Source organism: Narcine bancroftii, chromosome 5 (genome assembly GCF_036971445.1).
Source record: "Narcine bancroftii isolate sNarBan1 chromosome 5, sNarBan1.hap1, whole genome shotgun sequence".
Lineage (NCBI taxonomy): Eukaryota > Metazoa > Chordata > Chondrichthyes > Torpediniformes > Narcinidae > Narcine > Narcine bancroftii.
The window spans coordinates 97,100,474-97,218,885 of NC_091473.1; the positions used below are offsets into that span (position 1 = coordinate 97,100,474).

At 39.7% G+C, this 118,412-nt stretch overlaps 1 long non-coding RNA gene and 1 other non-coding gene across 2 annotated transcripts; one reads left to right on the forward strand and one right to left on the reverse strand.

Moving 5' to 3' along the window:
* The first annotated feature begins 4,010 nt into the window (after positions 1–4,010).
* On the forward strand, positions 4,011–91,208 carry LOC138762753 (uncharacterized). The gene is made up of 3 exons (XR_011357118.1): positions 4,011–4,156; positions 9,407–9,493; positions 91,040–91,208. It is a non-coding gene; the product is annotated as an uncharacterized lncRNA (long non-coding RNA).
* On the reverse strand, positions 23,063–23,170 carry LOC138765599 (U6 spliceosomal RNA). The gene has a single exon (XR_011358593.1). It is a non-coding gene; the product is annotated as a U6 spliceosomal RNA (small nuclear RNA).
* Positions 91,209–118,412: the final 27,204 nt, after the last annotated feature.

Here is a 118,412-nt window from a genome sequence, read left to right on the forward strand (position 1 = left end):
TTTGTGGCTACTGACCCACAACTACATTGCCAGATTCAGCTCCAACAGGGTCAACAAGTTTGCAGATTACACAATAGTAGTTGGCTTCATCAGCAACAACGACGAGTCGCAGGGAACATGATGCTTCAGGAGGACTAGGAATGACTACCTTCATTGCACATGAATAACTCGGTAGTGGAAAGAGTAGAAAGCACCAAGTTCCTTGGAGTCTATTAACCAGTGACCTATCATCAACATCTCCTTACTTGTCAGGAAGGCACAACAGGGACTGTTCTTCCTGAAAAGTGAAGCTGGCAAAACTACCAGACACCATCATGTCAACTCTCTACAGGTCCTAGCCGGCTGCATAAGTGTGGTACGGTGGCTGTTGAGAATTTGATCAGAGATCAATCCACAGTGGCAGAGAGGATCATTGGAGTCTCCATTCTCTTCTGCCACCCCCATTGATGTGATCGACCGGGATCGTTGTCTGAAGAGAGATCTCAAAATCATTGAGGACCCCTTCCACCCCACACACAGCACCTTTCATCTATGGGAGTATCAGGGCCAGCACTGCCAGGCTGAGGAATAGCTTCTTCCCACAGGCAGTGAAAATGCTGAATAACCAAAGGAACTTCTCACACCAACCATCTGAGACTCCAATCTACTAAACAATATCCATTTTTGTATGTATGTATTTATTTATATGAATAATTTGTCTTGTGTATGTATTGTTTGTCTCTATGTGTGTTTTGTCTGGTTGTGCATCTGCATGTTTTTCACCGAGGACAGGAGAACACTGTTTTGTCGGATTGTACTTGTGTAATCAAATGACTGTTTGATATTGACCAGCCTCCGATGTTGGCGAAAGTGGAGATGGATCAGATACAGGAAAGATCAATACATCACTTTATATATAAATGGAATCCTTTGTTTTTACAACAATATAAATTGCCTGTATTGAAACATTTGATGGAGATATAGTATAAGTGGAATCAACTTATAGGGTCGAAAGATGTGATTTCAGCTAAAACTCCGTTATATCAGAATCAGTTGATACAATTTTCTATGCGCAATCCTTATTTGAAGGATTGGGATTCAAAAGGATTGATAATAGTGGAAGATTATTTTGAAGTAGGCTCATTTCTTTCATTTAATAGACTTAGACTAAGAAAGAAGTTTGGCATATTACAAAACACTTTATTTGTTTATTATCAAGTATGTAATTTGTTATTAAAATGTTTTGATTGAGATTTAATACTACCGGGTCAAACAAAATTTGAGAAATTAATTGGTGACAAGGGAAAAAAAGGGTTTGTTTCAGAAATGTATTTGTTGCTACAGGAAAAGATGAAGAAGGTAGATATATTTAGAATAAGAGATAAATGGGAGAAGGATTTATCTATTCCTTTATCTGTGGAAGAATAGTCTGATATGTGTTTGGATAGTGTCACAAAATTAATTAATGTACGTTATAGTATAAACTCAAACTTGAACTTGAATTTGATGTAATCTTAAAAAACCTTCTTAACATTCCACAACAGTATTCTACAAACTCACTAATCATATCTCCAACATTCATATCAAAGTTTATGATTGAATATATTCACAAGGATCCCAGCACGGATCCCTGTGAACATTACTGGACACAGACCTCCGATCAGAAAAGCATCCTTCCAATTCCACTTTCTGCTTTCTTTTATTGTAGTGGGATGCAGAGAAGGCATCAGTTTGGAATCATAATATTATACATTCTATCTATTAAGCTTGTGTGATATGTGTTAGATTATGAAACCACCAATGTGATCATAATTGATATATTAACAAGCTTAAAGCTTGTGTGCAAGAGCAATGTCACTGGGGAGAAAAGAGCTTGACATGTAACAAGAAGTTGTTTTGATTTTGAGTAAAAGGATCTTCCATTGATGGAGAATTTCACCTTTGATTATGAGATTTACCAAGGGCCACAGAAAGAGAAGATAATTGTACATATGCCTTTACTAGAATCCAGAAAAGCAGAAGGAATGCCAGAACGTTGATTTGCTTGCTTGTTGAAGACTGGACACCTCAGCTGATTTTCTCTGTCCATGGCTATTCCAGGCCCATTACATGTCAGCTTAGTCAGAACAGTGTTGTATCTGACTCTGCTGCCCTGAACTGGATATAGGCAGACTATTACCTTGAGCATATGATAGATATGTGAAGCAGCTTCACACATGTCAAACTCAGGCCCACGGGCCAAATTTGGCCCGTGATATAATTATATTTGGCCCACAAGATCATATCAAATATGTATTAGAGCTGGGCCGCTGGCCGCCGCGCCAGTATAGCGCATGCACAGCTAAAACTACAAATCCCAGAATGCTTTGCAAATACATTGGCGCCGCCCCGTCAGCCCGCTAATCGCCCCCACCTCCTCTCTTTACTTTCATTGGCATCTGCGACCTGTCGCCCAACTCACATGTAATAAACCCCTTACGGAAAATGGCCAAACGAAAGACAGAAAACAGGACCTTTCAAGACAGGGGGGAGGCAAACTCTGACCCCAGAGTTTGATGAACTTGCATCTAAGAAGAGATGTCAAGTATCTGGTTTAGACCCAGGTGCATCAGAGTAAATCACAGTGTAGCAAGCGAAGCTTGGATTCATATGTTCTTTGGTTAACTTTGGACTGTTCATAGTTGAAAGATTGGATTTTCATTGAAGCAAGTTGTTATTTTTTTGACTTGTTGGCTTGTGAAAAAAAATACATTTAAAAGGAGCTTAAAGGCTATAGAGAAATATTATTTATTGAATATTTTATTTCTCATTTGTTAATGCTTCTTCTGGAAAGAGTTTAACCAAAACTATTATTAAACATTTATTTTAATAAGAAAAAGTTTAACATTACATATGTTGAAAGAAGAGAAAACATGCGGATGTTGTTGAAAACTTTCAATAAATATTTAGTTTGGCCCACGACTTAGTCCAAGTTTTTAATTTTGGCCCTCTGTGAATTTGAGTTTGACACCCCTGTTGTAGATTGTTTGCTGTTATCTTAGCCTTTGTTATTTTATTGCCTGACAATCATTTGGACATGTTTTTCTCATGCAATACAATACAAAGCATAATATGCAGTAGGTGGTATGTTTCAAAGACATATTGAAACACTGCTTTAATGTCAATTTTTACATGCACTGTCTTTAACTCCACTTGCATTACCTAACCAGCATCTTTCCTCATCTTCCCCCATGCACCTGAGGAAAAGTGCCTATTATTGGGGAACCCTTGGCATCATTCAAACCCAGGCTTCAGCAGGAGAAATATTTGAGGTTGAAAGCTACAACAATTCTGCAGGACTCTTCTCTAAAACTGCGACATTTAATTATTTGCACTCTCGGGCAGGAAGCAACTGTAGCTTTCCTGTTTACCACTCGTGGTGTATGGCTGCCCATTTCATTGCTGCTCTTTTCTTCAGAATACCTTTTCTGATATAAACATGGCACTGATGATAGCAGACATTGAGGGATGTCTGAAATGTTTAAATACTGCTTTCAAATAAAATTATTTAAACAAACTAAAATGCTCATGGGAGAAAGCACAGAAGTAATGTGGAGGATGTTTAGGGACCACACGCAGAGTGTTCAGGATAGATTGTCCCACCGTATCTTGGTCCAGAGCACTCATGACATGATAGAACATCATGGCGTCTGAGGAGATGTTGTGGAGTTGAAATTGTGTTTCTGCCTGCCCGAACCACATTCTCGGTCGGTGGATCCAAAAGGGGGGAAGCTTGATGGAGACAGCGTTAACCTCTGCTGAATCCATGGTGTTTTGAGTCCAGAAAATTGTTTGGGCTCGTTGGGGTCACCAGTGTGGCGATGTGAGCAGTGGAAGAAACACAGCCACTATGTTGAGGGTCATTAATGACTTTTTATTCAAATTCAGCACACCCCTTTAAGGGGTGCATTATCACTGGGTGCATTGTGACATCATAATCGCTGCCCAGGGTGCGCGCTGGAAGGAATGCTGGAGTCAGAGAGAAACCTCTGACAATGCCATTTCCCCATGGCTGCCCCTCCACGTGGCAATACAAGCAGGGCCGGTTCACCATGAGGATGTGCGCCACCACAATGAATCCATTGCCACCTTTCTCTATTTAAATCAGTGGAGAACTCCTTACATCAGATTTAACCAGGTACAGGTTGTTCAAAAGATTCACCAAATGTAATCTTTGTGACAAAGGAAGTTGGCTCCCTTTGTGTTAACTGAAGGATGTGATGATATCTCCAATTTCCTATCACTTGTGCACACATGCAGCCTGTGGGTTTTTTTTTTGCTGCTGCCTCAAGACCATCACTGAACTCCTGGATGTAGGCTCTGGATGGCACCAGAGGCCCAACTGCAATGGACGTGTCATGGATCCTGAGCCACGGGCGACACTGGAGACCAGGTTCATTTGAAGTGCTTGTTAGTTGTAATTAATGTACTGTTTATTAGTATGCCATGACTATTAAAGATAGAGATGGTTGGTGGATACTGTGTGTTTTTCGAAAATTTTGGAACTTGAGAATGTTAAGCACTGATCTATTTGCACCCGATGTGTAGTGATTTGTGCATTAATGCTCGGTATGTCTGTGTGCGTATGCCACCTTTTGTGAATTCCCCTGTGCATAAATAAAGACCACTGTTTGTTTATGACGTGTCCAGCCTTGATTCTCTTTGAAGCCTTCGAACATGTTCTGAACACAACAGCTTCAGATGGAGAGAAAAAAAGGTATCGAATCCTTTATAACCCCTGAACAAGAAGATGTTAGATGTAATGCTTCATTGGCAGATGCTTGGTGAATAAGCAATGAAGGAATGAATGTAAAGGAAAACTATGTAGATGCGTCACAGTCAATCTACACTTTCCCACCTAGAGAATTTTTTTCAAACATATTGACTGCTTGGAGCATTGCTTGTCCATAAATACACACACGAGCAAAGATCTGCTGTAAATTTACTCTCCAGGAAATGATTTTTGCCAGTACTTCAGAGAGAAAATAAAATAAATAAAATATTAGTTGAGAACAATCACTTTACTGACAGACAACACAGTGACATAAGGAATGGAACACCAGAAAGCAACTGGCTGACAACTAATCAAACTCTGATAGATATCTGGTAGGAGAATGGCCGGACCATCATGACATTGAGAACAAATGAATTTGTTAAAACATGGATTTTATTTGAAATTAAGGAGAAGGCATTGGACTTGACTTGTTGCAGAATGACAATAGTGCCTGGTGGACACATTAGTGCCATGAAGTGGCAATGATCTAGACGAGCCCAACTACTAAGATAAAGTGAAATTCAAAATGTATTTTCTCATGACATCTGATGCACAAGTCATTCCTAGTACACATTTATCTCACAACCAAGAGGATTGTAATTTAAGTGATGAAATATTGCTATTTCTGAAGCTAGGTGAATCCATTTGGAGGGACTGGCAGATTGTCATCAGTAACTCTGAAGTGAACTGAGAAGGTCATTAGGAAGGAAAAGTTGAACTTTGAATGGAAGCTAGCAAATAATATCAAAAAAATACTAAAAGCTTTTCAAGTATATTAAGAGCAAAAAAGATGTGAGAGTAGATATAGAAAATGATGCCGAAAAAATTGTAATGGACCACAAGTAGATGGCAGAGGAACTGAATATGTATTTTGCATCAGTCTTCACTGTCAAGACATTATCAGTACAACTGGCTTTCAAGGCTATCAGGGAAGAGGGGAAAGTGCAGTCACGATCACCCGAAAGATGGTGCTTGGGAATCTGAAAAGATTTAAGAGTAGCTAAGTCTCCCGGTCTACATGGAATGCACCTTCGGATTCTGAAAGGAGAAGCTCTAGAGATTGTGAATTATTAATGATTTTCCATGAATCAATAGATTCTGGCATGGTTCCAGAGGATTATAAAATTGTAAAGGTTGTTCTGCTATTTAAAAAGGTAGCAGAAAGAAAATTATAGACCTGTTAAGTTATTAGAATCGATGGTGAAGGATGAAATTGTGGAGTACCTGGAATGCATGCCAAGAGAGACCAAAGTCCACATGGTTTTCTTAAGGGAAAATCTCACCTGACAAACTTGCTGCAATTTTTTGAGGAAACCACAAGCAGGCTAGACCGAGAGATGCAGTAGTGGTTGTTGTATATTTGGGTTTTCAAAAGGCCTTTGGCAAGATTCCACATGAGGTTGCTTAACAAGATGAAAGCCCACAGGACAACAGAAAAGATCATGGCATGGGTAGAGCATTGGCTGATCTGTAGGAAGCAGATTGGGAATAAAAGGGATCTGATTCTGGTTGGTAACAAGTTATCAGTGGTGTTCCACAGGGGTCACTGTTGGGGCCACTTCTTTCTACGTTGAATGTAAAATGGTTAGCCAAGTGGTTAGCACAATGCTATTACAGCACCCATGACCCAGGTTCGAATTGTGCACAGTCTCTGCAAGGAATTTATGTATTCTGCCAGTGTCCTCTGGGTGCTTTGGTTTCCTCCACCATTCAAAATGTACAGGATTGTAGCTTTATTTGGATGTAATTGATGGCACGGATTTAAATGACTGGAATAGGCTTCTCCCATGCTGGAAATAAAATTTAAAAAGTCGATAATGATTTTGATTGTTGAATAAATGGATTTGTGGCTAAATTTGAAGATCTACAAAGATAGTGGAGGAGCAGAGGGTGATATAGAAATGGTTAGGCTGCAGAGAGACTTACTCAGATAAGGAGAATGGGAAAAGAAGTAGAAAACAAAATGCAATGTTGGAAATAGTAGTCATATGCTTTTCATAGAAGGAATAAAAGGGAAGTCTATTATTTAGATGGGGTATAAATTCAAAATTTGGATATTCAAAGGGACTTGGAAGCCCTTGTTCAGGTTACCCTGAAAGTTAACCTCCAGGTTGAGTTGGTGATGAAGAAGATGAATTCAATATTGGTATTCATATCTGGAGAAATAGGATAGAAGAGCAGGGTTGTGATATTGCAATGGTAAGGTCTCACTTGGTGTACAGGGTGCAGTTTTAAGTTCCTTATTTCATAAACCACGGATGTGTTTGCATTGGAGAGGGTTCCACAAGATTTACAAGAATGATTCTTGGAATGAAGAGATGAGTTTTTGGGGAAAGTTTGACTGTTCTCCTTGGAGTTCAGAAGAATAACTGAGGACCACACAGAAGCATTTTGAATGTTGAACAACTGCTAGATAGAGTTGATGTGGCAAAGTTGTTTCCCATGGTAGGGGAGTCCAGGAGAAGAGGGCACAACTTTAGGTTTGAAGGACACCAATTTAAAACAGAAGTGGAAGAGTTTATTTACCCAGTGAGCTGTGAATCCTTTGAATTTACTACCACGGGTGGCTGTGAAAGCCAATTCACTGGGTGTATTTAAAGCAGAGATCAATATGTATCTGAATAGTCAGGGTATCAAAGATTATGGGGAGAAGACAGGGCAGTGGGGCTGAGTGGAGAATGTGTCAGCTCATGTTGGAATGCCAGAGTAGACATGGTCTGAATGGCCAACTTTTGCTCTTATATCTTATGGTCTTAAAGCCATCTGTAAACCAGTAGTGCTTTTGGATTTTCTCAGTATGCTTGTAGGTCAATATAGAATTCCTCAATTGTTAGCTTCTGAGAAGGATTGTTAAGGAAAACATATACTTATTTAGACTTGTATGATGCAGAAGCACAGGCACAGACAAGTTAGCCCTGAATTTAATGTGACTTGTTACATATTGTGCATTTTGAATAAGTCTGAAAGGTTCCTGAAAGACCTGTTAATGGCCACTTTGCTTTTTCTTTTTTTCGAAAATTTTATTTATTAACCATGGTTTGTCATAGAATTTAAAAATAGAAATAAAGAAAAACCTAGAATATACATGATATTTTTGTAAATATACCCCTTTACAACCCCCCACTCCCTACCCTAACCCACTCCCCCACCCCCTCTAAACTACCCCATAAAGAATAAAAAAGGAATGAACATATATATAATCATCTACTTAACACCATGGAGGATGCGAACTCCATCCAGGAAGAGAAGAGAAAGAAATACTACCATATGTCTAAACCCATATGTTTCATATACACACTTCGCTTTTTCTTCACAAAAATGTCTGAGAGAGCTTCACTGATGGACGAAATCATTGCACAAGAGATTGGTATACAAAATTAGAAAACATGGTAGAGGAGGTAAAGAATTGATAAGGATATAAAACTGATTAACAGACAAGAAATAGAGAGTGGTAACAAATGTGCTATTTTCAGATTGGCAGGCAGCTACTAGTGACAGTTACATAGTTCAGTGCCGGGACCCCAGCTATTTACATTAATAATCTCGATGAAGGAATTGAATGTAATATGTCTAAGTTTGCAAATGATCCTATGCTGGATGGTAGTTTGAGATATGAGGAAGATTTTTAGAGACTGCAGGGTGACTAGGCAGACTAGAAGAATGGGTAAATACTTAGCAAGATACAGTACGATGTTGACAAATGTGATCTTATTTACTTTGGTGGCAACAGGTGGAGAGATTATTACCTGAATGTGACAAATTAGGAAAAGGGGAGGGGCAATGAGACCTAAATGTCATGGTGCATCAGCCATTGAAGATTGGAATTCAGGAAGAGCAGACAGGGAAGAAAACAAATTGCATGTTGGTCTTTACTGGGAGCAGTTTTGTATATAAAATCATGGAGGTTTCATTGCAGTTGTATATGGTCTTGGTGAGGCCATGTCTTGAGTGTTATATACAGTTTTGGTCCCCAAATCTGAGGAAGGAGTGCAGCAAAGTTTCACCAGAGTGATGTCTGGGATGACAGGACTGATGTAGAAAGAAAGACTGGATAGACAAGGATTATACTCATTAGAATTTAAAAGAATGAGAAGGAATCTCAGCAAGACATAACATTCTGATAGGACCAGACAGTTATGATGCAAGAAGAATGTTCCCAATGTTGGGGAACTCCAGAATGAGGGGGTCATTTAGGACTTAGATGAGAAGAAACTTTTTTACTCAGAGATGTGAACTTATGGAACTGCCAACCATAATTTTCTTGAGGCCAATTCATTAGATATAGTAAAAAAAAACAGTTGGATGTGGCCTTTATGGATAATGGAATAAGGTAATGAGGTCACATGATCATATTGAATGGTGGTAAAGGCTTGAAGGGTTCTATGATTTCTATGAAAATGTTCAGGCCAATAAGAGGTTACAATTCATTGGAATTATGATGGTAAAGTTTTGAAGATGAATCAAGGGCATCACCAGGCAAATCCATACTCTATTACTGTGTACCACCCAAATCTACAACTAATCATAATTCTAAATAAAAGACAAATCTTACATTGATTGATACAATCTTACTTGCTTCCATAAACAAATTTATCGTGTCGTATCTCATTGCAGGTTCATGGTCACATGGAACCCGTGAATCAACACCTTCTCTTGCTTCCCAGTTACCAGTACCTGTTGACTCATTTTGAGGATTGTGAGGTGACAAATCCATTTTAAGTAAAACAATCTGTTATTAACCCTCTCATTAAACAAGGTAAGGGCAGAGTGCAGCTTCTGCTTAAGGCTATGACTCCCAGCCTTAACACCAATCCAATTTCATGGGTCAGCATATGCAAGACATTCTACCATTGACAAAGGGACAGGGTGCTGCTACTTCACAGCCTCAGCCTTGTGTGTAGTTTGTGTGTTGTTTGCACATTCTCCCTGCGATGGTGTGGGTCTCCACCATGTACTCTGGTTTCCTTCTTGGTAACGAAAAAGCTATTGAAAATATTTTTTATTGTATAGGTAAGTAGGAAAATAATTAAAGGGGAGTTCATGGGCATATCTGAGAGAGATTAAGGCACAGTCTGGTACAAAAACTAAAGAAAGTGAGAAACTACTTTAATCACCTTACAATAGCTCACCTTACAATACAACATATTTCACATATTTGCTGAATATACCACTGAAGCTGGATGTATAAAAAGAGGTGATGTGTCAGCATATAGAAGGAAGACTGAAAATTTGCATCCTCACACTCAATATCACCAAAACTAAGGAGCTGTTTGTTGACTTCAGGAAGGGAGGTGCATGATCCAGTGGATATTAGAGGTGGAGAGGGTGAGCAAATTTAAATTCCTGGGAGTCACTATCTCGGAGGATCTTTCCTGGACCCAACACACTAATGTCATCATAACAAAAGCACATCAGCACCTCCACTTCCTCAGGAATTTGTGAAGGCTTGAATGACATCGGACAACTTTGCAAACTTCTAGTATGGGAGCACCAATAGCTCTGAGTGGAAAAGGACTGATGGGATTTCTTGATTGGGACCCAGCATGGACTTGATAGCCTGATTGGTCCCCCTTTCTGTGCTAAAAGGAATCTGGTAGTATAGTTGCCCCAGAGACATACTTAAGTGATGAGAGTGAAGAAACGATAAAGCAGGCAACACGTGCCTAGAGGCAAAGGAGGTTGGAGAGGTCCTAAATGAATATTCATCTGAGTAAAGGACCTTGATCAAAGTGAGGTCAGAATAGAACTAGCTTGTGTGCTAAACCATTATGAGATTAAGAAAGAGGAAGTGTTGTATCGTCTTCAAAACATTAGGATTGATAAGTCCCCGGGGCCAGACAAGATATATCCCAGATTATTATGGGAAAGGAGGGAAGAGATTGCCGGTGTTCTGGCAATGATCTTTGAATTCTCCTTAGCCACAGGAGATGTGCCGTAGGATTGGAGAATGACAAACGTAGTTCCCATGTTTAAATAAAGGTAATAGGGAGAATCATGTGAATTATAGACCATGAGCTTTACATGAGTGGTGGGCATATTATTGGAGAGAATTCTTAAGGATAGGATTTATGAGCATTTTGGAAAGTAGTCTTCTCAGGGATAGTCAATATGCCTTTGTGAGGTGAAGGTGTGCTTCACGTGTCTAATTGAGTTTTGAGGAGGTAACAAAAGAAATTGTTGAAGGCGTTTGACAAGGACCCCCATAGGAGGCTTGTTCAGAAAATTATGAGGCATGGGACCTTTGCTGTGTGGATTCAGAATTGACTTACCTGCAGAAAACAGAGAGTAGTAATGGATGCTGCCTAGAGGTCAGAGACTAGCGGAGTTCAACAGGGACCTGTTATGGGATTCCTCTTTGTCATTTTTATAAATGACCTGGGCGAAGAAATAAAGGGATGGGTCAATAAGTTTGCAGATAATATGGATAAGGTTGGAGGTGTTGTGGATAGTGTTGAAGGTTGTCATAGGTTACAACACAATATAGACAGGATGCAGAAATGGGTGGAGAAGTGGCAGATGGAGCAGAATCTAGCTAGGTGTGAGGTGATGGATTATGGAAGGTCAAACCTGAAGGAGAGTACCTGGTGTGATATTATACAAAATTTGCTTTGTTTGCCATCAGCAGAAGTTGCCGGGTGCCTTCTTCAGGAAGAGAAAGAGAAGCAAAAGGGAGTCTCCCAGAGTCACCGAATGTCTGTGGATTCACCTCCAGCATTTTTGCAGTCACACAGACACCAGTCCAAGCTATTGGCAATCCGAGCTCCACATCCAAATCTCTGACATGATCACAAGCCTTCAGTCCCCTCAGCATCCTCTTGAATCTCAGTTCTGATACCTAGTACCCCTTTAATCAGTCCCAAGCCTATTTCTAGCAGTCCCAGCCTTGTATGTGTCCTTTAACTGCAGCCGCCAGCAGTCCACAGCCTGTGTGGGCTTCTCGCCTCAAATAGCAAACAGCACACTACCTGCGAGTTCTTCAGCCTCAAAGTCCCTTACTGGTCTGCTGCCATGGTCACTGTCCCATGGGTCATCTCCTCTGCACCTTTTCAAACAGAGCGGGGAGGAGAAGGGGTGGTCTCCCTGTTTTCTGGTGCCCTACACCAGTCCTTTGTAATCCCTTGAGGCCGCTGCCATACTTATGTGGTGCCATTTTGGGCCCAGACCCCTCGGTCACAGGATTTTAAAATAAACCACCGTTGGTTCCTTCAGCAGGCTGATTAAAGCCTGTATAGAGCTGTCACTCTGTGGAACTCTGTGGAGGAGCACTGTGTCTCCTTGCACCACGCAGGTCCATGCCAGTGGCTGGCTGGTCTGCCATTGAGGCACCTCTGACAGAACTGCCATTTATTTTATCGTATATCATGCAATAGTCAAGTTTTTTTGGACCAGATTTTCAGGTCAAATTTGAGGGGAGGGAGTTGACTTTTTACATAGGTCATATTTATGCAACACTAAAATTCATACAAGAATCTAAAAATATTGCATGTACTCATATAATAGTCGAGTTTTCAGGACAAATTTTTTTGGGGGGGTACTACTTCTGACTGTGGTAAATACCTGCATTGTTCAAGACATTGGGAGCTCGGATGGCAGGCATTGGGTGGTAAGTCTATGTTTGAGACATTGGGAGCTTTGATGGCTGGATCCAGGTGATAAATCCACGTATGGGGCATGGGGAGCTAGGGTGGGTAGCCATAGCTTAGGAGATATTCTGTGCCTAGGGTATTCGGAGCGAGGGTCTGCGGTCAGGGCTTCTGGTGCTCTGATTTTTTGGGTGCCTGCGGTGAGGATGGGGCATCTTGAGCTCTGGTGGGCAGACAGCCGGGGTGATAATCAGCGGCCGGAGTGTCAAGCATTCTGGTAGGTGGGGTGTTGGGGCGAGGATCCATGATCAGGGTTTCAGGAGCTCTGCTAGGTGGGCAGCATGGTGAGGATTCATGATCTGGGCGTCAGGTAAGCTCGGAAATGTGGGTTTGCGGTTGGGGCATTGTGAGCTCGGTTGGGTGGGTAGCCGAGACGAGGGCTGGGCCCAAAAATAATGGACCCAACTTTTTACTCTGTCACATGAAAAACTCGTGATTTTTGAGGTGTGTGTGTGTGTGTGTGTGTGTGTGTGTGTGTGTGTGTGTGTGTGTGTGTGTGTGTGTGTGTGTGTGTGTGTGTGTGTGTGTGTGTGTGTGTGTGTGTGTGTGTGTGTTTAGAGATATGCATATTTTTACTGGTCTGAAGATTGAGGAAAATACAATCCACTGTTGTCTGTAAAACCAATGGAAATTCTGACCAGTCACATTGGTGATGCTTTTTGAAAAAGACACTTACCTGAAAAAAATCTTTGGATGTGCTGTTTCTTGGCTCTGACAGAACTGCACTGAAATTGAAGCAAAGTATTTCTGATCTCGTGTCAATATAGTGGACCTGCAACCTGCCTTGTTATGTACAGAGTGTGAGTCCAGATCCTTAACATTGTTTATTTTGTGTGACGATTGCTTTCAATTCAATTCAGTAGTTTGACCTTTAATATGGAGTGCATTGAATGATGAGATGCTTTCATTTGTCTCACAGGATGTTTGGCTGAACCTATGGATAAGGAACATAGAAAATTCCCAAATGAAACTACCAATGTTGCATTTTATAGCAAGTGCAGGTTTTGGTATTTTTCGTCTTTTGGATTAATGGAATGTATTGACTCTTAATCAGGATCCTGTTTCTAAGCCTTCACCACTGACCTCTGTGCATGTTTCCTGATAACAAATTATTTCAGGAGTAGATTTAGCCTTGATGCCCACATCTTCAGTTTATTTTCATGGCCCACTGGGAGAAATGTTGAAAGGTAAATGCTGTATTTGGGAACTGGCCAAGAAAATAACCAACCCCTTAAGGGAAGCAGGAATGTGCTAATACTTTGGATTTGATGATGATGAATTAAACCCATATGAGACAAAAAGTTTGTGTCACTTGTTGACCATGGAGATGATGGTAAAACAAAATATGGTGACAAGCTGATAAATAGAAGATTTGGAGTTTGGGTGGAATGAACCACAGGAGACTGCTGAATTGAGAGCTGGAGTGGTTTCATTGTAGACAGATTTCAGGGTAACGGCAGGAACAAACTAAGTGGTCTAGCTCAGTCATATTTTTACAGAATGGAAGCTGCCCTATTGGCCCAACTTGTCTGTTCATTTGAGTTTATTGATACCAGGATGCAGAATCTACATTTATTTTGTGAGAAGCCCAGCTAAATTAATAGAGTAATAGAGTACAGAAGTGTATTGATACCAAGAGACATCAGTTGGTAGTGAACAAATGCAACTTTGTTTTACTGTTTATTTTTAAATTTAGACATACAGCTCGGTAACAGGCCATTTTAGCCCACAAGTCCTTGCCGCCCAATTTACATCCCATTTACCTCCATGCCTGGTACGTTTTGAATGGTAGGAGGAAACTGGAGCATCCGGAGAAAACCCATGCAGCCACGGGGAGAATGTACAGACTCCTTACAGACAGCGCAGGAATCAAACCCTAGTTCGGTCATGATTGCTGGAAGGCTCATTCAAAATCTGTAATAGCAGGAAAGGAACTAATCTTCAAATTGATGGTGTGTAATCTCACACTTACAAATCTTCTGCCTGACAGAAACCATAGAACCATAGAATGCTACAGCACAGGAAACAGGTCATTTAGCCCTTTGAGCCAACCATCATTTCAGTAGTCCCACTGACCTGCTTCCATTCCATAACCCTCCAGTCCTCACCCATCCATGTATCTATCCAATTTATTCTTAAAACTCAAGATCAAGCCCATATCAGATGGCAGCTCATTCCACACTCCCACCACTTTCTGAGTGAAGCACTTTCTCCTAATGTCCCCCCCTAAACCTTTCCCCTTTCAGCTTAAAACTATTACCTCTTGTATTTATTTCCTCCAATCTAAGTGGAAGAAGTCTACTTGCAACCACTTTGTCTATACCTCTCATAATCTTGTAAACCACTACCAAATCTTCCCTCATTGTTCTTCGCTCCAAGGAATAAAGCCCTATCCTGTTTAATCTTTCCCTGTAACTCAACTCCTGAAGATTTGGCCACATCCTAGTAAATCTTCTCTGCACTCTTTCAATCTTATTGACATCCTTCCTGTAGATAGGATGAGAAGTGAATGTGGCCAGTGTGGTGATACCACAGTGATGTTGTTATTTTATAGCTGGCCTGCCTTCTCCCTTTTGGAATTCCCAAATAAAGGCAATTATGCCCAAGATCCTCTTCCCATATGAATCCTGGAATCAGGCCAGCAACACGAGCATGTGTCCAGTCTTATGGTAATAAAAGCCTGTCGTCTAGTAACTTCAGCCTTTTGGAGTTATTGATAGCGTATCAATTTTATTACCATAAAGTTTTTTTTACTGCAATGGACAAGTTGTTGAGGCCGGACAATTTAGATATTGATCTGCAATCGCCCGAAGCCCCAGACTGATTTGAGCTCTGTCTACTCTGTATACTCATTTCAACCACTTCTGGCTCCTGATGTAATCTCTGAGAACGGGGTAAAACACAGGATTCTATTGACACTGTGGTTAAATGAAAAAACACACAAACGCTGGAGAAACTCGGTAGGTCAAAAAATCTTGAGCCCTTCATCTTGGTGATGTATCTTTACCTTTGCTACATAAAGGTACTGTTTGACCTGCTGAGTTTCTCCAGCATTTGTGTGTTTTTTACTTTCAATCTCAGAGAATGTTCTTCATTGTGAATAATATAATCAATTATAATATCGACAAGCTAACCACACTAACTATATTGTTGTCCAAGTCATTAATATGGAATGACAAGCAACATTGGACCTAGTAATTATCCCTGTGTCACCACAGGTTATGGGCCTCCAATTTGGAAAAAAAAACACCTCCACTACAACCTTCTGATTCCTACCATCAAGCCAGTTTTGTGTCTTAATTTGCCAGCTCACTGTGGATCCCATGTGATCTGACTTTCCAGAGCATCCTACCATGTGGGGTCTTGTCAAAGGCCTTGGAAAATTCTGTGTCGAAATATCTACCATCCTGCCCCATCAATTTTCTTGGTCACATTTTTTTTTAAACTAAATTTTATACATAGGACACGATTACACAAGCACAAAGCTATTCTAATTATCCTTAATCATTCCTTGCCTGTCCTTCAGGATCCCCTCCATGTCGGACATTAAGCTCATCAGCCAGTAGATCCCTAGCTTGTCGTTCCAGCTTTTTTTTAATAAAGCTCTAACATTCGCTACCCTCCAGTCTTCTGGTACCTAACCTGTGTCTACAAATATCTCTCTCAGGGTTCCTGTAATTTCTTCTGTAGCTTCTCACAAGGTCCTTGGATGCAGTTGATCAGGCCCCAGGAATTTATCTACCTTTTTGATGACGTGACAGTAGTTGGCTTCAACAGTAACAACAATGAGTTGCGATACAAAGAGGGTGAAGAATAACAACCTGAGACTCAATGTGGACAAGACTTAGGAAATGATTGTAAACTTGAGGAGGACCAGAGGTGACCACCTTCCATGACATATTAATGGCATGGTAGTGGAGAGAGTGGAGAGCACAAAGTTCCCTAGAGTCCACTAATGAAGCAATTTATCCTGGACACATAACATCTCCTCACTTGTCAGGAAAGAAAAACACCAATTGTACTTCCTGAGAAGGCTTAGGCTTAGGTGGACAAGGCTACTGGCCACCATCTGTCAACTTTCTATAGGAGCTCTATCAAGAGCATCCTGGCCAACTGTATCACAGTCTGGTACAGTTCCTTGGAGCAGGAGGTCAATCCACAGGACTATAAAAGTTGCAGAGAAGATCACTGGGGTGGCCCTCTCCCCCCCACCACCACCCCCATCTCCCCCAGATTACCAGGATCATTGTTTAAAGACAGCTAGCAAAATCTGTGAGGACTCCTTCCACCCTGTACACAGCATCTTCGAGATAGTCCTGTCAAGAAAAGATACAAAGTATTAGAGCCAGATCCACCAAGGTGAGGAATAGCTTCTTCCCAGATGCAGTGAGACTTCTGAATGATTGCTGAACTGCTAAAACAACTCCCTGTGACTCTACTATTTATTAATGATATTTGTTTTTAATATATGTATATAAGATGTAAATTTATTCTGCTACTTCTAAATATATCTATAGTTTGTCTGTATTCATGTTATGTCTATATGTGCATTTGCACTGTTTTTGCACTGTGGACAGGAGAACATTATTTTGCCGGGTTATATGGGTACAATTGGATGATAAATAAACTTCAACTTTATGCATTTTGAAACCTCTAGCACCTCCTCTTCTGTAACATGGACTCTCTTTAAAATATCTGTGTATTTCCCAAAGTTTTCTCGCCTCCAGGTCTTTCTCCCTGGTAAATATAGATGAGAAATACTCACTTGGGACTTCACACATCTCCTGTGGTTCCATGCATGACTTTGGTCAAACTCACATGATAACATAGAGTTAGTAACGTAATTCCTACTTTCCCCGAGAAAGTTTAAAAAAGAGTAAAAATATTACAAAAGTTTAAAAAGACAATGAAAGAAACTGTCGGAAGAGTTGGAGAAAAGAATAGGATGCCACCAAAGAAGAAAAAACTTGTTAGAGCACTGGAGCCTGAAAAAGAAAAGGACAAGGAAAAAGAAATAAGGCCTACCTCAAAGAAGGAGCCTGGAGCTGTTCAGAAGCTAGTCATCCATAGTTAACACCAGGGAGTTGGAGAGACCTTGAACTCCTTCACTAAGGGTCTCACCCGACAATGGCTACTGGCAACTGAAGAAGAACATCTACTGCGCAGGCAAGAAAAAAGAAAGGACACAATTTAAAAAAAATATCCTGAACTTGACAGCTCTGGGGGAAGAACCAAGTGAAGATCTAATAGAGGTAGAAGTTGAATAAGATACAGAACAAAGAGTCAGGGAGGTTGGTAAAGAAACATTATTGGCTTCAGAGGCCAAAATGTATATGGGTATCCTGCAGTTTTCTCTGGAAGAATCATTGCAGCAGACTCTTAAAGTCATACCTGATAAAGTGGCAAACTAGAGATGTGACTGGTCAGGTGCAAAATACCTTAAAGCAAATGGATAAGAGATTAGAAGTTATGGAAGAAAGAATAAAAGGAAATGAATTGGAAATACAGCAATTAGAAGACCAGGTGAAAAATTTGCAAACAAAATCAAAAATAATGAAGGATAATTTTAGTCAGAAAATGGACATTTTGGAAAATTACAGTCGAAGAAATAACATCAAGATTATGGGTGACGAAGGTCAGGATATGAAAGAATTTTTACAAAATTGGATACCGTAAGTACTGGGAATGGAAGAGTTTAAAGGAGACATTGAAATTGAAAGAGCACATAGAGCTTTAAGACCAAAACCGCAAGAAGATCAAAACCCTCGTCCAATATTGGTTAATTTCCTTCACTATGAGGTGAGAAAAAATGTTAGAATTAACAGCAAAGCAAGTGAAGGCAAGACAAGCCCCGATGATCTACAATGGATACAAGATCTTCTTTTCCCTGGATATAAATTTTGAACTGTTGTAAAAGAGAAAGGATTTTAATGTAGTTAAATATGTTTTGTAGAAGGGATATGCATTTGTTTTGAGATATCCTGCTATATTGAAAATTTTCTTTGATGATAAGCATTTTTTTTTCATATCCTGATGAAGCCAAAGTAACCTGTTAAGATTAGAAGTAAGGGGTGAGGAGGTATGCTGTATGGTTTGATAGTAAAACTGGAAGATTATGTGTTTATTTGACTTTTCTTTAATTATAAGGGAAGGGAGTTAAGATAATATTAATAGGTAGTTTAACTGAAGATATGTGTAAAAGCTGGTCAGTATAAGATTCGGAGGGGGTGGGTGGTGGGGCAAAGGGAATGTTTGCTGGCTGCCACTCCGATAAATAAGAGTGATAAAAAGGGTATGTTTTTTGCATACACCTTTTTTGGGGAATTCTATCACTTCTTGTTTCTTAATTTTTCTATTTTCTACACATTTATTGGTATAATAGATCTAATAAAGTATAATGCCTTTGTTATGTTAAAGAGGGATTTAGAGAATGAAGGCTGGATGAGTAGGGGGTTAATTTGATTAAAAATGATTGGGAAGATTAACTTTGAGTTTTAATATTAATGGGATACAAAATCATAAAATGCAAAAAAAATTGGTATTTATGAAAAAATAGATATAGCTTTTTTTTACAAGAAACCATTTAGTGGAGAAAGAATTAGATAAATTACAAAGGAATTGGGTAGTAAAGTAGTAGCAGCCTCATTTAATTCCAAGGCTCGAGGAGTTGCAGTATTGATAAATAAAAACCTACCAGTAAAAATTTTAAGTGTAGAAAAGGACATGGCAGCAAGGTGTGTTATGGTAGAAGGTCAAATATACTCAGGAAATTGGACCTTCTCTTCCATCTGGGAATGTGACGAAGGCGTACTGAGGGTTTGCGTGCCTCAACTCCACCTGATCCACCAGCGGGTCCGCTTTGTGGGGTCTGCAGTGCTTCCAGAGGAGAACAGGTCCCAGTGTCATCATCCATTTAGGCAGCACTGTGCCCGTCATGGCTTTCCTTGTGAAAAAGATACGTTCATGTGGGGTCATGTTAGTGGCAGTACACAACAAAGAATGTATAGAGTGTAGGGCTTCTGGCAACACTTCTTGCCATCTAGTAACAGGCAGATTTTTTGCTTTTAAGGTCAAGAGGACCGTTTTCCAGATAGTGGCATTTTCCCTTTCGACTTGTCCATTCCCTCTGGGATTGTAACTTGTAATGCGGCTGGTAGAAATCTCTCTCTTGTGCAGGTACTGCTGTACTTCTGCGCTCATGAACGCAGCTCCCCTGTCTGTGTGTATGTAGTTCAGGTACCCAAATATGCTGAAGATGGGTTGGAGGCATTTTATAACAGTGGCTGCTGATACATCAGAACACGGGATTGCGAAGGGGAAACGGGAATATTCATCTATTATGTTTAGGAAATAGACATTTCTATTATTGGATGGGAGCGGGCCTTTAAAATCAAGACTGAGGTGCTCAAAAGGTTTGGTAGCTTTTATCAGGGTGGCTTTGTCTGGCCGGTAAAATTGCGGTTTGCATTCCGCACAGATGGGGCAACCCTTGTTAACTGAGCTCACTTCCTCTACCGAAAATGGGAGGTTTTGGGTTTTAATGAAGTGAAACAGTCTAGCGACCCCTGGGTGGCCCAGCTCATTGCAAGCTCTGCAACTGGGACGTGTGGTTAAAGATGGCACAAGTGCCTATGGACAGCACGTCCGGGGGCTTGTTGAGTCTCCTGGGGTGGTATAGAATGTCATAGTTAAATGTAGACAATTCTATCCGCCAGCGCAGGATTTTGTCGTTCTTAATTCTCCCCCTGTTCTGGTTATCGAACATAAAAGCCACAGACCGTTGGTCTGTGACGATGGTGAAGTGTTTGCCCGCCAAATAATGTCGCCAGTGCCTTACTGTTTCGACAATGGCTAGGGCCTACTTCTCTACTGCTGAGTGTCTTACTTCTGACCCCTGTAGGGTTCATGAGTAAAAGGCCACTGGTCATCCATCTTGGTTTAGGGTCGCTGCCAGAGCCACATTGGATGCATCCATTACTACTTGAAATGGGATCAACTCATCTATGGATTGCATGGTAGCTTTAGCGATATGGTCCCTGAATGGTCTGGTGACTGCTGGGCACAGTGGGAAAACTGATGCTTTTATAAGTGGACGGGCCCTGTTGGCGTAGTTGGGGACCCATTGGGCGTAGTAAACAAACAGTCTCAAACACTTTTTTAGTGCTTTCAGCGTGTGTGGCACTGGGAGGTCTAGGAGAGGGGGCATAAGGGCTGGGTCTGGGCTGATTTCCCCGTTCTGCACTATGTATCCCAGGATTGGCAACTTCCCAGTGCTAAAGATGCTTTTGTCTCTGTTGTATGTTAGTTTCCTTTCCCCGGCTGCCTGGAAGATCCTCCTGAGTGTGGCCACAGATTGTCATGTTGTCTAAGTAGGGGAACACCGCTTTCATTTGGAACTCATCTACTATTCAGTCCATTTCTCTCTGAAAAAGGGACACTCCATTGATGACACCGAAGAGAAGTCCCAGAAATTGATACAGCCTGCCGAGTTGGTGGTATGCTGCCTTCAGGTCGATGGTGGAGAACACCTTATACTGCGCAATGTTGTTGACCATGTCTGCTATGTGTGGCAGGGGGTAGGTATCTAGTTGGGTAAATTTGTTGATTGTCTGGCTGTAATCCACTACCATGCGCAGTTTTTCTCCTGACTTTACTACAACCACCTGGGCTCTCCAGGGGCTGGAGCTCTGTATTACGATGCACTCCTGTAGTAGCCTGCAGACCTCTGTCCTAATGAAGGCTCTATCCCTCGGGCTGTACCTCCTCCTCTTTGTGGCTATTGGTGTGCATTCTGGGGTCAGGTGTGTGAACAGTGGAGGGGGTTCTATGCTCAGGACAGACAGGCTGCAGTGTTATTTCTTCGTAAGGCGTAGTGGGGGGGTGAGGCGCATTGTGCACTATTGCAATGCTTTCTAACTGGCACTGAAAATCTAACCCCAATAGTACCAGGGCACAGATGTCAGGGAGTACTAATAATTTGAACCCTTCGTATTTTGTGCCCTGGATTTCTAGAGTAACCCTGCAAAACTGTTTTACCTCAGCCGCAAGGCTGCTGATTGCTAACAGAATCCGGTGCTCACTCGGGCGTGTGGGGAGGGCAAGGTGGTTGACTAACCCCTGGTCAACAAAAGCAATTTACCCTCACATCATTAATTTTGATGCACACAGTGGCTTCAGATAAATTGTGTGGACTCACCTGATTCATGCGTAGGGAAGCAAGTCTTGCGTGTCCTTTGTGTCCTTCCATCCAATAATACTCGGCGTCATAGTCATCTCCTGAAGACTGTGTCCTCTGCTTTGTAGCATGTGTCCAAGATGGCCGGCTGCACATGGCATTCTTCTTCTTCTCTTTGTCTGTGGAGAAAGAAGAGCTTTCCTGCCTCTTATTAGCATGAGAATGGGCCTTGGTTGGGGCCTTGGGGCTCCTGCAGACTTTTGCATAATGCCCACGTTTTCCACTGTTGGAACAGATATTTTCTCTGGAGGGCTCTGGGGTGCTTTCTTTGTCCACAGAAAAAGCACTTGGGGCCCTCAAGGTGTGCTGCTGCTGTGAATTCCTTTGAGGCAGCATACTTTTCTTTTCGTGGGGCTAGAGAGTCCAGCAGTGTGACGTTTGTCCCAGCCCCAGGGTCCTGTGAATACTCATCCAATTCTTTCCTGGCGTTTTCTAAAGCTTCTGCAATAGTCTCTGCCTCATCTAACTCCACCATTCCTTTCTCCAGCAATCGATGTCTCGTCTCAGTGGACCGTATGCCGGCCATAATTCTATCCCTAATAAGGTCCTCTGCATACTCCTGAGCTGATACTGCTTTAAAGTTGCAGCCTCTCACTAGTTCTTTCAAAGAGAGTATAAAGTCTCTGGCAGACTCCCCTAATTGTTGTGACCTGGTCATGAGTCTGTACCAGGAGTGGAGTTCACTATGCCCTTTACTGTAATGCCTCTGTAAAATGCTCATTGCCTCTTGGTAGGACCTGGCATCCTTTATAAGGGAGTAGGGTGGTCTCCCAGCTGCGCTAACAGCAGCATTAATAGCTCTTTATCCAACGCCTCCACATAATTCAGAAAGCATCTCTGCCAGCGGCTGAAGTGCGTGCCAGCTCCGGGATTTCTGGGGTCGAGCTCCAGCCTGTCTAGTCGCAGTACATGGCTAAGGCGGAGTCACTGGTCCCTTAGGTAATGTGGGGGCACCCCAGGGGTCGTTTCCGGTCTCCACGTGGTCTCTGGCTCTAGGTATAGCAAGGGTGGACCCTGAGGTACTGGGAGCTGCTGGTAGAGCATCTGTGGGGCTTGTATCTGCTGGAGGAGTAACCTGGGTGCTTGGTGCTGTTGGGTGAGTCTCTGGCTTTGGGATGTTTGCAGTGGGCTTAGGGGGGATCCCAGCGGTAGCGTCAGGTCTCTGTGGTACTGGGGAAACTGCTGCTGGGGGTGTGATGGAGCGGTGTCTACTTTCCCTGGCTCTGGAGTGGTCAGGAATTCTGCACATATGTGGCAATTGGGAATACGACTTGTGGAGATCCTTCCACCCCCGCTTGTAGTGGCCCCTTTCTGATCGGACCGGGGTTTAGGGTCAGCGGCGCCTGTACCGGCGAACCCACGGGCAGCCAGGGCTCTTGGCCATTTCTTACCTGCCCTATCGTTTTTTTAAATAAAAGAAATAAACATCCTTGCACAGGGGCCATGCTAATCTTCTCTGTATCGTTCCAATTTTAGTATATGTGCTGCTGAAGCGAGCACTGCCCTATCGTACTTCTGTGGTCTTCCCTGCATTCCACCACGATTGCAGTACAGCTGTCCCTCACCGTCTCTGTCCTTGGATACACGTGCATGCTGGTCGTCCCCGGATTCCATTCCTCAGGAAGATTCTCCAGGTGGTCGGGAATGCGCGTTAGAGCAGAAGCAGCTTCCATCCTAGTAGCTATGATATTAGTTTATTAAACTGTTCTGACAATAACCACCCCAGCAGAGCGAGTATAAGAAAGCTTTAATAAACTAATATGTACACTAAGAGGTCTTGTCTCTCTGCAAGACAAACCTGGAAGGCTAGACTGTAGCTCTGGACTGCTTTATATACAAGGTCACTGGGATGACCCCTAGTGACCTAGTGGTGTAATTACATATCACCACATGACCATGAAAGACATTTACAACATTTAATGCAGGCGAAAGGCAATAAACATTGAGATGGGCTCCACACACCCTCAAGTAATCTGTTCTCCCTTCTACCATCTGGTAGGGGGTACCATAGCACTTGGACCCTTATGTCCAGGTGGGCAAAAGAATGACGTGACATTCAATTAAAATGAGCCTTTTCTCGTTCCATTGTTCCATAGTGAGTGAAAGTGAGGAAGTGTCTAATGAAGAGGAAGTGTCTAATGAAATAGCCTTCACTAATTTGAGCTTCATTACTGGCCACATTATTGGCTCTTTTGCTAACATTTGAACCATTAGAGGCTACCTTTAGTGACTATATGCCAGCATCATGTGTTCAGGCAACCTTCATTAGAGTACATTTTCTCCGATTAGTGCTTAGCTGCAAAGGCGAAATGAAAATATCAAATGCATTAACTTTCTAAAAATACATCTCACTTGATTATTCCATGATTTTGTGAACAGGACATGTTACAGCATTTTGTTTTAATATCAGGATGTGCTATAAGGTATCATTTGAGAATTTCATGAGCTGATTTCTTTATCAGTGAAATAATTGAATGTTTAATGATCTAATCAATGTTACCTGCTCTAGTCTTATGCTCTAAAATGTCATGTAATGGGCACAATCACAAAATATCCATGCGCTATAATATTTATTGAAATCACCCAGTTTTGTTGGTAAAATGCATTCTGACAAATGGAATACAGGTACACAATCCTTTATCCGGAATCCTTGGGGGACAGTGTGTTCCGAATTTCGGATTTTTCCAGATTTTAGAGCAAAAGCCAACTGTTCCAGATTTAGGCCCTCCCGAATTGTGCTGCCGTATTCACCCCCACCACTTCCAGTCACGCTGCCGTCTCGCCCCCCCTCACCCGCCCGAGTCGCACTGTCATCTCCCCCCCTCACCCGCATGAGTCGTGCTGCCCTCTCTTCTTCTCCACCCCCCCCCCCCACCCCTTGCCAGTTTTTGGAGCTTTCCAGATAAAGGATTGTGTACCTGTACTCATTTGAGGACTCTTTATATTTGCAGAAGAGAAAAGGAGTTAAGAATGAACTTGCCTTCTGGTTTTGTGGCTCTCAGATGGCTAATGGGGCTGCAGACTCTACCATATATGGGTAGGATGAGGAGAAGGTGCTGATGTCCAAGTAAGTGCCCTCCTACCACCACTTAAATGGAACTTCTGTGTGTTCCCAATGCATGTGCTTGAAGTCCTCGATAGCATCCCAGTTCTTTTCTCTCCTCTTTGTGTGATCATGAACAAGGGATTCCCAAGAGTCAATGGGGGGGTTTAACATTTCATCAACTAAACACAATTTGCTATGGAACTCAGAGGGTGAAGCAGCATCAGTAAGAGAATAAGAATCATCAAAATTTCGAGCCAAAGGCCTTCAAAAGATTCTTGATGAACAAATTTGGCCCGAAATGTTATTAGATCTTTTCATCCCACGGATGCCACTTGACTGACTGAATTCCTCCAGCAGATTGTGTTTAGCTTCAGATTCCAGCATCTGGAGTCTCTTGTGTGTTTCCATTTTGCATTTCTTCAGGTTGGTTTTGAACACGCTATTGTAGTCTTTTCCTCTCTTCACCCAATAATTGCCTGTGAATGTAGCTGAGTGCTTCAGTAGTTAACTTGGGAGAGGAAATTGACTTTGGTTTATCAAAATCATCAAAGTTCAGATTTATTGTTTTAGTGCACATACATGACAAACAACCCTGAGATTCTTCTTCCTGCTGGCCAAGCAGAAATTCCTCTTCTCAGTAGTGCAAAAAACAGAAATGAAGAAAAGATGTATACAAGCAGTCCCCAGGTTATGAACAAAATCTCTTCCTAAGTCAATCTTTAAGTCTAATTTGCTGGTAATACAGACAGGATCTTACGGTTCTTATTTACCATCAGTTTGTTCAATGTTTGTCTTAGTATATAGTGTATATTTTACCTTCCTATTCATATAAAACTACTGGACCCAATTTCTTGAAGTAGGCACCAAGAGAGGTTTGTCCAGAGCTTTTCTTTTTCTCATCATAAATGGTCTTCTCATCATCGCTGATTCAGTGAGACAAAACGCTTCAACTAACTCTTTTGTCAAAATTTTTTTGTTTCTGGAGTTTTTAGGTTCCTCAAATGCTATCGCCTGCTGCTCTCGTGCCATAAGGTCTTAATTGGTCAGTTCCTCAGCATGGGAGTCGAGTAACTCTACGAAATCATTTTCAGCTGTAACTGTAGCTGATTCCCAATATCAACCACAGCTTGCTTGGCTTTGGCGATGTCGTCAGCTGTTGATCCTTGAAAAGCATGCCCAAATTGGAGGCACAATTTGTTCCACACTCCTTTCATATTTGACTGCTTCACTTCATCCCAAGAATTGATGGCACCATAGATATTATAGTTCCTCCAGAATTCCCTTAAACTCATCACATCATCTTGGGTAACCCTGACTGCTTGTGAGAAGGTCTGCTGTAAATAACAGGCCTTAAAGAAGGCTATGACTCCCTGATCCATTGGCCGAAGTATTGATGTGGTGTTGGGGGGTTAAAGATAGAACCTCTACAATGGGGTGAAGGCCATTTAAAGTGGTTAGCTGTCCAGGTGCATTGTCAAGTACAAGGAGAATCTTGAAAGAAATTTTCCTGGCCAAACAATAACATTCAACAGCAGGAACAAAAATAGTTCAAAAACTAGTCTTCACAAATGTCAATTGTAACCCAAGCCTTTGCATTTGCCTTCCAAATAACATGCAGCTTTTAAATCATTGAAAAAGCTTTGAGCCTTTTCTTATGCTAATGTAAGGCTTACAGACATATTACCATGATTTTGATCATCTAACCAAATTATCAAGAGCCTTTCCATTTCAATAACTAAACCACTGTGTTGCTTAGTAATAATTGTATCTTCCATCAGGGCTGTGCCTTTCTCATGCTCCATTATTCTCACTTTATCCTTTAAAATTGTTCCGATCGTTGACCAACTGTAGCCTCATGTTTTTCCAATGACCGATGACATTTCATCTCTTTCCGATTGTTTATTATTTCCACTTGATTTTCAATTTTGATCGTTTTCCTTTTTTTGATGCTTCACCAGCACTTGTATCAGATTTATGCTTTGGAGGCATGATTACAAGGGTAAATAAGAGAAAATTTTAAGCCAAATGCAAAGTTACAGACTCAATACAGTGTTAACAGCAATGTGAATCGACTTAAAATGGCAGACAGTGTTCACCTTCCTCAAGTCAACAAACCACTGAAGCCATGTATAGTCTGTTCATAAGTGCGATTTGTCCATAAGTTGGACATTCTTGATGCGGGGGCTTAATGTACAAAAGAGAGAAATGTAAACAATAAAAGAAATGTAAACAAACTGACTGTGATACAGGGAAAAAAATCAGTTATAATGTGCAAAGTAAGAGCTCTTAAATGAGTCTCTTGTTGTGAGGAGTCTAATCAAGGAGGGGTAGCGACTGTAACTGAATCTGGTGGCACGAGCCTTGTGGTACCTATACCTCTTTCTTGATGACAGGAGTAAGAACAGCTTGATGATTGCTGCTATTCTCTGATGCCAGCATTCCATGTAGATTTTCTTGATAGTGGGAGAGTTTTGCCCGTGATGTAATAGGCTCCGTTCACTACCTTTTGCAAGGCTTTCCACTCAGAGGTATTGGCACTCCATACCAGGCCATGATGTATGTTTTAACGAAGGAGGGTGGCACAATTTCAGTGCTTACCATAGGAGCTATTTTCCCTAGATATGCCACTGCAAATCTGTAGACGTTGGCCAAGGATTTTGAAGTAATACCCAATGTAGTGTGCGTCGAAAGAACCAAAGACTTGTTGATCCAAGCCAAGGCTTTTATAAACTAAAAGACTGGAGCATATCACAAGTAGGTCGACCAGTCCAGGATGACCTGGTCTGGCGAGGAGCAATCCTTTAAGACCTGCCAGTAGGTGTGGCTACACTCTCAGCCAATCACAGTCATCCTACACGACCATCTGTACATATGTACATATACACATTGGTGATAGAAGCTGTACTATCACACCCAACCTCTGCAAACTCCTGAAGAAGTAGAGGAGCTGACGTGCCTTCTTCACAATAACATTCGTTTGTTGGTTCCAGGGTTGATAGTAATCAGTTGTATTGTTAAATCATAAATCATTTGTACACCATAAAAGTATTGTAAACCAATACAAGAAGGCATTCATTGGTGTTTCTGAAATTATTTGATTTCTTTATGCTGTGCTATGTCAGTCTTGGAAAGCCAACTGATAAGGTCAACAAACATGACCTGAAGTGTGTTTGGAACTGAAAGTTGCATTTGTTTTGCTTCCTTTCTTGATGAGTATTATATTGTTGTTTTGTCAGGGGCAGTGACCTCTATTTTTATGAATGTGTATCGCATACTGACCACTTTCTCTTATTTCTTGGCCACGGCAATATTTGCTCAAAAATATCATTACTTTAATAACTTTATTCCCTGGCTTTGTAGGGTGCTATTATCTGAAGCATTACAACAAGCTCTTGCTGGATAGTCGATTTGGTTCCCTAACTGTTAAGTAACCAAATACAATTAAGGTTAAACATGGATATTTACATCTGACTTTACGATTGGTATACAGTGAATCCTATCTTGGTCAGGCAATATCTGAATGCAGAAGGGATGATCCTGTTGCTTACAGGTGAGTAGCCATTTAGGAAGGGAGGAGGTTAGGCAGAGAAATTGCCTTAAAAGCTGAGTGCATCATTTTTGAGTCAAAAGCTGCAAAGATAGAGGGAGAAATCAGCAAAGTGAATTTCAGTGGCACTGAAATGTTAAAAAATACACAATAAAGTTAAGGCTTAGAATCAGGTAGAATTAAGAGACCAAGATCTCTTGATGGTCTTTGATAATTTTGCATGATGCTTTTAAAAAAGTGCTGCAACTGACTGTGTCCAATGAATTGTGGGGAGGTTAAGGAAGTGGCAGTGGAAACACAATGGTCACAATACTATGTCTCTTAGTATATGAGACCGGCACCTGTTCCCAGAAACTGTGCTGACCATCTCCGCCTGTGAGATCTGAAAGTTGGAACAATTGACACTAGAAAGTCTCCAATGTTATTTTATTCCTGTCTGATTTATAAAATGCCTCTCCTTCCTTTGACAAAAGAAGAAACAATATTTACAGGACTGCTTTGAGACCATGGACTGGAGCAGTTTCAGGGAGGTGGCCACCTACAATGGCTATGTAAACACATGAGCAAGTGCGTCAAGGATCTCATGGAGATCAAATGCCTCACAACTAGGGCTAACCAGAAACTATGTTTGGATGCAGAGGTCCAGCACTTCTCAGACCTCAAGATGCTGCCTTCAGGACAGGGGAAAAGATGACACTAATATTAGCCAGGGCTGCATTCTCCCATGCATTCTGGAAGGCAAAGCTTGGGGACACAGAAGATACAAAGTCAGCTGTGCAACTTCAGCAACACAAGGCACATATAGCAAGACCATAAAAGACCACAGGACATATTTTGTGAGTCAAAGACACCTCCCTTCTAGGTAGACTAAGTACCTTCCATGTACTGTTTGATGAGAAGAACAGGCTGACATCAAAGAAGCTCTGTCTCCCCCGGATAAATGGGCCCATTGCATAGCCACAGCTGAGATGTGGAGAACCTTATCCAAGTGAATCCACACAAAGCAGCGGGACAAGACAACATACCAGTCAGGTACCGGAGATCTTTGCAGAAGATCTTTACAGACATCTTCAGCAACTCACTACAGACGTGCATCATCTCTGTGGGTTTCAAGATGGCCACTACCATCCTGGTAACCAAGAGGGTGACTGTAACAGACCTCAGTGACTACCACCCAGTGGTATTAACCTCCACCATTATGAAATGCTTCAAGCATCTGTTGATGGAATGCATCAAAGCCCATCTCCCAAAGGCACTGGATTCATTTCAATCCACCTATAGATGGAAATGTTTCACTGATGATGCTATACAGTAGCTTTGACCTTGCACTCCGCCCTGACCCACCTGGAGAATGATGCTTCATATGCCAGGCTGCTGTTCAGTTACTTCAGTTCAGCAATTAACAAAATCATTCCCCAGAGGCTGGTGGAGAAGCTGTCCTAGCTGGGATTCAACACCTATCTCCATTACTGGATTCTGGACTTCCCTAATTGAAAGACCATAGTCTATCTGGGGTGGCAGCAACATGGCGAACACCAAAATGCTGACACACCGGGGCTGTGTGCCCAGTCTGCTCTTGTTCATGCAACTGCTCCACTACTGTAATGCCAGATCCACCTCTAATAGAGCCATCGAATTTGCAGATGATACAATATTAGTTAGCCTCATCAGCAACAATAATGAGTTGAAATACAGAGAAGAGGTCTAAAATCTTGTGAAATGGAGCAAAAATAACAACCTGAGTATCAATGTGGACAAAGCAAGGGAGATAATTGTGGACTTCAGGAGGAACAGAGATGACCACCCTCCACTACACTGTAATGGTATGGATTGTATGTACTAATTGGCCAGTAAAGGCTCGGGCTGGCCCGCCCCCTGATGACACGCTCCCCTGGATTCCTCCCCGTGACCCAGGCCATAAAGGTCGGGCCACCTCTCCCGCCCCTGCACTTCCTTAGTTTGGATCCGGCCCAGCTCAAGTCTTATGTACAATAAAGCCTATCGTTCCCCTCACTCTTTTTCCTTGTGGTTATTGGGGCAACTGGTAGTGCTCAACAATTTATTGTTCGTAAAAATTGTAACGTCTCCGGTAATGGAGAGGTTGCTGCGCCCCGATCGACTAGAGGTGGATCCCCAAGTCCCGGGTGCATCAGAACTCTTCGAGCTGCTTCAACAACTTTCTGGAGGCTGCTGCTGGAGTGGTCAACTCGGATGAGAAGATGTTGAAAGTCCTACAGGCAAGAGTCGGCCAGAGGGCTTTCCAGGCCATCAGAAGCTGCACGACCTTCACTGAGGTGATGGCTGAGCTTCGGGTTTGAATGTGCGTTTGAAATGTGTTACACTGAGGATTAGAGAATGTCATTTCATTGGGTGGTAACTGTACAATATGACAATAAATAAACTTGAATTTGAATTTAAAAGCAATTGCTCCGAATCTTGTTCATTAAATTATAGTATGTTGTCATGTAGAAAAAATGGCAAATGTGGCTGAATAATTTATGCCTCCTCCTTTTTTGTGTGAATGCTCATTCAAGGTAAAATATATTTGCAGTATAATTAGTAGAAGCAAAACTTCATGATGCATAAGGATTTTAATTTATCTACTATAACCTGTTCAATGGATAAGATATTAAGATGTTGGCCCCATGCAATAGTTCCTCTGCAAATTAAAAAAAGTAAAGCTTTCTAGATTGAAAGTTAATGGTCAAATCCTTGTTAAGTTAGAAGTTGAATTTGCTTCTTCTTAAATAAGCTTAATAATAAGCCAAATCTTGATAATTAGATCTCGCTGCCCAGATTCAATATCCATTACCTCTCCTAGATTTGGTTGGTCTGAAAGTAAGAGGATCTAACTTTCTTGCCTGAGGAGATTCATACTCTAGAAAGAGAGCTGAGTGGTCCGATGATCTGTGAGAACCTCCTCTCCAAAGTACTTATGAAAGCATTGATAGCTGGCAAAGCAGATAGTCCAGCTTAGGCTATTAATGTTTTCAAGACTTTTCATTTAAAAAATTACTAAAATGTGGTAAAATGTTTAAAACCATTAAAACAAATTAAAATTTGCTGCAACATAAATAACTAAAGCATCAAAAACCAAAATAATGCATTTTTAAAAAGCACTGTTTGCCCTCTTTTGATCTGCAGTGCAAGAGGGCAGAAGTGGTGAAGGGAGTCAGCTGATCACACAGTAAGTGAAAGGCAAATTATGCTTCAGGCCTGATCCCTTCATCAGGAGTGCTGAATAAAAAGGGGGAGGAGAAGAGGGAGGAACATGCTAATAGGTAAAAGAGAAAGAAGCTGAGAAGTGCTGTGGAGAGGGCTGAGGACTCAGAAAGATAACTCAGGAAGAAGGGAATGGGGCAGGGAGTTGGAGGAAAGGAGATAGAGGGATGAGGGAAAGAGAGACTGGGGGAAGGAGTTGACAGAAATTGGAGGTTGATATTGATGTCATCTTGTTGGAGGTTGCTGAGAAGCAATATATTGTTTAAATTTCAAGGTAAACGCTCCATTATTGTCACATAATACTACATTTAGAATGTAATATGCATGGAATTCTTTAACCTTTGTCTATCATAAGGAAGACAGAGAGTCGCCACTTTGTCAAGTACTCCTCACAGAAATGAAGCCACAGTGAGGTACCAACTCGCGACTCCTGGTGTACAAGTCCAATGCTCTAGCCACTGAGCTATCGGAGACTTTAGACATACAGCACTGTACCGCTCAATTTACACCCAATTAACCTCCAGCCCCTGGTACATTTCGAGCGGTGGGAGGAAACCAGAGCCCCTGGGGAAAACCCACGCAGACGTGGTGAAAACGTAGAAACTTCTTTCCGACAGCGCTGGTTTCGAACCTCAGTCCCCGATCAGTGGCGCTGTAAAGGCATTGGGCTAACCACTACATCAACAGTGCAGCCCCAAAATAAATTTACATGGTGTTGTTCCTCCAATTTGTGGATGGCCTCAACTTTGCAGTGCATGAGGCCATGGACAGACATGTCAGTGTGGCAATGGAGTATGGAATTGGCCACTGAACAGTTGTTGCTGTGCAATAAAAGGGGGCCAACAAAACAATTTGCCAGTCCGGGGCCAGTCTACCCTATGTAGAGAAAAGATGCCGAGATTGAGAAACAAGTTTGGAATTTCTGTATATGACCAGAGTTGTTTCCATTTTAAGAGTAATTTCCAGCAATTCTTTTTGGAGCAACCAACATTTACTATTGTAATCTGAACAAATTATTTTAATTGATAAGCTGATGAATTTCAAAAGGTAGAAGGAATTGAGGAATGTCATATAGAACTAGGATTGATATTTATGTAAAATGTAATTGGATACAATATGTTTTTTATCAGTTAAGTTTAAATGCTTCATGGATCAAATCTCAGAAGTGAGTAATTAATAATAATTAAATTTCTTACATTTGAGAAGTGGATTACTTTGACCAAAATCAGTCATAACAGATAAACTGACTCGTGACTTTGCTGCTCTGGTAAAATTTGTTCACTTTGTGAAAATTACCGTCCATTGCAGTAATTCAAACCAGAGCATGTTCCAGTTTCTTGCAATCTGCATAATGAGTGCAGTTATTTTTGCTGCAAATTTTGGTAATATTTATTTTACAAAGTATTTTTTTTCTCTGGCATATTGGTTTGAATCTACATACAAGTTCCATGGTTTAACAATAGGTCAAACACACCAAGCTTATCCAGAAATACCCCTCACTACTATTTGACACCAGCAAATGGGAATATTTGTATATCATATTATCCATTCAGTTTCCCTCTCATTTATTTATTTTTGTCAGGCAATTAAACTCTTTTCTGAAAGATGCCACAAGTTACTGGTTGTAGTTCAGACTGCAATGAAGTGTGCGTGGATGACCCTAGTGGCTGGTGTTTGGAAGATTTGATTAAGATATTTAACATTTGTGAAATTTAAATAGTATAAAGATTGAGTCCCAAAAGCAGAAGATTGATATCAAGAAGCCACAGATTTACAGAAATGATAAAAGTACTGGAGTTGAAACGTGAAAATATACAATTCCTGACATGTCAAAATATGTCATCATGATTACATATTTGTGACTGTGTCCTCCCTGGACGCGAATAACCTTCATTCCAGGATCAAGTAGCATTTGAGAGTTGATTGACCTGATCTCTGTGCACTTTATTCCTATGTACATAAACCTATGATGTCCTTAGTCTAAAAAGATCACAATTTTAGTAGGATTTTATGTATTTGTTGCTGGAGTATTTGCTGTTGAATTATATGTATGTCATAGTGTGGCAACAAAATAGTTTTGAGTCCTTCTGAATATACTGGATGGCAGCTGACCTCTATGAGATCATTATGGCTCCCTAGAAGATCACTGCAGAATAACAATTCCTTGCAGTTCTCTGTGGAGTGGAATACATGGTGGCTTCAGCTCTCAAAATATTATAGAACAGGGATCACTGTTGCCCGGTAGCCCAGGGGTATAATGCTGGGTCTGAGATCTTGATATTCAAATACTACTTTCCTCAATCCCTATTATTGTATCTTATTTTATTTTTTATAGTTATGTCATAAGATGGTTATAATACGTATGTTCACACTGTTACGCTGCCGCAAAACACTGAATTTCATGACTTGTTCATGACAATAAATCCTGATTCTGATTCTGAAGTGTCTCCTGTGATATGGGAAGTAGTTCATGCTCTCTTGGGCCTCACCATTAAACTTCTATTGTGTGAGAGAAGTTGGTTATCTTTTCTGTTGTAAGACTGATCCCCTCATCTGCAAAGGTAAATGCATATATCATAACATGGAGCTTGCCTTCAAAGCATGAAAAATCACAAGTATTGTCTATAACCCTCTACTGAGGGTTATAGTTTTGGTTCTGGACTGTGGTGCTTTAGGTTGAACGGCTTCCCATCACATCTGAAGATTAGCGCCACTTCGGTCAAATATTTGGAAGTGAGTCAGAGTCATATAGAATCATATAATCCAGAGACAGTCCATTCAGCCCATCTGTCTGGGCTGACCAGAGTACTCTTCTGTATTAATCCAATCTCCTAGCACCTAGCCCATAGTGTTCTCTGCCTAAATGAATCAAGTACTGATCTAGACACTTGAATTCTGTCAGTGACCCATGTGGTTCTGCATTCTACCCTATTTGTCACTTTCATAATTTTATACCCTTCAACCATGTCCCCTCTTAAACTCCTCTACTGCAAGGAGAACAGAACTAGCTTCTCAGGTTTCTCTTCATAAATGATCTTCTCCACTCTCAGCAACATCCCTCTTCGGAACTATCACATTCTTCCTATAGCATGACGATCTTCAGCTGAGGTCTGGCCAAGATTTTATAACATTGAAGCATAGCCCCCCTTCTATATTCATTGCCCTGAATAAGGAAGGCAAATGCTCCATATGCTTTCTGAACCATATTATTTATGTATTTGAGCCACCTTCAGGGATCCATGGACTTACTCCAAAGCCCCAATGTTCTTTACAATGTCTAAGACCCAAATATTCATGGTGTATGTCATAGCCTTATTGATGATCCCAAAATCCATCACTTCACATTTGTCTGTGTTAAACACCATCTGCCTTTTTTTCAACCCTATTTCTTTAACACATCATTATCTTTCTGCAGTTTAAGACTTACCTTCCACATATCAACAACTGTCATCAAGGGACTTAACATTTTGAACCATTCTCCCATGTGGGACCTTATCAAACACTTTACTAAAGTGGAATATTTCATGAAAATTATGGCAAATGTTCCATGATTAAATAGGTGCAATATTACATAAAGGGAAATGTAGGGTGCATCATTATAGCAGGAAAGATAAGATATTGCTTTTGGTCGGTGATGCAGTTTTGTTTGCCCTCGTCTTCATAAAGAATAAAATGTTGTAGATCCAGTGGTTAATTTGATGGCTCATTTTCCTTTGTGGAGCAAGAATAAGATGGGTATGCTGATTTTTGAGGAGATTTTTTTTTTCACAAGCTCTTACAATTAATGGAATTTGGTAAAGTTGGAAAAGGCCGAATAGTGTGCTTGTTCCTGTATTTTTCTTGGAATTGTCACATGGGGTCAATATTGTCTACTGTGCTTCCAAATGGACAGAATCAGCAAAGATTCAAGGGCCATTTCTCATGCTGCAGGGAGGAAGCAGTTAAAGCTGGCCTTGGCAATGGCTTTAGCTTTTCCCTATTGTAAACCCACCATGATACCCCATTATCTCCACTACTGCATATGACGCACTATGCCTACAGCTTCACTTGCATGCCACTTAAAATGATGATTAACCATTCTTTACAAGTTAAAAAGCTTTGCTGTAATTAATACTGACTTGTAATGTCCATTTGTTTGAACTTAACAGAGCAGGTCATTGATTATATGAACTTGGCAATGATGCCACCCTGGTATATAGACATGAGGATCATGTCACAGGATATATACTAGGCCTCAGCACCACAAAATTTATTCACCTATACTATACAATGCTCCCCACTCCGAGGTACAAGTTATCCTTCCAGAAGGTCATTTTTACTCACATCCAAGATCTCATGAAAGTTCAAGCTCAATTTACAAATGTGTTGGAGATACTCAACAGGTTATGCAGAATCCATAGGAAGTAAAGAGTAACCAATATTTCTGGCCCAGGCCCTTTGTCAGGTATAAGCAAAAACAGGCAGATGACTGAATAAAAAGGAGGTGGTGGTGGGGGAGGATAAGTCCACCTTTCATCTCCACGAAGTCTTAAAATATGAATGTCATTCCTCTTTGCCGTCGCTTTGAAAGCTTTGAAGGAACCTCAGACACAGATGTTTTCATGAAAAGTATCTTCTGTCATTTACAAACTATCTCATCCTCATCAAATGCTCCACTTAAAAACTCCTGCAGACAAAAACACAAAAAGAAACTTAAGGTCAGAGCATTGATGCCAAAGGGATACTTTATAATTTTGCTGAGATGAAATTGAAAATTAGGAGGAAAAAAAACAGCACTCAGTAACATCATTACTTTAAATTGCAATTATTCCTCTCAGCAATGCAGACAATTTTACCCATCAGTCTGTACAGTGACATCTTTGATCACTGTGTCACTCTGTACTACAGTAGACTTTTTGAGGAATCCTGTTTCTTCAGTAAGTCTCCATTAAAAGCCTTTAAACCATCTGTGTGAATCCACTTACATTGCTGACATTAAATCGTCGCAATGTAGGTGGAGCTGACATGAGCACACTGATGCTGGCAGCACCATTTGCTCTTTAGTGCCAGTTTTCACAAGTTACTTCATGTGGCTTTGTGGCGCAATGACAGAGATCATCCTCAGGCTGCCTGGCTCGGTGTTATGCCCTCTGCTGTGAATTTATTCAAGAAATGGATGACCACAGACAAAGGCACTTTGTGCTTATCCACCACTGGGAGAGACAGTTGCACAAATACTCCAGTGCATCCAGTCAACCTACCCTTAAGTCAAGTCAAGTCACCTTTATTTATCATTCATACCATGCTCGCACGGTAAAGGCGAGATAGCTTTTCTCCAGGACGATGGAGCATATATACATAAATTTAAGTTCGAAGAGAAGTTAAACACATTGAGATATTAAAATATCAAGATGTATACAGTAAAATTCCACAGTACTATCCACTATCCACATATGATCTGGGAATTCAGGAGCCTGATGGCTTGAGGGAAAAAACTGTTGCCAATCTGGACATCACGACCTGAGTGCTAATAGTACCTCCTACCAGATGGCAGAAGGGAGAACAGTTTACGTGATGGGTGTGTGGAGTCCTTTACAATGTTTATTGCCTTTTGCCTGGATCGAGTATTGTAGATGTCCATCACGATGAAGAGAGCTCCCAATGATCTTTTCCGCTGACTTCACAATCCTCTGCAGGGTCTTGTGGTCTGAGGTGGTACAGCTTCCAAACTAGGCAGTGATGCAGTTGCACAGGATGTTCTCAATACATCCTCCGTAGAATGTAGTGAGGACAGTGGGATAAAGATGAAAATTCCTCATCCTTCGCAAGAAGTAGAGGCACTGCTGGGCTTTCGTGGCTAGGAAGCTGATGCTTAGAGACCAGGTGAGATTTTCTGCCAAGTGCACTTCAAGGAACTTGATATTCTTGATGACCTCAACAGTAGAGCCATCAATGGTCAATGGAATGTGGTTCCCCCCGGGATCCTCCTGAAGTCAAGAACCATCTCTTTTGCTTTATTAACATTCACATAGAGGTAATTGGCTCTGCACCAGTCTGTTAGTGACTGCACCTTTTATCTGAATACTGATTCTTCATTCTTACTACTATGGCCCACCACGTTCATGCCACCAGCAAACGATGATTAGAAACAGAAAATCCTGGACACATGTCTATGGAAAGAGAAACTAAGTTAACTTTTCAGATTGAAGACTCTTCAATAGAATTTGGAAAGTTAAAAAAAATTATGTTGCAGAGAGGAAAACAAAGGGAATATTATCTGTGGTACATTTAGGGCACAAATGTTCAGGTAATACGACTGCAAGATTTCCCTCTGTTCTTTTCCCACTCAAACTATAAATCATTTTCAAATTCCATCACCTTCAACAAGATTTCATCACTACTTTTTCTCCTTCCCTTTTCAGTTTTCTTAAAAGACAATTCTCTTCAATGATTACCTGGTCAGTTCTTTAATTTCCACTCTTCTCAGCACATTTTTCCTTGCAAGATACAAGTTACAATATTTACCTTTTCTGCTTCCACCATCCAGGGATCCAAATTTCAGTTGAAGGACTAGGACATCTTCCAAATTTTTATTTTGTGTTCATGGCTCACAATCTGCTACAGCGGAGAAACCAAACATAGACTACTGACTGCTTTAGTTGTATGAGGAGATGTACACCTTAGAGTACACCTTTGTTTGGTCTGCAGGGTGAGTCTGACCTCCAGTTGCCTGTCACTTTTAATCAACATCTCACCTAACGCTCTGACCTCCTACTTTGATTCGAATGAGGCCCAACATAAGCTAGAAGAACATCACTTCATTTTTCAACTGGTCATGTTATAGGTAGCAAATGCAACAAACTCGCTTCCTCTGTTTGTAACACAGCTCGTCATTTCCTCTGTAAAGTTGGCCATCTGTAATATTAATGTACATTTTCTCTCCCACAGGTACTGCCAGAACTGTTGGGTATTGAAGCCTTCTCCATTTGTTTTAATTTCACTATAACAGCTGGCCATTACTTCACATCTGCTGCATGTGCTTTATGTTTGTTTGTCTCTTGCCTGCTGTCTCCATAGTCCATTGACCTGGGGCAACATAAAGAATGGGATTGCCTTGATAAACCCTAATCTCACCCTGACAGAGATATTCCCTTAATCCTATCTCATCCACAACGGATGCCATCTCGGTGATACTCCACTCTGCATTCTTTCTTTTCTCTTTGGCTTGGCTTCGCGGACGAAGATTTATGGAGGGGGTAAAAAGTCCACGTCAGCTGCAGGCTCGTTTGTGGCTGACCAGTCCGATGCGGGACAGGCAGACACGATTGCAGCGGTTGCAAGGGAAAATTGGTTGGTTGGGGTTGGGTGTTGGGTTTTTCCTCCTTTGCCTTTTGTCAGTGAGGTGGGCTCTGCGGTCTTCTGCATTAGATCACCTGGATCACATCACATCCACGTCAGGCTGTTATTCATTAGCTACAGATCAGAGTTTAATACAATCATACCAAAACTAATATTTAAGCTCGAGATTCTGGGTCTCTGTTCATTTCTTTGCCACTGGATCCTTGATTTCATCAGTGGCAAACACCAATCTGTGCAGATTTGTGCAGATGACTCAAGTGGCCTCTCTGGATAACAGGTGGTGTCTTAGAGCTCCCTTTCCTGCCTCTACAAGGAAAGCTTTAGCAGCAAAAGAATATATGTGAGATGGTCCAGCAGCAATTTCAACTTACAACTCTCATATCCCATTGCCTCATAACTGCAGTGAAAACATTTGCAATGTTCTGCACACAGAATACATCCCTTCTTCTAATATTGACTTCTGGACATGTAGATTTATAGAGTTCTACATTGTGGAAACTTGTCTTTTTGCCCACCCTATCCATGCTGACCAAATTAGACCCATTTTCCTGCATTAAAAGAACATCCCTCTAAAAACAGTTGAAAACCACTGTTTTAATCATACCTAATTGACTCACTATGTGCACGGTTTCATAACTTGAAAGGAAATGGACCAATGACAATTTTTCTTGAGCAAAATATTTCAGTTACATTTAGGTGAAGAGCAGTGATTCTCAACCTTCCCTTCCCACTCAAATACCACCCCTTTCTAATCATAGAGCACTTATGGCATAGGGATTACTAAAAGTGGCATGTGAGTTTAGGGGAACAATTTGAAAACCACTACTCTAAACCTTTCCTATCCATGTACAAGTCTAAATGTCTTACGGATGTCTGCTTCTACACTTCTTCTAGAAGCTCATTCCATAAAAGCCTAGCTCTCTATGGGGAAAAAAATGTCTCCTTCAGGTCTCCTATAAATCTTTCCTATCTCACTTTTCATCAATGCCCTCTAATTTTAAATTTATCTACTCTGTGGGATGGGGTGGGGGTGGCGAATCTACAGTATAATTATTTACAGTACATTTTCTAAACCGCTGTCAGGTTCTCCTTAGCCTCCTACATTCCAAGGAGAAAAGTTCCAGTCTAACCAGACTCTCCTTACAATTCAAGTCCCTTGTATCATCAACATTCTCAATAATTTTTTATTCATCCTTTCCAGATTAAATGATATATTTCCGAAAGCTGGGTAAATGAAAACACCACACAGAACTCCAAATATGGTCTCTCCAACATCCTGTACAATTACAACATGATGTCCTTGCTCCTGTACTCAAGGAAACTTCACCCCAAGTTTCTTTGTTCCACTACACTCTTCAGAGCATACTGTTCACCATACAAGTTCTGCTCTGGTTAATCTCCCAAAGCACAACACCTCGCACTTGTCAGAGTTAAATTCCCCCTGCCCATATTTCCAGTTCGTCAAGATCTTGTTGTAATCTTGGATAACTGTCTTCTCTCTCCACTATACCACCAATTTTGCTGTCATCTGCAAGCTTACTAACAATTGCATTATCACGCAAGTCATTAATGTGGATGACAAACAATGGTGGACGCAGCTCCAATTCTTGCGGCACATCACTGGTTACAGGCATCCAATTAAAATAATAATCCTCCTCTATGACTCCTTGTCTCCTACCATCAAGTCAATTCTGTATCCAATTGGTCAACTCACCCAGGTTCCATGTAATCTGACCTTCTGGACCAGCCTACATGCAGGACCTTATTAAAGGCTTTACTACAACGTTTACTGCCATGCCCTCAGTGATCTTCTTCGTGGCTTCCTCAAAAAAACTTGATCAAATTAATCAGACCCAATTTCCCATGTAAAGCTCTTATAACTATCCTTAATCGGTCGTTTGAAGGTTTAATTTGTTAAAGGTATCATTGAGATAACATTCTTGCTGACACTAACAAATCAGGAGTTGCTAGCACTATTGAACGTGTGCAAGAGGCAGCTGTGTTGAATTAATCCTAAAAAGACCGACAACTTTCCAAAGTTATGAGTAGTTGTCCAATTACAAGATTTCCCACACATTTATGACTATATCAAAGTAAGAATTCTTGCAATATAGGAGCCTTGTTTTCCCCTAATCTTACATGCCATGCCACAAAGTCCCTGAGCTATTGCATCCTTGTGATCTATTCATGGAAATAGAACCTGAGTACATTATTTATTTTTTCTTCTTTGGCTTGGCTTCGCGGACGAAGATTTATGGAGGGGTAATGTCCACGTCAGCTGCAGGCTCGTTTGTGGCTGACAAGTCCGATGTGGGACAGGCAGACAAAGTTGCAGCGGTTGCAGGGGAAAATTGGTTGGTTGGGGTTGGGTGTTGGGTTTTTCCTCCTTTGTCTTTTGTCAGTGAGGTGGGCTCTGCGGTCTTCTTCAAAGGAGGTTGCTGCCCGCCGAACTGTGAGGCACCAAGATGCACGGTTTGAGGTGAGATCAGCCCACTGGTGGTGGTCAATGTGGCAGGCACCAAGAGATTTCTTTAGGAAGTCCTTGTACCTCTTCTTTGGTGCACCTCTGTCACGGTGGCTAGGAGGATAGTACTACTCCCTTACTCCCTTGATATGGTATGCTGCATTGTGAATGCTGTGTTGATAAGTGCTTCAATGCATTCAGTTTTGACTCTTGTGGTATCTGTTTAACCAAGTGCATATTGATAATATGCTTGCTGTTGGCCATTATTCACACTTGGCTAACTTACTGATGTAATGTAATCCTAGAGTGTGAAGGATCCGTTAATTAAGGATGGTTGGAAATCAGCTAAGGATGGTTGCAAATTTATTTTAATGTAAAAAAAATTAGACATACAGCATGGTAACAGGCCATTTCTGCCCACGAGTCCGTGCCACCCAATTTACACCCCATTAACCTTCAGCCCCGGTATGTTTTGAATGGTGGGAGGAAAATAGAGCCTATGGAGAAAACCCACACAAAGATGGGAAGAATATACAAATTCCTTAGAGACAGTGTGTGATTCGAACCCAAGTCTGGTCTCGATCGCTGGCACCTTAAAGGTATTGTGCCAAATCTTATAATTAGATGAGTGTTCATAATCTTGGATAGGTGTAGGTCTTTTATTGGTTCATAGCAAAAAATGTCCAGTTGCAGGAGCAAACCTGGATGAATAGCTTTAACGTGAACTCATCTCCATGACACCTTTAACAAATTGTGCCTTCAAATGTGTTCAGAAGTTGATTTATGTAAAGGATGCAGTCTGCATGCAGAACACTGACGAATGCTTGGGAATAGAGAGATTGATGCAGTAAAAAGCCTGCCCTTTGACCATCACCCACCCATTTGCACTAGTACTATATTAATCCGATTGATTTGATTTTATTCTGCACACATTCCCATCAATTGCTTCCCTCACTTCCCCCCATCCTGAACCAACTGATTCATCCAATCACCCACACACCAATGTGCTGGGAGAAAATTGTAGTGCATAATTATTTAGCAGCCCACCTGTCTTTGGGATAATGGAGGAAACCCATGTGGTTATAGGAAAAATATGCAAACTCTATGCAGACACCACTGCAGGTCAAGAGTGAACCTATGTGTAAGGCAGTGGCTCAAGTGGCTATGCCACTGTGTGTTTATTTGTTGTTATAAATGCTTTCTCAGAAGACAAAGAAGCCTGCACAGCTGAAGGTGTGCTAAGATGTAAAGAGCTCACCCCAAACTAATCTCGGACAAGCTCTCCTGCTCCTGTCCCAGCTCCATCTCTTCTCTAAGCTCATCAATGTGCTCTGCTGGCATTCAGCTGCAAAAGAGAACAACTCCAAAATATGATTAATTAGGCAACATGAAACATGAAAATCTGCAGATGATTTGAGTAAAAACACAGAAATACTGGAGGAACTCAGCAGGTCTCATAGCGTCCATAGGCAGTCAAAATATGTAATCGACATTTCGGGTCTGATCCCTTCCTTATGGATGACTGTGTGGAGTAGTCATGGAGTGAGGAAGGGAATGTGAAGGAGATTAATCAAATGAAGGAGCAAGATTTATTGCTGAAGGAGCACATGGGTGACTAAACTACCATAGCATTGGGGTCAAAGGTATGAGTATGCACACACATGCACAAGAAACACACAGATGGTGAGAAACATTGCTCTTTAATTTTCTAGATTTTCAAGAACATTGTAAAGCCTTCACTTTGTTTGCTGCAGTGAGAATATCTCACCGACTTCGCCCTTCACACCTATGTCTGAAGAACCCCAACATTGCTTTCTGCCCTTTTCCTACCCATTCCACAGCTGCCTTAATTGATGTCTATTTAAGGTTCTGCCTCTCCAATTACATCTTACTCCCATCCAAGCTCTTATACCCTTTCCAAAGCTTGAATGGATCCCAAATTCTTGACCCAAACTTTGACCACCTCAACTCATTTTGAACCATATGTTAGCCCCTGTCATGCCTCACCGCTGAGCTTCTCTCATCTGCAACTGCCAAATGTGATAGCAGTCCCTCCCTAGACTTACTGAGAGATGTCTTTTAATAGTCTTCAATGACGCATGTTAAAATAGAAATGTGTAACAGATGTTCAGTGCTCCCAATACCTTGCCTCGGATCAACTTCAGCTTAAAGGTGACGAATCTGTAGAATTTGTTGCCACCTGCAGCTGTGGAGGCCTTCATTACATATACTTAAAGTGGAGATTGGTAGATTCTTGATTAGTAAAGGTGTCAAAGGTTAAGGGGATATGGCAGGAGAAAAGAGTTGAGAAGGAAAAAATGCATCAACTGTGATTTGAAAGTGGAGCAGACATGATGGGCTGAATGGCTTAATTCTATGATCTAATTTTATGATCCATCTTCTTACTGGGTGACAATGAATTACTAGACCAGATAGTTCTATCTATGTCACAATAATCGAGAAGATTTTTTTGATATACTTTGAACCCATTTGTGCTAAATACATTTTACATCAAATGGAACCACTATTATTTCCACTCTGATGCAGATCAACACATAGCACCACCTTGCAATCACTTTTAATCTTTATTAGCGGAGTATTTATGCTTCACTTCTTATTTTATTGTCCTTTTGAACAATTAACAAGTAATGTTCAACATTGTAATTAGTGTCATATTTTAATAGCATTAATCATTGGATAGCTTATAAAAGCTCTCTGTACAATTAAAATGGCCATAAATGGCTGATAATTTATGAATACATGAGCCAAGGGAATGTCTTCAATGCTTGTAGTAGATACTTTTTATGGATTTCTCAGCAATCTGCTGTTCCTACATCCAAGGCTAAAGAAATATATTGCCTCTTTTGAAGAGCAAATAAAGAATCTGGAGTGGGGTGTTCAACTTACTTATGTCTGATGCTTTCCTCTTGAATGATCCACGGTTACTAGTGCGTGAGATAAAAATTAACTAGAAATATTGCTTGAATGAATGTTTTCCTGTTGTATTCACTGAACTTCATCCATAGGTTTCAGTGTTTTGACAAGTTTTAGTGTCTATTTAGGAAATACATACTGGCTTGGAGGAATACAATGTAAAATTTATTTTGTGACCATGGCAATGTCAATTTTCCATGCAGAGTTCAGATTTGAAGTAAATCATCTTCTTACTTGATTTCTTAACTTCAGTGACATACCTACTATTGAATCATTACCTTTCAAAAGACCTTTGATTTAAATAAACTTATCATTTCATATTCTTGTCATTATTGGAGAAAGAAAATCACCCCACAAGCACTCTAAATCAACTTGAAATACAGTCCAAAGTTGAAAATAATAGTCACGAGCCATGTTAGTGTTTTTAGGTTAAGTGTGGTTGATTTTATGTCTCACTTTCTCATTGTGCTGTGGAAGAATGAAAGAAATCTCAGGGCCTTGTTTGACATTGGTCTTTTGTGTGATTGATTCTGTTCTGGATCTCTTGTGATGTTGAGATTGTATAAGACGTTGGTGCGGCCTGATTTGGAGTTCTGTGTGCAGTTCTGGTCGCCTAATTATAGGAAGGATATAAACAGAGTGGAGAGAGTGCAGAGAAGGTTTACCAGAATGTTACCTGGGTTTAAGCATCTAGAGTATAGGGAGAGATTGGACAGATTAGGTCTTTATTCTTTGGAGCGTAGAAGGTTGAGAGGGGATTTGATAGAAGTATTTAAGATTATGAAAGGGATAGACAGAGTGGATGTGGATAGACTATTTCCGTTAAGAGGAGGAAAGATTAAAACAAGAGGACATGAGTTAAGAATTAAGGGGCAGAGGTTTAGAGGTAACATGAGGGGGAACTTCTTTACTCAGAGAGTGGTAGCCGTGTGGAATGATCTTCCGGGAGAAATAGTGGCGGCGGAGTCAATTGTATTATTTAAGAAAAGGTTGGACAGGTATATGGATGAGAAGAAGACGGAGGGTTATGGGCATTGTGCAGGGAGGTGGGACTAGAGAGGGATGTTTGGTTTGGTGCAGACTAGAAGGGCCTAATGGCCTGTTTCCGTGCTGTAATTGTTATGTTATGTTATGTTATATGTTAGTTACCAGGCTTTCATATCAAGCTGAAGCAAACATGAAAAAGAGAAAAATTTCTGACAGCAACAAAATTTGAGAAGATTGCTCCTTTAATCCCTTCCAAATTATCAAGTTAAAATGTGCAATGAGGCAGCCATGTATAATGACTGATGCTGCTCCCATGATTTTTCTTCAAGCCTTCGCATTGGAAGTCACGTGATGGAGTAGTGACCGGTAAGAAAATACCAGCCCTCTCCAGAAAAGTACAAAAAAGGTAGAGAAAAAAATAAAGTCACTAACACAGAAACCATTACAAATTGAAAGTGAAAGTGTGGAGAAAATGGCAGCAAAGAAAGAAAAACCAAAAACAACGGGAAGACAAGAAGAAGGAAGGGCGTCGGAAGAGGAAGGTGAAGGCCTTACCAGTACGAGGAAGCCCGCCGTGGAGAGAGAGAAGCCTGCTCCCTGAGGTCAGTGGAAACCCCGAACTCAGGACTACAAAGATGGCTCACGGAGCCAAACAAAAGTGCACAACTGCGCATGCGCGAATCCTCGCGCATGCGCGATACACAAGCCAAAAACAACACCGACGGGAGGGGGGACCAGCTGAGGAGTAAATCTCCATAGCTGAAACAGACAAGTACAACACAACAGCAAGACTCTCAACAGGAAAACAGAAAATAACGAGAACAAGAAGGAAGTGAATAAAAATAGGAAATCAAAGAAACAACAGATGACCAACTCAGAGGAAGAAGAACAACACCAAGACACTTTTAATAAAAATAAGAAGAACAGAAATACCCAACAAAATAAAACAAACAACCCAACAAGAAAACCAGAAGAGACAGAGGTAAAGGACACAGATCCTGGAGTGGACTCAGAAGAAGAGGAGGGAGAACACAGAGAAATGGAAGATGAAGGGAAGGGCAAGTACATGGATATTTTTTTTAAAAGAATATATGGAAACATTAAAAGAATGGCAGTCACAAGAATTCAGTGAAATAAAAAGAAGAATAAAAAGTACAGAAGAAAAAGTGAATAGATTAGAGATGATCATGACAGAAATAGGAAAAAGAGTAGACAAGGTGGAAGAACGAGAAACAGCCATAGAAATGGAGGTAGATGACTTAAAAAAGAAATTAGAAGAATCTGATAAAAAAGTTAAAGAAACACAGGAGCTGTTAGCTCAGAAGATAGATATAATGGAAAACTATAATAGAAGAAACAATATAAAGATAGTGGGCCTTAAGGAAGATGAAGAAGGCAAAAATATGAAAGAATTTATAAAAGAATGGATCCCCAGGGTCCTAGGAAGGCCAGAATTACAGGAAGAAATGGAAATAGAAAGGGCACACAGAATATTAGACCCTAAACCACAACCACAACAAAAACCAAGATCCATTCTAGTAAAATTCCTAAGATATACAACAAGAGAAAATATATTGGAGAAGGCAATGAAAAAAATAAGAGAAGACAAAAACCCACTGGAATACCAGGTTCAAAATTTTTTTTTCTATCCAGATATAAAAATTTTGAACTCCTGAAGAAGAGGAAGGAGTTTAATGCAGCAAAAATGACCCTATGGTAAAAATATAAATTTATGTTAAAATACCCAGCGGTACTTAAAATAGTTATCCCGGGGCAGCAAAGCAAACTATTCTCTGATCCGGAAGAAGTAAGGAGGGAATTAAGAAAGTGACTGTTGTTATATATGAAGATTAAAATCTTTTCTGGGGGGGCTGGCTGGGGAAGAATAACAGTCACTGTGAAATCAGTTGACGCTTGCGAGCGGATTCGCAAATCCAAATGGAGAGGGGAGATGTGGTTGCCCGACAAGGGACAAAGGGCAACTCAGAAACGGGAGGGACTATTGGGGTTAAAGGAATTTTAGATATGAGAATAGTGGAAATATTTTATGTTTTAGAAATGTTATCTTATAATGTGTTCAAAAAAGAAAGCAGAAATGGATAAGAAGGGAAGGTGGTGATGAGGGAACGGAAAGGAAAGATAAACAAAGTATGAAATGACTGTTGAACTATGTGACTTTAAATATTAATGGAATACATAACCAATTCAAAAGGAAGAAACTGTTAAATTTACTGAAAAAAGAAAAAATTGATATAGCATTCGTACAAGAAACACATCTAACTGAAGTGGAACACAAGAAATTAAAGAGAGATTGGATAGGACATGTAACAGCAGCATCATATAATTCAAAAGCCAGAGGAGTAGCTATATTAATCAATAAAAATGTACCAATCAAAATAGAAGAGGAAATAATAGATCCAGCAGGGAGATATGTAATGATAAAATGTCAGATATATTCAGAATTTTGGAATTTACTCAATGTATACTCACCTAATGAAGAAGATCAAAATTTATGCAAGATATCTTTTTGAAGATAGCAGATACGCAAGGGAACATACTAATAGGAGGGGATTTTTAACCTTAATTTGGACTCAAACATGGATAAAACTGGATAAAAAACTAACAGAAAGAACAAAGTAACCAAATTTATAATTAAATCGTTGCAAGAAATGCAACTTTTGGATATATGGACGAAACAACACCCAAAGGAAAAGGAATATTCATATTATTCGGGTAGACACAAAACATACTCAAGGATAGACCTATTCCTGTTATCAGCCCACATTCAAGGGAGAGTTAGGAAAACGGAATATAAAGCTAGACTATTATCGGATCATTCACCCCTGTTATTGGCAATAGAGCTAGAGGACACCCCACCAAGAATGTATAGATGCAGATTAAACTCCATGCTACTTAAAAGACAGGATTTTAGAGAATTAATTGAATGACAAATTAAAATGTACTTTGAAATAAATACGGAATCAGTGAAAGATAAGTTTATACTATGGGATGCAATGAAAGCGTTCATCAGAGGGCAAATAATAAGTTATGTAACCAAGATGAAGAAGGACTACAATCGGGAAACAGAACAGTTGGAAAGGGAAATAACAAATACAGAAAAAGAATTAGCAATAAAGGAAGATACAACTAAAAGAAGAGAATTGGCAGACAAAAAAATAAAATATGAAACACTACAAACATATAAGGTGGAGAAGAACATAATGAAGACAAAACAGAAATATTATGAGCTAGGAGAAAAAACGCACAAAATCCTAGCGTGGCAGCTTAAGACAGAATAAACTAAAAGAATGGTATTGGCATTAAGGAAAAAAGACAAACAAATTACATATAATCCAACGGAGATCAATGAAAACTTCAGGGAATTCTACGAACAACTATATCAAACTGAAAACGAAGGGAAAGAAGACAAAATAGATGAATTTCTAACTAAAATTGAACTACCAAAATTACAAAAAGAGGAGCAAAATAAATTAATAAAACCATTTGAAATAGAAGAAATACAGGAGATATTAAAAAAACTACCGAACAATGAAATACCAAGAGAGGATGGACTCCCAATAGAATTCTATAAAACATTTAAAGACTTATTAATTCCTCCCCTCCTGGAAGTAATCAACCAGATTGATAAAACACAAAACATACCAGATTCATGCAAAACAGCAATAATTACAGTAATACCAAAGACAGGGAAAGATCCACTAGCACCAGCATCATATAGACCAATATCTCTACTTAACACAGATTATAAGATAATAGCTAAACTATTAGCAAAAAGATTGGCTGACTATGTACCAAAAATAGTAAATCTAGACCAAACTGGATTTATTAAAAAAAGACGAACAACGGACAATATCTATAAATTAATTAACAATACATGCAGTAGAAGGAAATAAAACTCCAACAGTAGCGGTTGCTTTAGACACAGAGAAAGCCTTTGACAGAGTAGAATGGAATTATTTATTCAAAGTACTACAAAAATTCAGCCTACCAGAGAAATATATTAATTGGATTAAAGCATTATATAAGGGGCCACTGGCGAAAGTGACAGTAAATGGATATATATCAAAAAAATTTAACTTAAGCAGATCAACAAGGCAGGGATGTCCATTATCTCCCTCACTGTTTGCGTTAGCTATAGAACCACTAGCAGAACTGATAAGAACAGAAAATAAAATAACAGGGATAAAAATAAAAGAGAAGGAATATAAAATCAGTCTATTTGCAGATGACATTATAATATACTTAACAGAACCAGAAATATCAATAAAAGAATTACATAGGAAATTGAAGGAACATGGAGAAGTATCGGGGTACAAGATCAACGCAAATAAAAGTGAAGAAATGCCAATGAATAATGCGGATTTCGCAAAGTTTAAGAACGAATCACCATTTAGATGGCAAACACAAGCAATGCGATACCTAGGAATACAAATAAATAAAAATCTCGGCCATCTATATAAACTAAATTATCATCCATTAATGAAAAAATTACAAGACGACTTAGAGCATTGGAAAGACTTACCACTAACACTGATAGGAAGGATAAAATGTATTAAAATGAACATCTTCCCAAGGATACAATACCTATTTCAGTCATTACCAATTCACCTAACAGAGAAATTCTTCAAGGAGCTAAAGAAAATAATAAGGAAATTCTTATGGAAAGGGGGGAAACCAAGGATAGAACTAGATAAATTAACAGGATGGTACAAACAAGGAGGCTTACAACTACCAAACTTTAAGAATTATTATAGAGCCGCACAATTAAGATCCTATCAGATTTTTATCAAACAAGGGAAAAACCAGATTGGACCAGATTAGAACTAGATAAAATAGGGGAGAAGATACCTGAACATATACTATATAAGTGGGATGAAAAACTGGTGCAACGTAGGAATTCACCGGTATTGTATCATCTGCTCAACATTTGGAAGAAGATTCGCGTAGAAAGGAATAGAACAAATTACCAACTACCAAAACTAATATTGACGCAAAATCAACTAATCCCTTTCACAATAGATAACCTTTCCTTCAGAGAATGAGAGAGAAAAGGGATCAAAAGAATAGAAAATTGTTTTTCGGGAAATAAATTATTATCCTTTGAACAAATGAAGGATAAATATAATATAACTCACGATACAATGTTTGCATACCACCAACTGAAAACCTACTTGAAGGACAAATTGGGAAACAGTCTGAGGTTACCAGAAGGAAGCAATTTTGAAAATGTGATTACAGACACAATGATAATTAAAAAATTTATAACAAACATGTACATCAAACTGCAAGAAAAGGAGAACGAGGAAACAAACGGTAAACCTAAACAAAAATGGGAACAAGATCTAAACATAAAGATAAAGAATGAAACATGGGAAAAGCTATGGTCCGGAACTATGAGAAATACAGTAAACACGAGGTTACGCATGATACAATATAACTGGATAAACAGGCTGTAAATCACACCTCAAAAGTTAAATAAATGGGACCCAACAGTATCAGACAAATGTTTTCGCTGTAAAAAGGAAACAAGAACAACAATTCATGCAATTTGGACATGTGAGAAAGTGAAAAAATTTTGGGAAGATCTAAACCAGATATTAAATAAAATCACAAAAAGCAATATACCAAAAAACCCAGAGATCTTCCTCCTAAGTAATACAAGAAATAAAGAATTTGAACTCGATTTGGATGGAGCACAAAAAATGATTTGTTATGATAGCCCTAGCTGTAGCAAAAAAATGTATTATGTCAACCTGGAAAATAGAAGACAACTTGAGAATACAACAATGGTACATAGAAATGAATAAATGTATTCCATTAGAAAAAAATAACATATAACTTAAGAAATAACATCACAATATTCGAACAAATATGAGAGCCATACATGAAATACAATAGAGAAATCCTACCATGGACTTCCACCTCCTAAAATGACAGAAGGAGAAGATAACGAAAAGAACTGACTCAGTAAAATTTCTTGTTTATTTTTATTAAGTGACAACATTGTTTAACGGGTTTAATATATCTTATAGATTGAACTTCAAATAAATGGGAAGGGGGTGGGGGAGGGAGGGAAGGGAGGGAAAAAAGGGGGAGAAAATGACACTGTATATATTCAAGAGAAAAAATATCTGTATGTATCTTGGTCAGTGTGATTTATAGTGTGAAAAATAAATAAAAAATTAAAAAAAGCCTTCGCATTGAAGATCAGGTCCACTGTGCCTTTCATTGGCAGAATTCACATTGTAATCAAGGAGCAGCTTTATAGCTACTGGCAGGAGGTGGCGATGAGGATCCTGGCAATGACTTTACCTGTGGCAGATTAGTAGGGAGACCACAACTTAATGTCTCCTTATTTGAAGATGCTTATAATTATAACATATCTGAAATCCCCTGGTAGATCATCTCTTTGTTTGGATTTGTGACTGAATATTTCCATGATGAATATTTTAGATCTTCTGCAGGGATATCATCTGCTCCCAACATCTGGTCATTTTTGAGTTGTGATGTGGCCTTCTTGGCTTCACACTGGTGAGGAATGGCAGCAACAATGGCCCAAGTAGGTTGCCATAGTATAGAGTCAAGCTGTTCACATCAAGGACAGAATCACAGTTGAGGACATAATTCAAGTATTCTTTCTTGTAAGTGTTAACTCCCCATATGCCCTGGTGATTTCACTCTCTTTCTCCAGATCTCCATCACATGAGGCCTTGGGCATTTGAATCACAGATGGTTTTTACAGCATGGGGTTGTCAAGCATTTTGTGCTGCATCCATTCATCTTCTATAAATGAATGCTCATAAAGTTATTAGCAGTCAAAAATGTAAACATTACAAGTATTTTTTTGCAGAGAATCAGAAAATTTCAAGCATCAGAGAATGATTTAATGGAGCAGTAATATTCTTCTTAGGCAGTCCTTCAGGTTTATGAGTAACACTTAAGCTTCCAAACCATTTCCGTGACTTTGAGGTGGCTGGTGTGTAATGAATAACACAAGAACACCAGCAAGAAGAACAAAGGTTAAAAAATACATTACATTATTTACAACAGAACTCAGCAAGCCAGATGAACAGAGGATAAGACTGGGAAGTGGGTTATCTCAACATCAAAGGTGCACTCAATTTCTTGCTGCATTGCCCCTTGCTTCTTCAAGTATACAAAGACTAATCTTGCAGATGAGACTGAAAATTAGCATTCTATTTGCTACCTCCGATAGGTGCAAAGAATTCCTGGCAATATTTCAAAGAAGGTATTTGCAATATCCTGGCCAGCATTCATCTTATAATAATTATCAGTAAAAGCAAAAGTTATTTGGGGGGCTCCTTGAAAAGGTGGAACCCTGAACCAAATTGTGTGTCAAATTACACAGAATGAAATATCCGGAACCAATTAACCGCTCCCCCACCCCCCAACATATCACCAATTCACCAACCAAAACATCAGCTGGATGAGAGGCCTCTTACATGAAAAAGGTGGCGAGAACAGCATCAGCCCCAGTGCCCAATGGAATTTCATGCAGGATCTATAAGAACACCCCTGATGTCCTGGAGTTTCTCTGGAATCTAATAACAATGCCATCGGGGAAAGGAATCATACCTAAGGCATCACAGAGAGCAGAAGGGATATTGATTCCTAAAGAAAGGAATTCAGCCATTAGTTAATTCTGACAGATCAGTTTTCTAAAATGAAAGGAAAGATTTTCTTCAGTGCCGTGGCTCAACAACACTTCATGTTCTTGGTGAACAATAAGTTTGTTGATGCATCAGTGCAGAAGGCAGGAGTACAGAGATTCTCGGGATGCTTAGAACATACCAGCATCAACTGGCACCATATACAAACAGCCAGGAGGGAAAACAAAGACTTGCATGCAGTATTTTTAGATCTAGCCAATGCCTTTCGATTAGTCCTGCATTGGATGCTTTGGACAGCCTTCAACTTCTTCAAAGATCCAGAAGCCATCGCACATCTCATCCAAGCATATTTTCAGGATCTCCAGTTCTCTCTTACTACACAGGAATACACCACTGCTTGGCAGCTCCTGGAAAAAGGCATAATGGCAGGTTGCACCATCTTTCAATATCCATGCATCATGTTGGGTGGAAGGAGGGAAGCACCTGAAGAGTGGGGTAGGTCTTCCTCCAATAAGAGCATACATAGATAATATAACCACATTAACAACAACAAAGGCCTGCAAAAAGCATCTCCTCAATAAGCTTCATCAAAGGGGCATGAATGGAAATTAAACCAAGCAAATCTTATAGTATAGTCAAATCATGGTCAAAGGCGGGCTTGCAGACAAAAGGTTTTAATGAAGAACCAATACCAACCAACCTGGAGAAACCAATCAAATGCCTTGGACATTGGTATAATGCAACCCTAAAAGTCACTGAGCAGGTTGACCAACTCAAGCAGGATATACTCAGTGGCCTTAATCAAATTAACAACACTTCTCTCCCAAGGAAGCTAAAGGTGTGATGTCTCCACTTCGTCCTGCTACCCACAACTTATGGCCATTAACAACATATGAAACATCTCTATCAAACTGAGAAAATGGAGAGACTGATTAGCTCACAAACAAGGATGTGGCTCAGTCTATCCAGATGTCTTAGTAGAGTAGGGTTTTATGTCATTGCAGTTGTGTAGTCTTGAGGAGGAATATAAATGTACCAAAGTGAGGTTGGAGATGACTCAGAGACTGTGGTTTTCAAACTTTTTCTTCCCACTCACATACCACTTTAAGTAATCTCTATGCCATAGGTGCTCTGTGATTAGTAAAGGATTATTTAAGGTGTATGTGAGTGCGAAGAAAAAGTTTGAAAACTACTATTTTAATCATACTTAATTGACTCATTAAGTGCACAGTTTCATAACTCTAAAGGAAATGAGTCAATGACAATTTTTCTCAAGTAAAATATTTCAGTTTCAATTGGGTCTAGAGTAGTGATTCTTAATCTTCCCTTCCCACTCACAATCAATCTTCAGTAATCCCTTACTAATGACAGAGCACCGATGGCGTAGGGATTACTAAAGGTGGTATGTGAGTGGAAAGAAAAAGTTTGAAAATTCCTAGTATGCACAATCAAGGTGACTGCTCCATTTTTGTTTCTGATTTCCACCCACCTTTCCTCAGAGGATAATTCACTGGCAATATCCTCTCTAAACACTACTGTGATATTTTATGTGTCTAATATTGATTCTCCCCCTCACACCTCTAACTACAGTACACTGGAACATTGAGCTGCAAGTTCTGGTCCTCCTTCAACCACATCTCCATTATGGATAAAATATCCCATTAATCTGTAACTATTCACACTTGAAGCTTTTCTGCATTCCCCGTCAGGCTTCTGCGTTATTTTATTTTTGTGTTAAACTTAGAAGCAGGTTGCTTTTGGAAACTTTCTTTTACAACAAGGAACCACACAGTTTATTTGAAAAAGAGATTCCAATCAACAAAGTGAAGCAAACCATAATTGATCTATGTTTTGTTGATATTTAGAACTAGATGTTCCAATCCATGACAATTGGTTAGATTGATCCTCTCTCATAGAATTAGTACAGTCGCTTGCCTCAATTATAATAATGGAGGATGACCACTAGGGAATATTATCCAGTATCGGACATACATTCAGTTATACTCCCTGGTATCATCAGGAGTTTCAGCCTTTTAGACATAAGACACCCTCTGCCAAAGCAGATATGTGTGTCCCATATCCATTTTTCCCAGTGGTTATTTGGAGTTGAAACTTCATGTTCAAGTTATTCATTGGTGAGGTCACTCTTGGAATATTGAGTGCAGTTTTAGTCAGGTTATGATAAAGTTGGAAAGGGTACAAAGAGGTTTATGAAGTTGTAGCCAGGATTAGAGAAGGTGAGTTATCATGAGAGGCTGGAAAAACTAGGCAGGCCTGTTTTCCTTTGACCAAAGGCAGATGAGAGGCATCTTATTGAGGTCTACAAAATCAAGAGGCATAGAGTATGAGAATCTAAGAAGAGAGGGCATAACTCTGTTGAGAAGGGTAGGATTTATAAGGAACATTAGGGGAGAGCTCTTCACTCAGTGTGATGGCCATATGGAACAAGCAAACACATGGATGGGATCAGATTAGCAATGTAAGGGACTAATGCAGGCAAGTGGGACTAAAGCAGGAGGACATGTTGTTTGCCATAGACAAGCTGGACCTTCGGCCCTGACTAGATGCTGGAAGTCTGAAATAAATCAGAATGCTGGAGATAAAGATCAAGTGAAGCAGCTTCTGTGGAGAGAAGGACAGAGTATATGATTCAGATTGATCACCACTTATCAGAACTGGGAATAGTCAAAGATAAAGTAAGTTTAAAGATGCAAGTAAAGGTATTAGAAAAGAATAGAACAAAATCAAAGGTGTCCAATAAAATAAAAGGCAGGAGAAATTAAGTGATGGTTTCTAGGAAAATTAATGGTGTGAATGGTAGATTCAGGTGGATCTGTAATGAGGCAAATAAAAATAAGCCATGAAACCAAGGAGTTGTAAAGGCAAATGACAGAATCATTACTTGAAGATGTTATGGGGCACCTAATTGAAAGATTACATGCTGCTCTTCACCAATATAACCATATCCAATTATCCATCAGCACTCCACAGGAACCATTCCTGCTCAGAGCAACTTAGTCCACTCTCCCATTCACTCCTTATGCATGTTACACCCAGTCTTTAAGTCCTCCACTCCCATTATCTGTAGTTTCAAATATTTTTCAGGTCAGAGAGCAAGTGTAAGGCTTTTGGCTTAGCATTTGTGTTTGCTACCCATGATGTGGTCTGCTCCACAACAAGGAGAGCACACAGATTAGATGCGGTACACTGTGTTTAGAGAAAGTGAAGCTAAAGTTCCGGTCGTCTGTCACTTTAATTCCCTATTGTCCTTCCATTCTGACCCCCCCCCACCCCCCCGACCTCATCCTTCAATATTTTTCCAATGAAGCTACAGTAAATTCAAAGAACCTTGTTCTTTTTTTTAATCTGAGAACCATTGGAGCTAACATGGTGTTCAAGATCAGACAATTGTTTTATTCTCTGTTTCACTTTCTCTATCCTTCGTGTACTTTTTTATAACTGTCTGAACTTTGTTTATTCCCAATATGCAGAATTCTAAAATGAACTTTATTAGCTTCCTATTCTAATAAAAATTTGGCAACTTGATATCATTTCTGCTTCTTTGCTCAGAGAAACTCTCTGACCTATTGGATATTAACTTGTAGATTTACTTTAGGTTTTGTTTGAGCAAACAATAATTCTTATTTTTTAATTTTAAATGTTAATTTTATCTCAAGATATTTTCCTTAGGAAAGTGTATTTACTGAATTGATGATGAATATGAAGTTGCCTCTGATCTAAGCATCTGAATCAATATTTTCTGAACCTACAAGTTGAACACTGCTTTTTTTTTACATAGCATTAACAGTATTTTGAAAAGAACAGAATAGATATCTTGATTATTTATGCAAATTGTAAGGTAAAAACATCATGAGTTGGGACCAGAGAAGGAGTCACCCAGTACTAAGGAGTAACAGGATGCAGGTGCGACCTTGTACGCTCAAGATAAGTGTGGCAATAACAAGATGATGTGCAGCAGACTAACAGAGAAGGGTAGCAACAGCTTATTCATTGGACAATGTAATGGTATGATAATTTACTAAGTGCGTGTCCTGGGGTATAAAAAAAACACCACTTGCTGATATCGGGAGAATGCGCCTTCTCCAACTAACACTGTTAGTTGCAAATGTTACAATCCGGTAATAAAGAACCTTGATTTCAACTCAGTCTGGTGTCTGACTCACTCATTCTCGAACAAAGCAGACCTAACAAAACACAACAAAGTACAAGTTAAGAAACCATAACGCATTCCACAATTCCCAGCAAACTTCCAAACCTGGAAATATTGGAATCTCCTTTCAATATTTTGAAACAGCATTAGAACCAGGTTTGTTGTCATGAACATGTGTCACGAAATGTGCTGTTTTGTAGCAGCAATGCTGTGGATTACACCTGCAAAAACTGCTATAAATTACAATTCTGTAAATAACAAATAATTAGTGTAAAAGAACAGAAAAAAAGTGAGGTAGTGCCTGTGGTTCCTTGTCCATTCAGAAATCTGATGGTGGAGGGGTAAAAGCTGTTTATGTGCCATTGGGTATTCGTCTTAAGGCTCCTGTACCTCTTTCCTGATGGTAGCAGTGAAAAGAGGGCATGGCCTATGTGATAAGGTTCCTTGATGATAGAGGCTGATTTCTTGAGATGTCCTTAATTGAGTAAAGACTAATGCTCATGATGGTGTTAGCATGATTTACAACTCTGTTCCTTTTTCCTGTCCTGTGCATTGGCACCTCATACCAGACAGTGATGCAGCCAGTCAGAATGCTCTCCCCATGGTATACCTGTGGAAGTTTTCAAGAGTCTTTATGGACATAATAAATCTTATCAAACTCTTAATAAGATATTGCTGCTGGTGAGCTTTCTTCATGATTGCATTGACATGGTGGCCCCAGGATAGATCTTCAGAGATGTTGACCTAGGAATTTGAAGCTATTTAACTCCTCCACTGCCGACTCCTCAATGACAACTGGTTAGTGTTCTCCTGGTTTCCCCATCCTGAAGTCGATAATCAGTTCCTTAGTTTTGCTAACATTGAGAGCAGGGTTGTAGTTGTGACACCACTCAACTAGCTAATCTATCCAACAACCGTGGTGTCATCAGCAAATTTGTAGATGGTATGTGCCTAACTACATTGTTATTGGTATAGAGATAGTAGAACAGTGGTCTAAGCATGCATCCTTGAGGTGCGCCTGTGTGGATGTTTTCAGCAACTTTCACTCCTTTCGATATCTCCTCAATATTTATCTTACCTTAGTTTACATATAAAATCTTTATCATCCTGCCTTATTTCAAAACCATAGCCTGGGTTTGTATTAATCTAAACCTTTCGATATTTACGTACCTCTGTGAAATCTTCTTTTATCTGATCTCTTTGTGGACTGCTGAGATTAATATTTTAACAATTGCTGACAAGGCATCACATTTATATTTGAAGTAAGTCTTGTTACTTATCTCTTTGGTTGCTTCACTGGTGATTGCCATACTTGTAGTTTGGAAATCAATATTCTACATAGTATTTAGCCCAGTTTCCAAATGACAAGGTTTAAAATACTGATTTGTGTTTGCAGATTCCTGAATGATATCACCACACCTGGTTTCCACAACTCCTCCATTTCTGGCCTCTTGTATGTCACAAGTTTTCCACATTTTACAATTGATGGTCATCCCTTCAGGTGCTGAAGATCTGGTTTTAGCATTTTTCTTACCAGATCTCTCCTCCCTTCACCCTCTTCAAGATTAAACCTAACCCTTTTGATCAAGCATTTGATCCCTATTGTAATTGAATGGCAAATTATGGATAATAATTGTTGTGCCTGCAATTGCTTCGATAAGTCGAAGTTGCTTTTCTGTTGTAACATATCAGTGCATTGGTCTTACTTCTGTAAACTTAAAATTCATTCTTTGGGCAATGTATTCCATTTCTTAGTTAGATTTTTAGATTGCCTTGTCACAATGCCCAAACATCAACAGTGACGGGTCCATTATTTCTCTCAGGTTTCCTTTGCTTGATTTTACTATTCCTTTTTGTGAGTTATGTGAAACATTAATTTATCCAATGTACTTCTTAGCATTCCACCCACCATCTGTCTGCGCAAATGATCACATTTTTGGCCATATCTTCTATTTCTAATGCTCTACTGATTTCATTTTCATCAGAATTCTAACTATATTGTAGTTGGTCTCAGAACTTTCATCATTTATATTTTTGCATGTGATTTCTATAAATATCAACATGGTTACAGATTTAAAAATTGCATGGAATTTCAGTGATTCCTATATAGCATTGTCTTCAAACCAGACTATGCCAATAATTCCTTGAGAAATGTTTAATTATACAGTGGAGATTTCTTGGTCATTTTTATTAATAGATTCAAAGTCCCTATGAACCTGCTCTCAGAATTTGTTGACAAAGAGCTGGTGAATTCACCATCTGTTTATGCCACAAAGCCGAAAGCAGCACCAATTAGAAGAAAAATTCAGCTACAATACCTAACTGTTTTACCATCTCAGTGGATCAAATCCCCATTTGCTATGGTCTATTTATGAGCCAAGAGAAGGAATGCCGGTTCTTCAAGTGGAAGGTCTGACAAGTTGTGCCAGATAATTTCCTTGTTGACTCTCAAAAATGAGTCAGCTGGATTCTTTCCTCTTCAGCACAATTTATGCTTTGTCACTCAGTTTCCAAACACCTGACTCAAATCATCATAATTAATGTACATGAAACTGTTGTCTGACTCAGTATCACTCCACATAGAGTAGTATTCTGTGGACCCTCTGGGGACATGGGGTTTATTTCAGCCTCAGAGATGTGGTGCTACACCTCATTTGATAGATAAATTGCTGCATCTGACAACACTGGAAATATGCACGATGAGGCTGCCACAACACTCCAAATTTCATGACTTGTTCATGACAATAAATACTGATTCTGATTCAGAAATTTAAAGCATAATTTTCATGAAGCTATCGCTGATTGAGAAAGTTCACTGAATGGTGCCTACAAACCAGTAGCACTCACATCCACAGTAATGAAGTGTTTTGAGTAGTTGGTGTAGAAGCATATCAGCACATGCCTTATTAGTGTAATGGATCCCTTATAATTTGGCTACTGCAACAACAGCAAGTGCCAACTCACGGGCTCCACACAAAAACCTGGAATACCTGAACAGCAAAGCTGCATACACCAGGATGCTCTTTATTGACTACAGTTCAGCATCATCCCCTCAGACACCAAGACCTGGGCATCAATATCTCACTGAACCACTGAGACTCACCTCCACACTCCTTCAGTGTGCAAGGAGTTTCCTCCACAATCTCCATCAGCCGCAGAGTTCCAGAAGGTTGCATATTTAGCTCCCGGTTCTACTTTACTATGTCTATGTAGCTCAGTATGACAACAATACCACTTACAAATTTGCTGCCAATACCACTGTATTGTGGGCTATATAAAAAGAAGTGGTGATTCAGCGTACAGGAGAGAGATGAAAACTGGCTGAACAGTTGACTAACAATAACCTCTCACTTAATGTCACCAAGACCAAGGAGCTGATTGTGGACTTTAGGAAAGGAAAACCAGAGGTGTATAATCCAATGGTCATTGGGAGATCAGAGGTGGAATGGGTGTGCAAATTTAAATTCTTAGGAGTCACCATTTCGGAAGACTCTCCTGGACCCATCATACCAATGTTATCATCAAGAAAGCTCATCAATGCCTCTATTTCTCTGGAGTTTGTGAACATTCTGTAGGACATTGGAAACTTCTGTCAACTTCTATAGTGGAAACTGTGCTGTCTGGTTCCATCACTGCTTGGTCTGAGCAGAAAGCCCTGCAAAGGGCAGGGGACACAGACTAGGGAAACACCTATAGGGAATGCTGCCTTTGGAGAACAGCTACAATCATCAAGGATTCACCCACCCAGCATACACTCTGTTCTTGCTGTTGCTATCAGGAAAATGAAATAGGAGCCACAAACCTCTTGCCACTAGCTTCAGAAACAGTTGCTACCTCTCCTCCATCAAACTCCTAAACAACAGGCTCAATCAGAGAATTGTTGAAGAACTCTTCCTCAACATTATTTATTACTGAATGATATTTTTTTTTATATTGGCAATTTGTTTACATTTCTATCTTTATATACATATTTTATTTTGAGTACTCTTTAAGTTTATTTTTTAAATTTTAAAGTAAATTTAAATTTAGACATACAGCATGGTAACAGGTCCTTTCGGCCCACGAAGCTGTACCACCCAACTAGACCCAATAGACCTACAACCCCTGGTACATTTTGAACTGTGAGAGGAAACTGGAGCCCAGGGGAAACCCCACGCAGACATGAGAATAATGTAAAAACTCCTTACAGACTGTGCGTGATTTGAATCCTGGTCCTGCTTGCTGGCGCTGTAACAGTGTTGTGGCAACCACTATGCCAACCGGGCCACTCCAAACTTACCATTAAATAGAAATTCTACCTGCCCCACAGAAAAAAAGAATCTCAGGGTTGTATGTGATGTCATGTATGTACTCTGACAATAAATTTGAACTTTGAACTATGCCAGCTTCCTTGGTTCTGGTGCAACTGATTAGAGCTCTCAAATGATTGAACCATTTTGCCTGTTAGCCATGGTGTAACATATCAAGTGCTACATCACCCATAGTTTCTCGTACTTCTCGGGCATGGACGTTGCTTCCTTTCAATTTCTGTTTTTATATTCAAAGCGTGTTCTCTTCATTTGAAGTCAGTCTGACTAAAATGTTTCTAAATGTACTTTAATCAATGAGATATGAAGAGCTGAAATGTTATCTTCTGATTTGTAATTAAATATCCTAAAAAAATGCCCAGTATTGGATTAGCTCAGGTTGATAACTATCTCACCACCAAACCAAAATAATCATTTCCTGTGCTCGAATGCTGTATATACCTTTCATTATGAATATGCAGTACTGTTTTACTTCTACATTTCACTGCCTTAGTAATAACCAAATTCATTATTACAGTATCCATCAATATGTAACCCCCTACTGTGATAATAAAGATTAATAATAACTCCATGATGAGACATATACAATAAACAATAAGTTAAAGAGTGCTCTACTCATTTTAAAAATTGAAGAAAAATTGATTTGGTAAATTTGATAAAGTCATTGTGCCCATGATGTTAGGTTCAAGGCACTGGAGTACTATCATGGATTATTAATGCATCATTAAGGTCTGTAATGGATACTGTGTTCCTTGCCCAAAGATTTTTTTCTTCATAGCTACCATACCATGCGTTGAAACAAATAAATCACTTAGAGAAAAAAACATTTATAAATTACCCTTGACGGGGATCTGTATATTTGAAACATTTTTCCAGACTTCTGATACCTAATAATACTTGGAAGGTTCTCCATTTTCAATTACAACTTTGCTTCAGTTTTTAATGTTGCACAATACTTCAAAATATCATCATTCAAAGTGATCAAACTGTTGTTTCTCGAATACAAAATGTTTAAGATGTAAACATAAAAGTTTAGGTTGTGTGAAACAAAATATATTTATAGCACCAGAATTTGTAATATTTAAGGTTAAAGGTTAAGCAAATTAAATTAATTAAATGCCAGAAACAAAACTGATACCTACCTCCCAAAAAAGTCAGATCAACCTCAATTATCTTTATAGAAGATCACCTAGAAGACTTAAGTTGTTTTCAGATATGGGGGTTATGTCAATATAGAAATATACAGCATAGAAACAGGCCATTTGTCCGAATTCATCCAAGATGACCAAGATACAAATCTGAGCCAGCCCTATTGGTTTGCATTTGGCCCTTATCCCTCTCATTTTTCTTATTGATGTACCTGTCCTAATGTCTTTTAAATGTCTTAATTTTACCCACTTCCACTTGTGGCTGGAATCGGCATTTGGGCCTCAACCATTTTGTGCTGGACATTTTGGGAAAAAAACTCAAGAACTATATAGCCCTTGGCCAACTGTGGGCAACAAACGGTGGAGGCCAAAATGTCCCAGTGCCAAAATGACCTACTCCATCTTGTGGCAGTTCATTCAATATATACCACACCCTCTGTGTGGGAAAGTTTCCCCTCAGTTCCCTCTTCCTCTCTCTTAAGCCAATAGCCTCTATTTCTTATAAAAGGTAATGCATGCATTGTAAAGAGGATATCTGATTAAAAATGCAAACTTCTGTGGTCTTATGACTCTATCCTGTAGTTATGGAAAACACCCTTCTAGTTGTATCTGAGAAACACTATACACTGAGACCAAAAACATGAAATCTATTTAAATTTCAGATTTATTGTCAGAGTACATACATACATTGCATACAACCCTAAGATTCTTTTTCCTGCAGGCGAGGCAAAATTACTACTTATTGGTAGAGCAAAAAAAAACTGTACACAGCATAAACAAGTAAACAAAGAACTGCAAATTGATAACAAATGTAAACAAACTAACTGTGCAATACAGAGAGATTTTTTAATAATCAATGAAGTGCACAAGAGTCCTTAAATAAATCCCTGATTGAGTTTGTTGTTGATAAATCTGATGGTGGAGGGTATCAGTGGTTCCTGAACCTGGTGGTGCAAGTCTTGCAGCACCTATACATACCTATTTCCTGATAACGGCAGTGAGATCAGAGCATGTGCTGAGTATTATGGATCCATGATGATTGCTGCTGCTGCCTGATGGCAGTGTTCCCTCTAGATGTTCTCAATAGTGGGGAAGGTTTTGCCTGTGATGTCCTGGGCTTAGGAGGGCTTTACGCTCAGGGGTATTGGTGACTCCGTAGCAGACCATGATGCAGCCAGTCAGCACAGTTACCACCACACATCTGTAGTATTTTGCCAGATTATCTGGTGTCCTACCAAACCTCTGCAAACTCCTGAGGATGTAGAGGTGTAAATGTACTTTCCTCATATTGCCATTGTGTTGGGTACAGGAAGGATCCTCCACAATAGTGACTCCCTAGAACTTAAATTTGCTCACACTCTCCACTTCTGATTCCCCCAAAGATCACTGGATTGTATACCTCTGGTTTTCCATTCCTGAAGTTGACAACTCCTTGATTTTGGTGACATTGAGTGTAAGGTTGTCGGTGCTCCATTCAGCCAAGTTTTCAACCTCTCTCCTGAATGCTGACATATTGCCTTTCTTTATACAACCCACCACTATGGTATCGTCGGTAAATTTGTAGATGGTGTTATTGTCGCACTGAGTCACAAGAACAAGATTACAATTTTAGGCATATTTCTAAAGGATTTATGATAGATTCAAGTACTGTTTCTGTTTAGTTCAAAGCACTTTTTGCTGCTGGTATAGTCAGGTGATAGAACCATAGAAAACGACAGCACAGAAAACAAGCCACTCGGCCCTTCTAATCTGTGCCAAAATATCATTCCGCTAGTCCCACTGACCTGCACCCATTCCATAACCTTCAGACCTCTCCCATCCACGTATCTATCTAATTTATTCTTAAAACTTAAGAGTGAGCCCACATTCACCACATCAGACACCATCTCATTCCAAACTCCCCCTAATGTTTCCCCTAAACCTTTCACCTTTCACCCTAAAGCCTTGTCCTCTTATATTATTCTTATCTGATAAAGAATGGAGAGGTTTGTACTTGCAGGATTTTAAAAGATTGAGAGAGGACTTGTAGGAAACAAAATTCTGAGGGGTTTGATAGAATGGATGTGGATATTTTCTTTTGTAGGAAAATCCAAAACTAGGGTTTGCTGTTTAAAAATAAGAAGTTGTGGAGGTTATGTGAAATTTGTTTTCTCACCCAATCAAGTTTTTGGATCTCTCTGCTTTAAATAAAGATACTCAAAGAACTTGTTTCTGCCATCCATTTGGGATAATATCACCATTAAGATAACATGTCTATTTTTAAAAAATTATTGGATAATTTTGCATTTTTCCACAATACACACCATTGACAAATCCTTGCCCATAACTTAATATTTCTTTCTATTTTATGGACTCTTCAGGTACTCTTCACAATCTACTTTCCTACCTTTCTTGTGACAACAGGAAATTAAGGAATTATGGCTTCATCCACACAGAAAGTTAGTAATTTAGCACTGATCCCTATAGTATGCCTCTCATTATATTGGGCCACCCAGAAAAAAAAGACTAATTTATTCATATTCTGTTTCCTGGAGCCAGCTAATAATCAATTTGCCAATGTACTCACTCCCACACAATGAAATTTTTCTGCATTAACCTTTGATATAATACCTTGTCAAAGGCCGACTTGAAAGTCCTCCTTTATCCATAATACATATTACTTCATTGCTATTCAGTAATTTTACATCTTTAATAGTCACTGTACATGAGCCATTTCCCCCAGTGTTTCCAATTAATGGCTCTATTTCATTAGTGTCTACTCTTTGGTAGACAGATGTGCAACTAAGGTTATTCCTTGATATATCCTTTGATATTTATTATCTCCTTTTCTCCTTTATCTCCTTTTCTGCCTCATGCCATATTAGAACATAAAGCAGTACAGAACAGGCCCTTTATCCCATATGTTTATGCTGAACATGTTCCCCAAATTAAATTCCTGTTGCTTGCATATGATACATATCTCTGTATACGCCGAACATTTCTATCTGGAAACCTCTTTAACACTACGATTGTATATGCTTCCACTATTATTTCTGGCAGCCCATTCCAGGAACACACCACTCTCTGCATAAAAGGATGTTCCCATTCAGCTCATTTAAATGTTCCTCGCATCACCTTAAAATATTGTGGCAATTATAATGTATATTATTGATTGATACTTCTTGCATAATCTGCATGGCTGCAGCAAGTAAGAATTTTGGTTAATCTGTATTTTACAATAAGATCTTGCATTCATTCTCATATTCCTTGCTGCAGCTTGTGGATGCTACACTGAAAGATAGAGGAAGTAAGATATCGGTTGGAAGTAACACCTTATATTGCGTCCATATTCTCAATCGATATCTCCTTATCAGATTGACCATAAATTTTGAAAAGGAAAAGAATAAAAAAAAGACCCTAAAACTGCCAACATAGCTAAATGTTTTAAAAAACTCAGTTCCATTTTTACCCAAGGGGGTTGATCATTTGAAATATAAAAATGTAATAGTAATAATAAATTTTGTATATTTATTAACTGCCCTATTATAAAATCTAAAATCCATTCCTTTTGGTCTTTTGAAGATAGGCCTTGGTTCTACGGGGTTGCTTACCTTGTCGTATATATGAAGATATAATTGAATCCAATGAATTCAAATAATCTTTAGGAATGAAAATTGGTAAAGATTGAAACATATACCAAAATTTAGGTAAAGTGTTCATTTTAATTACATTAATACATCCATTCATCATCATGTGCAAGGGTAACTATCCCAATAATAACTCTTTAGTCTGGTGAGCCAATTTATTTTCTAACTTACTTGGATAGTCCATATTACCCTTTTGGAAGGTTCTACTTCATACAAATTTAACCATGCAAGTTCATCTGATAATTTAGAAGATTCCTGCCAAGTTTGCATTCCCTTTTAATCTAAATATACTTTCATGTCATAGGAATGCACCTTTGAATTTCCTCAGCTAACACCAGATCACAGTCTATCATAATCATCGTTTATATTTTTTGACATGCACCATCAGTCAAAGCACATAGCTTTGTCATATGCAAAATCCACATGTGACTGGTTCGTTGATTTTTTTTCAAATTCCTGAATTTTTGTCTACAAGCGTCTGGAACCAATTCATAAGACTTAAGCACAGCCTGCTTTACAGGCTAATAATCACCAGCTTATCTGATATCTTTCTTCTTTGGCTTAGCTTCGCAGATGAAGATTTATGGAGGGGTAATGTCCACATCAGCTGCAGGCTCGTTTGTGGCTGACAAGTCCGATGCGGGACAGGCAGACACGGTTGCAGCGGTTGCAAGGGAAAATTTGATTAAACCTATTGGGCTTTCCCATTAATCACGCTTTGTAACATATGGGACCAATGGTCTTTTGGCCACTTTAAACTCTCAGCAACTTTCTTGATACACCAAAGTATTTATCAATCTCAGCTTCATCAAATGGAGGATCTAACCTTACCTCCCTACTGGTCACAAACCGCTCTCTAATACCAGAAGGTGGAGCTCCTTCTTTCCTTTTCTCTTTCTCAAACTGCCTTTGTTTCTCTACTTCAAGTTTATATTTTTCTAACTCAAATTGCCTTCTCCTCTCTGCTTCCTCCGCCTCAAATCTACATCTTTCGAGCCCAATCTGTTCCAACCTTATCCACTGCTCAAGGGATTTACTCTCAGAAAACTGTTCTAACTGCTCCTCTCCTTTGCTATATAGTGTTCAACTATAATTCTCTGGATCTCTGCCTTTTTCATCAACAGTTTTACTGCCACAAGTTCCATCTTTTGGACGATAGCCACTAACTCCTTCCTTTTCACTCTCTGCAAACCTGCAGAATTTGGCGATCCCAAAAACTCATCGATATTCATTGTTGCTGTTTTTTCCACTGTAGAGCTTGTTGAAAGAATCAAAGACTTGTTGATCCAAACCAAGGCTTTTAATCTTTCAACGAGCTCTACAATTTTATTAGCAAAAGACAGGAGCCCTTCACAGGTGGCCGACCAGTCCGGAATGGTTCGACCTGGCTAGGGACACAACCCTTTAAGGACCAGACAATAGGTGTGGCTTAGCTCTCAGCCAATCGCTATAAGCACAGTCTAGATACAGTAACTATATACACTATGTACTTTGGTGATAGATCTGTACTATCACATCCACACACTCACATAAGCCTTTTAATTGACTTTAAAAAAGGAATTTAACCAATCAAATTGAAAATCAATCGATCAATAAGCCCCAATTTTGGTTATATCCTGGCTGAGTCCCCGATTTTTTACGTTGCAGACCAGCAGCAATAGAAATTCACCAAGACAGTGTATGTTTTTCAATATTATTTTTATTCATTCCATCAAGTAAATGTTACATTAGGTACATTATACTAGATAAAGTATTAACAAATTATATATAATAATAAAAATGGTGGTAAGACCTGTTTCAAGTCCAGAGGACCCAAAACCCAGCAGCAAGAGACAAATGGTTACTTAAACAAAAGTTGCTTTTAATTTTATTTAAACATAAAAACAGGATCAAACTTTAACTTATTACTATTTTAACTTAATCTAACTTAACTCCCTTCTAATTCTAAGTGCATGTGTATGAAATGTGTCTATGTTCAGGAAAGTTCTTTGATTCACAGTCCAATCTCATTTCTCACTCTTTCAAATTCACCGGTACCAGGCAATTCTTATACTGTGGACAGAATTTAACATTTATGAATTTTCACCAGGCTCTGGTGAAAAGGTAATTGGTTACCAATCAGGAAGGTTCTTGTTGGATTTAGAGAGAGATTTGTTGCTCGTTGGACACACACAAACTGATTCCCTCCATTCAGCCATTTCAGTGTCTTGCTGAAACTTGTCCCATCATGGGTTTTCCAACTGATAACCTCTTCTTCCAGGTCACCACAGAGTTCCTCTTGTTTCCCTTATTTCAGGACAAACACTCTAGACATCCATTTCCTCTCTCTCTCTCTCTCTCTCTCTCTCTCGCTCTCTCTCACTCTCTCCTGTTTCATTTTTACCTCTCTCTGCTAATAAAACCAGAACTTTTTGCAGGGTTAACCCAATTTGCAAAGCCACTGATACCCGCATGACTGGCTTCAGCCAAGGTTTTGCATTTTAAATGAGATGTAAAATCTTACTCTGCTTGTGGTGACCTACACTAAATATAATATTACCTGTAACAGACCTAAGATAAATTGAAAAGAAGTAAAAATAACAAAGTTAAAAAAAACTCTACACTAATTTATTAATCCCCTTCCTTGAGAAGTGGTGGCAAAACATAAACAGTCCACTGATAAACATCTTGTTTATTATTAGGCAACAAGGTCAAAAAACAACAGTTAATTAACCTTACAAATTTTGAAAATAATTAAGAAATGAACTCTATAAGGAAACAAAGTTAACATTCATTTCAGTAGTGGAATATCTAATTTTTTCCAAAGTCAAACACGTTATCATATCTGACAAACATTGAGTGGGAGGAACAGCATCTTTCCATCTCATTAATATGGACCTTCTAGCGATAAGGGAAGCGAGAGCAACTACATGGAATTGTAAAGCAGTCAATATCAGCCCCATTGGCTCATTTATTTTAAAAAAAAGCAAGAAAAGGATTTGGAGTAAAATTTCATAAAAACAGGATCAAACTTTAACTTATTACTATTTTAACTTAATCTAACTTAACTCCCTTTGATTCACAGTCCAATCTCATTTCTCACTCTTTCAAATTCACCGTTACCAGGCAATTCTTATACTGTGGACAGAATTTAACATTTATGAATTTTCACCAGGCTCTGGTGAAAAGGTAATTGGTTACCAATCAGGAAGGTTCTTGTTGGATTTAGAGAGAGATTTGTTGCTCGTTGGACACACACAAACTGATTCTATGTTCAGGAAAGTTCTTTGATTCACAGTCCAATCTCATTTCTCACTCTTTCAAGTTCACCGGTATCAGGCAATTCTTATATTTTCTTAAAATTCTTAAGACAAGTTACAGAATACATTTTCCCAAAAATTGGAAAAAGAGGGACAGAACCAGAACATATGATACAATGTACCTTCTTCAGTTATGCATTTGTCACATTTAGAACAAAAAAATCAGAATAGAATTTAGTCAATTGAACTTTGGAATAGTATAATGAATGTCTAGCACAATGACAGGATGAGTGTATTCACTTCAAAATAGAGTCCCATCCAGTTTCAGAGATTAATTGTAGAAAATCTTGTTCCCATATTTTTTTGATTCTGTCTAGGGAACTATGCTTAGAACATAAAAGTCTATCATAAATAACTGATTACATCCATTTATGATCAGGTTTGAAATTATAAATTTCCCCTGTCATATTAGGTTCCATGTCTTGAGGGACCCTCAAAATTAAGGAATTCAAGAAGCTCCTAACCTGTAAATAATGAAAAATGTGTTTAGGTGTTATAAATTTAGTAGACAATTGATCAACAGAAGCTAGATTTTCATCAATAAAGAAATATAAAAAGGATTGGATACCTAAATTCAACCATTGATGGTAACCGATATGTTGAACTGAAGGTAAAAAGAAGGTATTACCTAAAATAGAACTAATTAATGAGAATCTATGGTTCCCCAAATGTTTCCTAAATTGAAACAAAATTCTCAGTTAATTTGGAAGCCGAAAAAGGTAAATGTGCTCCAAATATCAAAAGAAGAGAATACTTTTTTAGTAGATATGTTTTCTAAATTAATTGATCTTAAAGCACATAGAAGATCTTTCTTTTGATCAATTCAAAAAATAACGTATCTAACATTGATCGCCCAGTAATAAATTCTAAAGTTGGGTTATACCAAGCCCCATGCTTTTTAATATTTTGAAGGAAAACTTTTTGAAAACAAGGTCATTCATTCTTCCATATAAAAGAAGGAATAAGAGAGTCCAGTGAATCAAAGAAGGATTTAGGAAAAAAAACCCGGTATAGCTTGAAAAATATATAAAAAATTTAGTGGGATATTCATCTTGATAATATTAATGCACCCAATTCATGTTATCACAAGAGGGGGCCACTGTGTCAAGGACTTCTTGATATGACTCATTAAGGTAAGAAAGTTTTCTTTAAACAAATTAAATTTCTTACTAATGGTAATACCTGGATAGTTAAATTGATTTTTAACAATTTAAAAAGAAATAGTGGAATCTAATGAGCAGGAAGGGTTGAAAACAAACATCTCACTTACCTGCAAATTTAATTTCTAGCCAGAAAATTGACTGAATTGATAAAGAAGTAATAAAATAGATAGAATTGATTGGTCAAGATTTGATAATATACAACCAAAGATCATTTGCATAAAGAGACAGCTGTAGTGATTCCTGAGCCAATTGCTGAAAGACTACTTCGAGTGGTTCTAAAGCCAAATTAAATAATAATGGGCTTAAAGTGCAACTCTATCTGGTTCCATGATATAATTTATAGGTTTAGATTGAAATGAATTAGTGAAAATTCATGCTGCAGGAGATAGATATATCAATTTAATCCAATTAATCAATTGGGGACCAAAATTAAATTTCTCTAACACACTAAATAGGTATTTCCATTCCACTCTATTGAAAGCTTTTTCAGCATCTAAAAATATAATACACTTAGAGGATGAAACTGTAGAGGATAAATACTATCTAGTAAGGGATTGCTTAAGATGATATGTGAGTGGGAAGGGTAGTTTGAGAATCACTGCCCTCTACCAAATTGTTACTGAAATAATTTGCTTGAGATAATTGTTATTGGCCCATTTCTTTTGGAGTTATGAAACTGCACATAATAATTCAATTAAGAACAATTAAAACTGGTTTTCAAACTTTTTATTTCCACCCAGATACCACCTTAAGCAATCCTTTACTAATCACAGAGCACCTATGGCATAGGGAATACTTAAAGTGGTATGTGAGTGGAAAGAAAAAAGGTTGAGAATGATTGGTCGAATTGGTCCTTGTGTTTTTTAGCAAGAAAAATCGAAGCTTCTTAAAAAATTTCTGGCAGCTTCCCACTGACTAAAGATACAGTAAATACCAAGCCCAAATGAGGTATCAGTAAATGGTAAAATGTTTTACAAAACTCCGCTGGGAAATCATCGGGACCAGGGACCTTACCAGACTGCAAAGAGTTAATAGCTGAAGCAATCTCCTGCTCAGGTATAGGTTGTTCCAACTTTATTTTACTCTCTGAAGAAACTGTAGGAATAGTCAATCTATCTAGAAAATGTAACATAGAAGTTTGATTGAATCAGAAATGTATAACTTGGAATAAAACTGAGCGAAACTGTCATTTATTTCAACATGATCATTAGTCATCTTACCATTGTCTTTGCAAATCTCAGTAATAAGCCATTTAGCTGTATAATTTTTAGTTTAGCTAGCTAATCATTTTCCAGGCTTTTCTCCATGCACATAGAATTCAGATTTACTCTTTAAAATTTGGGTCTGTTTTGGGTAGAGAAGAAGCAAATTGTATTTAGTTTTTGGTTCAACCCTTCTTCTTAAAACCTCGGGGTTCAGAGGTAGGCCATATTGTCGGTCAATACACTTCAGCCGATTGGCCAAATCATCTCTCTCAGAATGAGCCTTCTTTTTAATGTTAGCCATAAATGAATGAAATTATTTGACCCCTGGTAAAGGCTATAAAAGCATCCCAGATTACTAAAACTGAAACCTCTGGAGAAGAGTTTATACTTAAAAAAAAGGCAATTTGATCATCCATGAATTTCAAAAAAAATCAGGGTCCAATAATAAAGGGATGTTCAACTGCCACTGTTTAGTAACTTCAGGTAAATCTGGGATTTTAATAGACTGCAGAGTGTTCAGAAATGAATATGCACTCATAAGTACAAAAATAGACAGAAGAAATGAATTGCTTGTTGATAAGAAAATAATCAATATGTGAATATGTATGGTGAACCTTAGAGAAAGAAAACACTTTATGATTGTAACACATAAAAGAATTATAAGTAGAGCTGACTTGTTTAAATTTGTAATTTTATGAGATGAGCCGTAAGTACAGAACCGAGTCAACAGTTTAAATCGTTGGCTATTATCAAAGAGTACACATTTAAATCTGGTCAAAGAGTAAAGAGGCATTCAAAAAAATGTGCTTCATCAGTATTAGGACTAAAAAATGTTAACAAAAACATAAAGCTTATTAATTAGTTTAACGGACAGAATAAGAAAATGACCATTAGCGTCAGCGATAAACACATAAACTGCACCAATTGATCAATCAAGATTGAAACTCCCCTAGATTTAGCCATAAATACTGAATGGAATTGATGCTCTTCCAAAAGTTTAAAAAACGCGAGGTATCTGATAAACGAAGATGTGTTTCTGATTGAAACTTTCGAATATGTGAAAAGATATTTCAGCGTTAAACCAAGTGGTTCGGGGGAGAAGTCACGTGATGGAGTAGTGGCCGGACGGTGAACTCCAGCCCTCTCCAGAAAAGTCGGGAAAAACAAGGGAAAACACAAAGGCACAGAAATAAAAGTTAAAGAAAAGTGAGTATAAAGGTGGAAAGAAGATGATGACAAAAAAAGAAAAATCAAAATCAATGGTAAGAAGAGAGGAAGAGAAGACAACGGAGGAAGAAGGAGAAGGCCTTACCTGTCCGAAGAGGCCCGCTGTGGAGAGAGAAGCCCGCTTCCTCAGGTCGGTAGAAATAGGACTACAAAAATGGCTCGCTGAGCCGAGTAAAAGTGCGCAACCGCGCATGCACGACTCCTCGCGCATGCGCGATGCGCATGAAAAAAAACACACCGACGGGAGGGGGGACCAGCTGGGGAGTCGATCTCCACAGCCGGCAACGACAGCTGCAGAACACCTGCAGCAAGAAGAGACCACAGAAGACAATGGAAACAAGAAAGAAGAGAAGAAAAGGGCAACAAAGAAACAACAGATGGTCAACCCAGAGGAAGAAGAAGAGGAAGAGTACAGTGAAATAGAAGAAGAAGGGAAAGGCAAGATAAAGGATATACTTTCTCTTGTTAGAGGATACATGGAGTCATTTAAAGAATGGCAAACACAGGAATTTAATGATTTAAGAAGAAGAATAAACAACACAGAAGAGAAAATGAATAAAATAGATATGACCTTAACAGAAATGGGAAAGAAAATGGACAAGATGGAAGAGCGGGCAGTAGCAGCAGAAATGGAGGTAGAGGACTTAAAAAAGAAATTGGAGGAATCTAATAAAAAAGCTATAGAGACACAAGAACTGCTAGCTCAAAAAATAGATATAATGGAAAATTATAACAGAAGAAATAACATAAAGATAGTGGGCCTTAAGGAAGATGAAGAAGGCAAGAATATGAGGGAGTTTATAAAAGATTGGATCCCTAAGACCCTAGGATGTCCAGAACTACAACAAGAAATGGAAATAGAAAGGGCACATAGAGCATTGGCCTCTAAACCACAACCACAACAAAAACCAAGATCTATTTTAGTAAAATTCCTAAGATATACTACAAGAGAAAAGGTACTGGAGAAGACAATGGAAAAAGTAAGAGAGGGCAACAAACCACTGGAGTATAAAGGGCAAAAAATCTTCATTTATCCAGATATAAGTTTTGAACTCCTAAAGAAGAGAAAAGAGTTCAATACAGCAAAGGCGATTTTATGGAAGAAAGGGTATAAATTTATACTAAAGCATCCAGCGGTATTAAAAATATTTATTCCAGGACAACAAAACAGACTATTCTCGGATCCAGAAGAAGCACATAAATTTGCAGAACAATTACAAAAATAGACTGAAGGATGAAGATGGGTAATGAGAGTAAAAATTATCATGATTGATATGTATGTGGGTAAAGAGGTAAAAGAGTGAATAGATACAATGTGCATACGTGAATGTATCTGTACTTAGAGGAAAATATAGATAGTATAGACAAGAATTAATAAGGGAAGGTAATGGAATAGAGAGAATAAGGAGGGAATTAAAAGAGTGACCTTTGTTACATATGAAAAGCCAAATCTTTTCTGGGGGGGGCTGGGTGGGGGGGAATAGCGGTCACTGCAAAATCAGTTGACGCTTGCAAGTGAATTCGCAAACCCAAATGGAGAGGAGAGATGTGGTTGTCCAACAAGGGATAAAGGGCAACTCAGGAGGGGAAGGGGAGATTGGGGATAAAGAAGATATAAATAGGAGAATAAGGAAAATGTTTGATGTTGTAGGAATGTTGTCTTATAAAGAGTTTAAAATAAGAAAACAGAAATGGAAAAGGAGGAAAGGTAATGATGGAAAAATGGAAAGAGAAGATAAACAAACTATAAAATGGCTACGCTGAACTATATGACTTTAAATATTAATGGAATACATAACCAAATTAAAAGGAAGAAACTACTAAATTTACTGAAAAAGGAAAAAATTGATATAGCATTTATCCAAGAAACACACTTAACTGAATTGGAGCACAAGAAATTAAAGAGAGATTGGGTAGGACATGTAACAGCAGCATCGTATAATTCAAAAGCAAGAGGAGTGGCTATACTAATTAGTAAAAATGTGCCATTTAAAATAGAAGAGGAAATAATAGATCCAGCAGGGAGATATGTTATGATAAAATGTGAGATATATTCGGAGTTTTGGAATCTACTTAATGTATATTCACTTAACGAAGAAGATCAAAAGTTTATGCAAGATATCTTTTTGAAGGTAGCTAATACGCAAGGGAACATACTAATAGGAGGGGATTTCAACCTGAATTTGGATTCAAATATGGATAAAACGGGGAAAAAAATTAACAGAAAGAACAAAGTAACCAAATTTATAATTAAATCAATGCAAGAAATGAAACTTTTGGATATATGGAGGAAACAAAACCCAAAAGAAAAGGAATACTCATACTACTCAGCTAGACATAAAACATACTCAAGAATAGACCTATTTTTGTTATCAGCTAGTATGCAGGATAGAGTAAGAAAAACAGAATATAAAGCTAGAATACTATCGGACCATTCACCCTTAATATTGACAGTAAAGCTAGAGGACATCCCTCCAAGAATGTATAGATGGAGATTAAACCCCATGCTACTTAAAAGACAGGATTTTAGAGAATTTATTGAAAAACAATTAAAAATGTATTTTGAAGTAAATACGGAATCAGTGGAAGATAAGTTTATACTATGGGATGCAATGAAAGCATTCATTAGAGGGCAAATAATAAGTTATGTAACCAAGATGAAGAAGGACTATAATCAGGAAACAGAGCAGTTGGAAAGGGAAATAGTAAATATAGAAAAAAAATTAGCAATGAAGGAAGATACAACTAAAAGAAGAGAATTGGCGGATAAAAAAATAAAATATGAAACACTACAAACATATAAGGTAGAGAAGAATATAATGAAGACAAAACAGAAATATTATGAACTAGGTGAAAAAACTCACAAAATCTTAGCATGGCAGCTTAAGACAGAACAAGCTAAGAAAATGGTATTGGCATCAAGGAAAAAAGACAAACAAATTACATATAATCCAAAAGAAATTAAGGAAAACTTCAGAGAATTCTATGAACAATTATACCGAACTGAAAACGAAGGGAAAGAAGGGAAAATAGATGAATTTTTGACTAAAATTGAACTACCAAAACTACAAATAGAGGAACAAAATAAATTAACAGAACCATCTGGAAAAGTAGAAATACAAGAGATAATAAAAAAAATTTACCAAATAATAAGACACCAGGGGAGGATGGATTTCCAATAGAATTCTACAAAACATTTAAAGACTTATTAATTCCGCCCCTCCTGGATGTAATCAACCAGATTGATGAAACACAAAGCTTACCAGATTCATGTCTTTCTTTGGCTTGGCTTCGTGGACGAAGATTTATGGAGGGGGTAAAAAGTCCACGTCAGCTGCAGGCTCGTTTGTGGCTGACAAGTCCGATGCGGGACAGGCAGACACGATTGCAGCGGTTGCAGGGGAAAATTGGTTGGTTGGGGTTGGGTGTTGGGTTTTTCCTCCTTTGCCTTTTGTCAGTGAGGTGGGCTCTGCGGTCTTCTTCAAAGGAGGTTGCTGCCCGCCAAACTGTGAGGCGCCAAGATGCACGGTTTGAGGCGTTATCAGCCCACTGGCGGTGGTCAATGTGGCAGGCACCAAGAGATTTCTTTAGGCAGTCCTTGTACCTTTTCTTTGGTGCACCTCTGTCACGGTTGCCAGTGGAGAGCTCGCCATATAACACGATCTTGGGAAGGCGATGGTCCTCCATTCTGGAGACGTGACCCATCCAGCGCAGCTGGATCTTCAGCAGCGTGGACTCGATGCTGTCGACCTCTGCCATCTCGAGTACTTCGATGTTAGGGATGTAAGCGCTCCAATGGATGTTGAGGATGGAGCGGAGACAACGCTGGTGGAAGCGTTCTAGGAGCTGTAGGTGGTGCCGGTAGAGGACCCATGATTCGGAGCCAAACAGGAGTGTGGGTATGACAACGGCTCTGTATACGCTTATCTTTGTGAGGTTTTTCAGTTGGTTGTTTTTCCAGACTCTTTTGTATAGTCTTCCAAAGGCGCTATTTGCCTTGGCGAGTCTGTTGTCTATCTCATTGTTGATCCTTGCATCTGATGAAATGGTGCAGCCGAGATAGGTAAACTGGTTGACCGTTTTGAGTTTTGTGTGCCCGATGGAGATGTGGGGGGGCTGGTAGTCATGGTGGGGAGCTGGCTGATGGAGGACCTCAGTTTTCTTCAGTAAAACAGCAATAATTACAGTAATACTAAAACAAGGGAAAGATCCACTCTCACCAGCGTCATATAGACCAATATCTTTGCTAAACACAGAGTATAAGATAATAGCTAAACTATTAGCAAACAGATTAGCAGAACAGGTACTGAAAATGGTAAATTTAGACCAAACTGGATTTATCAAAAAAAGACGCACAACAGACAATATTTGTAAATTTATTAACTTAATTCATGCAGTACAAGGAAATAAAGCACCTGCAGTAGCAGTTGCTTTAGACGCAGAGAAGGCTTTCGACAGAGTAGAATGGAATTATTTGTTCAAAGTATTGCAAAAATTCAGTTTACCGGAGAAGTATATTAATTGGATTAAAGCATTATATAAGGGACCGTTAGCGAAAGTGACAGTAAATGGACATGTATCAAAGCAATTTAACTTAAGCAGGTCAACGCGGCAGGGATGCCCACTATCACCTTTATTGTTTGCGCTAGCTATAGAACCACTAGCAGAATTGATAAGAATAGATAATAATATAAAAGGAATAAAAATAAAAGACAAGGAGTACAAAATCAGTCTATTTGCGGATGATGTTATAGTGTACTTAACAGAACCAGAACTATCAATAAAAGAATTATATAAGAAATTGAAGGAATATGGAGAAGTGTCGGGTTACAAGATAAACGTAAATAAAAGTGAAGCAATGCCTATGAATAATGCGGATTTCTCAAAATTTAAGAAGGAATCTCCATTCAGATGGCAAATGCAGGCAATAAGATACCTAGGTGTACAAATAAACAAAAATCTAGGCCAATTATATAAACTCAATTATAATCCACTAATGAAAAAATTACAGGACGATTTAGAGCATTGGAAAGATCTACCACTAACACTAATAGGAAGGATAAACTGTATTAAAATGAACATTTTTCCAAAGATATTGTACTTATTTCAGGCATTGCCAATACAACTGACAGAAAAATTCTTCAAAGAGTTAAAGAAAATAATAAGGAAATTTTTATGGAGTGGGGGGAAACCGAGGATAGCACTAGATAAATTAACAGAATGGTATAAACAAGGAGGCTTACAATTGCCAAACTTTAAAAATTATTATAGAGCCGCACAATTAAGATACCTATCAGACTTTTATCAAACAAGGGAAAAACCAGACTGGACGAGATTAGAATTAGATAAATTAGGGGAAAAGATACCTGAAAACATATTATATAAATGGGATGAAAAATTGGTACAACATAGAACTTCTCCAGTATTACATCATCTCCTCAATATTTGGAAGAAGATTCATGTAGAAAGAAATAAAACAAATTACCAATTACCAAAACTAATATTGACGCAAAATAAGCTACTCCCTTTTACAATAGATAACCTTTCCTTTAGAGAATGGGGAAAAAAAGGGATTAAAAGAATAGAAAATTGTTTTTCAGGAAGTAGATTCTTATCCTTTGAACAAATGAGAGATAAGTACAATATAAATGGAGATACAACGCTGGCATATTACCAACTGAGATCCTACTTGAAAGATAAATTAGGAAGCAATTTGAGGTTGCCAGAGGGAAGTAACCTTGAATATGTGATTACAGATACAATGTTAATCAAAAGATTTATAACAAATATGTATATTAAACTGCAAGAAAAGGAGAATGAGGAAACAAATGGTAAAACTAAACAAAAATGTGAACAAGATTTAAATATAAAGATAAAAAAAGAAACATGGGAGAATTTATGTTCTGGAATGATGAGAAATACAATAAATACGAGGCTACGTATGATACAATATAATTGGTTACACAGACTATACATTACACCTCAAAAGTTAAATAAATGGGACCCAACAGTATCTGATAGATGTTTTCGATGTAAAAAAGAAATGGGAACAACAATTCATGCAATCTGGACATGTGAGAGTGTAGAAAAATTTTGGGAAGATCTCAATCAGATATTAAATAAAATAACAGAAAACAATATACCAAAGAATCCAGAGATCTTTCTCCTAAGTAACATAAAAAACAAAGAATTTGGAATTGAGTTGGAGGGTGCACAAAAAAGATTTGTTAAGATAGCCCTGGCCGTAGCAAAAAAATGTATTATGTCAACCTGGAAATTGGAAGATAATTTGAAAATACAACAATGGTATATAGAAATGAATAAATGTATTCCATTAGAAAAAATAACATATAGTTTAAGAAATAATATTGAAATATTCGAACAAATATGGGAGCCTTACATTAAATACAATAGCGAAAACCTACCGGGGACAAACATTACCTAAGTTGATGGAAGGAGAAGGAAAGAAAAGAATGGACTCAGTAGAATTTCTGGTGTATTTTTGTTGAATGACAACATTGTCTGACGGGTTTAATGCAACCTAGATTGTATACCTAAAATGGATGAGGGGGGGTGGGGGGGGTGGCTTGGGAGGAGGGAGGGGGGGGAGAAAAAGTCACTGTATATGTGTGAAAAATAAAAAGTGTATATCATGGCTAATGTGATTTATGGTGTGAAAAAAAAAGAAAAAAAAAACAAGTGGTTCAACCCCAAGTTATTCCAAGATAAGACCTTAATACCTTTGTCTATTTGAGAAATTGGAAATCAGCCATTCAAAATTATTAAAAGAGATTGCATGTTCAATCATTAAAAAAAACAACCATAGCCTCTCAGAAAACCATTCTAAATTAATAAATCCCTTCCCCCATGCTATGAATCCCCTCTACTCACAGATAAAACAATATTTCACCAAAAACTCAATGCTAGCAGTTATCCCAGAACTATGTTTAAAAGATAACAAAGCTCACACAGTTGCAAATCTGTTATGTCTACATAAAAAAAAGTTAAGATTCCCATGAATTCAGTAATTAATTTTAAAACAAAAGCTAGGGGAAAAAAAACGAGAGGCGAACCCCTCTTCCCTTATAGCAAATGTAAATAATTTAAAAATAAGAAAACTTAAAAGAACATAGTAAGTACACTTTGTACAAAGAAGATTTCCCTAAGGAATTATGAAAAAAGCATACAAGTCGTATAAAACATCAGATGAAATTCATCTCAACAAGTCAATAAGTAAACCTTTTATTAAACAGCTGGAACAGAACGATTTTCTTTCAACTACTCAAGTCGCAGTTTTAGGAGAGCCAAACCACTTGTTGATATTGTCAGGCAAAATAATTATCAGTCTTGCTGGAAAGAGCAACGATGGTTTGAAGCTGGCATTGTACAGCTGGAACGTGACTTCTTTGTATGACTACGATAATGTTAGGTTCCCTCTTCGTTGGGACTCTCTTAAAAGCGGATCCTTGATCTGGAAATGGTGTAGGCAGAGAATGATTGATCGTGGCTTCATCGTGATTGTGGATCATGATTGATCGTGGCAGTTTTGGAAATGAAGGACCGGTGCACTCTGTCGACTTCAGGGAAAGTTGGTAACAAATCTTCGCCAAAAACCTCGCAGAGAAATTCAGTGAAGAATTTGGAAAGTTGGCCTGATTTGGATCCCTCATTTAACCCAATAATTCTCAAATTATTTCTTCTGCTCCTTGCTTCCAAGTTTGCGACCTTCTTCAATAGTAAGTCATTAGATTATCTGAGTTCCAGATTATTACTTCGTGCATCATCCAGCAGGGCATCATGAACTTCAACAGCTGTTTCCAAATCCTTAATTTTGGAGTTGTGATCCTTGATGAGAACTTGTAGTTCATTTATATTTCCAGCAACTTGAGTGATAGAAGCTTTCATGTCTTTTGTATCTTTTTAAAACTCCTTGATATCTTTACTTAAGTCATCAAGGAGGAAAAATCTTCTGAGGTAGAAGCTTCTTCTTCCATTATCCCAACTTTAGCACTGCAAATATTCATACTATAATGTAAAACAAGGGTGGAAAAGAAGAGAAACTAAAGTTAAAAGAAGACCCCAACTTAAGGAAAAAGTAGTTTAAAAAAAGTAAAGCATGGGAGCTGAAAGGGTCAAGAGCAGCTAAAAAAGTGTCTTACTCCATGTAACACCAGCAAGGAACTTATTTTTAAAACAATATATTTATCAATAATACTAATAATATAACATCTTATTTAAATCTATCCAAACTATTCGCAAATGTGTGTGTGCGTGTGTGTGTGTGTGTGTGTGTGTGTGTGTGTGTGTGTGTGTGTGTGTGTGTTTGAAACTCAGACTTTTAAACTGATGGTCAGAAGTAATTACGAAGGACTGAGTGATCAGATGTTTGAAAACTCATGAATCCGTGTTGAGTTGCTTTCAGAGAAATGTCCTTTCATCTGAGTGGTTGTCATAACTCTCCATTTCCTTGTGCAGGGGAAACAAAACATGTGACTTCCATGATGCTTCCAAAACCTCTCTCCCTCTCTCCCTCCCCCCCCCCCCTTTGTCTCTACCTGTCATTTTTCACCTCTACTTAATTCACCAGTCCCACATGGGCATCTGTCCCACCATCCTATCAAATGAAGATTGTTTGACAGCTTGTACACATTGGAATTTAGGAGAATGTTGAAAGGCATGGACAGAGGTAATGCAGAAAGGATGTTTCCCATGATGGGAACAGAGATGCAGAGGAATTCCTTTAGCCAAGTGGTGATAATTCTATGGAATTTGTTGCCACAGGTGGTTATGGAGGCTAGGTCATAAGGTATATTTAAGGCAGAGATTGATAGGTTCTTGTTTAACCAGAGTGTCAAAGGTTATGGGAGAGGGTTGGGCAGTGGGTTTGAGTGGGAAAATGGATCAACTCATGATTAAATGGCAGGGTAGATTCAATGGGCTAAATAGCCTATTTCTACTCCTATGTCTTATGGCCTTTGTTCTTGTTACACTCACTTCTCTATTATATTCTCCAGTCTCGACATTGGCATTTCCATAGAACCATAGAACATTACAGAACAGAAACAGGTCTCTTTGGACCTTCTAGTCTGTGCTGAGCCATTATTTTTGCCTAGTCCCACTGACATGCACCCAGTCCATATGTTGTGAGTGAGGAAATGGGTTTGGTAGGTCTCAAAGTCAAGGATGCAGAATACAGTTTTGATGGGGAAGTATTTTATTTACAGAAGGCAAGTGTGGGAAATGGTAACAGATGTAGCGCACGTATGCACACAAACACATGCGCGCACACACACAGTTTACAGCAGCTGTGGGAAAGAAATAGTGGACAATTAATAACATTCGTGGGGAAAAATAGCATGGGAACAAAATGCACACACATACAATGAACTGGTACATATAATGATTAAGGAAAAATCCCTACAATGCCCCACCAGCCCTTGACTCAGTGCAGACACAGCTCTATGCCACAAGTGACACTAATTAAATGCTCCCAACCTTTTTAACAGTGCACATCTTACCAATAGTTTTTCCAGAACTCTTCCAGATTTCTAAGCCTGCATTGAAGAAGGGTGGTCCCAAGCTGGCAAAGAGATAGAACAAAGAGCCCATGGCACCTTTATAGTGCTGGAGGATCCAGCCCAGATCATTTACATGGAACCAACAGCAAGGTGTGCACTAATTGGTGGAGCGGAACCAAACCTTGATTGTCAGCTGGTATCCTCTGACTAGGTAGGGGGCAGTGCTGTTACATGGCATAATAGCTCTCCATACCTCTTGCATCCATGTACTTGTCCAAATTCCTCTTAAATGTTAAAATAGAGCCTTCAGCTGGAAGCTCATTCCAGACCCCCACCACTTTCTGTGTGAAGAAGTTCACCCCCTCATGTTCCCCCTCTTAACTCTTATCTCACCTACCCTCAATGGAAAAAAAACTTGTCTACAGTTACTCTTTCAATCCCCTTCATAATTTTAAATACCTCTCTCTCATCATTCTTCTACCCTCCAGGGAATAAAGTTCTAACCTGTTTAACCTTTCCCTGTAACTCAGTTCCTGAAATCTGGGAAACAACCTAGTAAATCTTCTCTGCACTTTTTCTATCTTATTCATATATTTCCTGTAGTTAGATGACTAAAAACTGAGCATAATACTCCAAATAGTAGCCTCACCAATGTCTTGTACAACTTTAACACAACATCCCAACTCCTGTATTCAATACTTTGATTTATGAAGGCCAATATGCCAATGAGATCTCTTTACAACACTATCCACCTGTAATGCCTCTTTAAGGGAATTATGTATCTGTATTCCTAGATCCCTCTGTTCTACCGCACTCCTCAGTTCCCTACCATCTTACCAAGAATGTCCTTCCTTAGTTTGTCCTTCCAAAATTCAACACTTGTCTGCATTAAATTTCATCTGCCATTTTTTAGCCCATTTTTCCAGCTGGTCCAGATTCCTCTGCAAGCTTTGGAATCCTCCTTCACTGTCCACAATATCTTCAACCTTAGTGTCATCTGCAAACTTTCTGATCCAATTTACCCCATTATGATCCAGATCATTGATAAAGATGACAAGCAACAATGGTCCCAGCACCAATCCCTGAGGCACACCACTAGTCACAGGCTTCCAGTATGAGAAGTAATCATCCAACACTACTTTCTGGCTTCTCCCATCCAGCCATTGTTGAATCCCATTCACTATAATACCATAATACCTAGCATCCGAACCTTCCTGATTAACCTCCCCCATGGGACCTTGTCAAAGGCCTTACTAGAGTCCATGTATAGAATATCCACAGCCTTTCCTTTGTCAACTTTCCTGGTAACCTTCTCAAAAAACTCTATAAGATTGGTTAAGCATGATCTGCCATGCACAAAGCCATGCTGACTATACTTAATCAGTCCATGACTATCCAAATAATTATATATCTGAACTCTTAGAACACCTTCCAATAATTTATCTACTACTGACTTCAGGCTCACCAGCCTATAATTTCCAGGGTGACTTTTGGAGCCTTTTTTAAACAATGGAACAACATGGGCTATTCTTCAATCCTCTGGCACCACACCCAGGACTAAGGACATTTTAAATATTTCTACCAGAGTCCCTGCAATTCTTGCACTAGCCTCCCTCAAGGTCCAAGGGAATATCTTGTCAGGCCCTGGGTATTTAACCACCCTTATTTAATCTGGGTGTAGGTGCCATGACCTCACTGCTTCTTTACCTTACTTCGCATGACTTTATGTCCTTTTCCTGAGTGAATAGATTTAAGATCTCTCCCATCTCTTTTGGCTCCACACAAAGCCAACAACTCTGATCTTCAAGGGGACCAATTTTGTCCCTTATTATCTTTTTTTCTCTTAATATACCATATAACCACATAACAATTACAGCATAGAAACAGGTCAACTTAGCAAACACTTTCTCCCATCTAACCTCACTAACCAACACTCAACCCATAACTCTACATTCTTTTCCCACCCATATTCATATCCAAACTCTCCTTATAAATGCTAATATCGAACTTGCCTCCGGCCATGTCACCTGGAGGTTTGTTCCACAAACCCACCACTCTCTGAGTCAAGAAGTCACCCCTCATTTTTCCTCTAAACATTTACCCCCTAACTCTCAACTCATGTCCTCTCATTTGTATCTCCCCCTTTCTTAAAGGAAAAAGACCTTCCACGTCAACTCTATCTACACCCCTAATAATTTTAAGTACCTCAATTAAATCCCCTATCAATCTTCTATACGGCAAATAATAAAGACCTAACTTATTTAACCTTTCCCTATAACGTACACCCTGTAACCCCAGCAACATCCTCGTAAATCTTCTCTGCACTCTCTCCAATTTGTTGATATCTTTCCTATCTGACCAAAACTGTACACATTACTCCAAGTTTGGTCTCACCAATGCCTTGTACAATTTTAACATAACATCTCAGCTCCTAAACTCAATTCTCTGATTTATAAAGGCCAACATACAATAAACCTTCTTCACCACCTGTCCATATATGACTCCACCTTCAGGGAACTAAGTCCCATTATTCCTGGATACCTCTGTTCTACTGAACTCTTCAATGCCCTACTATGTCTGTCTTATTTTGATTAGCCTACCAAAATATAACACCACACACTTATTTGCATTAAACTCCATCTGTCATCTTTTAGCCCACTCTTCTAACTGTCCTAAATCCCTCTGCAAGCTTTGAAACCCTTCTTCATTATCCACAGCTGCACCGATTTTCATATCATCTGCAAACTTACTAATCCAATTTATCACCCCATCATCCAGAGCATTAATGTGTATGGCAAATAGTAATGGACTCAAAACAGAACCCTGAGGCACACCACTAGTCACCAGCTTCCAATCTGACAAACAGTTATCTACCTCTACTCTCTGGCATCTCCTATACAACCATTGTTGAATCCATTTTACTATTTCAATGTTAATACCTAATGATTGAACCTTTCTAACTAACCTTCCCTGAGGAACCTTAAAGGGCCTTACTAAAGTCCATATTTACAACATCCACTGCCTTACCCTCATCAACTTTCCTAGTAACCACCTCACAAAATTTTATGTTTTGTCAAACATGATCTTCTTCTCACAAATCCATGTTGACTGTTCCTAATCAAACCCTGTCTATCCAAATATTTATATATGCCATCTTTAAGAATACTTTGCATTAATGTACCTACCACTGATGTCATACTTACAGGCCTGTAGTGGACCAGGTCAACCCCACACATGACAGACTAAATTACTGTAGAAAATAGCCAGCATGGCAGAGCACAAGGACTTCCCCCCACCGCGCAGAAGTTCCAGACTGCAGGAGCGAGTTGCCAGGGGAATGGTCAGGGCTCACAGCAACATTATGACATAATTTCCATGAGCCTGTCACTTCCCCTAAAAAGGAACACTCGTGGTTTGAATAAACAATAGTTACTGGCTTACTTGCTTGGCGTGGACAGCATTTATTTCAGCAGCTCTGCCTTTAGCAATGCTACAGGCCTATAATTACTAGATTTACTCTTAGCACCTTTTTAAAAATTGGAACTACATGTACCCTCCAATCTTCCAACATCATTCCTGGTACTAATGACATTTTAAATATCTCTATCAAAGCTCCTACTATTTCTACACTAACCTCCTCAGGGTCCTAGGGAATATCTTGTCAGGACCAGTACTTCCTCTTCTTCAATCATCATCATTTCCATAACTTCCTTACTTATTTCCCTTACTTTACACAGATCAATATCCTTCTCCTTAGTAAACACTGAAGCAAAAAAAACTGTTCAAAATCTCCCCCATCTCTTGTGGTTCCATGCATAGTCATCCACTCTCATCCTCTAGGGGACCAATTTTAACCTTCACTATCCTTTTGCTCATAATATATCTGTAGAAACCTTTCGGATTTATTTTCACCCTACTTAGCCTTTCTAATTTCCTTCTTAAGATTCTTTTAACATTCTTTATATTCCTCTAACACCTCATTTACTTCATCCTGTCTATATTTTTGTGCACCTCTCATTTTCTGAACGATATTTCCAATAACCCTTGAAAACCAAGGCTCCCTAAAACTTATACCTTTTCCTTTCATCCTAACAGGAACATAACATCTCCTTACCCTTAAAATTTCACTCTTGAATCCTCTCCATTTTCCTTCTACATCCTTCCCATAAAACAATTTATTCAGCCCACACCTTCCAAATCCATTCTTATCTCCTCAAGATTAGCCTTTGTCCAATCAAAAAATCTTAACCATGGGTCCAGATCTATCTTTCTCCATAATTATTTTGAAACCAATAGTATTGTGATCACTGGACCCAAAGTGTTCCCAACACACACCTGTCACCTGACCTATCTCATTTCCTAATAGCAGATCCAACACCGCCCCTTCTCTAGTTAGTTCCTCTATGTATTAATTAGAAAACTATCCTGCACACATTTAACAGATTCCAAACCATCCACCCCATTTACAGTATGGGTGTCCCAGTCAATGTGTGGAAAGTTTAAAAAAATCTCCCACAATCACAACCCAGTGCTTACAACAAATATCTGCTATTTCCTTACAAAGTTGTTCATCCAGTTTCCTCTCCACATTAAGTGGTCTGAAATACACCCCCCAAAAGTGCTATAATTTCTTTCCCAATCCTCAGTTCCACCCATAGTGCTTCTCTAGACTAGCCCTCTAACCTATCCTTCCAAAGCCCTGCTGTAATACTCTCTCTAACAATCAATGCAACACCTCCGCCTCTTGTTTCCTCTATTCTATCACACCTGAAGAAATAAAATCTTGGTATGTTTAGTTATCAATGACACCTCTCCTGCAGTCATGTAGAAACCCTTAGGATTTTCCTTCACATTGTCTGCAAAAACAACCTCATGTCTTCTTTTAGCCCTCCTGATTTTTTTCTTGAGGATTTTCTTGCATTTTTTATACTCCTCCAGTACCTCATTTGCTCCATGTTATATCTGTAATACAACTCTCTCTTCTTCTGAACCAGATCCCCAATGTACTTCAAATACAAAGATTCCTTATACCTTCTAATCTTGCCTTTGATTCTGACAAGAACATAAAAACTCTGTGCTGTCAGAATTTCACCTTTGAAGGTCCTCCACTTGACTTGCACATCCTTGCCCGAAAACAACTTATCCCAATCCACACATTCGAAATCCTTTCTCATTTCCTCAAAATTAGTCTTTCTCCAATTTAGAATTTCATGGCCCAGACCTAACCTTCTCTATAATTAACTCAAAACGAATGGCAATATGATTACTCGACTCAAAATATTCCCCTACACCTAACTCCTGTTAACTGTCCTGTCTTGTTCCCTAATAGGAGATCCAGTATTGCACTCTCTCTAATAGGTACCTCTATATATTGATTTAGAAAACTTTCCTGAACACAATTGAAAAACTCCAAGCCATCCAGCCCTTTTACAATATGGGGGTCCCAGTCAATATGTGGAAAGTGAAAATCTCCTATTATCACAAGCTTATATTTCCTGTAGTTGTTTGCTATCTCTCTACAGATTTGTTCCTCCAAATCTCGCTGACTATTGGGTGGTCTATAATACAACCCCATGAGTGTGGTCATACCCTTTCCATTTCTCAGCTCCAACCATATAAGAAGATGAGCCCTCTGGACTGTCCTGCCTGAGCAGAGCTGTGATATTTTCCCTGATGAGCAATGCCACTCCTCTCCCTTTCATTCCCCCCTCCCATTCTATTGCATCTAAAGTAATAGAAGCCCAGAACATTGAGCTGCATCTCCTGCAATCAAGTTTTACTAAATTTAGACATATAGCAATGTAACAAGCCACGAGTCCATACCGCCCAACTTACTCCCCTGGTATGTTTTTGAATGGTGGGAGGAAACTGGAGACCCCTTAGACGAGGGAGAACATGCAAACTTCTTACAGACAGAGGGGGACCTGAAACGTAGTCCGGTCCCAATCGCTGGTGCTGTAAAGGCATTGGACTAACCATTATGCCAACCATGCAACATGTCAATACACTCTCTAAGCTCGTATGTCTTTCCTACAGTACCCCTCGCATTGAAATAGATGTACCTGAGAAAATTTCCACCACATTCAACCTGTTGACTTCTAACAGTTCATGCAATTTTAAAATAATCCTTTCCCTCCTCCACTCCTCTATCTGCTCTGGCACTCTGGTTCATCCCCTCCTGAAAATGTAGTTTAAACCCACTAGCAAACCTTCCCACAAGGATATTAGTCCCCTTCCAATTCAGATACAAACTATCCCGTTGGAATAGAGTTCAATTATCTAAAAACCTGAACCCCTTCTTCCTACACGATGTCCTTAACCACATGTTAAGCTGCATTTTCCTCCTATATTTAACCTCACTAGCTCATGGCGTAGGTGGCAATTCTGAGGTCACAATCCTGGATGTTCTGTCCTTCAACCTTGTGCCTAACTCCATCAACTCTCTTTGCAGGACCTCCTCACCCTTCCAACCCACATCATTGGTTCCCTATATGGATCATCATCAGACCCTGGCAACAGGGAGGCACCATACCATCAATCTCTTCCACTGAACCTCTTATCTATCCCCCTTACTATGGAATGCCCTATCACTACAGCTGACCTCTTCTTCTTCCTTCCCTTCTTAGCCACTTGACCAGATTCCATGCCAGAGACCTGATCTCTGTGGCTTGTCCAGGGTGGGTCCCCTCCTCCAACAGTATCCAAAATGGTATACTTGTTATTGAGGGCTACGGCCACAGGAATGCCCTGCACTGCCTGTCTGTTCCCTTTCCTCTCCTGACTGTCACCCACCTAGCTTTCTCCTGCCTTTTAGGTATGATGATGACCCTGTAACTCCTGTCTATCACCCCCTCTGCCTCCAGAATGATCCAGAGTTCATCCATCATCAGCTCCAATTCCTTAACTTGGCTCGTCAGGAGCTGCAGTTGGATGCACTTCTTGCAGATGAAGTTGTCAGAGATACTGCTGGCTTCCCTGATGACCCACATTTACAAGAGGAGCATTCCCCTACCTCAGCTGCCATTTCCACTGTCTTTGACTAGATGAACAAAATATATGATATCTAAAAAAAACCTGCCCTTACCTGTGCCTACCTGCTGAATCCTTTTTGTTCCTCAAATAGGTTGGCCCTTTCTGACTTCAACTCCGACTATTTCTCTCATCTTACCTGTTCTCACTGATGCCTTTTGAGCCAAACCCTTACCATTCTGACTTAGCACACTCAACGATGAGCACTCCCCCCTTCGTCTTCAACTGTTGAACTCAATCAACTGTAATCTGCTGAGTCTCTGTTTTCAATCCCTTTGATCTGCTGAATTCCTCCAACAGATTGTGTTTAATTTCAAAGTCCAGCATCTGTAGTCTCCCGAGCATTTATGATGCTAACCCCATTATTAAGGATAAAAGTTTGGGTGGTGGGAATTGTTTGGATGGTTCGCTGGTGAAACTAAGAGAGCTGTTGTCTCAGATCTCCAGTGACTGGGGTGTAATCCTGACTTGTGACAAAGTCGGTGTGGAGTTTCCTGTGGATACTTTGGTTTCCTCCCATTATCCAAAGACATAGATTTGTAGTTTGCTCTTGCATGCCAGTGAATGGCAGAATCTGGCATGAATTGACAGGAATGTAGGAAGAATTAAATGGATTAGTGTATAAACAAGTGATTGACAGTGAGCCAAAGGACTTTTTTCTATGCTGTATTATCTATGCTTGACTATACCAGCTACTGAGAAACCAGTAAATACTACATGTTCAAAGAGAGATTGCAGTGCCTGGAGATACAGCGATGCAGACTTCAACTTCCAATCCTACAAAGTCCATTTGCCATAAGTGTTTTTACATTGAAGTTTTTCATTAAATAAATAAATAACCTGCAGTAATGTTATGGGGTAAAATTGTTCTTGATGCATGCAATAAATGTGCAATATTGATAGGTTCAAAGTTAGCCAGGGCATCAAAGGTTATGGGGAGAAGGCCGGGCAGTGGGGCTGAGTGGGAAAATGGAGCAGCTCACGATTAAATGGTGGGGCAGACTCAATGGGCTGAATAGTCTATTTCTACTCCCTATGTCTTAAGATAGCAGAGTCTATTCATACTTTTGAAGTGAAATAGCAATGAGTTTTTTGGAATAGAATTTTGGAAATGAAATACAATTCTCTGACGTTGCACATTTGAGTTTGTCTTATTCCTGATTTGGATCCCCTTCTGCACTGTTCCCTTCAGCGGTTCGGTAGGAGCCTCAGATGGTACTGCATGGATGGGTTCTAGCTGATCACTGGAACCCTTGCCCTTATTTTCATTTTGCTTTAGTGAAACATTTCTTCATCAGTGTAAGCAAAGTTTTAATATCATAACTCGAAGATAGGACAGAAATAAATTATTAGACTTGATTTCCAATTTACATTGAGTTAACTAGTCTTGATTAGGCCAGCATCTGGGATACTTTTATTAGCTTCTCATTCCTCAGGATGCAAAGGAATAATCATGCAGTAAAGTTTCTCTCTGATTGTTGTCTAGGGGCTCCTGCTAGAAAATATACTGGGGAGTGGAGGCTTTTAATCTTCATCACTGATTGGAAAACACAGTAGTGAAGCAACAGATCCATCTGCATCTCACCATAAATTCCTGATTGAATAGCTCCTGCTTTCCCGCTGCAATAAAACACGAAGTGAAACCTCAGACACAATGTGAGAACAAGATGAGCTTTGTTTTGTTTTAATGCTTTGCATAAAGTGTATAGTGTTGCCCCTGGAAAACAATTGCATGTCTAATCAAGGGTTCAGGACTAATGATCACAGAGGTATAAATTCAGATCACACCAAAGCTGTTGTGGAAATTGAATTTTGTTAATTAAATAATCAGCAATTTAGAAAAAAAGTAGACTGAATGATTGTGACGAGAAAGGTGCTGGATTGTTGCAAATATATATTTGGAATACAAATATCCTTGAGGACTAAGTTATCTGGTGCTCTTACCTTGTCAGGCCAATACACGGGAGGACTTTTCCATAGTGTAGTTAAACAACAGCCAGATAGAATCATACCTTACAGAAAACATGCCAGTATTCTGATGGTACAGTGGTATACAGGTGGAAGAAAGTCCTGAATATTGACTTGAGCCTTCATGAATTTTCATTATATTAATTCAAACATGGGCAAGGATACCTGCTCTTGAGTGCCACCTCCATTCCCTCATCTCAGTGATCATTGTTTGCTATGTTGAATACCAACACTTGAAAGACATGCTGAGCATATCAAGGGCACAAAATGCATTTCGCACGACTTGATGGTACCTTAAATGGCAGATGTAGTCTACATGATACAGTGAATGAACTTATGCAAAGAATATATTTACTTAATCCCATTCTCACCAATAATGGCAGATGCAGCATTTTAAGGAAAGGCAATGACTCAAGGTCACACTGAGCATGCCATTCACCATATTTTGTGAGCCTAAAATAATGTTAAATGTTATAGACTTGTAATAACACTAGTATATCAAATTTGGGCATCCATTAGATGCTGTAAACTATGAACAGCAGAAAAATTGTACAGTGCTGCACTATTACCATTTAGCAAATCATATCCCTCATTCTTCCATTAGAATTAGGCCAGGGGATCAACTGTTGTTCAATAAGGGAGCAATTGTGGCTGCATCTAAAAGTAAAGTGCCAGCCTACTGAAGAGTTTATCTGTGGTGAAAAGCTAAAACAACGCACAACAAACAGACCGAAGTGAAACCAACAACAAAGATCAAATCAAGTCTCTTTCACCGAAGCATACACAATCATAAAATAGGTAGACAATTGAACAGCTAATGGAAGAATTAACAGTAATAACATCCCCATCCAGACTAATGGGAAAAACTGGTATCTGAACCCCAAAGATAAGGTTGAAGCATTTGTAATATTGTTGAACCAGAGTACCTCGAAAGATGTTTCATTTCAACTTTCTCCTGAGATCTCCAACAACAAGGGGGGCACAGTTAGGATGGTGGTTAGTGCAACATTATTACAGTGCCAACGAACTGGGTTTGAATCCGGTTCTGTCTGCAAGGAGTTTGTACCTTCTCCACCATCTGGTTTCCTCTCGCCCTTCAAAAAAAGTTCAGAGGTTGTAGGTTAATTGAGGAATTTGGATAGAATTTTGGCCAGAAGGACCTGTTACCATGTTGTATGTCTAAATCAAAATTGAGCAAAACATTCAGACATGGACTGATAGCTGCCATGTATCATTTTAACATAAATGTAACTTAATTACTATTTCCACCAATATCTCTCTTGATGTTCAATTGCATACCAATCACATCAACCCCAATTAACAGTCTAAAGGTCAGGATGCAGCAGAAATTAAATTTGATGAGCCACATAAACACTGTGGCTTCAGAAACCACAGTGGCTCAACTTGTAACACTCTTGAAACTTCCCACCATCCATAAGGCAGAAGTTAAGAGTTTGTTAGCATGCTTTCTATTTGCCTGGACAAATGAAGTTCCAACAAGTCTTCAATAACAATTAATTGATTAATTGGCACCATATTCACTACCAAAAACGTACCTCCAGTTACAAAAGTATACTGTAGCTTCAGGATATACCGCATCCAAAATGCACAGCAGTTATTGCTAAGGCTACCTTCCAAACAAATTTCCTCTACCATTAAATAGGTCAAAAGTAATGGGCACACGGGAACATCAACATCTTCAGGACTCCTTTAAGCATCACCTCATTGTCACTCTGTTCATTCTGTGTCTGAATACTGAAAAGAATTGTTTATTGTCACTTGTATCAATACCCCATGAAAAGTTTTGTTTTACGTGCCACCCAGGTAAGTCAACTCAAGCATAAGTATAAAAGGTGCACAAGAATAAAGTAAAATGTCATGGCGCAGCATTACACTGAGAAAAATACAGTTAAAACAGTGCAAGGACATCATATTTTTGCCAATTATAGTTCTGCGTAAGATAGAAGCAGAAAAGAAACTGTCCTTGAATTGGGAGAATCATGAGTTTTCCAGCTCATATATCTTCTGCCCGACAGAAAAAGGGAAATGAGATTGTTACCAGGGTGGGATAGATCCTTTGGTATCTTGTCAATTTTCTCACAGCAGTGAGAGGTGTAGATGGAGTCAACAAAGGGGAGGTTGGTTTGTGCGATGGCCCAATCTACTGGAGCTTTCTGCCAAGGTATTTTATTGTTAAAAATTTAGAGATAGAGCACAGCAACAACCACTCAGGTGCCACCCAGATACAGGGGAGAAGTTTGGGGGTTCATTAAAGGAAATTTCTATGCACAGAGAGTGGTAGGAGTGTGGAATGAGCAGTCAGCTGAAATAATGGATGTAGGCTCAATATTAACATTTTAGAAATATTTTGACAGGTACATGGATGTGGAGGGATATAAAATGGTTGCAAGTCAGTAGGACAAGTCAGATAATAGTTTGGTCCAGACTGGAAGGGCCAAAGGACCTGTTTTCTGTGCTGTAATGTCTATCCCTATGTCTTTGGAATGTGGGAGGAAACCAAGGCACCAGGTTGAAATCCATTAGACGTGGGGAAGACAGATTCAAACTCCTTACAGATTCAAACTGAGGTAATTGGTGGAGTAATAGCATTGCGCTAACTGCTACATTCACTGCGCTGCCCAAAAGAATTGCTCTTGCCTGGATGCAGGGCTGACTCGGTGAATCTGAGTGGGAGAGCACTGATAGCCAACATTGACATGCTTCATTGGTAATTATTAACAATGAATCTTGCAAATAATAGCCACATCCCCAAAGTAAATAAATAATACAGAGGAATAGCCTGCTAAGATTCAGTGACTGGATTCATTTTCACTATGGCTACTTTGAAAGAATTCCAGTCACTACAAACTAGTGACTAGTGGCTGAGGACTCGTGCCAGCAGGAACCAGAGAAAGAAACAAAAATGGAAGGAAAATAACAGATTTTAAATATGCTTTCAGCAATACCTTTTAAAGAACATTACAATGTAGATTGTATATGGGTTATATTAAAAACCCATTATTATTTGTCATATTTGAGTGTTTGAGAGGAATCCTGAAGCAATGAAGCAGTGCAGCTGCCTCACTTTTTAATTATGCTAATAAATAATTTATTTTTTATTGCTAAGGATATGAGCCAACTATAACAAAAAAAGTCTAAAAACCTAGGGGGTTGAAATCTGCAGACAGCTATTTATTCATGCAAAGCTTTCAGTGTATTATTAACTTTGAAGTCGATTCTTTTAACACTCACAGATGATTTAACAATGTGCTTCCTGCACTAATATTAAAGACTATTCCATGTTTTGCCTGCTGTTCACATTTATAAGCAACAGGAATGTTAAAATCACAGTAAAGTTTTGGAAATTACAGACAATAGTAACTGATTACACAGCATATTCAGGATGTTGCCTGGATACATAGTGCAAAATTGCTGATTTGATAACATATTCTATAACAGATGGTTATAAGGCAGAAGCAGGGTTATAATATTCAGGCAAAATAGTGATCAGAATTTTTTTTGAACACAATTCTCTAAGCAGATATTTTTCTTTAGCTTCATTAAAGTGCTTTTGTATTTCATTTTATAAAGTGCACACAATATATTTTCTGAACGAAAGATTTAAATCATTCTTCCCACTGAATTTAGAAATACATCTGTGGGAATTTTTTGGGAAACTTTTATTGGAATTTCATGTTTTTAACTTGGACATCATTTTTCAGAGCACAAGTTGTGGGAAATCATAACATCTGAGGTTTTTTTCTGTGCTCTCTAATATCTTTTATTTTCTGCAGCATTTTCACTCCTGTGCTGAATCATCTCTTACAACCAGATTCATTCACTGCTCATACCAATGTTGATTGCAAATTTTGTAGATGTTCAGTATTTTTTTTACTACAGCTACCTAAGCTGCAAAGAATAGAACAAGAGTGCCATGATGTGATTTATGGCTCTTACATTAATCACGGGTGGTTCATTCAGCTGCAGCTCATCATCTCTGCAGTCTGGAATTGAACTCATAAATTTGTCTGCTTCTTAGTTATCACAATTTTCAGTTTTGTCTGTGTTCCCATTCCATGACTGAAAATATTCAGATATTCTTCTTGAGTATCTAGAAAAAGTTACTTTCAGTTCTCCCACCTTTTGCTAATGGTTCAGATGATCCAAGGATTCTAAAGCATTTCCATAAAATTTTGAAGTGAATTCACAACTGAAAAATTAGGGCTTGAAATATTCCAATTAATAGGTCCTTTGCTTGATAAGAGAATTATAAGCTTTGAACTTGCAGTCTCAGGTAATCATTCCATGTTACCAATTGGTGATCCCAACTGGATACACAAGCACAATTGTCCATAATTGGTTCTCTGGAATTTTTTCAATATAAAAACTTTCACTGGGGAACAATGATTGGTTTTGTATAACTTTCCTGATTGGTATTTCATGTATCCCAAATGTCAAGTCATAAAGAAATTATTAGCTGCTTACTAAGTAAATGCAAGTAATAATCTTCCTTTGGCTAATCAGGGGAAATGCTGCACAAAGACAAATAGAAGCTGCTATCTCCATTCACTGAACACTAAATCTCTGTCAAAATGCTGACTGAATCATTAATAGCTATCTTATATTGGCTTCTGGTTTGGATGATACAGAATGAGTTCTGATGCATCTTGTTCATGCAGTCATAAATTGTGAATTGCCTGGAATTACCCACAAGTCAAAACCAATATCAGAAAACAAGGATGAATTGTTTCCCTGAAAGTCAAAAATGCAGATTCCTGTTTTGTTTACAGTTACTGGCATAAGGGTGGGCAAATGAATGAGTATCACAACTTGCATCCCCAATATTGCTGGCTTTTGATTATGTACGGGAAAAAAATGTGCATGTGAACATTGCTTCTTAACCAATCATTTTAATGATAAAACTCTGTGACCTCCCAATCTGTTTGAGTGCAATAGTTGCACAAGTGAAAAAGTGAAGTCCCCTAGAGAATACAACCTCTGTAGAAATATATGCTGGCATCAGTCAATGCCTTTGACAATGAAGAGGATTCATTTTTTTTTAATGGAGAGAATATATCAAAAAAAATATTTTCAGCCACACCCTGCAACCATTAACAGCGCAGTGATTTCAGTTATACGTGAGTACATCAAAAAATATTTCCTTTGTTGTTTATTGCCATGATGTACACTATCAAAGCACATTTTGTTTCTTTATGTTTTAACATTTGTGCTTTGGATTAAAAGCTGCACAGTATGTTTGGTTCACAATTTTTAGTATTGCGTATTTGAGTTTCTTTGCAAAAATATAGGGAATATATGGTTTGCTATTTGATAAATGTGCTAATATGATTATAAATGCAATGAATTAGAGCAGCGTTATGTTTTGAATATAGATCAGAGCAGAAAATTTGAACAGCCAATTAAAGCATTTTCAGAAACAAATTAATAATAATGAGTCCTTTGACATCAAGTAAATATGGAGCAGTGTTGCAAGAGCAGAGATACATAGATGCCTTGTGCATAGGATGTGGTAATATCTTGTGGTTCTGTTACGTAAAATATTTGAATTAGAAAGGTACAAAAATGCCAGAGACGTTGCCTTGGAAGTTTGAAGGTGTGACAAAATGAGAAGAATCCTGACTACTGTGCTCCTCTTTTTTTTTATTCTTGGCTGAGAAATGGACATTTTCTAAATACAAATGCCAGAATGTTGACCCCCCCTTCAATAAGGCATGAAAATTATAATCCATTTAAAAATTATTTAAGAGTAATATGTTACTGTATGTAAGGTAAAAACATCATGAGATGGGACCGGAGAAGGAGTCACCCAGTACTAAGGAGTAACAGAATGCAGATGTGACCTTGTACACTCAAGATAAGCTTTGCACTAACAAGAATGATGTGCAGGAAACTAGCAGAGAAGGATAGCAACAGTTTATTCATTGGACAATGTATGATAATTTACTAAGTACGTATCCTAAGGTATATAAAAAACACCACTTGCTGATAACGGCAGAATGCGCCTTCTCCAACTAACACTTAGTTGCAAGTGTTACAATCCTGCAATAAAGAACAAAGAACCTTGATTTCGACTCAGTCTGGTGTTTGACTCACTCATTCATGAACAAAGCAGACCTAACATGTAGTAGTTGGCATTACTATAAAGTATAGAGAAAGTAGTCAATCAGACTGGCACATCCTTGCAGCTTTCTTTAGCTCATAAAAATACAAGTATTGGTGATTGGGAAGATCTAAATTTGGAGGTTGAAGTACTGAGAAAGAAGAGGGAGATGACATTTGGTACAAGGAGAAGGGATAGTTTGGATCAAACTTGTCAATGAGGCAGTGGAATCCTGGAAGAGTCCAAACTATTGCAAATTATTCAAAATTGTTGAAAGTGATTGATGTTTTCCTTGGTCATTTTAAATAATATCAGATGAGGAAGAATTTAGTACACCAGTATTAAATGCTTGGGTCCAAAATGGAATCAATTAGAAATAATTATTTCTTCAACAATGTACGAACTCCCCTTCATACATGGTAATTAAATATTACTGAACTGTAATCATGAATTTCAATAATAGGAACTCATGAATAGTTAAAAGTACAATCATTTTTATCCACTTTACATGATATGATTTTTTTGGGTCATTTTGAAAGTGACATGGCACTCCAAGAAGCACAGAAAAAAACATAAGATCCAGGTCAACTGTTAGAGATATAACTGATACAACTTAAAGTCAATGCCAAAATATACTGAGAAAGAATGTGCTAAGTAAATTTAAACCCTGAGATTTGTGATTGTTCAATGCAGTAGTAATATTGCAGGTTTAAAACTAAACTTCCAGACAAATTACTGAGCTTGCATAAAAATAATAAATGCCAATTTCTCTGTAAATAACCTAAATCTTTTTCACATCAGTTCCTATCAAAAAGATGTACATTAGGAGAGACATAGCAGATGTTGGAGTCTTGACTTAAAAAATTGACCATCCCCTTGCCTACATTCAAGGTGCCTGATCTGTTTAGATCCTCCAGCAGATTGTTTTCCACATTGGAAGAGTTGAAATCACCTTGCAGCAATGGGGATACAATTCTTTGTTTATGATCCAATGGTTTAATATGCTGGATGTTGATAATGACACTGGAAAGTGGAAAAATATTGGTACCTCAACATTTGTTATGTGTCAAGAACCACAAAAAATAAGCAGATATTTTCAAAGATTGCAAAAGGATTTGAAAGGATTTGGACTGTTTAGAAGAGTGGGCTGAAAGATGGCAGATAGAGTTTAATGTTGAGAAGGGTGAAGGGCTTCATTTTTGAAGGAATAATCAAAACAGGACGTACATAGTAAATGGGAGGGCATTGAAGAATGCAGTGGAGCAAGAAGATCTAGGAATAATGGTTCATCATTCCCTGAAGGTAGAAACTCATGTGGATAGGGTGGTGAAGAAGGCTTTTAGTATGCTGGCCTTTATAATTCAAAGCATAAAATACAGGAATTAGGAAGTGATGTTGAGGCCAAATTTGGAATACTGTGTGTAGTTCTGGTCACTGAATTATAGGAAAGATATCAACAAAGTAGAGAGAGTGCAGAGAATATTTATGAAAATGTTACCTAGTTTCAGAATCCAGATTACAAAGAAAGATTGAGCAGATTAGGTCTTTATTCTCGGAGTGTAGAAGGTTGGGGGGGGGGGTGGGATTTGATAGAGGTATTTAAGATTATGAAGGGGATAGATAGAGTTGTTGTGGATAGGCTTTTTCCCTTGATGGTTGGAGAGATTGAAACAAGAGGTCATGAGTTAAGGGGCAAATGTTTAGAAGTAACATGAGGGGGGAACTTCTTCACAGAGAGTGGTGGGTGTATGGAATGAGCTTCCAGGAGAACTAGTGGCAACGGTCCATTTTGTCATTTATGGAAAAATTGGATAGGTATATGGATGGGTGGGGAATGGAGGGTTATGGGCAAGGTGCAGGTACTAGAGGAGAATACTTGGTTCAGTGTGGACTAGAAGGGTCGCGATGGCCTGTTTCTGTACTGCAATTGTCATATGGTCATATGGTTATGAACCAATCATCATCCTTAAAATATTTCTGTCAGAATTTAGGTACAATTTTTATTTGATCACAAATTTTATTGTATAACGTTCAAGATTGACAGATTCATGTGAGGATCCACATACAATGGGCAAGACTTTGATGTACTAAGCACAGCTTTTACAAATAAAGTTATTTAACTACATAATGTTCAGATCCATTGGACAGAATACACAATCCACTTGGTGATGTATAGTAATTGCATCAGAAACCTCATTGCAAATAACTATCGCAATTAGGATTATTTTTTCCTTGCACCCACATTATGAATTAATTCCACTCACCACCACGCACTATCTATGTACCTAACCGTAAGAAAACTAGAGAACACTGGCTATGTTATTATGTGTGAAAATAAGAACTACATTTCCCAGCATTCAATGAGCACAGTTGGGCAGAAACCGGACGTGACAAATGACGGGGGTTGTTGCTGGAGGTTGATTGAAGTAGCTCAAGGAAAATAAAGTCGATTAAGTGTTAAACCCATGTAAAGTTGTTCTTCTTGAAAGAACAAGCATAACATGGTGTCAGAAATGTCTGAGTGGGAAAGAGAAGGCAATAGTTCATAAGCATGGATGAGTTAAGTCCTCCTACACCAATGGAATTTAGTGTCAATCTAGCTGATAACTGGAAATGCTTCAAACAGCGATTCAACATTTTTTTAGAAGCTGGTGGAATGGAAAATGGAAAGTGTATATGTTCTTGCATGTGATGGGTGAAGATGCCTTGGACATCTATAACAGTTTTCAAGTTGATGAGACAACTTTCATGTTGGATGCTTTGATGACAAGATTTGAGGAGTGTTTTGTTCCAAGTAAAACGTCATTTTTGAGAGATTCAAGTTTTTCTCTTTGACCAGAAATAAGGTATGAGCTTCGACCAATACTTAGCTGAGCTTCACACACTGATTAAGCATTGTGAATTTGGAAATGTGAAAAATTCACTCATTAAAGACAGAATAGTTTGCAGAATCCTAGATAATGGACTTGGAGAAAGACTATTGCATGAAAAAAATTTGACTCTGGAAAAGGCTGTGAATATGTGTAGGGCAGCAAAGACCGCATGAGCACAAGCTAAGGAGCTGCACAGGGTAGACACAACAGTGCATGTGATGAAAACAGAGACACAGAGCACCATCAGTTTCCCAAAGCAACCACAGAGCAAAGTGGTAGGCTCAAAAGGCAAATGCACCAGGTGCAGAGGTAGACATATTCCAAAGATGTGTCTTGTCTATGGAAAGTCCTGCTATAAATGTGGGAAGAAGAATCATTTTTCAATGTCCTGCAAACCAGGGGATAACAAGAGAAAAATATACACAGAGGATGAAGAAATGGAGGAATTCTTCGTGATTCACTACAGACCACTGCTGGCAAAACAGAATGGATTGCTTCAGTGACTGTCAATGAGACAGTAATTGCATTTAAGATTGACACCAGAGCCTAGTGAATCTGTTATCTATCGATGATTACAATACCCTAACTGTAAAGAGCAAGATTTATCCTGTAAAATTAAAACTGACAGACTACACTGGAGAGGACATTCCAGTAAAAACACATCTTCAAACACAAAGGGTGACATTTAAGTTCACAACTACTGATTGTAGAAAGGAGAGTAGAGCCAATATTAGGTCTGAGGGCATTTGAAGAGCTCAACCACATGAAAAGAGTTTCATAATGTCTTCAAAGACTGAAGATAAGCACACAACATTCATGGAAGAAAAGATGACTACATTTGGAGAAGTGATACCTTAATGTACAGAGATAATCAACCTCATACATAGCATGAATGACAAACTGGAAAATGAGTTGGAAAATAAGGATGTCTTCTTACGCCAGCTAGAAAACAAAAATAGACAGTTACAGGAATGTCTGGAACTTTGCTGAACAGCAACTGCAACAAACTGCAGAATCGTTAACAAAAGTAGAAGCTGAACTTGCCCAGTGAATCGCTGCTCTGACAAAGGCTGAAGAGAGGCCTGGCAGCAGAGAAGAATGTTTGAGACCTTTTAGAGACTTAACTTGAAGTAAAGAATCAGCAACTGCAAAGGGCCCAGAAGAGAGAGAATATAAATGAAGATAAGCAACCGTCAGACAAAGTAGGTAAATTGTTGACAGAGTCTAATGAATGACCTCAGCTGCATCTAAAAAGGAAGAACGGCTGCATTAGAGGATAAGAATGGATTGATACAAGAATCTGAACTCTTAAGAAATCGACGAAGAGTTTCTTCATGATAAGGAATTGGAAAATGCAAACCATCTTCTTTAAACTACAAAGCTTAAAGCAGTCACCTCACTATGAGGAGAGGAACTGGCACCTATGTCACCCATTGCAGCAGCTGTGGTCAAGTTGTGAAGCCTGGAATGAAGCTCACAGAATTGTATAATAGATAAGATGAAGCCCAAGATCAATTGCTATTGGCAAAACAAGAAAATAAGAGAGTGAATAAATATTTGGATGAAATTGTGAAAGAAGTGGAGGTGAAAAGCTTCGAGAGGCTGGTCACGGCCAGAATTAACACATACCTAAGTAAAGATCTGGGCCCACTGCTAATTGCCTATCGTCACAATCACTCCACAGCAGATGCAATATCACTGGCTCTCCACTCAGCTCTAGATCACCTCGAAAACATGAATTCATGCATACGGCTGCTCTTCATAGACTACAGCTCAACCTTCAATACCATTATTCTCTCAGTGCTTGTCAAAAAGCTACAAACTCTAGGCCTCTGTACCCCACTCTGCCACTGGATCCTTGACTTTCTCATCTGAAGACCACAGTCATTATGAATTGGAAACAACATCTCCTCCTCACTGATCATCAACACAGGCACACCCCAAGGATGCGTGCTTGGCCATCTGCTCTACTCGTTATACACCTATGACTGTGTGGCCAGGTACAATTCCAATGCTACCTACGTTTACTGATGACACCACAGTTGTCGGCAGAATCACAGATGGCAATGAATGAGGAAACATACAGGAGGGAGATAGATCAGCTTGTTGAATGGTGTAACAATAACAACCTTGCACTCAATGTCAGCAAAACTAAGGAGATAATTGTGAACTTCAGGAGAAAGTCAGGGGAACACAACCCAGTCCTCAACGAGGGCTCAGTAGCAGGGAGGGTCAAGAACTTCAAAATCCGAGGATCTGTCCTGGAGCCTTCATGTCGATGCACCAAAGACCCTCGGAAACGTCTACAGGTGTGCCGTGGAGAGCATTCTGCCTGGTTGCATCACTGCCTGGTATGGAGGTGCCAACTCTCAAGACAAGAATAAACTCCAGAGGGTTGTTAACTCAGCCTGTGAGATCACAGGCACCAGACCACTCTATCGAAGACATCTACATGAGGTGGTGTCCTTATATTAAAAAAAAAGCAGCCTCCATCCTCAAGGACCCACCACCACCCAGGCCATGCCCTCTTCACTCTGCTACTATCGGGGAAAAGGTACAGGAGCCTAAAAAAGTGCACTCAGTGGCACAAGGACAGCTTCCTCCCCACTGCCATCAGATTCCTGAATAATCTATGAACCAAAGACACTGCCTTGCTTTTCATGCACCTTTATGTTTTTATAGTACTGTTGTAAGATGATTATAATATAAAGGTTTGCACTGAGATGCTGCCACAAAACACCGAATTTCATGACTTGTTCATGACAATAAATCTTGATTCTGATTCTGTTTCTGAAGGACCAGCATGATGCACATGAACAAATGCAAATATCTGTGGCAAATCTCTCAGCTAAATTAGAAGATGCCATGAAGGAAATTTGCCATTTACAAAAATGCACTGATGAGGCGAATAAACGTCTTCATTACTCAACAGGGAAGAATCAGATACACAAAATGCAAGTGTCAGATCTTTCACAGCAGAATAGCAGGGTGCAATGCTGCCGACCTCGCTCGAGCGCTGCTCTGGCACCTCTTTTTTTTAAAAAAAGCAAAATAAATAAGCGTGGGATTTAAACGAATGGGGATTAACACCAGTCGCATATTAAGTACAACAGGGATTTTATGGAAGTAGGTGTTGGGATGCGGATGGGAAGTGTTACGGTAATGCGTATGCGTGAGCCAAGTGCATGTGATGTCAGATACACGGAATTACGTTGTATGGGGAGTTTCAGTTTGGTGCCAGTTGGTAGCCTTCAACCCATACTCATCCACCATTCTGTCCATCTGCCTCTGGGAGATAGAAACCCCATTAGTGATACCGAAAGGGACCCTCCAGAATTGATAGAGATGACCATTAGCCTCATTAGTCAATGGTCGAATAGACCTGATACTGCACAATATCAATCACCATGTCCGAAATTCAAGGGAAGGGGTATGCATCCAGGAGTGTGTACCGATTAATAGTTTGGCTATAGTCAATTACTAGCCTGGAATTGTTTTCCCCTTTTACTACTACCACTTGTGCTCTCCACGGGTTGGTGCTAGGTTTGATGATACCTTCATCGAGCAGATGTTGTGTCTCAGACTATGAAATCTCGGTCTGCTGTACTGTACCTCCTGCTCTTGGTAGCAATAGGTTTGCAGTCAGAGGACAGATTCGGGAAGAGAGGTGGAGGGGTTGATATTCAGTATGGAGAGGCTGCATATGGGTTCTGATTTTAGATGCCCTCTGTTCCAAATCGTTACGGGGGGAGAGGGACAGAATACTCCAAGGTCATGCTTTTAAGGTGACACAGGAAGTCCAGACCCAACAGCACTGGAGCACACAGTTCATCAAGATCATGCTTGCAAATCTTACAGAAATCCCCCCTTCAAATGACAGATGTACCATACAACGTTGATGAATGCGACTGAGATGCAAGGAATATGCGGTAATTGGAATGATACAGCTTTAGGTTGTACTCTTGCACAGTCTATGAGTGTATGAAGCTTTCAGTAGAGCCTGTGTTGATTGGGCATTTAGTGAAATGTCCGTTTACATTCACAGTCACTATGGAATTGCTGAGTTGGTGAGGTCTGTCCTGATCAAGAACCATCGAGGCTAGGACCCCAGAGACCCCATACTCCTCACTTGAGTGGACCTCACTGACCTGGGTTGTCCGTGGGTACAATGCTGTCAACCACATGGCACAGCAAGATGGCCACCCTCCTTCCTCCTCTAACAATGATGGGTTGAGTTTAAATTTGACTCGAGGCAAGATGGCCACTGAGCCTTTTTGCACCATTTCTTCAGTGCTACTGCCACCCTTCTTTGGGATGTACCATAGCAAGTGGGTTCGGATGAATTCAGGGCAGACGGCTTGGGACTGGAATTGGACCCGGGAGCGGTGAAAGCCATGGACTTCCCCGGCCTTCCCCTCGCATGGTAAACCCTTGCCCAATGTCCTTTCTTGCTACAGCTGGAGTGAACTGCATCTTTAACTGGGTAATGAGATCAGAGATGCTGGCTATTGCCACAGAAAAAGCACTCCTTAGTACAGGAAGCGGCAGCCGTAAGGGCTGGTGAGTGAGAGCAGCTGGTCCTTGGAAGGGGTCACCTGGGTGAGCAAGCTCCCTGGCTTTGAGGTCGTCATTCTCGAGCTTGGCCTGTTCCAACGATTTGGCTAGTTCAACGTGTCTAGCCAGGTTCTTCTTACCCGACTCGAGCAGTCGCTTCCTCATGTACCTTGAGCGAACCCCTGCGACTTAAGTGTTCTGGATCTGTTCTTCTTCACGAATGCGACCCATAGCTGTTTCATACCTGCACTTCTTGGCAAGTGTCCACAGATCCAGCAGGTAGTCATCAATGGTCTCTCCTGGCCATTGGCGATGTAGAGCAAGTCACTAGAACCTCATTTTACGACTTCAGGTACAGAACCTTCAAAGCCTCAATGGCAGCGTCATATGTAGAGCAGTCCCTGATGACTGTGTACCCTTTCATTCCTACCCTCAAAACGAGCGCGGTCCTCCTGAGTTCATCAGTGTAGAAGACATCTCTGGTTGCGTTCAGGTAGGCTGGAAGCAGTATAGCCAGTACGTGAACTCCTCAGCCGCATCGGGGGACAGAGGGTCTATTAGCAGCAGATCAGGCTTGAGTCGCGCTTCCATCGTTTAGGAAATAAGCTAATAAAATTGTAGCAAGAATATAAGCTCTTATGACTGGAGGGAATAAGCTTTTATTAGCTTATAACTGAGGGTAGGGTCTTACTGTAGTCTTCGGAAGGGTTTTGGGTTTAGGCGGGGAACCAGGGTTATATATGGGCAGATGGGGGTGGAGCCAGGATGCAGAGCCAGCCATCTGCACAACACAAGACCAGTGAATCCTAGTTCACTGCACTGGGACATCTGGGAAAACCATAGCCGGGATAGTGAGGAGCCAAACTCAAGAGCCAGAGCCAGGACAGCCTGTGAAACTGCATCCAAGGCAGCGGGGGAAACCAGGGCTGGGACAGCGGGGGAAACCAGGGCTGGGACAGCGGGGGAAACCAGGGCTGGGACAGCGGGGGAAACCAGGGCTGGGACAGCGGGGGAAACCAGGGCTGGGACAGCGGGGGAAACCAGGGCTGGGACAGCGGGGGAAACCAGGGCTGGGACAGCGGGGGAAACCAGGGCTGGGACAGCGGGGGAAACCAGGGCTGGGACAGCGGGGGAAACCAGGGCTGGGACAGCGGGGGAAACCAGGGCTGGGACAGCGGGGGAAACCAGGGCTGGGACAGCGGGGGAAACCAGGGCTGGGAATGCCAAGAAAACCTTGGCCAGGTCAGTGGGGTGGTGGGGGGGGGGGGTCTTCTCACAAAATAAGGCAGAGGTGGCACAGGAGAGTAAACAAAGCTCTATGGTGCAAAGGAACAGTTAATTTGCTTTATCTCATGACATTTGGAAATACATCTGTGAAGTGGGGATCAGCAAGGGGTAACTATCAATGGAAGATGCAGAAACCATTCTGAATACATTGATATATGATGGGAAGGTAGAGTTGACTATTATAGCTGCAAAGGAAGGCCCTGTTGGTAGGGTGGATTTGGTAAATTATGCTATATAGAGCAGTCAATCCAATCATCCAGCCCCTGGCCTGAAGAGGACACCTAGTGGGATGTGCCCAGTATCTGATGATTGCCATGAAGGTGGAGACATTTCTCCAACAACTTTTTTATACATGACAGAGTGGCTAAAACCTCTGGAATAGTTGAGGGGCCGTGCTCAGGTTCATTATTCTTCATCCCCTTGGGGATCCATGAAAGGGGACACCATCCAGTACATTTAGAAGACTGGGTGCAGTGACTTGCAAACTTTATTCTGTCCATCTCAAAGACAATGGGATGCTTAGTTAAAGACTTTGTATGTTTTCTGTTAATACATTTTAAGTTAAGTAGAACAGGATCTATAGTTACCATGATTAGTGGAGGTTACAGTCAAATTCTCTGTAGGGTTAAAATCATTAAATTTTCTGCAGTGTTAACTAAAACTGTCTCCATTAATTATCTCCAGTTTGTTTTACTAGACCTATACTAGACAACATCCTTGAAAGGTTTTCAAACTTCTAAACCTCAAAGTATGTATAAAATCCTTACTAAATGAAATGTGTGTCCTTGATACAGGCTACTGGCCTGTTGAAATACCACCTAATTATGGAGAAGCTGCAGTATCATCTCTCTGTAAGAGGTTTAAGTTTCTTCTTTCTGTGTAATAAAGGCCTTTGGAGATTATGTGGAGGATTGTGGATGTCGCATCCCCCAAGATTTATGCCTATTACAGAGCTGTTCACAAGTTATTGCTATTAGGACTGCTGAGTGTCTGAGGGGATTCAGTCACATGAACTTAATAATAACAACACGCTAAATAATTCTCATAAATCACTTACGTTAAACTATATGGACCTCCTCTAGTTCTGTGGAATCCTGAGCCGTATCATGGCTGCGGTACCACAGATCAGCAGATAACACCAAAAACATATAACGCCTGACCTTTTGTGGAAATTATTGTGAAACTTCTCATTGGCAGATAAGTAGGTAATTAATTTTAAATTGGTAAAATACATGATTGCCATCTTTTTCTTTACTGTTGATAATTATATTTTATGATAATTAGTAAGTGCAACCATAAAATACTTTGTCATATTATTAAATTATACAAAGTTCTCAATTATACAACACCAAATACAACAATGCAGCTACAAAGGCCAGGTCTTGCGAGACCTCCTTGACACCATTTTTGGTGAGCTCCGGCCTTAAAAATTTAGCACTATACCCCTGCAGAATAGGGTCTTTTGAAGGAACTAGAAGATGTGCAAGGAAATCATATTTTACATGAAGATGAAGTTAGTTCTGTTGAGATAAGCAGTCCCTCTGAAGTGATTTCTCAGCATCTGGTGACCTATTGTAATACTGAGGAACTGTAACAGCAAAATCAACAGCTGCTGGTGACTGTACATGAACTTGCTGATAAACAGGAACCTCTTCACGGATTTCTGAACTTCAGCTGAATCTTGCAGGTGCCCTGAATAAACTTAAATGACTTTTTGAAGCCAGGAGTCATCAGATGCAACTGGTTGAAAGAGACCGGTCACAGAATATAGATACTTTTGTTATGTAGATGTAGTGTTGTGATTTTTTTTTAATGGGCAAGATGTGTTATGTGTGTAAATAATAACTACATTTCCCAGTATACAATGTGCGCTGTTGAGCGGAAATCTAAAGTGACATATGTCGGGGGTTGTCACTGGAGGTTGGTTGAAGCAGCTCAAGGAAAATAAAATCGGTTAAGTGTTAAACCAACGTAAAGTTGTTCTTCTTGAAAAAGCAAGTATTACACTGTCAGCAAGCCAGATCAAGCCTCTAATTAATGGGTATAATGCTCAAGCAATACAAACGTAAGAAATGGAAGGAGGAATAGGCCATTTGGCTCATTCAACTTGCTCTGCCTTTTAATAAGATCATGGAAGATCTGCCTCTTAATTCTCCAACTATGCAAAAACTTATCTATCAGTATTTTAAATAAGAGAGCTTCCACTACTTCCTTGGGCAGATAATTCCACAGATTCACTACTCTCTGGGAGAAGCAATAGCTCCTAATTTCTGTTTTAAATCTACTCTCTTGAATCCTAAGCCAGGAGAGTAGTTTTGGTTCTAGTCTCACCCATCAGTGGAAACAACTTTACTGGAATAGATGAACTCTGATGGATGACCCAAACTCAGACCAACCAGAGAGGAGAACTGCCTGGGAACTCCAAAAATTCAACTTTGATACGGTTGCTCTGAGTGAAACTCGCAGAGCTGGAGAAGGACAATTAAAGGAAGAAAAAGGTCAATATACCTGTTTCTGTAAAGGTCTTGATCCTGAACAACCGAGGATCCATGGAGTAGGTTTTGCCATCTGAAATAGCCTACTTCAGAAGCTGACAGAGCAACCACTGGGAATTAATGATGTCTCATGACTCTGTGAATCAGTTTTTCAAGAACCAACATGGCCACCATCATCAGCACCCTATGCTCCAACTCTGGACGCTGAACATTAAATCAAGATGAACTTCTATGCCCAACTTGACGATGTCCTTTCCTCTGTTCTCAATAATGACAAGATCATTCTCTTGGGAGACTTCAATGCCAGAGTCAGGAAAGATAGGCTCTGGACTGGAATAATAAGGAAAGAAGGAGTTGGCAATGTCAATGCCAATGGAACACTTCCCACCAAATGTGCTAAGCACAACTTGGTAATTACAAACACCCTATTCCATCAGAAAAATAGGCAGAAAGTCTCCAGGCAGCATCCACGCTCCAAACATTGTCACCTCATTGAATACATCATCGTAAGATATCTGGACCAGCAAGATGTGTTGATAATAAGAGCTGTTACTGGTGCTAATGAGGGCTCATGTTGTCCACCATGAGAATGAAGATTTGGCCCAAAAGGAAACATCAAAATCAGAACACTATTAAGAAATTCAATCTTGACATCCTTAAAGACATCAACCATGTACAGAAGTTCTCCCCTATTTTATCTAGCTCTAATCTGATCCAATCTGGTTTTTCCCTTGTTTGATAAAAATCTGATAGGTATCTTAATTGTGCTGCTCTATAATAATTCTTGAAGTTTGGTAGTTGTAAGCCTCCTTGTTTGTGCCATTCTGTTAATTTATCTAGTGCTATCCTCTGTTTCCCTCCTTTCCATAAGAATCTCCTTATTATTTTCTTTAGCTCCTTGAAGAATTTCTCTGGTAGGTGAATTGGTAATGACTGAAATAGGTATTGTATCCTTGGGAAGATGTTCATTTTAATACAGTTTATCCTTCCTATCAGTGTTAGTGGTAAGTCTTTCCAGTGCTCTAAGTCGTCTTGTAATTTTTTCATTAATGGCTGATAATTTAGTTTATATAGATGGCTGAGATTATTATTTAGTTGTATACCTAGGTATCGAATTGCTTGTGTTTGCCATCTAAATGGTGATTCTTTCTTAAACTTTGTGAAATCCACATTATTCATTGGCATTGCTTCACTTCTATTTACGTTGATCTTGTACCCCGATACTTCTCCATATTCCTTCAATTTCTTATGTAATTCTTTTATTGATATTTCTGGTTCTTTTAAGTATATTATAACGTCATCTGCAAATAGACTGATTTTATATTCCTTCTCTTTTATTTTTATCCCTCTTATTTTCTTTTCTTTTCTTATCAGTTCTGCTAGTAGTTACCTGAACATATATATATATGCATATACTATATAAGTGGGATTAAAAATTGGTGCAACATAGAAATTCACCAGTATTGCACCATCTGCTCAACATTTGGAAGAAGATTCACGTAGAAAGGAATAAAATAAATTATCAACTACCAAAATTAATATTGACACAAAATCAACTAATCCCTTTCACAATAAATAACCTTTCCTTCAGAGAATGTGAGAGAAAAGGGATCAAAAGAATAGAAAATTGTTTTTTGGGAAATAAATTATTATCTTTTGAACAAATGAAGGACAAATATAATATAACTCATGATACAATGTTTGCATACCACCAACTGAAAACCTACTTGAAGGACAAATTGGGAAACAGTCTGAGGTTAATAGAAGGAAGCAATTTTGAACATGTGATTACAGACACAATGATAATTTAAAAATTTATAACAAACATGTACATCAAACTGCAATAAAAGGAGAATGAGGAAACAAACTGTAAACCTAAATAAAAATGGGAACAAGATCTAAACATAAAGATAAAGAATGAAACATGAGAAAAGCTATGCTCTGGAACTATGAGAAATACAATAAACACGAGGTTACACATGATACAATATAATTGGTTACACAGGCTATACATCACACCCCAAAAGTTAAATAAATGGGACCCAACAGTATCAGACAGATGTTTTCACTGTAAAAAGGAAACGGGAACAACAATACATGCAATTTGGGCATGTGAGAAAGTGAAAAAATGTTGGTAAGATCTAAATCAGGTATTAAATAAAATCACAAAAAGCAACATACCAAAAAACCCAGAGATCTTCCTTCTGAGTAATATAAGAAATAAAGAATTTGGACTCGATTTGGATGGAGCACAAAAAAGATTTATTATGATAGCCCTAGCTGTAGCAAAAAAATGTATTATGTCAACCTGGAAATTAGAAGATAACTTGAGAATACAACAATGGTACATAAAAATAAATAAATGTATTCCATTAGAAAACATAACATATAATTTAAGAAATAACATCTCAATATTCGAACAAATCTGGGAACCATACATGAAACACAATAGAGAAATCCTTCCTTGAAACTCCACCACCTAAAATGACAGAAGGAGAAGACAATGAAATGACTGACTCAGTACATAAAAGTAAAAGATAAAAATTTCTTGTTTATTTTTATTAAGTGATGACATTGTTTAATGGGTTTAATATAGATTGAACTTTGAATAAATGGGAAGAGGGGTGAGGGAGGGAGGGAAGGGAGGGGGAAAAAGGGGAGAAAATGACACTGTATATATTCAAGAGAAAAATGTCTGTATGTATTTTGGTCAGTATGGTTCATAGTGTGAAAAATTTTTTTAATTAACAAAAAAACATGTACAGAAGTTCCAACAATATCTCTAAGAACAACCGCCTCAAAAAATCCCGCCATCTGTCGAAGAACACGGGAAACAATTGAAGAACGCTATAATCACCTCCTGTAAAAAAACAATCATGTTCAGGACAAAACCATCAGGATTGGTTCGATGATAACGACAAACTACTCCAACAACTCATCGAAGAAAAAAAAAAGCTTTCATCATCTTACAAAATGACCAACAAACGGTACCAAAATGAAATGCTATTGGAAATGTAAGACTGCAGTCCAGAAGAGCACCTGAAACCTGAAAAATCAATGGTGGAGGAAGAAAGCTCAGGAAATCCAACAACTAGCAGATGCCAATGACACTCGACATTTTTAACACAATTAAAGTTGTTTATGGCCCATCTACTCACGGTCAAGCCCCTCTCAAAAGCAAAGATGTTTTAACCATCCTGAAGAGCAATGCTGACATGAATTTACAATGGAGGGAGCATTTTGAAGATCTTGTAAATCAAACTTTCTCATTTGACAGGAATGTGATTAATGTGACAGCAATGTGGAATTGATACCATGGGTTCAGGCTCCTGGTTATGCCCCAGCTATGTGCCACCTCCAAAGCCGCACCCTTGCCTTTGGCACCACTCCCCCACTCACACTCCACAGTACACAGCTCAGTGACTGCCCCCCTATCCACCTGCGGCCTCTCCACACTACGGGTAACCCCTCTCACCCTTTTCAACTACCTTACATCAGTCTGCAAACCCAGAGCAGGTGCTATTGCATGGCCAACAGGGCCTTCATTAAGGCAGAAGTGAGGCAGCTTCTGGTGGAAGGTATCATAGAGCCCAGCACCAGTCCCTGGAGAGCCCAAGTCCTAGTGATAAAAGGGGGTGGCAAACCAAGGATGGTAATCAATTATAGCCAGACCAAAAACTGGTATACCCAACTGGACGCCTATCCCCTACCCCGAATAGCCAATGTGATCAATGAAACAGATTGCAACAAGGTCTTCTTGACAATTGATCTAAAGTTGGCCTACCACCAGCTCCCTATCCATACACGGGATAACGATATTCCACCTTCGAGGCAGATGTTCATCTTACCAGTTCCACCGGATTCCGTTTGGGGTCACTAACAAGGTCTCTGTTTTCCAGCGGGAGATGGACCACATGGTAGATTGGCACAACCTAAGAGCGACCTTCCCGTACTTGGACAATGTCACCATCTGTGGCCACAACCAGCAGTACCACAATGACGACCTGGAGAGATTTCTCCATACAGCCGAGGAGCTGCACCTCACCACAAAGAGAAGTGCGTGTTCAGCACCACCACCTCGCCATCCTAGTGTACATTGTGAAATATGGTGTCATTGGTCCTGACCCGAATGCATGTGGGCAAAAAATGGAGCTGCCTCTCCCCCACATGATCAAGGCCCTCTGCAGGTGCCTTGGGCTTTTCTACTATTACTTCCAGTGGGTCCCCCATTTTTTGGACAAGGTACGCCCACAAGCCCAAGCCACCACCTTTCCCCTCACCCCCGCTCCCCCCCTGCCTCCCCCCCGAGACGCAAGCAGTTTTAGCTCACATCAGGCAGGACATCGCCGATGCCACATTGTATGAAGTGGACAAGGACACCCCATTCAAGTTGGAGTGAGATGCCTCTGATGTTGCCCTCATGGCCACTCTCAACCAAAGGGGCTGACCCGTGGCCTTCTTCTTCAGGACCCTCCACGGTTCTTGGACACTCCGCCATTGAAAAAGAGGCCCAGGTGATCATGGAAGCAGTCCCCTACTGGTGCCACTACTTGGCAAGCAGGAGGTTCAACCTCCACACTGACCAACGCACAGTGACTTCTATGTTCAGCACCACCTATAAGGGCAAGATCAAGAAAATAAGATCTTGTGCTGGAGAGTCGAGCTGGCCATGTTCAGCTACGACATCCAGTACAGACCAGGGAAGTTCAACGACTCCCCCGACACCCTGTCCTGGACCTGCACCACTGTGCAGTCCAACCAATTGCAGGTGCTGCATGACACACTTTTTCACCCAGGCATCATGTGCCTGCACCATTTCATCAAGTCCCAGAACCTGTCCAAGAACCTGTCCAAGAAGTCCGGACCATGACCAAGTCATGCAGGATCTGTGCGGAGTGCAAACTGCACTTTTACCACCCACCACAGGCCCACATTGTCAAGGCCACTCGGCCCTTTGTACAGTTTAGCATCAATTTCAACAGCCCCCTGCCTTCCACGAATAAGAATGTCTACTTCCTCGCAGTCATAGATGAATACTCCCATTTTCCCTTTGCTATTCCCTGCCCTGACACCTCCACAGCCACTGATATCAGGACTCTGAAGCAAATTTTCACCATGTTGGGATACCTGGCATTAATCCACAGTGATCGGGGTTCTGTCTTCATGAGTGAGGAGCTGAGCCAGTATCTGGTAGTGCGAGGCATTGTGAATAGTCACACGACTAGCTACAACTCGAGGGGCAATGGGCATGTGGAGTGCAAAAACTAGGTGACCTGGAAGGCAGTCCTCCTGGCCCTGAGGTCCAAAGCCTAGTCCTTTGACTACTGGCAGGAGGCCCTCCCCAAGGCACTCCATGTCATAGGTCACTCTTGTGCACGTCTACTAATCAGACCCCTCACGAACACCTTTTCTAAATCCCCAGGAAATCAGCAACTGTGGTCTCCATCCCAGCTTGGCTCACATGTTCGGGATCAGTGCTCCTCCACAAACATGTATGGGGCCACAAATCTGACCTGCTGACGAGCAGGTGCTCCTCCTCCACGCCAACCAGAACTAACCTATGTCAGGTATCCCAGTTGCCCTGAGGACACTGTCTCGGCGAGGGATCTGGTACCATCAGGGGCCCCACTCCCCCAGCATCACGACTACCCGGCCTAACCTCCCCACCATAGGTACCCTTGGCCCACCCAAAATCCGGGGGCCGACTTCCACCATCTGCCCCTCCAGAGAACCCCACTCCCAGTGGACCACACCCACCTGGCTACACCCCTCCCCACAGACAGACATATGGATAGACACCGCACTGCCCACTGACGCCCGCCATGGCTACGCTGGACCCAGCCAGCCCTCAGGCAACCATGTCTTCACTGACCTTTGACCTGGAGCTAACCCTGTTACGGTCCCAGAGACTCTGATGGCTGCCGGACCGCCTGAATTTGTAAATATCACCTGGCACCATTTTACACACACTTCTCCCCCTCAAGGACAATTTTAAGAAGGGGTGACTGTGGTGATACGACCACCAGCCTACTGCAGGGGGCGATTTCTGAACCTATAGGAAGGCCACCTAAGGGGCTGACTCCACCTGGCCGGCTGTCAATCAGCTGACCTGAATATAAACCTGAGCCGGCCCCTCCTGAGCCAGTCGCACAGGGAGCCACCAAGGCAGGAACTGGTGTTCAGCCTTTTACTGAAATAAAGCCTTTTGTACAGTCTTGTGCTTTCTTGCTGCTACCTCAGTGCACCACAAATGTGGACCACTTTCCATATCTTGGGCATCACCTCTCTTCCAATGTCAACATGAATGAAGAGATCCAACATCACCTTAAATGCATTGGAACAGCTTTTGGATGTCTCCAAATAAGAGGCTTTTATGATTGTGACATTGAAACAGACACCAAAATGTTAGTGTGCAAAGCATTAGTGATGCCAATGCTTCGGTATTCATCGAAACCTGGACAACATACTGACGACATCTGAAGGCACTTGAAAATTTTCATCAACGCTGTCTTTGAAAGATCTTAAATGTCAGCTGGGAAGATAGAAGAACTTACGTCAGCATGCTAAATGAAGCAAAAACAACAAGCATTAAAGCCTACATCATTAATAACCAACTTAGATGGAGCGGTCATTTTGTTCGGATGGAAGATGATCATTAGCTGAAACAAAGCTTCCACTCCCACCTTAAAGAGGCAAACGTAAAAGAGATGGACAACAGAAGAGATTCAAAGATGTCTTAAAATCCAACGGGAAGAAATCGGCGCCAATAATTGGGAAACCGATGCCAAGGACAGGAAACTCTGGCAAACCATCATCTGAGAAAGAACAGCTACTTTTGAACCCAACAGATGCGCAGAACTAGAAGAAAAGAGAATTAAATGGAAAGAGAGGCAGTAACAACCAAAGCCCGATCTGCCATCTGGAATTACCTGTCCTGAATGCAGAAGATCTTTCAAACCCAAGATTGGACTCATAGGCCACTTGAGAGACCATCATTCTTAACCTCGATGATGATTTCATGATTATATTTGTCCATAAGATCACTTCTCATTCTTCTACTTCCATTGAGCATAGTTCCAGGTGACTTAATATCTTCTCATAGGCTAATTCTATTCATGTTCAGAATCAGCCTGTAGAATCTGAAGTAAATCACAAAATTCAGTAGACACCGTGGTTGAAGTAAAAAACACAAAATGCTAGAGAAGCTCAGCAGGTCAAACAGGGGCCTGAACCCTTCATTAAAGTATGAGAAAATGCCAGCAGGCATCTGAACAAAAGAGTGGGGGGAAGGGGCAAAGGCAAGAGATGATAGGTAGAGAAAGGAGGGAGGGTCAGCAGCAATGAGGGGGAGGAGGGATGACTGGGTGGATGGAGGAACTGGAAAGAAAAGGCAAGCAGGTTTAGTGGAAGTAATTTTAATGTTAATGTCATGTGGCTGGAGGGTGCCCAGACGGAAAATAAGGTTTTGTTCCTCCAATTTGTGGGTGGTTAGGGTGGGACAGTACATAAGGCCATGGACAGACATGTGAACATGGGAATGTGACTCGGGAGAGGCCGGGGGAGGTGGAAGATCAGGGGGGAGGTGGGGGGATGGGGGAGGTCAGAAGGAGGAGAAGAAGGTGGGGGGCAGCCAGAGAGAGGGGGGTCAGAGGGGGGAGGTGGGGGGGTGGAAGAGTTTGGAGTAGGGAAAGGAAGGTGGGGGGCAGCCAGAGAGAGGACGGTGGGGGAAGCTAGAGAGAGGAGGGTGGAAGAGATGGGGTTGTGGGGAGGAGGAGATAGATGTCGAGTAGGGAGAGGTGTAGGAGGATAGGGAAGGAGTAGTGAGGGGGTTAAGTAAGTGAAATCCAGCAACGTGGTCAGGACTCCAGCAGCAGTTGGTGTTGTGAGCTCCTCTACACAGTATGCTCTTTCTCAAGAGGTCAGCTAGAGAGAGGAGGGTGGAAGAGATTAGGTCTGAGGGTTGTGGGGAGGAGGAGATAGATGTAGAGTAGGGAGAGGTGTAGGAGGATAGGGAAGGAGTAGTGAGGGGGTTAAGTAAGTGGAATCCAGCAGCGTGGTCAGGATTCCAGCAGCAGTTGGTGTCGTGAGCTCCACTACACAGTATGCTCTTTCTCAAGAGGTCAGAAATGCACAAACCATATTTGTGAAAATAAATGTAAATATTATCAAATAAGATGGACTAAAAAAATCATTCAATAAAAACTGGATCATTTTCAGTCATTTTCTTCACAAAGATAAATTTTGTAAGATACAAGTTATTAAAATTGCAGATCTGTCAGCGTGGAGATTTTCTAATGCTCATTACTTGGCAAGTGACCAACATGGAGCATACTTATAAAAGAAGATGTCATGTTTGGATATCATTACCAAATCATTGAGTTCCAGCACTGAAATCCAGTAGCTCTGCACTAGAGTGGAACTGGCAGTGAAACATGGAAAGGGGAGGAGCAGGCAACCTCAGCTCTGTGTTACAGATGGATCAGAAGCATACAGACAAAATTTTGTGAAGCTAGAAGACGCATTTACCCTTGAATACTTGACAATGCATTTTTTTTTTACCTTTTATTTCCAGTCACCTCTGTCAAAACCTTTTAAAGATGATGAATGCGTGCAAATATTCCCAGTGTGATATCAGAATTAAATCCGATGGCCCTAATATTGGATAGATTTATTGGCCAACTGTTTCCTGGCTCACACCAAAATCACAATTGACAATCGGTGAAGATGGCTATGAAGTGTTATGTCATGGTTTGATTTTTCTCACTAAATAATGTCCAAAATGCAACCCATGAGGTAACCACTTTCAGCACATTTTATCAATGATAGTGTTGGTTTTTGCATTATAAATGATGCCTCAATTTTTTTTCCGCCATTGCAACAAAACATCCAATGTCTTTTCTGTTTTTTGAAGTTTAAAGAAGGAAGATTTAAAATTATTTTATAATGGCGGTTTTTCAGAAACCAGCTTTAAGTAACAAGCAATGCTGAAGTTCTGGCACGCAGTGATTAGATCTTACACAGTCTGCTAATCTGGACGTTAGTATTAAAACCTTAATTTTAACTGAATCTTGGTTCTGGCATCCTCTCTGTGTAGCCCCTGACAATCAGCAACTGCATTCACCCTTGAATAATAACTAACAGTTTGAGCCAGTAGGAAACATGGAACAATAGAAGTCAGATTCTGCAAAAGCAAAAAATAAAATTTTAAAATTGTAAACCTTAATGAGTTTTTCAGATGAATAAAATTAGTCCTATTAGAAAGCCAACTTGAAATGTTATTCAATGGAATTTAAGGCAACACTAGAAAGGTTATAACATAATTTTTACTTGTATTTTAACAGCAGAGGGCCAGGAGGATGGGAATCAGATGTTATGATTCACTTTCTGTAAATTCACATAACATGAATAAGAATCCCTTTTGAAAGATTGATCTTTCTGCATCGAAACCTGCCCTTCTCAATTCACGGAATGCTACTCGTAAATCTCTCCAAAGCTTGTTTGGGTTTTAAATTCGCAGCAATCTCACTCAGTTGATGTGAAACATTACTGAGCTCAGTGATC